At 35.7% G+C, this 143833-nt stretch overlaps 11 protein-coding genes, 2 long non-coding RNA genes, 2 other non-coding genes and 1 pseudogene across 17 annotated transcripts; 8 read left to right on the top strand and 8 right to left on the bottom strand.

Annotated features, from left to right (window-relative positions):
• Nucleotides 1-2862: 2862 nt before the first annotated feature.
• LOC111793706 (cystathionine gamma-synthase 1, chloroplastic) lies at nt 2863-7158 on the bottom strand. Its single transcript, XM_023675711.2, has 11 exons — nt 6599-7158; nt 6354-6457; nt 6086-6159; nt 5832-6000; nt 4987-5046; nt 4687-4890; nt 4493-4579; nt 4213-4320; nt 3813-3908; nt 3613-3731; nt 2863-3520 (listed from the first exon to the last, which is right to left on the bottom strand). The coding sequence occupies exons 1-11, from the start codon at nt 7077-7079 to the stop codon at nt 3397-3399; spliced, it is 1626 nt and encodes a 541-aa protein (XP_023531479.2). The 5' UTR covers nt 7080-7158; the 3' UTR covers nt 2863-3396.
• A 15680-nt stretch (nt 7159-22838) lies between these two features.
• LOC147792974 (uncharacterized) lies at nt 22839-23695 on the bottom strand. The gene is made up of 2 exons (XM_087123150.1): nt 23454-23695; nt 22839-23049 (listed from the first exon to the last, which is right to left on the bottom strand). The coding sequence occupies exons 1-2, from the start codon at nt 23693-23695 to the stop codon at nt 22839-22841; spliced, it is 453 nt and encodes a 150-aa protein (XP_086979276.1).
• Nucleotides 23696-30936: 7241 nt separating this feature from the next.
• Nucleotides 30937-34347, bottom strand: LOC111794092 (transcription initiation factor TFIID subunit 15). Its single transcript, XM_023676225.2, has 8 exons — nt 34212-34347; nt 33756-33909; nt 33281-33642; nt 32966-33166; nt 32196-32279; nt 31813-31894; nt 31607-31733; nt 30937-31501 (listed from the first exon to the last, which is right to left on the bottom strand). The coding sequence occupies exons 2-8, from the start codon at nt 33873-33875 to the stop codon at nt 31254-31256; spliced, it is 1224 nt and encodes a 407-aa protein (XP_023531993.2). The 5' UTR covers nt 33876-33909; nt 34212-34347; the 3' UTR covers nt 30937-31253.
• A 2608-nt stretch (nt 34348-36955) lies between these two features.
• LOC111794037 (eukaryotic translation initiation factor 3 subunit I) lies at nt 36956-42562 on the top strand. The gene is made up of 8 exons (XM_023676149.2): nt 36956-37258; nt 37365-37580; nt 40197-40324; nt 41473-41592; nt 41727-41816; nt 41957-42043; nt 42135-42214; nt 42292-42562. The coding sequence occupies exons 1-8, from the start codon at nt 37075-37077 to the stop codon at nt 42365-42367; spliced, it is 981 nt and encodes a 326-aa protein (XP_023531917.2). The 5' UTR covers nt 36956-37074; the 3' UTR covers nt 42368-42562.
• Nucleotides 42563-72643: 30081 nt separating this feature from the next.
• Nucleotides 72644-75487, bottom strand: LOC147792973 (uncharacterized). Its single transcript, XM_087123516.1, has 2 exons — nt 73986-75487; nt 72644-73063 (listed from the first exon to the last, which is right to left on the bottom strand). Exons 1-2 carry the CDS (start codon nt 74226-74228, stop codon nt 73001-73003), a joined length of 306 nt encoding a protein of 101 aa, XP_086979642.1. The 5' UTR covers nt 74229-75487; the 3' UTR covers nt 72644-73000.
• A 10565-nt stretch (nt 75488-86052) lies between these two features.
• Nucleotides 86053-87382, top strand: LOC111793977 (translationally-controlled tumor protein homolog). The gene is made up of 5 exons (XM_023676071.1): nt 86053-86219; nt 86425-86498; nt 86662-86790; nt 86891-87048; nt 87128-87382. Exons 1-5 carry the CDS (start codon nt 86192-86194, stop codon nt 87243-87245), a joined length of 507 nt encoding a protein of 168 aa, XP_023531839.1. The 5' UTR covers nt 86053-86191; the 3' UTR covers nt 87246-87382.
• A 171-nt stretch (nt 87383-87553) lies between these two features.
• LOC111793980 (uncharacterized) lies at nt 87554-89539 on the bottom strand. The gene is made up of 3 exons (XR_015420815.1): nt 89357-89539; nt 88949-89057; nt 87554-88430 (listed from the first exon to the last, which is right to left on the bottom strand). It is a non-coding gene; the product is annotated as an uncharacterized LOC111793980 (long non-coding RNA).
• Nucleotides 89540-99782: 10243 nt separating this feature from the next.
• On the bottom strand, nt 99783-101844 carry LOC147792972 (uncharacterized). The gene is made up of 2 exons (XR_015420620.1): nt 101253-101844; nt 99783-100052 (listed from the first exon to the last, which is right to left on the bottom strand). It is a non-coding gene; the product is annotated as an uncharacterized LOC147792972 (long non-coding RNA).
• Nucleotides 101845-112093: 10249 nt separating this feature from the next.
• Nucleotides 112094-115072, top strand: LOC111793671 (heat shock cognate protein 80-like). Its single transcript, XM_023675661.2, has 3 exons — nt 112094-112300; nt 112730-112871; nt 112966-115072. Exons 1-3 carry the CDS (start codon nt 112178-112180, stop codon nt 114798-114800), a joined length of 2100 nt encoding a protein of 699 aa, XP_023531429.1. The 5' UTR covers nt 112094-112177; the 3' UTR covers nt 114801-115072.
• Nucleotides 115073-115209: 137 nt separating this feature from the next.
• Nucleotides 115210-121906, top strand: LOC111792717 (uncharacterized; annotated as a pseudogene). The gene is made up of 8 exons (XR_015420817.1): nt 115210-116413; nt 116844-116925; nt 117016-117083; nt 117175-117272; nt 121061-121187; nt 121321-121388; nt 121534-121597; nt 121661-121906. The product of XR_015420817.1 is annotated as an uncharacterized LOC111792717 (transcript).
• A 1155-nt stretch (nt 121907-123061) lies between these two features.
• LOC111793672 (large ribosomal subunit protein eL18y) lies at nt 123062-125478 on the top strand. The gene is made up of 5 exons (XM_023675662.2): nt 123062-123152; nt 123249-123338; nt 124569-124697; nt 124804-124986; nt 125148-125478. Exons 1-5 carry the CDS (start codon nt 123069-123071, stop codon nt 125304-125306), a joined length of 645 nt encoding a protein of 214 aa, XP_023531430.1. The 5' UTR covers nt 123062-123068; the 3' UTR covers nt 125307-125478.
• Nucleotides 123695-123791, top strand: LOC111794128 (small nucleolar RNA snoR69Y). Its single transcript, XR_002815022.1, has one exon. It is a non-coding gene; the product is annotated as a small nucleolar RNA snoR69Y (small nucleolar RNA).
• LOC111794130 (small nucleolar RNA snoR53Y) lies at nt 124040-124120 on the top strand. The gene has a single exon (XR_002815024.1). It is a non-coding gene; the product is annotated as a small nucleolar RNA snoR53Y (small nucleolar RNA).
• Nucleotides 125479-126469: 991 nt separating the features above from the next.
• LOC111793669 (epoxide hydrolase 3) lies at nt 126470-128404 on the bottom strand. Its single transcript, XM_023675660.2, has 3 exons — nt 127772-128404; nt 127125-127366; nt 126470-126982 (listed from the first exon to the last, which is right to left on the bottom strand). The coding sequence occupies exons 1-3, from the start codon at nt 128234-128236 to the stop codon at nt 126736-126738; spliced, it is 954 nt and encodes a 317-aa protein (XP_023531428.1). The 5' UTR covers nt 128237-128404; the 3' UTR covers nt 126470-126735.
• Nucleotides 128405-132278: 3874 nt separating this feature from the next.
• Nucleotides 132279-133051, top strand: LOC111793668 (putative invertase inhibitor). Its single transcript, XM_023675659.2, has one exon. It carries the CDS (start codon nt 132340-132342, stop codon nt 132883-132885), a length of 546 nt encoding a protein of 181 aa, XP_023531427.1. The 5' UTR covers nt 132279-132339; the 3' UTR covers nt 132886-133051.
• A 4353-nt stretch (nt 133052-137404) lies between these two features.
• LOC111793838 (uncharacterized) lies at nt 137405-140492 on the bottom strand. Of its 2 annotated transcripts, none has more exons than XM_023675898.2 (6): nt 140197-140492; nt 139129-139207; nt 138959-139012; nt 138059-138103; nt 137918-137971; nt 137405-137718 (listed from the first exon to the last, which is right to left on the bottom strand). In XM_023675898.2, the coding sequence occupies exons 1-6, from the start codon at nt 140409-140411 to the stop codon at nt 137626-137628; spliced, it is 540 nt and encodes a 179-aa protein (XP_023531666.2). In that variant the 5' UTR covers nt 140412-140492; the 3' UTR covers nt 137405-137625. The 2 variants fall into 2 exon arrangements, with proteins under 2 accessions (XP_023531666.2, XP_023531665.2); XM_023675897.2 differs by having other exon boundaries at nt 138959-139015; nt 140197-140491.
• Nucleotides 140493-143833: the final 3341 nt, after the last annotated feature.

Here is a 143833-nt window from a genome sequence, read left to right as displayed (position 1 = left end):
CTCGAGTTGATTCAGAGACAAAAAGAGGAGGCAGCTCGGAGAACTAAGCTAGATGGTAAGAGTTTAAGTTATGTTTCCTCTGGCTCTTTGGAAGAAGCAAGCTCTCCTAGCTCGAATAAGGCGAGGAATAAGAGACCAACAGTCTGGATGAGTGACTATGCAATAGGAGAAGATTTTTGTGAAGAAGATGATGGAGCAGTCTGGATGAGAGACTATGCGATAGGAGAAGTTTTTTGTAAAGAAGATGATGAAGTTCACTCGACCATGTTTACCACTACTGAACCTGTAAACTTTGAAGACACATTGATCTAAAGACGCATTGAAGAGTGAGAAATGGAGGCAAGCTGATATATGATAAGGAATCAATACAAGGGAAATAAGATTCGGATTACCTTGTTGATCGAATATCTCAAGGCAAGAACACTTGTTTGAGATTCGAATCACTCCACAAGCAAGATCGATCATGTCTAGCTTGAATGATTCTTGTTGATCGAATATCTCAACACAAGAACACTTGATTGAGATTCGAATCACTCCACAAGCAAGATTGATCATGTCGAGCTTGAATGATTCTACATGCAACCTAAACTACATAGAATTGCAAAGAAACTTAGCCATTGGCTAAAGAACAGCACAAATGCTTCTTTAATAATATTTTCCAAGTCCAATTACAAATCCAACATACATGGCTTTATATAGCCTCAAAAATGAAACTATTGAAGACATTTCAAGAGTGGTAACATCCATGCTTAATGGCTACATTCATACTTAATGGTCATAATTAGCCCTTAAGTAATTGTAACCTAAATGAAATAAAAAGTCTTAAAATACAATAACTCTAAATTGTAGCCCACCCAAAATTTATAACAATCAAACTTCATTCTTCTTCAATGTGGCATGAATTGAAACATCTTTTGATAATTTTGACAACTTTTTCTTCACATATTCAAGTATATTGATGATTGATGGCTCTTGGTTCATATCACAAGCCATGGACTTGGAGCAATAAACAGATTTGGTTATTTAGAATTGATGAAGTTACCTCAGGGTGGAAGTCAGTTATGAGGTCGTAGATATTAACTGATTACTATTTGTGTTCAGTTTAAGGGAGAGATTGTTAGGATTAGATGTAGATATAAACTGATTACTATTTGTGTTGGGAGGGATTGTTAGGGTTAGATTAGATTAGATTTGGTTATTTAGATTAGATTAGATTTAGTAAACTGATTACTATTTGTGTTGAGAGGAATGGTTAGGATTAGATTAGATATGATTATTTGGATTAGATTAGATTTTGATTGAGTTATTTGAATTAGATTTAGTCATATCAGATTTGATTCTGTAACGCTATATAATAGCCAATTGTATCATTGAATAGAATGAGAGATTTCTCCATCCATTCTTAACCGAGAAGGATCCAACTTTACGTTCTAAGTTGAGTTGCAGACCGAAGTGGAAATTTGGGAAATTGGCTACATCCGCGCCAAATCGCTCTTCCAAATCTATTCCTCTAGTTGGAGAGAAGTATAAAGAGAAATTCTTGCGAATGAAACGTGGCCTAAGAGCCCCTCATTAGTCTTAATAACAAAATTTCCTTTGGGTTTGCTCTTACGAAAAATTGAGTTTTCAACCAACTTTGGAAGCCGATAATTTATCCTATAGCCCACAAAAAAAGGCTTTCCATCTTTTTAAGTTTCATGAAGGAATTTTAAGTTTCATGAAGGAATGAAGGAATTGAAAGGAGAAATGCCCTAAAATGGGTTGGGGAGAGCTATTTTGGCGGTGGCGACTAGGCGTGCATGTTTCCTCTACTAGAGGAAGAAGACGATGACGTGGCCAGTTCAACCGAATCGGCCACCTCAACCCAAAAGTCTGTCTCTCCTTGGTTTTTCATCCAAATTGAGCCCTTTTTTAGGTGTTTCTCATAAAATTTTAAATGGTTCCACAAACTAAACTCCCTAAAGAAGTTGTCAAAGAAAATTTAGAGAAAACGAGCACCGAAAGCTTGAGAAACGAGATTCCAAACACAAGACAAGAGGTAAGTAGCCATGTTGAACTATCACTTGGATTTCAATAAAATCCTTCAGTTAAGTATCAATTGAGTTAAAAAGACCCAAAATTGAACATTTTGCTCAAGAATTGAGTGATGTTAAGATGACTCTCAAAATGAACTCCACTCCTACCAAACTTCAAAACTGGGCATAATATGGTAAGCCTACACCAATTCAGACCCCTATATTAGGCTTTGGAGCTGATTTTTACTCTCTGACTTCCTCAATAATACCTCAACCAACATCTTCTTCTCTCTCTTTTCCTTTTCTTTCTTTCTTTCTATTCACCAATTCGAGGAGGCTTGGCTCCTTTTCTTTTGGAGTTCTTTGTTCGATATTTGAGGAGTTACCAATCTATTGGCACGACTAAGTTTAGGACATGACTCTGATACCATGTTATACGAACACGGCTCTCTACAATGGTATGATATGGCTTTGCTTTGGGCTTCTTAAATTAGCCCAACAACAATATCCCTATAACATCCATAAAAATTTAAGTAATCTTCCTAATCTGATCAAATCTAAAAATAACAAACTATAAGAACTTAGTCTAACATTTTATAAATTTGTAATTTATTCAAAAATAAAATCACAAATACATAATTATGATAAAGATAATGTAGAATTTTCCAGAATAAAAATTTAAAAATTCAAAAGAAAGAAGACTGCAAAAACTTTAACTTGGCAGAATTATGTTTTTTTTTTTTTTTTTCTCTGAAAAATGACATTGGTGAAGTATTGACTTCAAAACATACAATTAGGCTTAATTTCTCCAAGTACTCGGTATTTACTAAAACTGGCAAATTTGAAATTCTTAAAAATAAATTATTAAAATTTATATCATAGAACGAAATTTCAGAACCTGATATTGTTAACTTTAGGCAATAGAAAGCAATGGCCTACCATGATTTTGAATAATTGGTTATAAGAAGAACACCAACCACCACAAATGCCTGGGGGGTCACTTTTTCGCCCTTGGCACCATTTCCATCAAATCAACGTCGCCGTCGCCGACAATACCAGAAGAGTTGGCAAATCCCAATTGACAAAGCAAAAAAGATGATATATCTAAATAGAAAGAGAGGTGTAGGTTCATTGGTTTTGGCAGGCTTAGGCTTAGGCTTAGGCTTAGGCTTAGGCTTAGGCTTAGGCTTAGGCTTAGGCTTAGGCTTAGGCTTAGGCTTAGGCTTAGGCTTAGGCTTAGGCTTAGGCTTAGGCTTAGGCTTAGGCTTAGGCTTAGGCTTAGGCTTAGGCTTAGGCTTAGGCTTAGGCTTAGGCTTAGGCTTAGGCTTAGGCTTAGGCTTAGGCTTAGGCTTAGGCTTTGGCTTAGGCTTTGGCTTTGGCTTTAAATGGCCTCAAGACCCTGCAGAATATCGGCCTTCAAATCCTCAAACTCTTCAATTCCAATGCTGAACCGCACCAAATTGTCCTTTATCCCATACTTGAGCCTCTCTGTTTGGTTAAGATCCCTATTTCATTTCCATCACCAAAAACTTAATTACTTCCGCCACCCACATACTAAATAAATGTGTTTAACCAAAGTTCAGAATTGGATATTTACCAATATGACATTATTGCTGGCTGGTCTATGATACTCTCGCACCCACCAAATGATGGAGCAATATATGGAATTTTTAACGAATCAATGAATTTTATGGTGGTCGTTAAATCCCCATCAACCTGCACACCAGAATGAACAAATTCATGAACTAAACCTAAGCCTAAACCTAGCAAAGTAAAAGGGTTTTGTCATTTTCTAACCTCGAAACTAACTACGCCCCCGAAACCACTCATCTGTCTTTTGGCAAGATTATGCTCAGGATGACTTGGTAGCCCAGGGTAGTAAACACATTTGATCTGCATAATGTCACATTGTATAAGGTAAAAGAATTCACAACCACATGATTAAATCCAGTTAATGAATAAGTTTGATTAATGAGATTAACTCAGTTTGAATATGCTACATCTGCTAATTTCTCAACACGTGTATGAGTCGTATACTCTACCATCAGATGCCTCAAAAGCATCAATAATTAAACTACTATTGTTCCCTTGCACCGCGTTGGTTAACATTAGGTAGTAAATTAAACGTACGAAACAATATGCAGTTGTGTTTTTCCTTGTAATAAAGCACTGCAGCTTGATAAATTAAATTGCATACCTTAGGATGAGCCTCTAAAAGCTTTGCCATCCTCAAAGCTGAGGAATTCTGCTGCTGAACACGAAGATGCAATGTCTTCATGCCTCGTATAAGTAAGTATGCAGCATTCTGTAAGATGAAGATATCAGAATTAATTAGACAGTAAGGCTTGACAAGAAAAAAAAAAAAGGATCGAAACGAGCGCAGAAAACCAATGGAGAATTCAATCATGCATGAACATCACTCCATAATCAAAAACAAAAAGGATGCAGGAATTAAATAGGATAAGAGAAGGACTCACTGGATTTAAAGTGCCACCTATTACATGATGAAGGTTTCGAATCTCAGAAACCAGTTTCAGAGAACCGCTTACACAACCAGCAATGACCTAAAAGACAATGCTTGGTAAATTCCTTCTTAAGGGAAATTGCTCATAAAGCTCTTAATTAATTAATAATTTAAATCCAGATTACTCAAATAAAAAGAATCACTTACATCATTATGACCCCCAAGATACTTCGTAGCAGAGTGAATAACCAAGTCGGCCCCGAGTGAAAGCGCTTTCTGGTTCAATGCTGTTGCAAAGGTACCATCTATACAAACCAATGCTCCATGTTGGTGACAAAGCTCTGAAACGAGTTTAATGTCAACACATCTCAGAAATGGATTGGTTGGGGATTCAGTGAAGAAAATAGAAACCTACATGGAAGGAAAATACAGGTTAACATCAATTTCCATTAATACCAAACATAAAACCCATAAAAACGATTAAAAAAAGGGTTGATAAATGGTCACTTTATTTTCTTTCAGGGCTACTTCAAGGCTGTTCATATCCGCAGGATCAATGGTCGTAGCCTGCCATTCCAAGTTATAGTTACAGTTACAACATAAAAAAAGAAAAATGGATCTAAGAATAGAGCTTTCCAACCAACCAGTTCCACTACAAATCAAGCAACACCAACTTATAAACAAATCCATCCAATTTTCTTTTTTAGAGATAAGAAATCCCATATAGTTGGAAAAATATCGACAATAATAAAAATTCAGATCTTATATAATCACTACAAATAAACAAGAGAATGATTGTTAACAGAATCTATTACATTTTTAAGGAAACTTTATAATTCTAGTAATTTGTTTGCTCTATGTTCCTTAATTAGCATTTTCTCATATTCTTGTTCTTCATGAATTCTATTTAGATGCGAAAACAAAAATATTTAATAAGGATGAAAGGAAAAGTATGAACTAAGGCTGCGGCATGGCACCTGATAGACTTGCCCCCAATCAACTAAAGCTGCTTAATTATTTTACTCAGTTCTAGAAACCTAAAGGTAACTTGTTCGCACCCTGTACACACAATTTTATCAGGGGAGGGCAGTTTACTTACTTTTCCGCCAATGTCCAAGCAGAAAACAAGTTCAAATATTACTCAGAATAAAAACAAAATTATTCTGTCACAGTTAAATTAATGCATACATAAGGGAAAAGACTATTTCCATGCAAGACAGATCGAGTTGGTGTCCAATCATTGAATGAGACAGAAAAATGTTAAATAACACTAATCTTAGCGTAATGATTAACTAAACCACCGAAAGAAGATGAATAAGATAAACAGAATGAAGCTAAAGGTACAATAATACCGTGATTCCCATTTTGGGAAGAATGGTTTCAATAAAAATCCTTGTCTTCCTATAGCAATCTGTGGTCGTCACGATATGCCCTCCAGCAGGAACCAACGCCAGAAACATCATCGTGCTGGCACACATGCCTGAGGCCACAATCAGGGTAGATTCAGCCCCTTCTAAAGCACTGATTCAAAACCAAAAACAACTTACAACACTCAATTCTATTCGGTAAGGATTACAAAAGAAACAAACTAGTTCATAAACAAAACCTTATCTTCTCCTCCGCAACAATTGTCGTCGGATTTCCATAGCGCCCATACTCGAAACTTACAGCGCGCTTCTCCTGCCAGGATCCAATGTCTAAAAGAGTAAGAACGAATCCAGACATCTTTATATATCGTTTTTTTTTTTTTTTTCTTCAATTTTGATGCATGTATAACGAGCAAAACAATGCTAGACTAGTAGGGAGAAAATGATAATAAAAGCTACAGAGTTGAAGTCAACCGTTTTGAATCATCATGGAATGCTAATAAGTACCTTGAAATCAATGAGATCAGCAGTTTTCTTGAAGAAATAAGCGGAAGTATTAACCACCGGCGTCGTAATAGCGTCGTCAACTCTACCACGACCAAATCGTTCGCCTGAAATCCGCACCGAAACATTCAATTACATGTAAATAATAAAAATATTCCTAAAAACAACAAAAAGGAAAAGAAAGAAAAAGTTCATTGTAAGAATCTCAAAGAATCAAAGACAAAGTCAAATTTCTAACTAAACCTTACCAGCGTGGATAGCAACACTCCCATCGGAATCGAAGACAGAGGTTCTGGAATCACCTAAATCCTCCTCCACCTTCAAACTCTCATTCCCAACGCAACCTTCCAGTGCCACCGCATCAGACGCGGCAGGCACTGAGGCAGCGGCAGCGGCGTCGACGGAAGTAGCCGCCGCCGCCGCCGCCGCCGCCGCCGAGGGAGAAGGAGGGGAGTTGTTCGACCACGAAGCCGCAACAACCTGTGCAACGCCAATATTGCTGCAGTTCCTTCGCGCCTTGTTACTGAGTTGCCTGAGGAAATTCGGCGGGAACTTAAAAATCCGGGAAGAAGATAAGGCGTGAGACGCCAACGTCCCTTTCACCGATTTGGGTTGGGCAAATCGGGCATAGCTGTGCGTCCGAAGACAAGCTGCAACGCCGGAATTAGGATCGCAGCGGCCCTCGAAGGAGGCCGAACCAATGAGTGCAGCGTGAGAAGAAACAGCCATGGCGGAAGAGAAAGAAAGAGCAAATGGATCGGAAAAGTAGTGGGTCGGAGAGCTGCGAATCGCAGGGGAAGGAGGAAGCTGAAAATGATCTGTGTGTGGACTGTTGCTTTAGAAATTCAGGCAAGTTTTATACGGCGGGTTGCAGTTGTCGTTTTGTGGGATTTTATTAAATTAATTTAATTTGTTGTGGTTTATTTTTTAACCAGAGTTGGGTGGAGGGAGCTAACCAGGGTTAGCTTTTTTTAAGAGTTGGATATTTGTTGCAGTTGCTAGTTCCAGTTCCACAATAGCCAGACGTTTAGGCGGCACAGTTCAAGCCACGCTGGCACCTTCACCTATGACGTGGCTTTTTCATTTATTTAACTTCCTTTCTCTCTCCATTTCCTTTTCTTCCCACTTCAATTTTTGTATGTTTCCTTTTTAGGTTAGTGAGTCCTTGTTGTAATAATATCATCAAACTATAATTACCAAATTTTAACTTTTAAAACAAAATACTTCAAAGTTATAAAACTATTAATACGACCCACTTTCTAATGTTACGAATGATTTGATCCAAATCGTTCCCGTGAAGACATGTAAGTGGGGGTATCATATATAATGAGTTTGTATAAGATTAGACCAAGGAATATTTAATCTTTTCATAAATCTGTTAACTGAGATGATTAATATTTCGCGTGATGATCATATCTGACTCGATCTTATGAACTCTAGTCTGTAAAGACTTGTCCTTTAATTTGCATGGGTGAAAATGACTCTTATAGCCGATTCAATATACTTACCATTTTGGGAACTTGACCCGATAGGGTGTTGAGAACATAATAACATGAGATAGAATTCACTATTTTCCATATGAAGAAAGTAGATGAGTTGTTCTCTTAAGTATTGGTTTATGATTGAAAGATAAACAAATTGTACTTAAGGTGAAATATGTAATTACAGGGGTAAAATAGACTTTTGACTTAATTGTAATTATGAACAACTCGTGAATGGTTGACTTGCGACTTGCGACTTACAACTTGCGCTTGTAGTAATTACATCTATAGATATAACTTGTCATACCATCTATAATAGTGAAACCCTAGGTCTATAGTAGAGTGACATATAGTTAATGAATGAAAGTTGATTAACTAAAAGTTAAATTAATTAATTTTGTATCATTGAAGCTTATAATCGGTAGGTTCATAAGGTTTCGTTGCTAGCTCGTACTAAAACTAGAATGTTTAATTTAATTAAAATAAAATTTTAAATGGTTTAAATTAATATTTAATATATTACATATATTAAATAAATATAAAAAAATATATTTAATTGGGAGGGTTTAAATTAATATTTAATATATTAAAAAAAACTTATTTAATACATTGATACATTTCATAGTCAAATTAATTAAATATATATTAAAATATTTTATAATATTTAAATATGATTTGAATAAGATATTATATCTTAATATATTATTTAGAAAAGATTTTAGAAAATTTCTTATATAAAGTTGGGTTCAGCAACACCACATTAATCTCATTGACTTGGTCCTATTAGTTTTTTTGGTCTTGGTTGGTTAAAATTCTACTCACCCCTAGAGTTGCTATATCGAACCAATAAGTCTTCGGTTCTCGGTTTCTTGACTTGTTCTAATTGACCATAGTTATGAAGGTCTAGGTTCTTAATCATGGGAACTAGAATCTTTATCCTAGTTCTTGTTCTTGTATTAACTCTTAGTTTCAAGCGAGATAGTCTGAAAATCCATGTTTAAGGTTTCATATATTCCAAACAACATAGTCTAAACTTGCATCTAAGACTTTATGTGTTCCCTATGATATAGTCTGAAACCTACACCTAAGGCTTCTTACTTTCTAAGCGATGTAGTCTGAAACCTGCGTTCAAGGCTTCTCATGTTCCAAGTGAAACAGTTTGAAAACCTAAGCCTAAGGCTTCATATGTTCCAAGGAGCATAGTCTAAATACCTATGCCTATAACTTTATATGTTCCAAGTGGCATAATCTGCAACCTACATCTAAAGTTGCATGCATTTCAAGTGATGTAGTCTGAGTCATGAGTATGCTATATCGTAGGAGGTCTAGGGATTCTTAGATTCTTAGTCTAAGAACTTCGGTTTTGGTTTCAAAAATGTATCTAGTAGTCTTCAAGTCGTACCTTCTTCTTGTTATTGTCTTTAGAGTGTTTAGTGAGTTCTTAAGTTCTTATTTCAAAGGTTAATTTTGAAGGGACAACCATGGTATAAGTCTTATCATTAATTCTCAAGCCTTAATCCAATATCATAAATCGGGAACATTTCATAAATATATATATAAAAGTCATTCATAACATAAAGATGAATGACTTTTTTATTTCCCTTAAGAATAGGCTTATGCCTAAACAAGTATTTAAAAACTTTTAAAAACTTCTAAAACTATTCATAAATCATGAGTAAGTCTCATCTAAGGTGTTATAACTTATGAAATTCATTTGGGTCTTAAAACATCTTATAGTCCTGGTCACGGGTATTTTCATCATCATTTTTCATAATTTTAGGATGCACCTGAATTTAAAATCTAGGATTCAGCGCTAAGGATTAAAGTGTCTTTAGTATCTTCTGTTGTATATATAGAATCATCATCATCTTCAGATTTATGATTTTGCTTCTTCTTCAATTTTGTACAATCTGTCCGGAAGTGTCCTTTTTCTCCACAGCTCCAACACGTTACGTTGGATTTGTTTGAAGATTTTCCTCGGTTCTTTGATTTTGATCGCCCATGTTTGTTTGAACTTTTTGATTTACTTCTTCCCCTTCAATCAACATTAAGAGCATTGCTTGATGAATCTCCAATTTCTCGTTTGCGAATACTTTCGCTAAGAACTACATCTCGAATTTTATCAAACTTCAATTTATCAGATCCTCGGGAACTGCTGATTGCGGCAACAATAGTATCCCATGACTCATGTAAAGATGACATCAAAATCAACGCTTTAATTTCATCATCGAAATTAATTTCCACCGAACTCAATTGACTTACGATCATATTGAATTCATTTATATGATCAGCAACAGATCCACCTTCAAACATCTATAATCTCCGCATCAAATACACCTTGTTCATAGCCGACGGTTTTTCGTACATATTCGACAGCGCCTTCAACAGATCTGACGTTGTCAACCGGACCAGCCCTAAGGCTTGTCAATCCTTGAGCTTCCACTTTTTCGTGGTCATGGTATCCGGCTTCAACCCCAACAGGGGTTCGTGAAGATCTTTTTTATACAGATAATCTTCAATCTGCATCTTCTAGAACCCGAAATCGGATCCATCGAACTTCTCAATTCCAATCTTTGAATTTTCCATCTTCACAGATCATGGTGACTTCCGCTTAGCTCTAATACCAGTTGTTAGGATCGCACAACAACGCACACACTCAATCTAGATGAACACAAAGAACAGGATAGAGAAAATGTAAAGAGAATATTGGCTAAATGTTTTGCATGGATGACTACCAACATTAATAGAGAATACAGAAAATTTAGAAAGTACATTTTTAAAGACTTTACTATATATAGCTTTACTAGATTTAACCCTTTACTATATATAGCTTTACCAATATAACCCTTTAACAAGCTGTAAATAATAAATAACTAAAATAGTTACAAACTTTAGGTTAGCTTAGAGTATTAATTTTCAAATTGAAGAAGGTTTATTGTATTTTTTTTTTTTTAGTTTTAGATGATTATTTTTAAGGTTATAAGTTACCACTAGCTCGTGGTCATTATGGTATTGATGAACATGAGAATTACAACCTTTCAATCGACCCTAGGTTACTTTAAGGTTTATTTTTAAGGCTATAACTAGACATACATATTATTGCTTTAGTATCAAGATTTTGGAGATTAGAATGAAAGATTCATATTAGGCTTGTTAAGTCATGGGCTTGTAACTTTGCATTTCTTGTTTAGATTTGAATGATAGAGTCATTCAAGTAGTCTTGATCAAGCTGTCTTGTGAAGTGATTCAAATCATGATTCAAGTATTTCATTGCAAAAATTTTCCTTAGGTTGATTATTTATCGTTTTTAGGTTTTTAGATAATTTAGATTTAAATATCTTGTTATTCAACAAGGTTGTTATATCAAATTTCCAAGAGTTTTATATCACCATACTTGTGGACTCAAAACGCCAGGGCCAAGGTCCTCCGAATAGAACTATACTTATGAACCCCAAGACTAAGGTCCTCATAACACTACTATGTTATGTATTCAAAACACATGATGAAAACTTAAGAACCAAGGTCGATACAGAAACTATAACATGACTTATGACTTATGATAAAGATAAGAGTTTGCTACCCTTGCAACTAGTATGGATACGATTAAGAGCCTACGAGTAGGCTACTTATTGAGTTTTATACTCACTCTAGTTTTTGCTAATAACAAAATGCTACTCAATGACTATAATAGATCTAAAGCATGTGTCATAGAGAGTTAAACCTATAACCCAAAGTCTCTAGTATTTTGTGTAGTTTTGTTGCTTAGTTTTGAACTTCATTCCCCTGTACTATTTAAACTAAAACTTTATTTTAGATAATGTAAAAATATAACGCATGATGTTTTACGTTTTAAATACTCTTAAGTTCTTTAATTTAAAATGCGATAAATTTTACCTTATTTTCTCATCGTCGATTTAGCCCCGCGTTGCAATTCGTGATTCAAAATGTTTAGAAATCGGGTCGTGACAAGCATGGCACTAGAAGCATACTTGTAAGTGTGTACAAACGGCTGAAGATGAGTTGACAAGGACCATATAAGGTTGAAACTTGTGTGAGGATGAGCTCTAATGCACTAGCTAGTTTAGACATAATGAAAGGAGGAATTGACAAGGACCTTCGTAGTTTGATTTTCAATTCACTATCACAATTTGTATTCTTTTAATTCAATTTAGAATTACTCGAGTGTTTGAACTTTATAAAATTGAAAATTGAATGTTGACTACAATTAGATGATTTAACTAGGATCTAACTTGATTGAACCATTGAGACTCTGGCTAGCATGATTATATTTTACGATTTGCATAATAATAGGTAGAAATTTCTAGAAAACATACTATGTGATTAAGCCTATATGTTCGTCCATGTATGGATGATGATTGATTACCACGTGAGTTAGCAGATTGATAAGCATGATAGAGAGTCAGCCATATAATTACTATACTTCCGTCTTTTAAGTCACAACTGCGGCCATTGAGTTATCAAGTGTTTAACGTTGGATGGCTTACTATGTGACCTAAAGATATTTATGCATGATGATTGAGCTTTAGCTTTATGAACCACTATTCTTTGGTTTATAAGCCATGTTTAGGGTAACTTGAGGATATATAGGTTGGTTAGGGACAGTTAGAGCAAAACTCCGGTTGCTGATGATAAGGGTCAATTAGTATTCAGCTTTGATTGTATTTAATGGGGAGCCTGTCTTACAATATTTAGAGCCTAAAATTACGTGAAATAATGAGCCTATTAGGTGCAACCTTCCGATTAGCGTAGTAAACATGTATTGGAACCTATTAGGGAGATCACAAGATTGCTATTAGGATGACTTGATCTCATACCTATTAGATCAATCCTAGAGCCTGTAATTGGAAGCTTTGAAAAGTAAGTTGTAATAGCCCAAATAATAATAATAATAATAATAATAATAAATAAATAAAAATAATTATAAAAAAACATATACGCTCAAAATAATAATAATAATAATAATTCATAAATAAATAATTAAGAAGAATTACTTTAAAATAAAAATAAACCTCTCTCCACCAACTTCTCATCCCAACAACATCCTCTTTCCTGAACTCACACAGTTCATCAAAAAATAAACAAAAAAAAGTGTCAAATTTGAGAAAAAGTAAAATGGTATTTCAACCAAAAGATATGATGCAGATTTACCTGGAGAGATTTTGGTCTGTTATTACAGTAAAATCGTATCTCATATTTATTTCTTCCTTCCTAGTTATGGTTATAAGAAATTAATTTAGAATAAAATCTTCTTTCATATTTTACCATATTCAATTAATTAGATTTTTTGTTAGCATGGTAAGTTATAGGTAATAAGGTTAGAATCAATAAAATTTTAGTTGTGAGATTCATAAATTTGTCAATAGCCAAACAATGATTAAAATTGGCCAATCATATCTGTTTACGGAATGAAAATAAATAAATATAGAGTTAGAGTAATATCTTATTTACAAATTGAAAATGTTTAGGAAAGTGAAAATCTATTTACAGAATGAAAATAATTAAAAAGAGGGAGGAGGGAAGATTGAGGGAAGATTTGTTGAACAAAATTTAAAAATAAAACCGGAAATATTTGAGGGCATGAAACTCCATTAAATTTTGTCTAACAGTAAATATCACAATTTTAACCATGTAAATTAGAGAAATAATTTCATAGAGTTCAAACTTGAAACTAATGTCATGGGCTCACATAGGTTGACTTGGATTTCAAAAGACGGAATCGAACTTTCATCAAGGATATATACGTACAACAACTTGAGCTAACCAGGTAAGTGACCTTATTATCGGCATGGTTATATTTGATGTTGACACGTGCCCTGTGGTTCTACACGTGTCATATATATTGATATGTGTGAATTGTCTGTGGATCGATATGCTTCCTATATGTTATGTATATGTTATAATATGTGAATTGTATGATAATAATTACGGTACAATGTGTTCAAGGATATGTTTGAGATAGGATACAAGAAGGATGCACAAAACGAAATGTAACGATAGGAGTAAAATACGTTCATGAAACGTTAAGGTTAGGTTACATACCGGAGTGATATGGATAAGAGAGATTGATGGAAGAATACGGTTAGGTTACGGGTAGAAAGGGATAGGTTTGTGATAGATTGATAGAACAATAGTGTTAGGATCGATAGAACGATAGCGTTAGGTTAAGTTCTTGTGATGAGATGACTAAGGTACGTTCACGTAATGATATGTCTGTGATAGGTATAAGAACGTTAAGACTATGATAAGTTAGAGAACGATATGACTACGAAGTGTTTACGTTATGACTTGTTTATGATATGATACATTGTGATGCAATATGTCATTGTATGATGTGTATATGATGAAATGTTATGTTAAAAGCTTAAAACGTTATGTTAGGTCTCTTAAATTGTGTGTATACAGCATGATATGAATGACATGAAATTACGATAAATGGCATGAAATATAACCTTGTTAGAATTATGTAGGATTTGAGAACTGAAGAATAAAAAACGATATGACATGAATGACGAACGATATCTGAAACGATATGAAAAATGATATGATATGTACATAATGCTAGCGGGGTTGTATTAAAGGATAATGAAAATGGAAAAGTTTTGGGACCTCATGCATTATGTGTGCTCATGCATTTGGGGGATACCCCTATCCCATCACGAGGGTACGGATGCGTACATCCAATGGAAGGACAACGATCGTTATGCTTTGCATAGCGCTGCCGTGACGGTTACTAGTTCTAGCGGCGTCCGGCCTAAGGGGCTCCCAAAGTATGCCCACCGGATAAGGAAAGTGGCCCAGCAGTGTGCGAACTAGCTGGTGAGCCCATGCTCTGGGCTATGTATAGAGTCTATGGTACACGTCCAAAATTACCCGTTAGGACAGCACCGTAGGTAAAACGGAATGAAAGATAGGTCCCATCATCTCATTGTATGTAATTGTTGCATTTAATCCCAATAGTGGGGTCACTTAAGTCATGTGCTACTACATTTTTCAGGTTAAGGCAAGGCATTCCTGTACGGCTGACGACGACATCGCAACTCGAGATCATGGCACATGCATAGGATAGTGGTATTTATTTTCTTAGACTTAGGCTAGAATAGGATGTTTTAAACTTAAACGCTTATTTATTTTATTTCGGGTCTTTTGTTGTATCGTTTTAAAGATGTTTTCAAAACACGTAAGGTCATTGCTATGTTTTAAGTTAAAGGTTATGTTTTATGGAATTTAAATGAAGTCCTCCGCATTCAATGTTTATGGTACGTATACAGTAGCGACCTTAAATTAAGTACAAAATTTCGGATCGTTACTTTACACCCCTAATCATGAACTTGCGTCGACTAGCGAGGATCTAATTAATATAGAGAGATGTGAGATTATCTAACTATGATTAGTGGTATAGTAGAGGGGGTATTGTTAAGGGAGCTTCGATTGCACTTAATAGCGAGTAGGCACTATTAAGGGAGCCTAGAAAGACATTTAGTAGCAAGCTTGTCACGCATTATTGAAGGAGCATCGTTTAAAATATCATAACTAGCCCAATAGGGTCAAGACCAATAATTGTAGGAGCACAATGTACATGTATTTTAGGAATAAATATACTTTGATATTGTAGGAAAATAACTTAGGTATTTTAGAAATAAAGATACTTAAGTATTTTAAGAATAAATTATTAGCCATTTTAGAAATAAATTGTCTAGCCCCTCCTATAAATACCCCTCTACCCTACAAGGTTTTCATCCCAAGAAATCATAAGCAAAGTGTCTTGTAATCTCTTCTCAATTGGTGTTAATAAAGTTGGTATCAGAGCAAGGTTTGTGTAGGTTGTCTGATCTCTTGGAATTCTTAGTATGCTTTGTGGTTGCAGTTTTTTCAGATCTTCCACATCAGAAACGATTTCTTGAGATTATTAGTGGTGAGTTTCTTTGTGTCATAAGTAGTCTGTGACTCCGCAAGTTTCATGTCTAAAGAGCTTGTTTGGTATTACTAAGATATAGCCAACACGATGGGTGACTTCCAAATCATTGGAGGAATCAAGAAACTGAACAACAACCACAACATGTGGGTAACATGCATGATTTCCTATTTACAAGGATAGGATCTTTGTGAGATCATTGGCAGAAGTGAAACTATGCTGCTAGAGGAGGATTATAATGGCACCTTGTGCAAATGGAGAATCAAAGCAGGCAAAGAAATGTTACAGTATATTTGGGATGACAAGACACTGAAAGAAGCATGAGACACATCTAAATGTTGTTCTCAAAGAAGAACGATATGAGGCTACAACTTCTAGAGAACGAGTTGTTATCAATTTCACAACATGACATGACAATTGTTTAGTACTTCCACAGGGTCGAGTCGACCTGCTAGGAGATTACTAAACTAGACTCAAAGTCCGTCATTGGAGAAGTTCGAATGAAGAGGATCATTATTCATAGATTGTGACCAAAATATAGAAGTTTTATTATTATTGTACCAGGATGGCCCAGTCAGCCATCACTTGTAGAGTTCGAAAATATGTTAGCCAGTTAAGAAGTCATGACTAAACAAATGGGAGACATTACATTAAAGGGTGAACAAGGAGCACTCTACACAAGTAAAAGTCGGGGTAACATTATTCGTCTATCAAACGTAGATACAAAAATGGTGACAAAGGAAGAAGCCACCAAGAAACTGCACAACCAAGGAGAGCTTAGAAGAATGACAACAAGAGCTCTCAAGGGAAGAGATTTGAAGGTATTTGCTACAATTGCGGGAAAAATGATCACATGTCCAGGGATTGTTGGTCCAAGAAAAAGTCTGTTGAAAGTAATGTGACATCCTCCAACTTGAAGATGGAGGATGAATGGGATGCAAAGACAATATCTGTCATAGGAGAAGACGAGGTAGCACTCATGGAAATGATGGAAGAGCATATCGATTATGAAAATAATTGGATCATTGACTCAGGATGCTCAAAACACATGATTGATGACCAGAGTGGTGCAATGGAAGCGGGGTGACCCTCGAAGAAGGAAATACTATCAAGCTTGGACAACATTGAAAAATTCTTCCACAGAAAATGGGGGAGCAAACTATACACATTTGCTTAAGTGCTGATGTGTCTAGAGATCCGAGTGACACTAATGTTGGTGAGCAAGAAGTATCTCAATCAAGTGAACTTGGTGAAGAAGAAATGACACCTCAACAACTTAGATAGTTAGAAAGAATCCTAAAGCAAAATCCAAACTAAACCAATACAACTATTATAGAAGATGAAGTGCCAGAGACACAATATGACTTGACACCTCTGTTAGATGTGGCTCAACGAATTTTGATATATGTCAAGACTACAATCGACTATGGTCTTTTGTATCAAAGAAGCAAAGACTGCAAGTTAGTTGGATACTATGATGCTGACTTTGCTGAAGACCATGATACCCGAAAATCAACCACTAATGTATATTCAAGTTTGGTTTCGAAACAAATTTTTGGTGCACCAAAAACAACCAACCATTGGTCTTCTACTAAGTTTCTAAATCAAGAAGATTAGGAGAGTTGAGCATAAATCCAAACAAGGTTGCATGATTATAGAGTTATTGTTTTAGATAAGTTTTAAGACAACCTTAAGACCTTCCTATGTATTCTTTCATAATTGAAAATCATGTCACCCACTTCCTATGTATTCTTTCATAATTGAAAAACATTGTTTGAGATTCGAATCACTCCACAAGCAAGATCGATCATGTCTAGCTTGAATGATTCTTGTTGATCAAATATCTCAAACACTTGTTTGAGATTCGAATCACTCCACAAGCAAGATCAATCATGTCTAGCTTGAATGATTCTACATGCAACCTAAACTACATAGAATTGCAAAGAAACTTAACTTAGCCATTGGCTAAAGAAAAGCACAAATGCTTCTTTTACTATATTTTCAAGTCTGCTTACAAATACAACATACATGGCTTTATATAGCCTCAAAATGAAACTATTAAAGGCATACCAAAAGTTGTAACATTCATACTTAATGATCATAATTAGCCATTATGTAAATGTAACCTAAATTAAATAAAAGGTCTTAAAATACAATAACTCTAAATTATTCTAAATTGTAACCCACCCAAAATTTGCAACAATCAAACTTCATTTCTTCTTCAACGTAGCATGAATTGAAACATCTTTTGATAATTTTGACAACCTTTTCTTCACATCTTCATTGAAGTATATTGTATGATTGATGTCTCTTGGTTCATATAAGTAAGCCATAAGAGTGAGTATGGGTCTAAGAGAGGCATACAAGAATCAGTAACGGAGAATACTTGAGAATACTTGGCAAGAACCAATGAATGTTCCAATTGTGAAGGAGAGAGTCACAAGAGCCTTGACTGCCCACAAAGGAAAGAACGAGACAATAAGGTAGGTCATGAAAAAACTCAAAACCAAGGCAGAACTAGCGAGGCCGAGGGGCACCGCAATGAGGATAAGTAAGCACTACCACCTAGAATAAGACTTAGAATCATTAGGAGCCCTAATGACATCATGGAATATACAATCAAACAAAGCCAAGGAAAACTTAAGGGAAAATTACCAAAATATCTTTGAACATCCATTTAATTACAAAATGCCCAATACAAAATCACCAAACTCTTAAGAAACAGCTGGTTGATTATGCTAATATTTAAGTATGTTTAAGTAGACCTAAGGTTCTTTTCAAACGACATAAATATGCATGAACAAGTTGTAGTGCTCAGCACAAAAACTTGTTTGAGTTAGGAACAACAATCTTGTTTGTTTGGAGACTAAGGCAACTTTCACATAGTTGGTTAAGGCGTATAATTTTGGGTACCATCATAGCCATCTTCTTCTCTCCCACCATTTTGAATGTCTGAAAGTTCACGTGACCAAGTCTTGCATGCAATAACCAAGCTAGGTTTGTGAGTGCCGTCAATAGAGGGGTGGGCTAGCTAGTCTCCAATAGTATCTTGTACAGGCGATGATGTGATCGTTTTACCTTTATTAACAAGGCTCTATTTCTATCGAACATCTTAAGGAACGAGCCAGCTAACTCCACTCTGTTGCCTTCTTTTGTCATTTGACCAAGGCTGATAATATTAATCTCCAAGTTTTGGATATAATTTACCTTGGTCGATAGACGTTGGTCATTGTTCTTGCACTGGAACAAGATGAATCATTTGCTTTGGATCGGTACAATTGATCTGTCGTCCAACTTTACTTTTCAAATGAGCTTCTCATCAAGTTCCTTAAACTTTGCTTGATTTTTGGTCATGTGATTGCTTGATCCGTTGTCTAGGTACCACATATTGGTTTCAACTCGATCTTCTCCTTTTTCTGATAAGGTTTGCCATAACCTTCTCTTCGTTGACTAGGTACAATTGATTTGCCTTCTCATCATGTTTCTTCTTGCAACACTCTACCGCATAGTGCCCATATTTTCCACCAGAGTAGCACTTGATCATACCCTTGTCCTTCCTGGGATTGACATTGTCATGGGTTTATGCAGTATTGTCAAGACCTCTGCAACTACATTCACGAATGTGACGGTAACCATGCCCACGACCTTTACTTTTCTCATTGTGACCATCATGTCCCTTCATATCTAAAAAGGAAGAATCAATCACACCTTTCTTTTTCGTATGTGCGAGCTACTCCTCATGTGTTAGTAAGATATACTTTTCCTCCTCTCTGTCGTCGGCATGAAGCCTCTCCTCATGGAGCTTAAGTTGATCAAAGAACTCCTCAGCCGACATGTTCTTAAGGCCATCGAACTACTCAATAGAGCTAACAATTTGCATGAGTCTCGGGGGGACAACTCGAAGGAACTTCTTGATGATGGAGATCTCCTCCACCTTGTCACCTAATCAATGGATGTCAGTGACAATCGTTGTTAACTTAATGACAAAGTCGTTTATTGACTCACCATCCTTAGTACGAATAGCCTTAAACTCGGTCTTCAACGTCTTTACTTTTGCTTCCTTCTCCTCAATTTAAAAACTAGTAAATTTTACTAAATAAAAGACTAAACTTGCTCAACTATTAACCATTATCCTCAAATTCCTCCCTAAGTTCGCAACTTCTTTTATTCAGTCGAGCCTATTGGCTATTAGTGCCTTCCCACCTTAATCTTTTGTACAACTAGGTTGGTGGCTTGGACTCACTCCCGTCCTGGTAGTTCACATTCGTCTACCTCTTTTTATCAAACTTGGGCCACTCGTCTCTAAACATAGCTGGCTAGCTAAAATTATGTAGGTGGGTGGATAGGTCAAATTGTGTAACAAAAAATCAAATTAACTAATTCGGAATGACGTGAAGAAAATAAATAAATAAAAAAATCACAGGGCACTCAGCCAAGACACACTCGAGGCAGATTGTGGAGGTGACTTAGGGACGGCTAGAGAGAGGCACACTCATGACTCAGGTCGATGCGTAAGTGGTGGTTCAGGCGTGGGTTGCTAACCAGAGTACGTGTATTGAGTCATGGAATCTGTGTAGAGGATGGCGCATCTGCTTCTGGGGCATGGGGCCCTACTAGGCTGAGAGCGTGAAGCTGGGAGATTACTCAGTTAAGGGCAAATGAACTTTTGGAGGATTTTCTTTTTTTGTTCTCCTTTTCCTAAAACAACTTGCATACATATAAAAATAATCCACTTGAGCTTCATTAATAACATAACATCTTTTTGAATTCCACATTTGATTTCCCACCCTACTAAATTTTAAATAAAACACTCTATAAATCGGGTCGGGATTCAAAAGAATTAGATAAAGTGTTTGTTCCCGAACGATAGAACTGGAAAGACACTAAAGGAGAGGGAGATACTCCTTGATTTTTGTAATCGCCAAAATTGTACGACCAACTTATCTCATTTTTATCAGTTTTACCCCTCTCATTCATCTAAAGTTTAAATTACCGTGTAAATTTATAGGTTAAATTATATAAAATAATTTTAAGTTATACTCTTAATAATCTAGAGAGCTACCTTTGTCATCTTGGATTTAGGTGCGTTATTACATAAATTTGATGCATGGAAGCTTATTAATTCACCTCGCCCAAACTGCCACACAGGTAAACATGGGGAGAATATAACAAAACTTGGCATTTTAATAATTCCAAAACTGCCCTTTTGAGTAAAAATCCGTTAGAATGTTTGACAAAAAGTTCGTTATTTCAAACTTATTTCAGGCAAGGATGTGAGTCGTTGCCATGTCATTCCCAACCACCGTCACATCAATTTTTTTGTCCAACATTCTAATTGATTTACACTGTAATCTCATTTATAGGTTAAATGGTAGTTTTGCATATAGAGACATTTTTGGGTTTATTGGCCAATGTGTGATGTGGGTATGCACCTTTCAAGGCATCCAAAAGGCAAGTTTCCCTTTCTACTTTCCATCAATAAATAAATTTTTAAAAGAATTATTCATAAAATATTTGTACAATAATTATTTATTTTCCTCAACTCATTTTCAATTATTGTTTGTGGGTCCTCTATCACAATTCTTGACATTTTTTATATTACATAAATCATAGTTTTATGTGATAAAAAATATATATATATATATATATTAAGAGGAGATGAAGTATCCGCACCCTCGTGTAGATCAACAAATCGAGCCGTTGATAGGATTTAAAAATATGTTAACGATGCTCTGATATCATGTTAAGAATGAGGTGGGATTGAACATCCAAAAAAATATAAATAGGATAAAAAATTCAATTTTTATTGATGTTCACAAAATTTAAATAGGATACACTACCGACTAAATACTAGAAATAAAATATAATATTAATCAAATCTTTTGAAAATAAGGTAAAAGGTTTGAAAGGTTATATAAAATATATTTCAATAAAATAATATTTTTCAACCAACAAAATTGATTTTCCTTTTATTTATCTTTCACATGTTAATTAATATTAATTAAACTTTGAGTGGGTTCATATTCATTAAAAAATTTGTTTTTGTTGGGATCATTGAAGGATCCCAATTGATGAATTAATGGTTGAAGACAACTAATAATGCACACCAATAGATTCGAGGACGAATCCTCTTGAAGAAGTGGAGAATGATATGAACCAAGAGACATCAATCATACAATATACTTCAATGAAGATGTGAAGAGAAGGTTGTCAAAATTATCAAAAGATGTTTCAATTCATACTACATTGAAGAAGAATGAAGTTTGATTGTTGTAAATTTTGGTGGGTTACAATTTAGAGTAATTTATTTTAAGGCTTTTTATTTAATTTCGGTTACATTTACATAATGGTTAATTATGGCCATTAAGTATGAATGTTACAACTCTTGGAATGCTTTACTAGTTTCATTTTGAGGCTATATAAAGCCATGTATGTTGTATTTGTAGGAAGACTTGGAAAATATATTAAAAGAAGCATTTGTGCTCTTTTTAGCCAATGGCTAAGTTTCTTTGCAATTCTATGTAGTTTAGATTGCATGTAGAATCATTTAAACTCGACATGATCAATCTTGCTTGTGGAGTGATTCGAATCTCAAACAAGTGTTTGAGATATTTGATCAACAAGAGTCATTCAAGCTAGACATGATCGATCTTGCTTGTGGAGTGATTCGAATCTCAAACAATGTTCTTGCCTTGAGATATTCGATCAACAAGGTAATCCGAATCTTATTCCCCTTATAGTTGATTCCTTATCTTATCAATATTTTTCAAAATTATATTTCATAAATACTACTTTTTTTTTTAAAAGAATAAAAAATTAACTTATTTTGTGCATGACTTTAGATTTATGGTTAATGGATAATAAATTTTGATAAAATGAAATTAACAACCAATTACTAATTTACACGTATCCACAATATTAAATTACGATATAAAAAATTGGTAATTCAAAGGATGCCTCCTAGCTAATATTTTTCCGTGACTGGCCCAAATTTAATTACTTCAAGTTTATTATAAAAAATAATATAAAAAAATAAAAAACTAAATTAATCCCAAATAAATTGCCAAGAGTCCTTCACAAGAACTCGCCATCTCGATCGGTGCGCAAGGTTTTCAGCATGTGATCAAATCCGTTTTCAATGATTCTTTTGAATTTCTTGAATGCACATAATGCATCTCCTTTTTCTTTGAGCATGTACACCGACATCCAACGACTATAATCGTCAACAAGTAAGAGAAAATACTTATTACTAGCAATCGATGATGGGGTGATCGGGCCACACAATCTACATGAACCAGTTGCAGTGGTCACTCAGCACGAAAACTGGTTTGTGCTGGGAACGATAGTCTTGCTTGTTTGGAGACCAAACAACTTTCACATAGCTGGTTCGGGTGCATGATTTTGAGTAGTCCTGTAGCCATCTTCTTCTCTCCCATCATTTTGAGCGTTTGAAAGTTTGTCAATAGAGAGATGGGCTGGCTGGTCTCCAATAGTATCCTATATAGGCGGTTATGCGATCGTTTTATCTTCATCAACAAGGTTCCATTTTTGTCGAACATCTTAAGGAACGAGCCAACTAACTCCATTTTGCTTCCTTCTTCCGTCATCTGACCAAGACTAATAATATTACTCTTCAAGTTTTGGATATAGTATATCTTAGTCAATAAATGTTAGTCACCATTCTTGCACTGGAACAAGATGGATCCTTTGCCTTGAATCGATACAATTGATCCATCGCCAAACTTCATGTTTCCAATGAGCTTCTCCTCAAGCTCCTTGAACTTTGTTCGATCTCCGGTCATGTGATTGCTTGCTCCGTTGTCAAGGTACCACATGTTGGCCTCCACTCGGTCTTCTCCTTTTGTGAGAAGGTTCACCATAACCTTCTCTACGTTGAGCATCAACATGTTGGACATCTTCTTGGCCAACATCAGTGCAGGCTCTTAATCCTGCGTGAATGTGAGGTTTGCCTCCTCATTGCACTCCTTCTTGCAGCACTTTACCACATAGTGCCCATATTTTTCACAAAGTAACACTTGATCATACTCTTGTCTTCCAAGGGTTGGAATTTTCATGGGTTTGTGACGTTTTGTCACGTCCTCCTCTGCCACCACATTCGAGGCCATGTCCACGACCACGTTCAAGACCCCTATTTTCCTTGTTATGATTGTCACGTCCCCTCGTACTTGAAAAAAAAAAAGTTAGTCGCATCATTCTTTTTCGTCCGTGCGAGCCACTCCTCATGTGTGAGTCAGAGGTGTTTCTCCTTCTCTTTGTCTTCATAACCACGAAGTCTCTCCTCATGGACCTTAAGACGACCAACAACCTCCTCAACTGACATGTTCTTGAGGTCGTCGAATTGCTCGATGGAGGTACCAATTTGCATGAATCTGGGGGAACAGCTCGAAGGAACTTCTTGATGACGAAGATCTCCTCCACCATGTCGCCTAATGAATGGATGTCACTAACAATCGTCGTTAACTTTATGACAAATTGACTCACAGCCCTTCATGTGGATAGCCTCAAACTCACTCTTCAAAGATTGCATTTTTGCTTCCTTGACATGTTCCACACCCACATGCATTGTTTGCAACGTCTCACTCTGCCTTTGCCGAGTCCTTCTTTGCCAACATGAGAAGAATGTCCTTCGGGACTACTTGGTAGATGGCGGCAAGAGCCATCCTGTCCTTACACTCCTCAATGTCACATTGCTCAATGACATCCCACACAACTTGTGCTTGTAAGTTGACATGCATTTTTATCGATCATGTTGCGTAGTTACTCTTCGTGAGTAACGGGTACTGGAGTGTTACACTTCCCCTTATTTCCTCTCTTTAGCGTTGTTACTTCTCTTTCGGTGACTTTGTATGGTGACGACATTTGTTTCGACATTCTCAAAGCTTTAATACGAAATGTTGGATGTGACCCTCGATCAAAATTATGTCGAAACAAGTAAAAGAGGCAAAGGAACACCTCTAAGGGGCTCTATCTTTTGAAGCAAAGAAAGCTATCTCCCCACCCTTAAAACACTTTTGTCCACCCTACTCCAAGTTGACCTCGAAAATAGGAGGATGGAAATTCTCTCTCACCAATGGGCCCTACTCTACACAATGTGGTTGCCAGTGTACGACATCGTGTACAACACAGTTTGTCTCTCTGTTTTTTTTTTTTTTTTTTTTTTTTTCATTTATTGCGTTTTATGGAACACCGGGTATTACAAGAAGTTTGAAAAGAGCAACCCTCAGCCACGAGGAGGTATCTTCCATCCACAATCCCTTCATGAAAATCGCTAAAAAATTTGAGGATATAAAAATTTAGAGGTAAGAACTTCCCACTTATATTCTCTATTTTTCTTCAAATTTGGAAGATTCCTCTAGAGTTGGGTTATTATATATATATATATTTTTTTTTTGGAGGATTTTGCATAACTTGTGTGAAGAAATCTAGAGTTAAATTGGACCAGAAAGTAAAGCTACGATAGATCTGGAAAGATGGTCGAAAACACTTACACCAACCAAGTTGAATCAAATTAAGTAGAAAATGATATTAAAATCTAAAAAAATAGAAAATCACAAAAAAAAAAAAAAAACAAAAAACAAAAACAAAAACAAAATTGAATCGTGAAAAAGAAAATGTAGAAAGGGTTGAGTATATAAATATACCCCGTAGGTAACCTACTTATATATTCTCATCACATCCATGACTTAGCAAGTGACCACGGGGTTTACTCTAGGTTCTAGGTGGAGGGTCTTGTGGTTCACAGACTAAGGTAGCTAGCTTAGCCTACGCAACGATAATCGGTATCCGATGTTGAGGTGCTACCCCAAAAAACTCTCTCTATTAGGTGGGGACAACATGGTGAGTGCTAGACTGCTTGTTATTCATGTGAGGTTAACATCTCCAGGTTTGATAGCCTTGACATAGATTCACGTCTCCAGGTTTCTAGGTTCCAACTCCTCGAGTCTGGTTCAGTCAGGAACACTAGGGCTACATCCTCTGATCATCTCTCACAATTCAAATGCTTTGAGACTATTGGAGTTGTTCCATCCTAGATCATTATCTAGCCAAATTGATGTCACACGCTAGTCTTATTCTATTTCCACTTCTTACACTCTATAGGGAGAATCACACATTCGATCACTTGGAGTTATTGCACAGCAAATCATGCATACAATCACACATGCTCTACAGGGTGATAACATCCATCAAGTATCTAGAGCAGAGGTACACAAATTCTCATCCTCCATTTCAACATGACTATGTTCAAGCGGTAGAAAAACAATCTCTGATACATTATGCATGGAGTACTTCAGTTTTGCCAATAAGAAGTGTGATGCTCCGTTAGGTTTAATATATATATATATATAACAAAATAAAGAAATGGTTTAATATATATATTAAAATATAAATAACAAAAAAAAAAAATTGATCCCTCTCCTTTAATCTCTCAGCCCCTCCCCTAAAATACCTCCCTCATTCAGTAAACAAAACAGAAACTGGAAGAAATATTCTCGGGAGTAAAAAAAATGCATACAATGGAGAGAGAGGTAGTTAGACAATAATGATGGAGAGATGGTTAGACAATAATGATAGAGAGATGGTTAGACAATAATGATAGAGAGATGGTTAGACAATAATGATGGAGAGATACAGGAGAAGGCAGATAATGAGATCGTAGACAAATAAAGGAAGAGAGATGTCATTTGAAAAGGTTAGTAGTCAGATTTTCCTCTACGAAGAGATTTACCTTTTCCTCTACGAAGAATAGTAGCGATTATTTATATTTAAGTTAGAAATTTATAAATTATCTGTTGCAATGATCTTAGAAATTATCTATACTATCAAGAGTCCATTAAAATTTGTCAGAAAAAAAAAAAAAAAAAAAAAAAAAAAAAAAAAAAAAGATAGATAAGAAAGAGAGGAAGATAGGGAAAAGGACGATTGGAGAAGATAAGGAAAAGAAAGATGGGGAAAACAATTTCAAATAAAAAAAACTAAGATTTGGAAAACCTGATGAAAAGAGGGGAAAAAATGAAAAAAAGAGAAAGAAAGGAAGAGGAGGAGAAACTGAATAAAAGAATTAGATTTAAATTGCTTAAAATAATTAGATATGGAGGTAGAATTGAATGCTTAAAAGAATTAGAATTAAAAGAAAAAAAAAACAAAAGAGAAGACTTTAAGAAAGAAAAGAAAATTAGAATCGTTTGAAAATGGAAAGTACGGGTTCAGATGACAAGTACTGTAAACAAAATTAAAATATAACAGATAAAATAAATAAAGTAAGGAAAGAAAAATGTAATATGAAAGGTTGAATTATCCAAATCTCTTGAAATATTAATAATATTAACATATCTTTAATTTAAGTTTTAAGTTTTATTATCCTATATCATTTAGAAACAATGAAAACATAGAACTCAATATTATTAATTAAAATGTGAAATACTAACAAAAGGTGACGAACGATGCGATAGGAAGCAAACCTTGACAACACTTGATGTAGTTCTCGAGAAACGGGAGCTTACGTTAAAAAAATTAGGGAATACTTCGGCTAAGGCCAACCAGGTAAGTGGCTCACCCGTCGTAGGTTACGCGTTATTTGCTGTATGTTGGCACGTGCCCGTGGATATGCACGTGTCATTAAATTGTATGCTAGCTTAATGTGCTTAAGTACGAAATCATGTGAACGTGAATGTATGTTATGTATGTTGCTTAGTTGATGTGATATGTTATGCATGTGACGATGTGTGGCCCTTGTACGATTATGGCTTGTTTGTATGAGTATTTGAATGTAACTGTTTGAATTGTATGACATAAAATACGGTAAATTGCATGAAACATAACCCCGCTAGGAATATGTATGATATGTAACGAAATGAGAATGAGAATGACATGTAAGCATGAAAACGTGACACGGGGTTATGTTCATTAATGATAATTGTAGGACTAGTGGGACCTCATGCATATTGTGTGTTCATGCATTTGGGGGGATACCCCTATCCCATCACGAGGGTACGGACGCGTACATTCAATGGCAGGACAACGATCGTTATGCCCTGCATAGCGCTGCCGTGACGGTTCTAGTTTTAACGGGTCCCGGTATAAGGGCTCCTAGAGCATGCCCACCGGCTAGGGACAGTGGCCCAGTAGTGTGTGAACTAGCTGATGAGCCCATACTCGCACGTATGGGCTACGTGTAAAATATATGGTACATGTCCACGATTACCTGTTAGGGGTACACCGTAGGGGAAACGAAACGAAACGAAACGAAAGATAGGTACCACCATTTCATTGCATGTGATTGTTGCATAACCCCGATAGGGGGTCACTTACTGAGTATTCTAGAAATACTCAAGTCTCGTGCTACTTTACTTTTTCAGGTTAAGGCAAGACATTCCTGTACGACTGACGACGGCATCGCAACTCGAGACCATGGCGCAAATGCATAGGGTAGTGGTATTTATTTTATTAGTCTTAAGCTAGAATAGGATGTTTTTTAAACTTAAACTCTTATTCATTTTATTTAGTCTTTTGTTATGTCGTTTTAAAAATGTTTTCGAAACACGTAAGTACATGGCTGTGTTTTAAGATAAAGGTTATGTTTTATGGAATTTAAATGAAGCCTTCTGCATTCAATGTTTATGGTATGTATACAGTAGCGACCTTAAATTAAGTAGAAAATTTCGGGTCGTTACAAGAAGAGTGACTATTCTCATGCTTATCCAATCGTTCTAAGCTTAGGTCATATCAAATCTATCTACCTAGGATTTGGTTTTAATAACATTCATGTGTTACTAAGATATCTCTTGATAGTCACGTGTCTTCCTGAGTCTAATTGCTCACAAAAAAGTCATAAAAAATTCTAAAACATCACAAGAGGGTTCTAATTCAAGCACAAATAGGATTAACATTGAAATCAAGAAACAAAACGGGCAAACGGAGATTAAAATAAGAAAAAATCTAGCCCCATGCTTTGTTGGGCAGCTTGCTACGTGTCACCATTGCACTCTTACGGCAGCGGGACAGCGAGTGTGTGACACTTGTTCTAACCCAGTGAACAAGTTAACCGTGAGAAATTCAGATTTCACAGAAAACATTGGCGTATACTCGAGCCTCGAGGCACGTTTGAGAGAATGTTTTAGAAAACGTGATCAAGGATATACGTTGAAAACAATTTGAAAAAAAAGAAATGTTATAAGCTAAAAGCAAGTAGGCAACAATGAATTTTGATAGCATATAACCCGGGTAGGAAGAAGTGACAACTATCATATTCCTCTATAGTACATTTTGGGGCATTTTAGCCCTGGCGGGTGTCTTCATGATTTTTGTGAACGGTCACACCCCCATATTGACACAGCATGAAATAGTAAAGGCCTATCTAAGATGAAAACATGTAAAAGAGGTTTGGAACGGGCATGCGACCATGGATAACACGTCCTAGATATGCATGACCGGGACATCCAACATGCGACGATAGACTCACAAACTTTGATATGGCTCTCTTCATTCACAGGCACCAGTAGCTACTCTTTAAGTCTTGATATATCTTCGTACTTCTAAAGTGGAAAGTATAAGATGTATCATGGACTTCATACAACATTGTCTTCTGGATAGCCCTTAGTTTTCAAACAACCAAGAGGGTTCTCTACTCATGATGAGTTTTAGGTTGGCACTTGATTTTTCAAATAATTAGGATTCTACCTTGAGATACGCCTTAAGAAAATCCCGATGGACACTACCCAACAAAGAAGTAAGTATTAGGTAGTTTTTTATTTTTTAAGTAATCAATGTGTTCCCTAAGGCCAAGGATCAAAAAGTGAGTTTAGGCCGCATTTGATTTCCTGGCAATCATATTGCTACCTCAAGGACATGAAATAAGATAAGTATGGTTACCATGCTTTTATGCCCTAAAGTAGCACTACATAAGCCAAGGTCATTAACGCTTAAACGTTTCTAGGTACCATGTAAGAAACAAGAACCAAGGATAAGGACAAAGGACAATGACAAGGTGAGGATGAGAAAAAATGTGGTAATCCTAGCACACCCTAAGAATATGATTAAGAGCCTACAAGTAGGTTACTCACTAAGTCTTTATACTCACACCATGTTTTCCATGTTTTCAGGTACAAGGAGTTGGTCGAGGACGAGAGCGTACTCTGGAGAAGGTGTCATAGACAAACCTTACCCTAGTCTTTTTAAGGTTTTTATGTTCGTTCCTTAATTTTTAACTACTCATGTATGAACTTTATTTTGATATAACATAAATATGTATATTATGTTTCAAACTTCCTTTGTTGTATTTTGCAAAAAACAATTACTAAATTTTTTTTATACGTCGAGTCAACCTCAGTCCAATCTATGTTTTAGATAAGTTCAAAAATTGGGTTGTGACAGGAGGAATGTATATTGGTGATATCATTTACGGGGTGTCACTCTCCACGAGTTTTATGATGATGTGGAGATTGGTAATCGAGACATAGCCCTTGTTAGTTAACCTATCACAAGGCTAGTGGTCCACAGTCATTTGTAGCCTTTTAAGAGTTTGGGTACATAGGACCGTGCTCTAAACATAATGTGCCATTGATATGCCTCATGTAGTATGATTAAGGGATCTCCAACTATTCAATGATTGGGAACTTGCCCACAAGAGGTGAGAGACAACAAATGGGTAATAGCATGACAGACATGAGGGTCCCACCCTTTTAGGTATGTTGACATTATGTGGACTATTAGGGATTCACCAACTCATCCATCTTAGTTGATCAGTATCGAGTGATATTTTTCCTGATGTTTTAGCAAGTCAGTAGTTGGAAGCATGAGAGGTCGCACTTCACAAATACCTTATTACTTAAGTGAGGGACACGAGCAAAGATAAACAAGTTAGGGTAACTGAACCAACCCTAAAACCATATAGGAACCCAAATGGGTGTAGCCATACGCCAACGGAGTCAAGTACTAGACCTCGAGAGTCGAAGAGGGCCCAAATAGCAGTACCACATAGAGCTATGTGATGAGTGTCATCATCCAGCTAGTTACTGAGAAGTAGAAGCTCACTTAGAGCCATAAAATCATCAAATTAGAAGCCCTAGGAAGCTGGTAATTTTGACACATGGTATATAGTTTACAGGAATTAATGATTTCAGATTGAAAGTGAGATAACAGTCGATAACAGTCGTTGGCAGAAGCTCGAGAGTCGAGCAGTTACAAGTGTCTTTTCGATTTCTAATGTCTATTTTCAAGAGTCTTTTCGAGAGTCATGTACATATAAATAAGATCGCCTAAGTTTGCTAATCTGTGAACTTGATTACAAGTTTGGAGTTGGTGGTGAAAAGGCAGCCAAACAATTCCAATTGCTTTGCAAATTCAATTCGTATTCTGATAGAATTCTTAAATGCGCCAAGAAGATGTAATCACAATAATACCAAAAATAGAATATCTTTCATAAAAAATGAGACCCACCAGGTTCGGCCATAAAGTTTTAATCCAAGCTCTTCAATACCGGTGCCTGCTCCGGTGCTCCTTCTCCCTTCCATGTTCTTTATCTCGCTCGAAATCATAGTCTCGATCTCGATCACGATCACGATCTCGACCCCTGTCCCGCTCTCTGCTTCGACTCCGATGTCTTTCCCTAGGTTCTCTTTCTTTATTTCTGCTACCATCTCGGTCTCCGTCTCTGTCTCGGTCATTCCATTCCCTTCCTTGGTCTCTACTTCTCTCCCTTCTATCCTTCTCAACTACACCTGAAAATGTAAGTTTGCCAAAGATGTAAATACGTACAATAGCACAAAGAATTATGATCGACTTTTTCAAGGACAATAGCACGGTGTTAGTCAACCGACACGTACCTAGTTCTTCGAATTCCCATCCAGCCCGCCCAGCACCTGGTATTATCTGACCGGCTTCCATTTGCTGGGATTTGGCACGAAACTTCTTCTTAAGGTTTCCAAACTCGTCATACATCTCACCATCATCCTGATATTGTAATGAAACGATCATATCACAATCCAAAAACTGTTTTCGTTTTCTCAAAATCATGGTTTCAGCATCTTACTTCTTCAGCTTCACGCCGACGTCGTTTAGTCTCCTCCAACTCTTCTTCATCAAGTTCTTTGTAACCTCCACCGCGCCCTCCTCTGTTCAATTATAATTCAAAATAAGAGAAATTTTATAGTAGGCTATAAGTATTCATTTCAGGGTAGTAACAACAAGTATAGATTTCCAGTTTCTAAGCTATTCCAAGATATACCAAAATTAAAGTTCAGGAAACCGCAGATGAACCCATCAATTTGCTTTAAATTTAATTGATTAAGCTCAGAACTCAATCTCAAAAGTCAAATTCACATCAATTTGTTAGAAAAGCCTAGACCATATTTTGATCAAATAAAAAGTTGCATTATTTCTCTTGGGAAATACACAAAAGAGTTCATGTTATACCTCACGCCACCCTCATTGTGACCCGGTTTGTTCGTGTTACAAATATTGCATTTCGAGCGCTTTGCCCAATTGATGTTACCACACCTGGAACATAAAGCAGAAGGAAGCACCAATATCAACCAGTTACACAAGCAAGCAGTGTTATCCAAGCAGAGAACAAGATTAAAGAAACAAATAACCGTACGATAGAACACTTCTCCCGAAACTTCAAATTAACATTAACATTAACATTAGAGATGCCTCCTTCCCCATCCCATGATATTCAAAATATTTAATTAAAAGAACACATTCTGAAAGAAACAAGAAAGTATCCATGTAAAGCAAGATAACTTCATAAATTCAGATGTGTCACTGTCTTTAATGCTTATTCTATTCCTTAAGATTAAACCAAAAGTAAAGGGCGTATATAAAGATGTGTGAAATCAAATATTGAAAAGAACTTCCTGTCGTTTGATTCTACACCGAACCATCTTCTTCGTCTTTTTTTTTTTATTATTATTTTGGATGTGGGATTATATCTTCTAACTATATATAATCCATCTTTTTATTCTTTTTAAAACATCAATATAATCTACTTTGATCCATATAGTTGCATTGAAAAAAGAAACCAATTAATTTGGTAGGTTTTACAAAATCAGACTCAAATTCCTAATATACCAAATGATAAAATTGCAGAAACGAAAACGCGAAGGTAAGACAATCCTACAAGCTAAAACTGATGCACGTATAATAGGGCGATGGCATATAAGTAAAAGGAAGATTATATTTACATTGGACACGGCCAGTCATTTGGACCAAAGAGACCAGTAGGGCCACCAACTGGACGACTATTGCTTCCTGATTCCTGGTTGCCAGTGCCACGGCCCCTGCCACGACCTATAGAGCCTGCACCACTGCCAGCAGCACCAGAAGGTCGGGCACTTCCACACCGGTTACACACACCACGAAATGCAAAATTAACATTGGTACAACTGCCAGTAGGATAGAGCATGAGAAACCATTTCAACAATACTAAATAGAACATAGAATCCAGCCAAGATTGAAAGAAGCAAGAAGAAGCTGCTCACCAATATCACATCACAGACCTTGTATTTGGACACAGCCAATCTCCCTCTTGTTGCCATGCTTTTCCTGGAGGAGCATCACCACGACCTCTCCCCCTTCCACCGCCCCCATTCATACCACCCCCAACATTTTCCTCAAAATCAAGAGTATCACCAACAACAATCGGATCGACCCCCACATTAAACGAGACATCATCTTTACTTTTGGACTCTGCTATATGAACTTCAATGATGTTACCATGAAAATCCTTATTGTCAAACCATTCAACAGCCGCTAAAGCTGCATGTGGATCCTCATATGTCACAGTAGCATCTCCTTTAGGCTCATTCGTCGATTTATCACGATACAACCAGATTTTCGGTCTACCTGTTCGCTTGTCTTTCTTTGAAGATTAAGCAAAAAATGTCCAACAGTTATTATAAGAACAATAAAAGCAAAATCCAATGTGTATAGAAAGTGAAAAAGGGTGAACAAAATTGTGGCTAAACTCCGAACCTTCAATAACCCAATTGTACCAAAATATTCAGCAAGCATATTCTCATCGGTCCCAAAGGGCAGGTTGCAGATGTAAACAGATCCATTGGAGAGGGCTCCTTTACCCGCATAGGTTGCCATTATCCACCAATTTTCATGAAATCAATATTAAGATCTACACAAAAGATGGGCCAGTTTAGATCAAGAGAACTGTATAGTCAATTAAAATCTCTAGAAAACCCCATGAGAAACGTATAAATCATCGTGCAGGAGGCGACATGGGTTACAAAAATATAGATCTCAAGTGGAAAAGCAGAGAGGAAATCAAAGCGAAAGATTAGTGTAAGAAAGTAAAGGAAGAAAGGGAAATTGTAGCCAAATTGCAGAAATGTTGGAAGGATGAATGGTGATTGAATCATGGGTAGTGGAGAGAACGGATGAGAAGTAGACGTAGAGGAAGAGGAGCGATAGGGTTACCTGAGTTCCGTGCTGAGGCTTGGACAATCTCAGACTTTGATTTCTGCCACTCTCTTATTTTTTTCTTCTCTCAGTCCCGTGTTTGATGGGAGTGAACCGGGTCCATGAAAATCATAAACTCCTTCTTATAACATATATATATTTTAATTCGCATAAATTAGGTGACAATACTTCCACTTATATTTGTCCATTTTTACACTATTTTACTATATACCTTCACCAAACATCGAGTTTAATTTAATTACATTACTTATAGAATTACAATGAGTTGGAGTCAAAAGAAGACACAATAAGCTGAATTTTGTTCGGCAGAATTTGGTGTATGAACCCACTGCTTGTTTGGAATTCATTTTGGACTCTGAAATAGAGAGAACTTTTAGGAGAGGTCGACGGAGCAAAGGTTTAGCATGGCATAACAAAACATATATCAAAGAGATCTTGGAGCCTAACCAAATCTAGAGTTTGAGAATGCAACACACGTGGTTAAGTAAGCTAGACATCATGTCAACCACATACAGTTTAAGATTACATTAATTACCTTAGATTTTCATAGCATGGATAATAATTAAATTACAAATAAAATAATAAAATAATAAAAATTATTGTTATAAATTAAATAATTAATTACACGCTTTAGGGTATAAATCCCAACCGACAGGGAAAGAGTAATTGAGTATATGCACACCCAGTAGTGGAGGAATTAAATTCATGCATAATCAGACCCGAAATTCAAACTACTACTTTTGAGTTAAAGACCTGATGTTTCAAATGTTGCAAACCATTGGGTAATTTCATTGACTACTAATGATCCCCACCTATATCTAAAGTCGTTTTTTTGGGAGTGAGTGACTCATTTTTATTTCAAGGAGGAGGACATGGATGTAATCTATCATAGCTTATTCCCTTACTCTTTTGATGGATGTTGCAAAATCATGGTTGAACACCTTGACACCCAAAGCAATTGATTCTTGGAATCGTCTAGCAGAGAAATTTTTTATCAAGTATTTTCCACCCACTAAGAATGCACAGTTTGGAATTGTCTAGTTTATATTCCGTCGTTTGGCTTTGGCTTCGGTCATAAAGTTGTAGATGGCTTTAGAGTCAACCATAGTGCTCTTGGTCGCCTTGTGGTTCACCTACGCCTCTACATACATAAGTCCTCTTTCAACTGGCTCGTTTGACTCGACTATGATTTTACGGAGCACCAATAGAAACTTTAGGGCCCCCATACAGGGTTGTCGCTGTTCTCGGACGATGTTGTCCCCACTTCAACTGGCTCGAGACTGGGTTCAGCTCCTGTGTCCAATGTCGTCTGGAATGCTCGGAAGGCTGCTTTATTAGGACAATCGAATACTTTATGGGGTCCCCTACATATGAAACAGGTCAGAGGGGCTCGATTATATTGGTTATAATAGGGTCCTCTTCACGAGCTAGCGTCCCAATTCTCTCACCTACCCTACACATTGAGAATTAGATGGGTTATTCATAGTGCTTCCACTTGAGGAAGACATTTCGCCTTACACATTGAGGCAGATCACTGCTCAAGTCAAAACAATCGTTCTACAGCAGCGTAGGCTAAGGAAAGATCATGGATTTGCGGCTCACCGGCTTAATGCACTCCCAAATATTCTCTGTGTTTCAACGTCTCAATTTCCTCTTGGCTAGGTCTCAACATTTTCCAAGAAGAATTGGGAACGGAGTTTTTGTTTCAATCTTTCCCATGTGTCCACGATGCATTGACCCTCCCTGGATATCCAAATATTTTGATCTGAACCACAACTTTGCATCTTCAGCTAAGTGCATCGTTGCTCACGTGATCTTGGCTTCTTTCGTCACGGTGTTTGTAGCTCAAATGTATTGTTTGAGGTCAATGATAAAATTTTCTTCGAGTTTGGCATCTCAAGCCCCACAGAAGGGTTTGAGTTCAAGCACCTTAAACCTTATTGAACTGGACTAGTCTTCTGGCAGGGAGTTGGTTCTTCACTGCTCATGGTCAGACCATTTCAGCCCTAACCACATCAGTGCTGCTTTGACATCTTCAGAGAATTCTATGACTATCGGGACGATGACTTTTTGGGAGATATTTATGTCGTTGACATGCTCCTCAATTTTAGGGCAAAGCCCGTTGAGCTATCTCCATGCTTGAGACCACAATTTTTGTGGCTTTCTCTTCTAGATTTTTCACTCTGTACATCAATTATTGGATGAGCTCATCCAAACGACCAGCTACTATGTCAATCGCATTGGTCTTGTATCAAATATTGTTGAGGACTTCCTGCAAGCATTGGATATGCTCCTCGATGTAGACCAATCGGTCGACGTGGGGCTTATTCAATTACTTTATTGTGGACATGTTTTCCGAGAAGTTTCCTAAAGCTGAACTCGACTATGATACCAACTGTCACAATTGCAATTCTTTGGGACGTTTTATATGTGATTGTGTGACACTCACTCTCACTACTGAGTGAGTCAGCCAATTCAAATTTACGTCACCTTTCGTTGGACCACATATACCTAAACTAGCCCACCGAGATGATGTGTTTAGATTAATTATAGTTTGAGCGTTTAATTTTTTTTTGTACAACTCAGACCTCCAACATTTTCGTCCATAAAAACTAATCCGCAAGAAATGAACCGAAAGGAAATTAAACCAGATACCCGGTTTGGATCGCCTATGGACCGAGCCGAACCGTTACCCTCTCACGTTAACCCCATTAAACGTCGGCCCAATTCCAAGTCCAATTTTAAAACCCTAACCCTAAAATCCTTACACTTCCTCACAATCATCCGTCGGGACGAACAAACGTCGACCTCCGGCTCAATCCCTTCAACCATCTGCTTCTTTCTTTGAATTTCAGCGAAAATGCGACCAATTTTGATGAAAGGCCATGAACGGCCATTGACTTTCCTTAAGTACAACCGGGATGGCGATCTCCTTTTCTCCTGCGCCAAGGATCACAATCCCACCGTCTGGTTCGCCGACAACGGCGAGCGATTGGGGACTTATCGTGGTCATAATGGTGCCGTTTGGTGCTGCGATGTCTCTAGTATGCTTCACCTTCTTCTTCTTATTTTTTTTTACTATATGTTCGTTCGGATTGGCTAATTGAGGAATCTGAGACAGCTTTTCATACGATGCTGCTTAAATTTCAGGAGATTCAATGCGGCTCATCACCGGCAGTGCGGATCAGACGGCTAAACTGTGGAATGTGCAAACTGGACAACAACTGTTCTCTTTCAATTTTGACTCACCTGCTAGGGCGGTTGATTTCTCTGTCGGCGATAAGCTTGCTGTGATTACCACCGATCCTTTCATGGAATTGCCCTCTGCTATTCACGTTAAACGCATTGCCAGAAACCCCTCGGAACGTAAGATATGGTTCTCCTTTCATTTATTTTTGTATTTTTTGTTTTTAAATCTCTATGATTTTTCTAAGCGTCTCAATTAGGTTCTTATGAACCATCATTGTTCGTTGTTCCATTCAATTCCAGGTGTCTTTGACTTTCTCTTTAGAGATTAGTTATAATACTAGGCATGTGATGCAGTTGCACTATTTTGAAATATCAATCATGTACTTGAGTTGTATGCATGCGATAAGGTATTTGGTGGCGTTCTTCATGATTATTCCTTATTTCAGTATCCTTCTTTGTAGGAAGCTCGATGCAGCTAAATGAAAACTATTTTACTGCCGAGTAACAGGACTTCCTTTTTAACCATTCAAAGTTTTCAATGTGTATTTTACTCGCAATAAATTTAAACTAGGTTTGAGGAAAGAAGAAACTTAGGGTTTAAGAGTAGATGATACGATATTAAGAGTAGATGATATGATATTAAGAGTAGATGATACTTTAAGATTACTGCACGATTTGTTTGTGCTTAATTGATGTTGGTGCTTGTTTTCCCTTATGATAAGTAATTGGCGTAGGTGGTTATATGCAAGCTTTGAAAGAAATGTTTCATTTATGCAGTTATGATTGAGGCTGTGAGACTTATGTGTGCCTGATCCCAAAATATAAAAAGCTAACCAAGTTAAAGACTTCAGGCCCATAAGTCTTGTGACTAGTTTATATTATATTGTTCGTTCATTTTTGTTGTGGATGTCTTTCATGACTGTGAGATTTATAAGTCCTTTGCCCCCATTCATTTTTGTGCTGGATGTCCTCAGTCAGTTAGTGTCGGCTGAAGTGGAGAAGTGTTTGGTGGAGGGTCTTAAGGTGGGATTGGATAACCTGCACTTGATATGCCTTCATCTCACAGATGACACCCTCTTCATTTGTTCGGTGGATAATTCCTTTAGGAATCTATATGGATTTTTTTGAACCTTGAGCCATTTCAACCTAAAATAATTCATTCGAAAAGTTCCATCTTTGATGTAAATTATGAGATATCTAAGTTGACATTTTAGGCGACTATGGTGAGGTATGAAGTGAGTCAACTTCCTTGTTCTTACCTTGGTTTTCTCTTGTGGCGTATCTTGAGATTGGTGTATTTTTGGAACTCAGTGGTGTAGAAGATTTAGAAATGCATTTTGCTGTGGAAAAAAAGGCCTTTTATTTTATTCTATTTATTTATTATTCTCTCTAAAGGGGGGTTGATGTTGATTGCCTCTAATGTTGAGTGGGATTCCATTTACTCTCGTTTCATTATTAGTTTGCCTGTCTCAGTTGGTAAGAACATCAAAAGATTATAGAGGAATATCTTGTGAGATGGTGTGGAGGAGGGTAGTGGGGTTTCACTTAATGAGCTTCATTTGGCAAAATGGTTTTGGCATTTATTTCAGGTGTCGACTGTCCTATCTTATGGTAGAGGGTTTTTGTGAGCAAGTATGGTGCTCTCTCAAAGCGTGGATTTTAGGTAGTAGGTTGAAGTGTTCTTGCAAAAACCTCTTGTATTCCATTGCTTTGGGTTTTCCTCTATTCTCTTAGTCTGTTATATTTTCTATTGGTGATGGATTGCATTTATTTCAGGTGCCTTGTTTCCTCATCTTTATCATTTATCTGATAAAAGGTTGCATTCAGTATCCTTGTTTTGCTCTCTTTTGTTGGTGTCTCGTTGCATTCCTTGGGTTTTTGCCAACCCTTCACTGATTGAGAGGCAATTGAAGCTGTCAGTCTCCTATCTATTACCTTTGATCAAGTGACTCATCATGGGAGAAGAGATTCTAGGGTGGGAGCTCTAAAGCCTTCTGAGGGTTTCTCTTGTTATTTTTCAATTTTTTTTTTATATTCTTTGTGTCATATCTCCTTCCCAAAGGGCCTCTGCTTTCTCCTCCCTGGAAGGTCAAAATTTCTAAGAAAGTGAAAATTTTCACCTGACATGTTTTGCATGAATGGAGGGGACACTTAGGACTACTTAGAAAAGCTTTCTTCTTTTGTGTTGCACCCACAATGGTTTGTTCTTTGCTAGAGGTAGGACGAGGACCTCAATCATGTTTTATGGGATTGTCCCTTTCTTTGCTTCTTTGGGGTCAGTTATTTAGGACCCTTGAGGTGGTTCTAGTCGTAACATGGGATCTTGTTCTATTTTTGAGGAAGTTTTCTTGAGTTCTTTTCACCATAAAGGAAGATTTTTGTGGCAGACTTGCTTTTTTTGTTACTTTGTGGGGAATCTGGCTTGAGAGGAACAATGGAATCTTTGGATGGGCTGTGAGGTTTGTTGGGGAGCTTTGGGAGGCAATTAGGTTTAACTTGTCTTTGTGGTTGGCCGTTGATTGGACTTATTTTTTTTTTGCTTGACATTGTTCTTTTGGATTGGAATCAATTAGTTTTGGGTGGGTTTTGGTAGTGGGCTTGTCTTTTTCTTTTTTGTATGGCTTTGTATTTTCTTTCAATTTTCTCAAAGGAAGTTTGGTTTCTTGTGTATAAAAAAAGGAAATCTTTCCAGTGGACAATGTTCTATTAATCAAGTTTGATTAAAATGGATATTTTATTTTTGGCTCTAGAAGAATAATATATGCTTATTAAAGTGTTTCTGATATGCTGCAGAGACTGGTGAATCTGTGCTTCTTCTGAAGGGTCCTCAGGGAAGAATCAACAGAGCTGTTTGGGGGCCTCTAAATAAAACCATTATAAGTGCAGGAGAAGATGCTGTTATTCGCATTTGGGATTCTGAGGTAATGATTGTGATACAATTTAGGGTGTCTTGTGTCAAGGCAATGTTCATACATCATCATTTTTCTGTCTCACATGAATAAAGCAGACATTGCATTTTATAAGCAACTTATATTTAGATGACTATGGTTGATGCACGAGTTGATAAAATGAGGGCTAAAAGGTCGGACATGAATAAAACAGACATTGCATTTTATAAGCAACTTATATTTAGATAACTATAGTTGATGCATGAAGTTGATAAAATGAGGGCTAAAAAGTCTGGCACTTTGATCTAAAGGGGGGAGTACATTGTTACTAGACATAAAAGGCTTGATATTTAGACGATCTCTTTGGGATTTTTTTTTTTAAGAACATTCATAATAGTATTGAAGAAATCAAACCCTCTGCTGAAAATATTGAACCAGGAAGAATTTTACAACATCTTCCTAAAAATTGTCCCTAGGGACCCTTTTTAGATGAAAAATGATATGACATTAAAAAGAAAGGGAAAAAAAAAAAGACTCAAGCAAGACTTATCTATGAAGACACTTCAATTCCTTTCGATTCCTTTCCAACCAAATGTTCCATAACCACCTTCTCCCATATGGTCGACAACTCAACAAGACATCTCCCCTTTAAATGCCTTCGAAAGAGGCTTTGGAGATGTCATCAAGCCCCATCTCCAATACCTAATTTTGAAGAATGTAATTTCACGTTAACAAAAATGTAAATCATTCTGGTTTGATGAAGATGAAAACACTAGCTTCTTCTATAGTATGGTTGATAGACATGGAAGAAAACTCTTATATTAAGATCGTCAATTTAAATGTCACTAGCCTTGCCAGTGGCTATTGAGTTAAATTGGAAAGAAATTGCTCCTCTTCTCCAAAGATCCTTATTATGAAAACGAAGGGATAGATTCATTCCTTCTAACCCCGATCTTTACTGTTCTCAAATATTTACCCTAGAAGCTATTTTGATTGGGACATTACTTCTCACTCCTTTCTAATTAGCTTATAGTGATTCTGTTGGGAAGAAAATTCTCTTTTGCATAAATCCATTGTTCTAATGTATGATATTGCTCTTCCATGAGAAATGCATTATTTTTTTTTTTATGTTTCTTGGTTAATTTGACTTGTTTCTCACTAAATATTTAATTGAACTACAGACAGGTAAACTTTTAAAAGAATCAGACAAGGAGACGGGCCATAAGAAAACAATAACTTCCCTTACAAAATCCTCTGATGGTTCGCATTTTGTAACTGGTTCTTTGGACAAGTCTGCAAGGGTACCGTACATCTCTCCAATTCTTCTTCCTCCCCTCTTTTATTTTTAATATCTGACTGATTGACTAAAATGCGTTGTCATCTTTTATATTTTGGTGGTTTAATATACTTCTTTTTCTTTTTAATTTGAATTCAGCTGTGGGATACTAGAACGTTGACACTTATCAAGACCTATGTGACAGAACGCCCAGTCAATGCTGTTACAATGTCTCCACTTCTTGATCATGTATGTATCCTGAATTGCCAAAATGTAGCACTGACAGTTCCGTTTGAGGCTGATAATCTGTTTTATGCTTGACTGTCTGATTGAGGTGATGTTTTAAATGTCTTTCGGCTCAGATTGGCTTTTTTTTTGTTGTGTTTCAGGTGGTGCTTGGTGGTGGTCAGGATGCTTCAGCAGTGACGACAACCGATCATCGTGCAGGGAAGTTTGAAGCTAAATTCTATGATAAGGTGGGCTCTTGTGCCTCACTTTCCTTTTGACCTTATAGAATTAGAGTTAGTAGTTGGGTTGCAGTATTATATTTCTCTTTTTGTGTGATAGGTACTTCAAGAAGAGATCGGAGGTGTGAAAGGGCATTTTGGACCCATTAATGCTCTGGCTTTCAATCCTGATGGGAAGAGGTATGTATGCTGTAGTAGTATTGGTTGGTATTTGAAATGTTTATCATTTTCATGGGCTTTGGTTTTTTCCTTTGTAGTTTTTCAAGTGGAGGTGAAGATGGTTATGTAAGACTGCATCATTTTGACCCTGATTACTTCAACATCAAGATTTAATTGAAGTTGGTGGAGAGGGCATGCGTTGGTTGTATTAATGGCTTTTACTTATTGTAGTTAAGAACCTTGCCTCCTTGACTTTTGCTGTGGTCGTGATTATTTTATCAAATTTCAATTTTGTGACTTGATAAGAGAAGAGAGGCAGAGAGCCCAAACAGTGATGATCAGAGTAATGATCAGAAAAGTTTTACGTGCTGTTACTGTGTCTAGTTTCAAAAGTTACTCCTAAAGCTTAAAAATTTCTAGTTTCAAAATAGAAGTTTAAAAAGGAGTTGATTTTCAGTTCCCTCATTCATGTAATTCATGATGGGACACAAATGTTATCCCTGAACTAAATCTTAAGAGCCCCAAACACTTCATCATTTCATCGTAATCCCAATGCCCAATTTCCATGTACATCTCATTTTCCCATATCCATAATCAACCTTGTGGATATTATTACCTTATATTGTTGATCAAATTTAATACAAATTTTAGTTTGTATCACAATGAATTCTTAGTCATTAAACCTATGAAAATTGATATTCTATTCTATTTTTTTAAATAGTGGATGGACCAAACAATCTAATTGATCAATGATAATAAAGTGATCATCAATTTGAATCAAGACTCACTTCTAATTCCATGAGTATATAGACATTTGATGAAGTGAATTTGCACGGCTTAGTATTAATATTATCACTATATAAATGAAGAAAAATTGATGAAGTGAATTTGCACGGCGATAAGTGAATTTGCACGGCTTAGTATTAATATTATCGAGGATCAAGACTCACTTCTAATTCCATGAGTATATAGACATTTAATGAAGTGAATTTGCACGGCTTAGTATTAATATTATCACTATATAAATGAAGAAAAATTGATGAAGTGAATTTGCACGGCGATAAGTGAATTTGCACGGCTTAGTATTAATATTATCACTATACAAATGAAGAAAAAAAAAAAAAAAAGAGCAAAATGTATTAGAATTAAAGAAATTGATATTTATCTAGTTCGAAATTTAAGATAATTGTAGTGTTGGTGGAAAGTAAATGATTTTCAATTTTATAAAAAATTGTTTAAAATGTTTTGGTCGTTCCAATATCTACTCTAGCTCCTGAATCAATATTTAGTACATGCAGAAAGATTTTAAATTCTTTTAGAAGTTATTTAATACTTAAAGTAGAAGTTTTGAACTTATTATTTATTATTGTATGCTATTTCCCTTATTTTAAAGTAATAAATTGCTCTTACTTCTTATTGTGATTTTATTGATCAATAATTTGTGTTTGTAAATAACCCTCGAAAATAGAGGGTTGAGTTGAATTGGGTTGTGAAACAATTTCGGGTAAGATTGGGTTACCAATCCAAAGAACTCAGACTTTTAGATAGGTTAAGAAAAATTTCCCTAACCCAGCCCAATCCATGTACCCCTCTAATCTAACATGTCAACTAGGAAATATTTGTCATTCATCAATCATATATATTTTTTTTCGACCAATTTAATTATTATTAACGATAGATCTTAAGAACATTTTTCAATAATTAACGGTTTAAATTATATTACATATTTTTCTCAATTTGTCTTAATGAAAATAAAAAGAGATAGACCTAATATTAAAGTATATAAAAAAAATTTATTTAACAACCTACTATAAATTTATAAATCACTCATAATACACTAATATTTTTTTTAGTGATTTTAGAACAAGTGTTATTTGACTAAACCTAATACTACCTAATATCATATCAAAATAATACTTATAATATTTAGTTACCATTAATTTAGTCTATCACATTATTAATTTAAATCTCTTACCATCTCTTATTTAAATCTTATTCAAATGTAATATTATAATATATATATTTACTTATTTAATTTTCATCCAAATTTAATATATATGGTTTACTTTTAACTCGAGTAAATATTACTATAGGTATGAATATATCGCATTTTTACAAACCTATGGAATACAATTGAGAAACTATGTGGGTTTAATGTCCTCTTAAGACATTAATTCAATTTTAATGTCCAAATATTCATAAATTAAAAGAAATCTCAAATATGTAAAACTATAATTTACCATTATTAATATGAATCTTTTTTTATTTTTTTTTATTAAAATCTCAAATTAAAATGTTATACTAAAGAATACTATCCATTGGTATGAGGCTGGGGAAGCACATAGCCAAGCTATCTATTGATACGAGGCTAGGAAAGCCGGAGCAAAACCATCCATTGGTATGAGATCGGAGAAACTCAAAGTAAAGCCATGAGAGCTTATGCTCAAAGAGACAATATCATATATGGTGGAGGATCGTGATTCCCAACACTACTCGTATTCTAGAAAAAATTCTCAAATTATAAGAATTAAATTCATTTTTCTAAAATTCAATTAAAAAAAAAAAAAAAAAAAAAAAAAAAGCCTTTTGTTTTAGTCCCTAGATGTCAATGTCATTAAAGCTTTTGTACAGTGTGAGAGTCACCATTGGTGGAAGTCAATGAAATTCGTATTCCTTTTGTTCTCTGATTTCTCGATATGCCAATATTCATTGCACATTCAACCAATTAATTTTATAAACACAATTATTATTATTATTTTATAACTGATATTTGGTTGAAATGCAAATTTAGTCCAAAAGTTATAACACCTAAGCTCGATATGTATGAGTTCTGTAACGATTCTATTTTTTTTCTAATAAAATATATATGATATGGCTAATATGTACAAAAATTAATTTAAAATATTTACATGTAAAGATTGTTATGGATTTAAACGTTCACAAAATTAATTTACAAATAAAAGTGACATTGGTGCTAAGAGGGTGGAATTGAAATAGTAAGAGTTTAAAATAATGCAACTCTCTAATCGATCTAATCTAAGGGCTACTACATCAAATACAAATGCGTCTACCTTAGTTTCACTTCCATTGCCTCTACAAAGATATTGTCATCCATATATGGGTGTCTTACCTTTACCTAGAAAAGATGTAGCGCGTGACTTGAATATATAAAAATACTTAGTAAATAGCCCCATTGTAGGTGTCGAGAAATGAAATCACATGTAATCTTGGAGAGACTTTCTTTCTATAAATATCATGGTTTTTGTCTCTATTTTATAGATAGGCAGGGTTGGACGTGTAATACTTCTCTACACACAGCCCACACACACACGCATGGACCCAGTAAGTCGGCTCGTATATGTAACCCCTGAGCCTGTCTGCGAGCTAACATACAATCATGCTACTAGAAGCCATAGAGAGAAAGGAGCGCACATAATATCATGGTTTACATAGTATCGTAGTGTATGCATCCGTACTAATCATAATAGGGAAGTACCCCGATACACGTGATGTACAAAATGAATTAGATTCCATAATTTCAAATCATGGTACATACTTATGATGCAAATCATACATCAATTTCTCTTCATGGCATAATGCTCCTATGAGATAAGCATACGTATATTGGACATATCTTTCATGGTTAACATACATGGTTTATCAATATCTCATAGACATAGTGTGAACATGCTAATATAATATACGTGGCATGATATATGGAGGTTTATGCATCATATAATATTATTATCATAACATCGTTGATTTCACAGCATAACCATATCATACCATAAATTGTCACATAATACAACATACATCAAACACTGTAACTTCATAAAATATGACACGTACGGGGCATAGGGTGAACCAAGCCTGTGGATGTCCAACAATAGAACCACTTCCTAAGCCAGAGTCATTACACTTTTTTAATGCTAGCTCGAATTTGCTCCTTGATGTTCTATTCCACCTAAGGATTCCCACAACATTGTGTTATAACATGTTAACTAATTTAATTCACCTAAGGACATCAATTGACCCAAACTTTTGACTCGAAGTACTTTAAATTGGCTAAAACGTAGCCTTAGTGACTTAAAATACCCTCGAAAGTGTCAAAAGTGGCTCCATAAGGGCAAAAAATGCATTGCATTGCACTCAAATGTTCTTGCATTATAACCTCGATAGGGGGTCGCTTACTGAGTATTCTTAAATACTCAAGCCTCATGCTACTATATTTTTAGATAAAGGTAATGCGACCTTGTAAGGCTGACGGAGGCATCACAATTCGAGACTGTAACACATGAATAGGATAGATTCGCATTTCGTTTAGTAGTATAGGTTAGTATAGGTTGAATTGTATTTTCATTTAATAGTATAAGTTAGTTTAAATTGAACTTTCATTTCTATGAGTAGTGTGGGTTAATATAGATTGAATTGTATTTCCATTTAATAGCATATAGGTTAGTATAGGACGTCTCATTATGTATGGTTTTCCTTTGTTTATTTTCTTTGTATTAGTTTTATTCCAAGGTAAGACATGCAAATTAATGTTGAAGTTATGATAAGGGTTCAAGAAAATTAATTATGCATTAAATGTTTAGGTTATATGTATGGTACCGACCATAGGTTAAGGAAATTTAGGGTCATTACATAACATCATCTCATTAGAACATTATCTTCGTAAAGTTAGCTAGCGACCCTATCTTCGTAAAGTTAGCTAACGACCCTTGACATAAAACCATAAAGTCATACTAAATCTGAATGAGCAACCCCGTGGGTCGGTCGATACTAAGTTTAGTGGTGTGGTTTATCCCCTATCTTCGACAGATTTACGATGGCACTACCATGTTCAGGAAGCATGGATTCGTTTCCACACACGCTGGGGGCATTAATCTTGAGTTAACTACCCATGCAGTCCCTTGTCCCCTCCCAGAACCGATTTATGGAATCATGATCTCGGCCTTTGTCCTATTTCAACATCATGAGCTAAGTTACTTATGTAGTCCCTTGTCCCCTTTCAAGACGAGTTTACAAAATTGCGGCGTAGGCTCACGATCCCTTTCTACACACAATAGTAACTCCCCAAATAGCCACGGCGAGTCATCCAATTTGACCTGGGCCAAGCTTGATGTTAAGGTTCCTCGATTCCTACTACTTGGCAAGGGCACTACTGATAAGGATCACAGTGTTTCAATTGGACCTATTACACGATCCAAGGCCAAGAAGATTCAACAAGCATTCATTCTTCATCTACAAAATTGGATAGGCTCGGTTCGACCATCATTTCATGTGTTACAAGCTAATTCGATTGAGGAAATACCATTTGAAACTTCAGACGTGAATATTTGCATAGTTGAAGTAGCGGATGAAGTTGCAAGCATCATTTCATGAGTTGCTACAAAACTTTATTTATTTTTAATTTCATAAAGTTTGTAATGGTCAAATGGTCAAATTGACTTCGTTTTTGTGGAGATTTAAGGGGATCGGGATTAAATCCCGGCCACTACCTTCTTTTGTGGGGAGACTATAAATACCCACAAATTATAATGTAAAAGTCAGATTTGTGATAAATGAAATTGATCTCTCAAATTGAGACGTTCCCCCTTAGAAATAACTTCTTTTGTGGGGATACTATAAATACCCACAAATTATAATGTAAAAGTCAGATTTGTGATGAATGAAATTGATCTCTCAAATTGAGATGTTCCCCCCTTAAAAATCCGAGCATCATCTTTGCCGTTTCTAAGTTCCAAGCAATTTTTGTTGTAGATTGCATCTAAGTCATTCAATCAAGTCTTGATCAAGTTCGATTGTGGAGTGATTTAATTTAGAATAAGGTTTCGAATCTTGCTCCTCTTTGATCGTAAGAGGTAATCTAATTCTAGTTTTTTCTCTTAGTTGATCCAAATTTTGTAGAGGGAGGTGTTAATTTCTTTGATTTAAATCTTGTTTCTCTCTGATCGTAAGAGGTAATCTAATTCTAGTCTTTTCTCTTAGTTGATCCAAATTTTGTAGAGGGAGGTGTTAATTTCTTTGATTTAAATCTTGCTTCTCTCTGATCGTAAGAGGTAATCTAATTCTAGTCTTTTCTCTTAATTGATCCAAATTTTGTAGAGGGAGGTGTTAATTTCTTTGATTTAAATCTTGCTTCTCTCTGATCGTAAGAGGTAATCTAATTCTAGTCTTTTCTCTTAATTGATCCAAATTTTGTATAGGGAGGTGTTAATTTCTTTGATTTAAGGGTTCTTGCTTTAACAAAAGTTTCGATCGTTGGGCTGATGTTAATTTCTTTGATTTAAGGGTTCTTGTTTCAACAAAAGCTTGTATCATTGGGCTTAAGATTATGATTGACTTATTCTAATCCATTGCTATGAGAGCAATGGATAAGCCAATTTAGAATGAGAGCAATTGATAAAGCAACCCTAATTCTCAACCAATTTGGTATCAATGGGCTGAAGATACCAAATTGGCTTCTTATCAATTGTTCTGATACCAAATTGGCTAAGGATTACGGTTGCCTTATCAATTACTCTGGTGACAACCATGACAATTGATAAGGAAACACTAATCCTGCAACGACTCGAAATTTTCTACTTAATTTTAGGTCGCTACTATATACGTAACATAACATTGAATGCGGAAGACTTCATTTAAATTCCATAAAATATAACCTTTATCTTAAAACACTACCATGGACTTACTGTTGGGTTTTATGTCCTAAAACTCATAGTTTGTAAACAAAAACATATTCTATTTTCAATAAAGTTATTATTATTGTTTATTCAGTAAAGATTGTTATTGAATAAAGTGAACTTTACGATCATTAATCCAAATCCAATAAACTAAGAACACTCTGGCTATAGTATGATTACTTGAACTATATGTAGAGACATAAGAGTGGATCAAGTTCAAGTATATAGTCAAAATGATCTATAGTATACGGATAAGGCTGAGTACCTTATTCTGGGACACTATGGATGCGGCCCACTTTTGTATATGATATAAACAATGTGATCACTAAATTGTTCATGTGGAGACATGTGAGTGGGGGTGTCCTATGCAATGAGTATTGCATAAGATCGGACCATGAAGAAAGCCACTCTCACTTTATAATATCGTTTACTGTTGAGACTGATTTTCTTTTCATTCGATAACCTAGGTAACTCGGTTTTAATCCTGAGCTAACCATGAACTCCTGTTTATTCGAAATTATCCTTAGATTTGCATGGGTGAGAGTGGCTCTAGTTCGACGACTCAATAGGCCTCCCATTTCAGGGGTAAGACTGGGTGAATGGCTGGGGACGTGGGGTGCAAGATGGAATTTACTTCTACCCACTTTTAGGGATAGAAGAGAGGTAGTTCCCTTAAGCACTGACTCCAGGTCTTGAACAAGGGGCCCCACCCTCTCATTGGCCTGAGAGGGAGTCGGTTTACTGGTTGGACCACAAACCAATTGTTCATTAGAGGATCAGTGAGACATAAGGAACAAGAAGTAACTTTAGGGGTAAAACGGTAAATTGACCTAGCTCTAGTTACGAACAACCTGTGAAGGATCGACTTACTAATCATGGTTATATCAAATGGACAAAAATATATCTATAGTGAGGGGAGTGCAACTACTAGGCTATAGTGGAGTGTCCTAGTAGTTAACGAATGTTGGTTAACAAGGTTAATGAGTTTAGTCGGTTAATCTTGGATCATTGGAGCCCATGATCTATAGGTCCATTAGGTCCCTCTGCTATCTCATATCGGACTAAACCATAGAACAGTGTGACGAGTGAGTTTGAAGTGTTCGAATTCAAATTAGGGAATATGCGCTACATATATACGATATATTTAACCGCATTTTTGTTTTATTTACGAATTAAACAAAAGGAGAGAATCTGAGATATTTAAATAAGATTTAAATATCTTAATCAATTATGTGTCGGAATTGATTGGGATTGACATTTGAATTAATATTAAATATTAATTAAATAGTTTAATTAACCATTTAATGTTACTTTAATTTGAAATTCATTATTCAAATTAATTGTTGAATTAAAATGAAGAAAGTCAAAATGTTGACTTCATTTCATGGAAAAATCCATGTTAGTGGAATTTTGAGGTGTCAAAATTTGGTTTAACCAAACTTGCATGTTTGCCAAATGAACCCCTGGTTAACTCAAACATGCATGCTTGCCACATAATCCCAAACATTTGAGTGGAATTTTAAGTGTCAAAATTTGGTGATCTCAAATTTGCATGAACATGCAAACATACTCTTTAAATAGAGTGATCATGGTACATGGAAAGTCTTCTTCTTCTTGGTGAAAAACCTTGAGAAAAAACCTCTCACAAACACTCTCTTCATATATACAAAATCCCTCCCAAGTTTAGTCACTCACCGGATTCCACAATCCCGTTCTAAGGCCGGAGGATAGTGGAGAAGACACTAGTGATAGTTCGAAACCGGTTTGTGAGGAAAAAGAAGTTTGAACTACAAAAGGTTAGTATCTAAACTCATTAAGTTTTAATACTTATGAACATGCTAGTTATTTACTATAATTGATGTTCTAAAAGTGTCTAAGATCCAAATTGCTTTCGCATGTGTTATAGTAACACCATCAATTGGTATCAGAGCAAGTTTGAGGCACTTTATTTACATTAATTTGATTATGGTGGGTACCATTTCATGAATGAAATTTGTGGTTGCTAAAGTGGATGGTTTTGGTTTTGGCATTTTTTTTTATGCTTCCATTTGATACAATTATTGTAATAAGCCTAATGTGTATAGGCTTTAATGAATGAAGAAAGGTCTGTCATTTTTATGGAGTCATTAGAGTCCATTTTAGGTTGTAATTGATCGAAAATGGAAGAGATAGCAAGCTGAACCGAAGAAGATGGAAGAGGCGGTTCGGGTGTTTTTTCTGCCGTTGGGGTCCGATTCAACGTTTTTAAGGGTTGGTTCGCCCAGTTCGTGATCCTCGGGAGCGGCTCAAGTTATTTTTAATTATTAATGTAATAATTTAGTTAAATGCTTGCTTTAAAATGCCAAAACCAACCCACTTTAGTGTGTTTAATTAATTATGCATTATGAATGTATGTTTTAATTAAATAGAAAATGTATATGCATAAAGTATGTCATATAGATTTAAATTCCCACCATAGGCTAAGCATGTTTCATGCATTCCAAGTGTGTTATAAGTGTTATAATGTATAGTATGCATGTTTAGGGTTCCATGAGTGATAGATATAAATTGTTATATTATTGCATGGAATGGTTGATTATATAATTGTTATATAAAGCATGTTAGATGCATGTTATAGGTTATTTTCAACGTCATAAAACGAGATAGACGTTAAAATCTATAATAAAGATAAGTGCTTGCTCACTTAGGGTTAAGACCCTAGCACAATCAATTTTAATAGTTAAAATAGGTCGATGTCTTACGAAATTGCGGTTACGAGAAAGCTCACCTGGCACGATCTTGTCTAAGGCTGGAGGTACTTAAGTTGACGGTTTACGGAACACCTACTACCTGGAGATCAGACCAGTACTTGAGCTTAGTTAGCCCAGTTTTATAAGCATGCTCAAGTGATGTAAGATTTAGAAAAATCACCTAGACTTAAGTTATATTTAATTAGCCGGAATATACTTAAGTAATGAGTATACCCAACCATCTAAAATACTTAGTGGGAGGAAAAGGTGTATAAGATACATCGTTTTCTTTTCACACTCTCAGTAAAATTCACACAGTGAGATTCATGCTCGGCCTCGTGTCGCCCTGGGAGCGTCCTCCATTCGGAAGGTATTTGCATGAGTCTAACAAGGTGAATAGAGAAAGTATTTATAGTAAGTGGGAGAAGGAAGTATGTCAAATACGTCCTATGGTCTCCACCACTAGGTTGCACCGTGAGGTTCCCATGTTCCACCTGCATGTTGCCCTAGAGCAACTACCCATTTGGAGGGTCGTAACATGGGAGTCGAAACAACGCAAACTCCAGAAATGGATAGGATTTCTTAGGTCCGTTCCCAACTTTGACTTTTTCATTCGATAGCATTGTTGGGACCGATCTATGAGGTCTGAAAATGGCGGGTCACACTTACGAAGAAATACTAAGAGTTGGTATATTCTTGACCAAAATAGCGATAACTAAGAACACTATAGGAACAAGAGTTATTCTGGGAATAGTGTTTAAGTCAGGAATGTCTTGGTTTAGTGAATGAGTGATTGACTGCCCCTCGGTAGCAGTTGCCTTAACTCACTAAAGTATCGTTGCAAATTAATAATGATTTGGGTACATTATTACATTTGCTAAAACTGATTGGATTAAACAGGATTAAGTCAAATCACTAATAGAATTTTCTTTATATCACAGCATGACAAACTCAATAGTACAATTACTCGCTTTTGAGAAATTAAACGGCGACAACTACACAACTTGGAAGTCAAACCTAAACACAATACTGGTCATTGATGATTTAAAGTTTGTTTTAACTGAGGATTGTCCTCCAAACCCCAGCTCAAATGCAAACCGAACAGTTCGGGATGCGTATGACAGATGGATAAAGGCAAATGATAAAGCCCGAGTGTACATTCTAGCCAGCATATATGATGTTTTGGCTAAGAAACACGATGTTATGGGTACTGCTAAAGAGATTATGGAATCTCTAAAAGGGATGTTTGGACAACCGTCCTTCTCCCTTAGACATGAAGCCATAAAATACATTTACAACTGCCGTATGAAAGAAGGAACCTCAGTTAGAGAACATGTCCTGGACATGATGGTCCATTTCAATGTGGCAGAAGAAAATGAAGCTGTCATTGATGAGAAGAGTCAAGTTAGTTTTATCATGATGTCTCTTCCGAAGAGCTTCTTCCAGTTCCGCACCAATGTGGTTATGAACAAAATAGAATATAACTTGACTGCTCTTCTCAATGAGCTACAGACTTATCAGTCCCTCTTAATGAACAAGGAACAAACAAGAGAAGCAAATGTTGCTATCTCCAAGAAATTACTACGAGGATCGTCCTCCAAAAATAAGTCTGGACCTTCAACTTCTAAAAGTGTTTTGATGAAGAAGAAGGGTAAAGGGAAAAATAAGATTCCTACTAACCGCAAACACAAGGTTCAAAAAGCAGATAAAGGAAAATGTTTCCATTGCAACGAAAACGGGCACTGGAAGAGAAACTGCCCAAAATACCTTGCAGAGAAGAAAGCTGAAAAGACACAAGGTAAATATGATTTACTCGTTGTAGAAATATGTTTAGTAGAGTATGACAACTCAACTTGGATACTAGATTCAGGGGCGACTAATCATATTTGTTCTTTTTACCAGGAAACTAGCTCCTGGAGAATGCTTACGGACGGCAAGATAACACTCAGGGTTGGAACAGGAGAGGTTGTCTCAGTAAGATCAGTAGAAAATTTAAAGTTGTTTTTTGGAGATAGATTCATTATATTAGATAATGTACTTTTTGTTCCTGAAATGAAAAGGAATCTAATATCTATCTCTTGTTTATTAGAACAATTGTATAAAGTATCTTTTGAAATCAATGAAGTGTTCATTTTCAAAAGAGGTATTCATATTTGTTTTATAAAACTAGAAAACAACTTATATATGTTAAAATCGAGCAAAACAAAAGCTATTTTAAATACCGAGATGTTTAAAACAACTGAAACTCAAAATAAACGACAAAGATTTCTCCTAATACCTATCTTTGGCACTTAAGACTATGCCACATTAATCTCAATAGGATTGAGTGATTGGTCAAAAGAGGACTTCTAAATGAGTTAGAAGACAACTCTTTACCTCCATGTGAGTCTTGTCTTGAGGGAAAAATGACTAAACGATCTTTTTCCGAAAAAGGTTATAGAGCCAAAGAAATCTTAGAACTCGTGCATACAGATCTCTGTGGTCCAATGAATGTCAAAGCACGAGGAGGGTATGAATATTTCATCAGTTTTATTGATGATTATTCAAGATATGACTATCTTTACCTAATGCATCACAAGTTCGAAGCTCTTGAAAAATTCAGAGAGTATAAGACTGAGGTTGAGAATCTATTAGGTAAAACTATTAAAACACTTCGATCAGATCGAGGAGGAGAGTACATGGACTTAAGATTTCAGGACTATATGATAGAACATGGAATAAGGTCTCAACTCTCAGCCCCTGGTATGCCTCAACAAAATGGTGTATCAGAAAGGAGAAATAGAACTCTATTAGACATGGTTCGGTCTATGATGAGTTTCGCTCAATTACCCGATCCGTTTTGGGGATATGCAGTGGAGACTGCTACATACATTTTGAACATGGTTCCTACTAAGAGTGTTTCAGAAACACCTTATGAGTTATGAAAAGGGCGTAAAGGTAGTTTACGTCACTTCAGAATTTGGGGATGTCTAGCACATGTGTTGTTGCAAAACCCCAAGAAATTAGAACGTCGTTCAAAATTATGTCTATTCGTACGATACCCCAAAGAGACGAAAGGTGGTTTGTTTTATGACCCTCAAGAAAATAGAGTGTTTGTATCAACAAACGCTACATTCTTAGAGGAAGACCACGTAAGAAATCATCAACCTCGTAGCAAACTAGTATTAAGTGAGATTTCTAAAGAAGCTACTGATAAAACAACAAGAGTTGTTGATCAAGCTGGTTCTTCAACAAGAGTTGTTGATGGAGCTGACACTTCTGGTCAATCACATCCTTCTCAAGAGTTGAGAATATCTCGACGTAGTGGGAGGGTTATAACTCAACCCGATCGTTACTTAGGTTTGGCAGAAACTCAAGTCATCATACCTGATGATGGCGTTGAGGATCCATTGACCTATAAACAGGCAATGAATGATGAAGATAGAGATCAGTGGATTAAAGCCATGAATCTTGAAATGGAGTCAATGTACTTCAATTCAGTTTGAGAACTTGTAGATCAACCAAATGGGGTAAAACCTATTGGTTGCAAATGGATCTATAAGAGGAAACGAGACCAAACCGGTAAGGTACAGACCTTTAAAGCTCGACTAGTAGCAAAGGGTTATACCCAAAGAGAGGGGGTGGACTATGAAGAAACCTTCTCTCCTGTTGCTATGCTTAAATCGATTAGAATACTCATGTCTATTGCCACATTTTATGATTATGAAATTTGGCAAATGGATGTTAAGACAGTCTTTCTAAACGGCAATCTTGAAGAGAGTATCTATATGGCTCAACTAGAGGGGTTCATTGAACAGGATCACGAGCAAAGGGTTTGCAAGCTTAAAAGATCCATTTATAGGTTGAAGCAAGCATCTCGATCCTGGAATATAAAGTTTGATACTGCGATCAAATCTTATGGCTTTAAACAGAATGTTGACGAACCTTATGTTTATAAAAGGATAGTCAACTCTACAGTAGCTTTCCTAGTGATGTACGTTGACGATATCCTACTCATTGGAAATGATGTGGGATTTCTTACTGACATTAAGCATTGGCTAGCGACACAATTCCAAATGAAAGATTTGGGAGAGGCTCAGTTTGTTATTGGAATCCAAATTGTTCGAAATCGCAAGAACAAGACACTAGCATTGTCTCAGGCATCGTACATCGACAAAATGTTGATTCGACATAAGATGCAGGACTCCAAGAAAGGATTATTACCTTTCAGGCATGGAGTTCATTTGTCGAAGGAACAAAGTCCTAAGACACCTCAAGAAGTTGAGGATATGAGACACATTCCCTATGCATCAGCGGTCGGCAGTCTGATGTATGCCATGCTATGTACCCGACCCGACATATGCTGTGCTGTGGGAATTGTCAGCAGATATCAGTCCAATCCGGGACGTGCTCACTGGACTGCCGTTAAGAATATCCTCAAGTATCTTAGGAGAACGAGGGACTATATGCTAATGTACGGTGCTAAGGATCTGATCCTTACAGGGTACACTTACTCAGATTTTCAGACCGATGTAGATTCGAGGAAATCGACATCAGGATCTGTCTTCACTCTGAACGGAGGAGCAATAATATGGAGAAGCATAAAGCAAGGTTGCATTGCTGATTCCACCATGGAGGCTGAGTATGTTGCTGCTTGTGAAGCAGCGAAAGAATCTGTATGGCTTAGGAAGTTCTTAACTGATTTGGAAGTCGTTCCAAGTATGCATCTTCCCGTCACTCTTTACTGTGATAACAGTGGAGCAGTTGCAAATTCAAAAAAACCAAGAAGCCATAAGCGAGGAAAACATATTGAGCGCAAATATCATCTCATAAGGGAGATTGTGCAACGAGGAGATGTGATCGTCACACAGATAGCTTCAGAGCACAACATTGTTGATCCATTTACAAAGCCCCTAACGGCTAAAGTGTTTGAAGGACACCTAGTGAGTCTAGGACTACGAGTTATGTAATCTAGGGCAAGTGGGAGAAAAGGCATGAGTATGTGATGCCCTAGTTTATTGTATTTCTCTCTACTCAACGTTATAAAACCCCACTAGAGTTTTAGTCCAAGTGGGAGTTTTGTTGGGTTTTATGTCCTAAAACTCATAGTTTGTAGACAAAAACATATTCTATTTTCAATAAAGTTATTATTATTGTTTATTCAGTAAAGATTGTTATTGAATAAAGTGAACTTTACGATCATTAATCCAAATCCAATAAACTAAGAACACTCTGGCTATAGTATGATTACTTGAACTATATGTAGAGACATAAGAGTGGATCAAGTTCAAGTATATAGTCAAAATGATCTATAGTATACGGATAAGGCTGAGTACCTTATTCTGGGACACTATGGATGCGGCCCACTTTTGTATATGATATAAACAATGTGATCACTAAATTGTTCATGTGGAGACATGTGAGTGGGGGTGTCCTATGCAATGAGTATTGCATAAGATCGGACCATGAAGAAAGTCACTCTCACTTTATAATATCGTTTACTGTTGAGACTGATTTTCTTTTCATTCGATAACCTAGGTAACTCGGTTTTAATCCTGAGCTAACCATGAACTCCTGTTTATTCGAAATTATCCTTAGATTTGCATGGGTGAGAGTGGCTCTAGTTCGACGACTCAATAGGCCTCCCATTTCAGGGGTAAGACTGGGTGAATGGCTGGGGACGTGGGGTGCAAGATGGAATTTACTTCTACCCACTTTTAGGGATAGAAGAGAGGTAGTTCCCTTAAGCACTGACTCCAGGTCTTGAACAAGGGGCCCCACCCTCTCATTGGCCTGAGAGGGAGTCGGTTTACTGGTTGGACCACAAACCAATTGTTCATTAGAGGATCAGTGAGACATAAGGAACAAGAAGTAACTTTAGGGGTAAAACGGTAAATTGACCTAGCTCTAGTTACGAACAACCTGTGAAGGATCGACTTACTAATCATGGTTATATCAAATGGACAAAAATATATCTATAGTGAGGGGAGTGCAACTACTAGGCTATAGTGGAGTGTCCTAGTAGTTAACGAATGTTGGTTAACAAGGTTAATGAGTTTAGTCGGTTAATCTTGGATCATTGGAGCCCATGATCTATAGGTCCATTAGGTCCCTCTGCTATCTCATATCGGACTAAACCATAGAACAGTGTGACGAGTGAGTTTGAAGTGTTCGAATTCAAATTAGGGAATATGCGCTACATATATACGATATATTTAACCGCATTTTTGTTTTATTTACGAATTAAACAAAAGGAGAGAATGTGAGATATTTAAATAAGATTTAAATATCTTAATCAATTATGTGTCTGAATTGATTGGGATTGGCATTTGAATTAATATTAAATATTAATTAAATAGTTTAATTAATCATTTACTCTTACTTTAATTTGAAATTCATTATTCAAATTAATTGTTGAATTAAAATGTAGAAAGTCAAAATGTTGACTTCATTTCATGGAAAAATCCATGTTAGTGGAATTTTGAGGTGTCAAAATTTGGTTTAACCAAACTTGCATGTTTGCCAAATAAACCCCACAAGTTTGAGTGAAATTTTGAGTGTCAAAATTTGGTTAACTCAAACATGCATGCTTGCCACATAATCCCAAACATTTGAGTGAAATTTTAAGTGTCAAAATTTGGTGATCTCAAATTTGCATGAACATGCAAACATACTCTTTAAATAGAGTGATCATGGTAGATGGGAGGTCTTCTTCTTGGTGAAAAACCTTGAGAAAAAACCTCTCACAAACACTCTCTTCATATATACAAAATCCCTCCCAAGTTTAGTCACTCACTGGATTCTACAATCCCGTTCTAAGGCCGGAGAATAGTGGAGAAGACACTAGTGATGGTTCGAAACCGGTTTGTGAGGAAAAAGAAGTTTGAACTACAAAAGGTTAGTATCTAAACTCATGAAGTTTTAATACTTATGAACATGCTAGTTATTTACTATAATTGATGTTCTAAAAGTGCCTAAGATCAAAATTGCTTCCGCATGTGTTATAGTAACACCATCACTTACGTGTTTCGAAAACATCTTTAAAACGACACAACAAAAGACTAAATAAAATGAATAAGAGTTTAAGTTAAAAACATCATATTCTAGCCTAAGTCTAAGAATACCACTATCTACGCATGTGCCATGGTCTCGAATTGCGATGCTGTCGTCAGCTGTACAGGAATGCCTTGCCTTAACCTGAAAAATGTAGTAGCACATGGCTTGAGTATTTAAAGAAATACTTAGTAAGTGACCCCACTGTTGGGGTTAATTGCAACAATCACATGCAATGAGATGATGGGACCTATCTTTCATTCCGTTTCCCCTACGGTGCTGTCCTACGGGTAATTTTGGACGTGTACCATATACTCTACACACAGCCCATACGTGCGAGTATGGGCTCACCAGCTAGTTCGCACACCGCTGGACCACTTTCCTTATCCGGTGGGCATACTCTGGGAGCCCCTTAGGCCGGACACCCGCTAGAACTGGTAATCGTCACGGCAGCGCTATGCAAAGCATAATGATCATTGTCCTGCCATTGGATGTACGCGTCCGTACCCTCGTGATGGGATAGGGGTATCCCCCCAAATGCATGAGCACACATAATGCATGAGGTCCCAAAACTTTTCCATTTTCATTATCTTTTAATACAACCCCGCTAGCAATTATGTACATATCATATCATTTTTCATATCGTTTCTCATTCTTCAATTATCAAATTATCTCAAATCATACATAATTTCTAACGAGGTTATATTTCATGCCATTTACCGTGATTTCATGTCATTCATATCATGTTGTATACACACAATTTAAGAGACCTAACATAACGTTCTATGCTTTTAACATAACATTTCATCATATACATATCATACCATGACATATTACATCACAATGTATCATATCATAAACAAGTCATAACGTAAACACTTCGTAGTCATACCGTTCTCTAACTTATCATAGCCTTAACGTTCTTATACCTATCACAGACATATCATTACATGAACGTACCATAGTCATATTGTAATAGCCCAAAAATAAATAAAGAAATAAAGAAATAAAAATAGTTAAAATAATAATAATAATAAATAATTAATTAATTAAATTTAAAATTTAAAATTTAAAATAAAAATGAAGTAAAATGGGCTTTCAACATATTATAGATTTAGAGATTTTTGTTCGGTAAAATCCTATCTCAGATTTCCTTTTCTTTTATAGTTATGGTTATAAGAAATTAATTTAGGATCAAATCTTCTTTCATATTTTTGTTAGCATTTTAAGTTATACAAAATAAGGTTATAAGGTTAGATTCAATAAAATTTGAGTGGGCAGATCTATAAACTAGAAGATCGTAGCCAAACAATCAACTTACAATTGGCCTTACAATTGGCCTTACAATTGGCCTTACAATTGGCCTTACAATTGGCCAGTAATATCTGTTTACACAATTGAAAAACCTAATTACATAATCAAAATAATTAGAGAGAGAGATTGAGGAAAGATTTGTTGAACAGGATTTAACAATGAAACAGGAAATATCAGTGAGCTCCTTTAAATTTTGTCTAACACGAAATATCAGAATTTTACGATGACTAATGTAAATTAGAGAAATAATTTTATAAATGTAAATTAGAGAAATAATTTTATAGAGTTTAAACTTGAAATTGATGTCATGAGCTCAAATAGGTTGACTTGGATTTCAAAGGACGGAATTGAACTTTCATTAAAGATATATTTGTGACAACGACTTAAGCTAGCCAGGTAAGTGGCCTTACTATCGACATGGTTATATTTGATATTGACACGTGTCTTGTGGTTCTGCACGTGTCATATATATTGATATGTGTGAATTGTCTGTGGATCGATATGCTTCTTATATGTTATGTTATAATATGTGGTTTGTATGATAATAATTATGGTACGATGTGCTCAAGGATATGTAGGATACGAGAATGATGCACAAGACGAAATGTAACGATAGGAGTAAGATACGTTCATGAAACGTTAATGTTAGGTTACATACCGGAGTGCTATGGATAGGAGAGATTGATGAAAGAATATGGTTAGGTTATGGGTAGAAAGGGATAGGTTTGTGATAGATTGATAGAACGATAGCATTAGCGAACGTTCTTGTGACGATATGACTAAGGTACATTACGTAATGATATGTCTGTGATAGGTATAAGAACGTTAAGACTATGGTAAGTTAGAGAACGATATGACTATGAAGTGTTTACGTTATGACTTGTTTATGATATGATACATTGTCTGCTAGATTATTGTGCTTAAGTACGTAGTTATGTGAACGTGAATGTATGCGATGTATGCTTTTAGTCTGATGTGATGTGTAATGCATGTAACGATATGAGGTCCTTGAATGATTATGACATGTTTGTATGGAATATGTGAATGTGAATAGCATGAATTGTATGACATGAAACATGGTAAACTGTCTGGAAACATAACCCCGATAGAAATGTGTATGAAATGTGAAATGAAAATGAGAATGACATGAAGCCTGGAACGTGACAGGGGGGTTATGGTCATTAAAGATAAATGTAGAAATAGGGGGACCTCATGCATTATGTGTGTTCATGCATCTGGGGGGATACCCCCATCCCATCACGAGGGTACGGACGCGTACATCCAATGGCAGGACAACGATCGTTATGCATTGCATAGCGCTGTCGTGACGGTTCTAGTTTTAACGGGTCCCGGCATAAGGGTCTCCCAGAGTATGCCCACCGGATAAGGACAGTGGCCTAGCGGTGTGCGAACTAGCTGGTGAGCCCATACTCGCACGTATGGGTTGTGTATAGAGTATATGGTATACGTCCACGATTATCCGTTAGGACAGCACCGTTGGGAAAACGAAACAAAACGAAACAAAAGATAGGTCTCAACATTTCATTGCATGTGATTGTTGCATTTAACCCCAATAGTGGGGTCACTTACTGAGTATTTCTTTAAATACTCAAGCCATGTACTACTACATTTTTCAGGGTAAGGCAAGACAATCCTGTACGACTGACGACGACATCGCAACTCGAGATCATGACACATACATAGGATAGTAGTATTTAATTTCTTAGACTTAGGATAGAATAGGATGTTTTAAACTTAAACGCTTATTTATTTTATTTCGGGCCTTTTGTTGTGTCGTTTTAAAGATGTTTTCGAAACACGTAAGTCCATGGCTGTGTTTTAAGTTAAAGGTTATGTTTTATGGAATTTAAATGAAGTCTTCCGCATTCAATGTTTATGGTACGTATACAGTAGCAACCTTAAATTAAGTAGAAAATTTTGGGTCGTTACACATATCATCACAAGAACGTATCCTAACGCTACCATTCTATCCATCCTAACGCTACCGTTCTATCCATCCTAACGCTATCGTTCTATCAATCTATCACAAACCTATCCCTTTCTACCCGTAACCTAACCGTATTCTTCCCTCAATCTCTCTTATCCATATCACTCCAGTATGTAACCTAACCTTAACGTTTCATGAACGTATTTTATTCCTATCGTTACATTTCATTTTGTGCATCCTTCTTGTACCATATCTCAAACATATCCTTGAACACATCGTACCGCAATTATTATCATACAATTCACATAGTATAATATACACATAACATATAAGAAGCATATCGATCCACAGATAATTCACACATATCAATATATATGACACGTGCAAAACCACAGGGCACGTGTCAATATCAAATATAACCATGCCGATAGTAAGGTCACTTACCTGGTTAGCTTAAGTCGTTGTCACGAATATATCCTTAATGTAAGTTCGATTCCGTCCTTTGAAATCCAAGTCAACCTATGTGAGCTCATGACATCAGTTTCAAGTTTGAACTCTATAAAATTATTTCTCTAATTTACATTGGCCTCGTAAAATTATGATATTTAGTGTTAGACAAAATTTAATGGAGTTCCTTGTCCTCTTATATTTCCTATTTTATTGTTAAATTAGGTTCAACAAATCTTTCCTGAATCTCCCCCGGTAATTATTTTAATTATTTAAATAGATTTTCAATGGTGTAAACCAATATTACTGCCCATTTTAAGTCGATTATTTGACTATTATCTTCCAGTTTATAGAACTAAAATTTTATTGAATCTAACCTTTATTTCCTATAACTTAGAACGCTAACAAAAATCTAATCAGTTGGATATGGGGTCTGATGATTACCGGATCTGATAAAATATATAAGAAGATTTGATCCTAAATTAAGTTCTTATAACAATAACTATAAAAGAATAGGAAATTTGAGGTAGGATTCTAAATTTGCAATCTATATGTTGAAAGCCATTTTAGGCCTTCTCAAATCCTTCTCAAATCCTTCTCAAATCTGACCATTATTGTTTTTAAGTTTCTTTTTGCAGTAACGGTTAATCTGGCGTAAGGATTGGTTGAGGAGAGATAATTGTGAGAAGGGATAAGAGTTTAGTGGAGAGAGGTGGAAAAATATTACTCTGGGTTAGTGGAGAGAGGTGGGAAAAAGTTTTTATATTTGTTTATTTATTTATTTATTACTATGGTTGTTATTTAACTAGTTTTTTTATAATTATTTTTATTTGTATATTTATTTCTTTTATTACTATGGTTGTTATTTAATTTTTTTTTATAATTATTTTTATTTGTTTATTTATGATTTTATTCATTTATTATTAATATTTTTTTGGGCTATTACAAATCTTCAGCCCAACAATTAACACCTCCTTATATAAAATTCAATTAAGAGATAAGGCATTAAATTTATCTCAACACCTCCTTATATAAAATTCAGAGATAGATTTATCTCTTAGGACCTTGTTCTAAATTGAGTCACTTCACAATCACAAGAATTCACAATCACAAGAATTGCCTGAAACTTAGAAACGACAAAGATATGCTCGAATTTCTAAGAGGGAACGTCTCAATTTGAGAGATCAATTTCATTCATCACACATCTGATTTTTACACAATAATTTGTGGGTATTTATAGTCTCCTCATAAAAGAAGTTAGTGGTTGGGATTTAATCCCAATCCCCTCAAATCTTAACAAAAGACGAAGTCAATTTTACCATTTGAACATTACAAACTTTATGAAATTAAAAATAAATAAAGTTTTCTAACAACTCATGTAATGATGCTTGCAACTTCATCCACTACTTCAACGGTGCAAATATTAACAACTCATGAATATCTAAATGGTGCTCCCTCAATCAAATCAACTTGTAAACACATGAAATAATGGTTGAACCGAGTCTATCCAATTTTGTAGATGAAGAATGAATGCTTGTTGAATCTTCTTGGCTTTGAATCGTGTAATAAGTCCAGTTGGAACACCGTGATCCTTATCAACAGTAAGACTTGAAGTACTGACGTACCAAAGGGAATAGAAGGTAGTTGGGCTTTGGTGATACCATTACGCTATTAGCGGCCTTGTAAGTTTTCTTAAATTTCATTGGGTGTCGTGGAGCTTTAGTAAGTTCTTAGGGCATCTACGTTTTAACCTCAAACTCATATTTCTAGGACACTCGAGACTAGTTTCTTGAGCTAATCTAATAATAGGAGCATTGTCTCATAACCACTAATCACCACTCACGATATTATGGTGCTCAGTCTATTGGAAAGTTCTACCCAAATCAATATGAAAACGGCCTAGTTTTATCGCCTCGTAATACCCAAAGATAATAAGGCCTCCAGTAAGGACATAGTTTAAATGAGTTGTATAAATTTTAGAAAGGAAAGTTAATTTCTTGTGGAGAAGGAACCTCAAGGTGCTCCAAGAAGAAAAAATGACCAACAAAAAGGTAAGAATTTTTTTTTTTAAAAAATGATTTTTTCAAGAAAATAATATTAAAATATTTAGAAATTAGCAAAGTATCAAAATATTCCTAAAATTTAAAAGAATAAATAAATTGTCTAACCACCAAATCAGATCCGCCGTGGAAAAATAGTTGGACGGGTGATAAAAAGTTTAACACCTCTAATTCTTATTATTTTTCAATATTCAATATGAAAAAAAAAAAAAAAAAAAAAAAAAAAAACTCATTCTCTCCAACTTTCTCTCTCACTTCACATTTTGGAATGCGTTCTTATGTCGGGGTTTGAATCCAATAGAGACAGGGTGGGCCCCCTAGCTCAAAGGATTAGAGCACGTGGATACGAACCATGGTGTTGGGGATTTGAATCCCTCCTCGCCCACAATCGGCCAAAAAGGGAAGGACTTTTCTCTCTAAGGGTAGGAAAATCATATGATTGAGATACCCTTATGTACGTAATCTACTGTATCTTGAAATCTAGCCATTGGATCTCCCTCAAAATTAGATATGATCTAGAATGTCCACAACTCACCACAACCAACTGTGAAAATTCAAAACTAAACAAAAAAATCCAAAATGATCAACCGCGAAATCATGGTGATTGTGGATGTTTCAAAGGAAGTGGATCCTTCTCTTATCATTTATGAGCCATGTGCGTTCATTTGGAATGAGAAGCAAGCAACACTAATCCTTCAATCTCGAGTTATAAGTTTTTCATTTTTGGGTTTCAAGTTCTTGAGTTCCTTCAAAATTCGAGAGTTATGGTCCACAATTTACTTTCAAACTTGTTTTTGTACCCTCTAAATATGATTGTCCACAGGTCTGATGAAGGAAGCAAGCGCCAAAAAATTCCCAATTCGATCAACCATTGAAGGGGGTCTAAATGAGCTTTGAAAATTCAAGGCTACACATGAATTCGTCGTGTGAGACCTAACTCAATCAATTTCTGCACGTCCAAGGGACATTTCCATAGAAGACCTTGAAGGACAATAACTATAGGAGTGTGTCCCATTATTGAAATTCAATATCAGGTAAGTGTTTTAGGAGTAAAACTCAAACTCTTGTTTATAGCCCATTTTATTCAAATTTGAGGCTTTCGCTAGTCTTAGAAAACTAAATAGAGCATATATGATGAAGGATTTAAGGGTTAATTCATTCGAGATCAAGCTACCTAGGAGGATCAAACTTTGCATTCTGAGTTGAGGTCTACCAAACTTTGCATTCTGAGTTGAGTTGTAGACCGAGGTTGGAATTCAAAATTGGCCGCACCAATACAAAGTTGTCCTTCCAATTTAATTCCTTTTATCTTGAGAGGAGTATAAGGAGAAATTCTCGTTTGAAATTGTGGCCTAAAAATGTCTCAATAGTCGTATCTAATAACGAGTTCCTCTTGGTCATCTCCCGCGAATAATCGAGACTTCGACAAACTTTGGGAATTGATAACTTAGGTTACCGTCCACAAAAAGATGAGATACCAGACACTAACTCTTCCTTGACACCCTATCTTTAAGTTTCATGAAAGAATTGACGGGAAAATGCCCTAAAATGGGCTAGAAAATACCATTTCAGGTGGAGTGACATTGGTGTGCGCGTCTTCTTCCCCTACACGCGGAAGAAGACGATGACGTGGCCAGTTAGCCCAAAAACCAACCCCTTCTACGTTTTTCATCAAATTAAACCTCTTTAGATTGATTCTAAATAATTCTCAAAGAAAATATTTTAGGAAATCAAGTACCAGAAGTTTGAGAAAAGAGGTAAATAGCCATTTTGGACTTTTCTTAAGAAATACCGGTAAGAATCACTTGAATTTCAACGTGAGATTTAAGTTTATGAATTAAGGGAATATAGAAAAACATTGAGAACTATGAACTAAGGGCCCAAACCAAGCATTTTGCTCGAGAATCAAGTAAAGTTAAAATAACCCACCAAATAAATTTTGTTGTCCATGTAATTTTAAATTTGAGCATATATTACTGTCTGCGGTGATGGATAAGATTAAGTAGCTAAAACAAGTATCAGTGTAAAATGACCATAATGCCCTTATATTATAAACCTATGGTTCACGACCTTAGTTGATAAGGCAACCCTAGTCCTCAGCCCAACGATCCAAGATTTTGTTAAAGCAAGAACCATTGAATCAAATCAAAGTAATTAACACCTCCTTATACGAAATTTGGATCAACTAAGAGAGGCTAGGATTAGATTACCTCTTATCGAAGATCTAGAAGCAAGAATTGGAACCTTGTTCTAAATTGAGTCACTCCACAATCGAACTATATCAAGGCTTGATTGAATGGCTCGGATGCAATTCTACCACAAGAATTGCTTGAAAGAAATGACAAAATTGATGCTTGGATTTCTAAGGAAAACATCTTAATTCGAGATCTCAATTTCATTCATTCACCAATTTGATTTTTACCCAACATATTGTGGGTACTTATAGTCTCCCGATAAAAGACGTTTGTGGCTGGGATTTCTTCCCGATCCCCTTTAATCTCCACAAAAGACGAAGTCAAATTGACCATTTGACCCTTACATATTTTAGAAATTAAAAATAATATTTTCCAAATGTGCTAAGTGGCTAAAGTGATAGGTTTGAAATCAATTAAGCTCTCCCCGCGTAGGTTCGAATTATGTTGTTGAAATTTTTGAATCTTCATGACATTTTTTGAATCTTCTTGACAATAGGATCAGAAAAATCACCACCTTCTCCGGTTCGAATTATGTTGTTGACATTTTTTAATACCTTCTTTCCTTCACACGGTTCGAATTATGTTGTTGACATTTTTGAATATTCATGACATTTTTTTTAATCTTCTTGACAATAGGATCAGAAAAATCATCATCTTCTTTCCTTCACCTCATTTTGCAATGTTTTGATCAAATCTACCTGCTTCTTTCCTTCATCTCATTTTGCAATGTTTTGATCAAATCTGTCATCTTCTTTCCTTCACCTCCTTTTGTAATGTTTTGATCAAATCTGTCTGCTTCATCAAGTGTATTAAATCCATAAACTACTTAAAGAATAAATTAACAACATGCATCCAAGAACAAATTTCATAGATATATTAGTCCAATGTTTGTTAGGTACATTCAAATGAGTATACAATCCGTTTGGTTGTGATCTAGATTTAGTTTCTTTGCCTTTAAAACATTTGCTACAAAACTTATGGACATAGTGCTTCATCTTCGACCAAAAGAAGTGTTTATGCAACATCTTATAAACTTTATTAATCCTAAGATGTCTCATTAAGGCACCACCATGTACTTCTCTCAAAAGCAAATCTTTTATAGAGCATTTAGGAATACAAAGCATAAAAAATCTATGAAATAAATAATAATCATCCACAGCTTTGCAAGATAAGATGCATAAATAGTTCTGAAATATTGGTCATCTCTATATAATTTGGTAATATGTTCAAGTTCAAGAATTTTTGCACTAAGAGAAGAATAAATCGTACCTTTTAGATAACACATCAGTTACCATATTATCATTACCTTGCTTATATTTGATGAAATACGAATATGTTTCGATAAATTCCACCCTCCTTGTAGGTCTACGAGCTTTGACCCTTCACATACTTCAAGTTTTCATGATCAGAGTGGATCACAAATTCTCTAGGCCATAAGTAGTGTTGCCACACATGCAATATATGAACTAAAACAAATAATTCTTTATCATTGAACTAAAGCTTCAATGTTTCCTATTTAGTTTTTCACTAAAATATATTAAGTGCTTTCCATCTTGAATTAAAACAACACTTATGCCCAAACCACATACATCACATTCAATTTCAACCGTTTTATCAAAGCTAGCCAAAATAAATAATGGTGCATTGCTTAATTTATTCCTAAGAAAATTGAATTCATTCTCTTGCATTTCAGCCCTTTAAAAACAACATTATTTTTTATTATTCAACAGTGCAGCTCCCTACTCCCTACTCCCTACTCCCTACTCCCTACTCCCTACTCCCTACTCCCTACTCCCTACTCCCTACTCCTGTTGGATCGGTATGGCAACCCTAGAGGGGGGTGAATAGGGTTTTAACGATAAAAGTGTTTAAACGTGATTAATTTTTCTAATGATGAAACTTTTTACAAATAAGTAGAAGATGATAATTACTATAAGAAAGTAATTCAAGTCAAAACAATAATCGAGTAGAACATGCAATAAATCACAATAATAATTTTGAAATTAAATAGGAAAGAGTTAGAGAAAATGACAACGTAGTTTTATAGTGGTTCGGTCAAACTCGACCTACTCCACTCCCCAAGCGCCTCTTGGGAATTTGAATAAAGAACTTTCTCGACTCTTTCAACGGATCTGAGCCAAACCGCTACACCGCTCTTTTTACGAGTTCAAGAGCAAACTCAATCCTTTCCACGGCGCAAGATCAAACCGATACAAGTATTTAAGTTTGATAATAACACACCACAACTCTCTCAAAGAGTAGATTTACAATTTGGGATACTCACAACTATTTCCTCACAATACAATAATAATCGCTCTCAAGAATAAGATGAAAAGAAATAAACTTGTAAGCTTGAAGAGAGCAACAAACAATTGGAGACTTTGAACAAATGACGATTGGAGAATGTATGTAAGTTGTGTATTTTAAAATGTGGGAAAAGATGAGTTTATATAGGGGAGAAAAGTGGCAAAATGTAGAATTGAATATTGACCATTGGATTGTGTTATGAATAATGGGAGGTGGAGATTAAAAGTAAATAAATAAGAAAATTTTCTAAATTCATTTATTTCAAAATTTTAATATAATAGTAATATAATATAATAATAATAAAAAGTTATGTGAGTAACGGTCAAATGAAATTCAAAATTTATTATAAATATAATAATATAATATAGTAATAATAAAAATCGATGTGAGTAACGGTTATATTTAAATTTATATTTTGTAAAAATAACTTTATTTAAAAATATAATAATAAGAAAAAAAAAACTCCACCATTTTTTACTCTCCCAAAATTATAAATGTCATACTTTGATATATTTTGATTTGTCCATCATTTTGATTTTGGTGACACATCATCACGTCGGGTATGTTGTCTCGATTGTAATTTCTTCGTTTTAGCTCTGATTTGAGTAATTGAAAGGTCGTTGAAATCGTTATTCCCGACCTTATACTGTGGACAGTTCAAAATACTGAAAATAGTTAATAATTAAAAAGTAGGTTTGTTATCATCAAAACATCAATTAAAGTGAGATCAAGGGCCAAAAAGCCAACCATCTCCCCCTTTTTTATGATGACAAACCATTTCAAGAAAAATTCATAAAAACCATCCATGTAATAATATCAATACATGCTAATATATTATCATAAATTTTACTCAAGCATATTCTCCCCCTCTATTAATGCCTCAAGAAATTATGAAACATCAAACAAGTAAATGATTCATAAATAATAAAACAACAAACTGAGAGCATATTTTTCTTAATTTTCTCCCCTTTGTAATCATCAAAAAGAACAATTGAAAGAGAATACATTTAAGAATGACATAATGGCTCCCCATAAAAACATGCATTAAAAAATTATAAAATTTAAGATATATCACAATAAAAACATGCATTAAAAAATTATAAAATTTAAGATATATCACAACGAATAATACCAAGCTCAAGCCTATTTTTGCAAAAAATTTCTTCATTCAATGGCTTGGTGAAAATATCGGCTAGTTGATTATTAGAGTTTACAAAATAAAAAATAATATGTCCATTTTGCACATACTCTCTAATAAAATGATGTCTAATGTCAATATGTTTAGTTCTAGAATGATGAATAGGATTTTTAGTTAAATTAATAGCATTTGTATTATCACAAAATATAGGCACACTATGAAACTTTAATCCAAAATCACAAAAAGTTTCTTTCATCCAAAGAATTTGAGCACAACAACTAGCAACCGCAATATATTCCGCTTCGGTAGTAGATAAGGCAACCGAATTTTGCTTTTTACTAAACCAAGAAACTAAGGAACTACCAAGAAATACTAGTACTTTTACGATCAAGTAAGCTTCCGGCAAAATCCGCATCAGAATATCCTACCAATTTAAATTCAACATTTCTAGGATACCACACTCCTAAATCAATAGTTCCAAGCAAATATTTAAATATACTCTTAATCGCATGTAAATGAGATTCCTTAGGACAAGATTGAAATCTAGCACAAAGACACACACTAAACATAATATCGGGTCTACTAGCGGTCAAGTAAAGTAAAGATCCAATCATACCTCGATAAGCTTTAATATCCACACTTTTACCTTTTTCATCCTTGTCAAGCTTAGTGGATGTGCTCATGGGAGTTCTTGCAATCTTACCTCCATTGAACTTGAATCTTTTGAGCAAATCTTTAGTGCATTTCTCTTGATTGATGAAGATACCCTCCTTGAGTTGTTTGATTTGAAGTCCAAGAAAGAAACTAAGTTCTCCCATCATACTCATCTCAAATTCACTATGCATACATTTAGAAAATTCTTCACATAAAGAAGGATTAGTACAACCAAATATGATATCATCCACATATATTTGCACTAATAGCATATCGTTTTCTTTAATCTTAATAAAGAGTGTAGTGTCGAGTTTGCCCATTTTAAAATCATTCCCAATCAGAAAATTACTAAGTCTATCATACCAAGCTCTTGGAGCTTGTTTTAAGCCATTAAGAGCCTTTTTCAACTTATAGACATGATGAGGAAATTCTACGTTTTCAAATCCGGGAGGTTGTTCTACATAAACTTCCTCCATAATATAACCATTCAAAAATGCACTTTTCACATCCATTTGATATAATACAAAATTTTTGTAAGAAGCAAAAGCAAGTAACATTCTAATAGCTTCTAATCTAGCAACGGGTGCAAAAGTTTCTTCATAATCTATGTCTTCCTCTTGACAATAACCTTGAGCTACAAGCCTAACTTTATTTCTACTGATATTCCCATTTTCATCCATTTGATTTCTAAAAACCCATTTGGTTCCAATAATAGAAGTATTAGATGGCCTAGGGATTAATTCCCAAACTTTGTTCCTTTCAAATTGATTTAGCTCTTCTTGGCTAAAATCCAAAACTCATCATTTTCGGCATCCTTAAGACTTTTTGGTTCAATTTGAGAAACAAAAGCAAGATTATTAAATAAATTAATAGAAGAGCGAGTTTTCACACCTTGTTCGAGATCACCAAGAATCAAGTTCTTGGGATGAGACAAGGCATACCTCCATTCTTTTGGCATTGATAAAGAACCTTCTTCCTTTAAGCTCACCTCTTCTTTACTCGTAACCATTTCTTTGTCGTTGTCACTAACGAGTAAATCTCCAAAATTTCTTTCTAAATCATCACTACAAATAGACTCATTAGAAATATTATTGCAAGATTCATGATTCATCAAATACCACAGGCATAGATTCTTCAATAACTAGAGTTCTCTTATTGAAAATTCTAGAAGCTCTAGTAGATGAATAGCCAAGAAAAATACCAATATCCGTTTTTGAATCAAACTTTCCAAGATAAAACATTTACCACCAAAAACTTTGAAATACCCAACATTTGGAATTTTGTTATGCCAAAGTTTATAAGGAGTTTTATTTAATGAAGGTCTAATTAAAACTCTATTTAAAATATAACAAGCGGTATTAACGGCTTCCGGCCAAAAATATTTAGGTAAATCATACTCATTTAACATTGATCTAGCAAATTCTTGTAAAGTACGATTTTTCCTTTCAACCACACCGTTTTGTTGAGGAGTCCTCGGAGAGGAGAAGTCATGAGAAAAAACATTATCTTCACAAAATTTTTCAAAGGCAACACTATCAAATTCTCCTCTATGGTCACTCATAATTTTAGTAATTAAAAACCCTTTTTCATTTTGAACTCTTCTTACAAAACTAGCAAATCTTTTCAAAACATCTTTCTATGTTTTATCATCAAAATCCAAGTAAATCTTGAAAAATCATCCACTATCACAAAAGCATAATAATTTCCTCCCTAACTAACTATTTTAAAAGGGCCAAATAAGTCCATATGGAGTAGTTGAAGAGGTCTAATAGTAGAAATCATATTTTTAGATTTGAAAGAAGACTTAATTTGCTCACCCATTTGACAAGCGTCACAAATTTTATCTTTTTCAAATTTAAGTTGAGGAACACCTCTAACTAATGAATTTTTTGAAATATTTGAAATCAAGTACATACTAGCATGTCCTAGTCTTCTATGCCATAGCCAAGAGTTATCCAGCAAAACCGAAAGACATTTATCATTTGTAGGACAATCATTCAAATCAATAGTATACACATTATCATCTCTATTTCCTACAAACAAAACTTTTATATCACTAGCATTTTCAATTATGCAATTATTCTTATCAAATACAACTCTAAAACCTTTATCACATAATTGACTAATGCTAAGTAAGTCATGCTTTAAACCATCAACTAACAATACATTTTCAATGAGAGTACAAGAGTCATTACCTATAGTACCCTTACCAATTATTTTACCCTTCTTATTATCAGCAAAGGTTACTAAGCCACCATCCTTCTTGGAAAGATTCACAAACTTGGATGGATTACCCGTCATGTGTCTTGAGCAACCACTATCAAGTACCACTTATTTTTCTTGGAGGCTTTCAAACAAACCTAAAAACAAAGATATTCAAAATTGACATTTTGGTACCCATACTTGTTTGGGTCCTAGAAAGTTAGTATTCACAAATTTAGGAATCCATTTCATATTTGCATTCATATTAAAGACATTGTATTTGGATAAGTAACAAGAATAATCTTTATGTCCAAACTTACCACATGAGAAACAAACAACATTATGCAATAATTTATTTCTTGGACTAAATTTGTGTATTCTATTTTTATTCGAAAAATTATTTTCTAAAACATGGTTAAACTTTGTATTTTGAGAAACTTTTCTTCCTAAATGAATGTTTTGAGAATTTTTCAATTTAAAGCATTTAAGTCTAATATGACCTTCAACGCTACAATGATGACATATAGGCACAAATCTAGATTTATCATACTTAGATACAAATTTACTGTTAGATTTAGACAAGATAGGGGATGCTTTAACAAATATTGTTTTAGAAACTTGAAGGTGTAGAACATTCATCAATATAGCCTAATCCTCTTTTATCACCATATGACTTACCTCCTCCAAGTATTTTATCTAATTTTTTAGCACCTATTGTTAACATTTTAATAGACTCCTTAACCCTACCAAGTTCTTGCAAATTATTTTCTTTGAGCAATTTAATTAATTTATCTTTTTCACAACAATCATGCTCAAGAGACTTGACTTTATCAATTAATGCATTTTTCTCATCACAATCAAATACATGCTTTTCACAAGGTACATCAATTTTAACAATATTATGATCTTCTCTTTTAAACAAGAAATTTCATTTAGTAAAGACTTATTTTCAATAATTGAAGTCTTATATTTATATTTCTTTTTAAGCACAACATACTTTGAACTAAGTTTTTCTAAATCAATTGTCATCTCATCAACAAGTTTAAATAATTCATGATAAGAAAGAGATTCAAGAGTTACCTCATCTTCTTGTTCATCCTCTTTGTCACTATGAGCCATGAAGCAAAAATTTGCTACTTTTTCATCACTTCCACGGACGTTCTCATCTTCAGAGTCAACTTTGATGGACTTGAGGGCTATACTTTTCTTCTTTTTGGATTCTTCTTCCATGTGCCCCTTCATGGTAATCTCATGTGTCATTAGAGAACCAACGAGTTCATCCAAAGGAAGCTTTGTGAGATCCTTTGCTTCTTGAATCGCCATCACTTTTGCCTCCCAACTTTTAGGCAGAGACCTAAGAATTTTTTCTTACATTTTCGGAAGTAGAATATACTTTTCCAAGATTTTTCAAAACATTTAAAATATTAGTAAATCTAGTAAACATATCACCAATATGTTCATTTTCCTCCCTTTTAAATAGTTCATAATTATGAACTAACATGCTAATTTTTGTTTCTTTAACTTGATTAGTTCCCTCATGAGTTACTTCAAGAGTTTTCCAAATTATACAGACAATTGATAGCACTAGCATTCAAAGAACATTTTTTCATATCATGCTCATCAAATTCATTTTCTAATTTAGGCACCTCAATATTATTAACAATTTTTATTGGAATATAAGGACCATTACTAACATTTAACCACAATTGATAATCAACAGATTGCAAATAAATTTTCATTCTAGCTTTCCAACATGTATAATTTGTTCCATCAAAATAAGGTGGCCTAGAAGTTGATTGTCCTTCACTAAAACCATTTTTAACACGTGGTTTGTCATAAGCTCGAACAATAAAGTTTAGATAAAAAATCTATAGGAGCAACCTGCTCTGATACCAATTGTTGGATCGGTATGGCAACCCTAGAGGGGGGGTGAATAGGGTTTTAACGATAAAAGTGTTTAAACGTGATTAATTTTTCTAATGATGAAACTTTTTACAAATAAGTAGAATATGATAATTACTATAAGAAAGTAATTCAAGTCAAAACAATAATCAAGTAGAACATGCAATAAATCACAATAATAATTTTGAAATTAAATAGGAAAGAGTTAGAGAAAATGACACCGTAGTTTTATAGTGGTTCGGTCAAACTCGACCTACTCCACTCCCCAAACGCCTCTTGGGAATTTGAATAAAGAACTTTCTCGACTCTTTCCACAGATCTAACCAAACCGCTACACCGCTCTTTTTACGAGTTCAAGAGCAAACTCAATCCTTTCCACGGCGCAAGATCAAACCGATACAAGTATTTGAGTTTGATAATAACACACCACAACTCTCTCAAAGAGTAGATTTACAATTTGTGATACTCACAACTATTTCCTCACAATACAATAATAATCGCTCTCAAAAATAAGATAAAAAGAAATAAACTTGTAAGCTTGGAGAGAGCAACAAACAATTGGAGACTTTGAACAAATGAGGATTGGAGAATGTATGTAAGTTGTGTATTTTAAAATGTGAGAAAAGATGAGTTTATATAGAGGAGAAAAGTGGCAAAATGTAGGATTGAATATTGACCATTGGATTGTGTTAGGAATAATGGAAGGTGGAGATTAAAAGTAAATAAATAAAGAAAATTTTCTAAATTCATTTATTTCAAAATTTTAATATAATAGTAATATAATATAATAATAATAAAAAGTTAAGTGAGTAACGGTCAAATGAAATTCAAAATTTATTATAAATATAATAATATAATAATAATAAAAACTATGTGAGTAACTATTAAAATTTTAAAATATAATAATATAATATAGTAATAATAAAAATCGATGTGAGTAACGGTTAGATTCAAATTTATATTTTGTAAAAATAACTTTATTTAAAAATATAATAATAAGAAAAAAAAACTCCACCATTTCTTACTCTCCCAAAATTATAAATGTCATACTTAAATATATTTTGATTTGTCTATCATTTTGATTTTGCTGACACATCATCACATCGGGTATGTTATTATAATTTCTTCGTTTTAGCTCTGATTTGAGTAATTGAAAAGTCGTTGAAATCGTTATTCCCGACCTTATACTGTGGACAGTTCAAAATACTGAAAATAGTTAATAATTAAAAAGTAGGTTTGGTATCATCAAAACATCAATTAATTAATTGAAATTAATTAAAGTGAGATCAAAGGCCAAAAAGCCAACAACTTTTTAGCTCTGATTTGAGTAATTGAAAAGTCGTTGAAATCGTTATTCCCGACCTTATACTGTGGACAGTTCAAAATACTGAAAATAGTTAATAATTAAAAAGTAGGTTTGGTATCATCAAAACATCAATTAATTAATTGAAATTAATTAAAGTGAGATCAAAGGCCAAAAAGCCAACAACTTTTTAGCTCTGATTTGAGTAATTGAAAAGTCGTTGAAATCGTTATTCCCGACCTTATACTGTGGACAGTTCAAAATACTGAAAATAGTTAATAATTAAAAAGTAGGTTTGGTATCATCAAAACATCAATTAATTAATTGAAATTAATTAAAGTGAGATCAAAGGCCAAAAAGCCAACAACTCCCTACTCCCTATTCCCTACTCCGACCCCCGACTCCCGACCCCCGACCCCCGACTCCCACTCCGACCCCACTCCCACTCCCACTCCCACTCCCACTCCCACTCCCACTCTGTTTTTACCAACTTTGCCAAGAACTTTTTCCATGCAAAAACTGCGCTTATTAAAATTAAATTTCTCTTTTCTTTGTATAATCAAAACTAACTTAACATGCTCCACATACTCAAGCAAAATCTTCAAATAAATTATAATATCATCAATATAAACAATAACATGATTTTTCAGATATTTTCTCAAAACATTATATATTAAGCGCATAGATGTACTAGGAGCATTAGTTAACCTAAAAGGCATAACAAGTCATTCATGCCATCCAAACTTAATTTTGAAAGTTGTTTTCCATTCATCTCCTACATGCATTCTAATTTGATGATATCTAGATTTCAAAATAATCTTTATAAATAGACATGAATCATGCAATAAATCAAGCATATCGTCTAGCCTAGGAATAGGATGTCGATACTTTACACTAATTTTGTTGATGACTCTATTATCCATGCCCATGCGCCAAGTTTCATCTTTCTTTGGCACCAACAAGTCTCGTATAGAACATGGACTCAAACTTTCTCATATATAGCCCTTCTCCCTGAGTTCCTCAACTTGCCTTTGAATTTCTTTAGTCTCAGTTGGATTGACTCTATAAATTCGCTTATTAGGAATGATAGAACCCGGAATGAAGTCTACTTGATGTTCAGTACCTTTAATGGGAGGTAGTTCTTTAGGTACTTCATCTTGCAACATGTCTTCAAATTCCTGTAAAAGAAATTGAAACACACTAGGCAAAGACAAATTGTTATCGTTGGAGACCAAATATCCTTGTACATAAATATAAAGATTGATTTTTGTAAAAACTTCCGGACCTCTCCAACTCTAGCCAAACAACTCTCTCACTTTCTTTCTTCAACTTCATCTTTTTTTTCATTTCTTTTCACTTTTTTTTTCCCTATTTTTTCACTCAACTCTTGTTTTTCTTTCAACTCTTTTTCCTCAAACTCTTTCTTTTTTTCTTCCAACTTTAATTGATCAACAAATACATTTGCAGAACTCAAAGGTACAAGAGTGGTTTTTCTACCATCTTTTACAAAAGAATACCTATTCAAATAGCCATCATACATAATCCTCCTATCAAATTCCCATGGTCGGCCAAGCAATATGTCTCCAACATGCACTGGTAACACATCACAATGAACTTCATCTTTATATGTTCTCAAAGTAAAAGATATTAAAGCTTGGGAAACTATCTTCATTGTTCCACTATCATAGCCATTGGAGATTGTAAGGTTTAGGATGATCTTGAGTTGGAATTTGCAACTTTTTTATCAACATGGTATTTACAACATTGGTGCAACTTCCACTATCAATGACAAGACTACAAGCAGTCCCCTTGACTAAACACCACGTGTGGAATAAGGTGTCTCTTTAATCGTCAACATCATTCTCCATAACTTGAGTTTTAACAAGTCTTCTTGTTATAAGTGCCAAATGAATCCCATCTTCCCGTTCCTCCTCATTCTTCTGGACTTCTTCAACTAGATCATTGATTTTTTCTCCATTTTCCTCGTCTTGGTTTATGATTGTACAATAGTAGTTATATCTGCTTAGGACCTCACAGACTCAACTCACTGATTTTACACTCAGGAACACTCGTGTTTAACACACAAAGATAGGCTATTTGGAAAAGTGACTAATTTATGATCAAGGTAGGTAATATGGATAAAGCAATTCTGATAGTAGCGAGGCAATCAAGACAAGATCATTATGTAGTAACAACAAAATAAAACAAGAAACGAACAAATAAATAAGGGACAAATATATTTTTGGATATAATTGCTCGCTGAAAAAAAATGAATTCCAAAGAGAATGGTCGTGAAGATTTGAGAACGATCTAACTTTCCATTTCACAGAATTCGGGAAAATTTAGAAGTTACCTTCGAGTTTAAATAATGAAAGAAAAATATCGAACACAACAATTTCATATTTATATGCTTTAGGAAAAAATGAGAATTGAAGTTTATTTGATCTTCAAATAAACGTGCAAATGGTCTAATGATAAGGATTTATAAATACAATATCAAGAACAATATGATAAGGATTTTTTTTTTTTTTTCTTTCAAGATCTAAATAGGATGGAAATAAGAACAAAGTGGAAAGATAATGAAGAATGATGGAAATGATAGCAAGAAAGTAAATGGACAGATTTAAAAAAACGATAAACAATAGCAGAAATTAAAGATCAAATCAATTCTAGAGTCGGCCACAAAGATGCAACCTACGCTCTAATATCAAATTGATAAGGCAACCCTAATCCTCAGCTCAACGATCCAAACTTTTGTTCAAGCAAGAATCCTTGAATCCAAGAGATAAGACTAGAATTAGATTACCCCTTACGATCGAAGATCTAGAAGCAAGAATTGGAACCTTGTTCTAAATTGAGTCACTTCACAATCGAACTTAATCAAGGCTTGATTGAATGGCTCGGATGCAATTCTACCACAAGAATTGCTTGAAACTTAGAAATGGCAAAATTGATGCTCGAATTTCTAAGGAAAACGTCTCAATTCAAGATCTCAATTTCATTCATTCACCAATCTGATTTTTACATAACATATTGTGGGTACTTATAGTCTCCCGACAAAAGACGTTTGTGGCCGGGATTTATTCCCAATCCCCTTTAAATCTCCACAAAAGATGAAGTCAAATTGACCATTTGACTCTTACATATTTTAGAAATTAAAAATAATATTTTTTAACAAATGTTGATGTGCTTGAGTGGCTAAGGTGATAGGTTTGAAATCAATTAAGCTCTCCCCGCGTAGGTTCGAATTATGTTATTGACATTTTTGAAGATTCTTATCATTAGTGACCTCCGAACGATTTGAAACTTTATACATGATCTTAATCATGACTATCAACTTGACTCTTATACCAACAGTCACAATTGCACTTTTTGGCAGCGGATTTGATGATTATGCGACACTCACTCTCAACACTAAGTGAGTCAAGCCAACTTAGGATTGTGTCGCCTACGGTTGGGCAACGTATGTTCAAGCCTCTAGCCCCCATTTGAAAAGAAGGTTTTAGAAGGGGCAGAGAGATTTTGAAAGCAGGATTGAGAGTAATATTTGAAAACAATGCTACATGACTACAAGTAAAAAGCAACACAATGACTTAAATAGCATATAACTTTCCGGGTAGGAAGAATTTGAAAACTGGTCGCATCCCCCTATAATACATTCTGGGGCATTTTATGTTTAGCATGTGTAGACATGATTCTACCGAAACATCATGCACTTAGAAAAGACAAGGAAATTATACATCATGAAAGCTGATAAGAATCACGATGTTCCAAATGGACCTATTGTCAAGAAGATTCAAAAAATGTCATGAAGATTCAAAAATGTCAACAACATAATTCGAACCTACGCGGGGAGAGCCTAATTGATTTCAAACCTATCACCTTAGTCACTCAAGCACATCAACATTTGTTGGAAATTATTATTTTTAATTTCTAAAATATGTAAGGGTCAAATGGTCAATTTGACTTCGTCTTTTGTGGAGATTAAAGGGGATCGGGAATAAATCCCAGCCACAAACGTCTTTTGTCGGGAGACTATAAGTACCCACAATATGTTACGTAAAAATCAGATTCATGGATGAATGTAATTCAGATCTCAAATTGAGACGTTTCCCTTAGAAATTCGAGCAATTCTTATGGTAGAATTGCACCCAAGCCATTCAATCAAGTCTTGATCAAGTTCAATTGTGGAGTGAGTCAATTTAGAACAAGGTTTCCAAATCTTGCTTCTAGATCTTCGATCGTAAGAGGTAATCTAATTCTAGCATTATCTCTTGGTTGATCCAAATTTTAAGGAGGTGTTAATTACTTTGATTCAAGGGTTCTTGCTTCAACAAAAGCTTGGATCGTTGAGCTAAGGATTAGGGTTGCGTTATCAATTTGGTATCAGAGCGTAGGTTTACATCTTTGTGGCCGACTCTAGAATTGATTTTATCTTTCGTTTCTGCTATTGTTTATCTTTTCTTTAAATCTGTCCATTTATTTTCTTGCTGCCATTTCTATCCTTCTTCATTATCTTTATACTTTGTTCTTATTGTTCTATCATATTTAGATCTTGAAAGAAAAAACAAAAAAAAAAAAAAATCCTTATCATATTGTTCTTAGTATTTATAAATCCTTATCATTAGACCTTTTACACGTTCATTTGAAGATCAAATAAATTTCAATTCTCATTTTTTCCTAAAGAATATAAATCTAGAATTGTTGTGTTCGATATTTTTCTTTCATTATATAAGCTCGAAGGTAACTTCTAAATTTTCCCGAATTCTGTAAAAAGGAAAGTTAATCTCTCTCAAATCTTCACGACCATTCTCTTTGGAATTAATTTTTTTTTCGGTGAGCAATTATATCCAAAAATATATTTGTCCCTTATTTATTTGATTGTTTCTTATTTTATTTTGTTGTTACTACATAATGACCTTGTCTTGATTGTCTTGAATAGTTCGCTACTATCAGAATTGCTTTATCCATATTACCTACCTTGATCATAAATTAGTCACTTTTCCAAGTAGCCTACCTTGTGTGTTAAACACGAGTGTTCCTGAGTGTAAAATCAGTAAGTTGAGTGTGTGAGGTCCTAAGCATATATAACTACTATTGTACAATCATGAACCAAGACGAGGAAAATGGAGGGGAGATCAATGATCTAGTTAAAGAAGTCTAGAAGAATGAGGAAAACGGAAGACTTGTTAAAACTCAAGTTACGGAGAATGATGTTGATGATCAAAGAGACAACTTGTTCCACACGCGGTGTTTAGTTAAGGAGACTGCTTGTAGTTTTGTCATTGATAGTGGAAGTTGCACCAATGTTGCAAGTACCATGTTGATCAAAAGATTGCAAATTCCAACTCAAGATCATCCTAAACCTTACAAGCTCCAATGGCTCAATGATAGTGGAACAATGAAGGTAGTTTTCCAAGCTTTAATATCTTTTATTTTGGGAAAATATAAAGATGAAGTTTTTTGTGATGTGTTACCAATGCACGCTGGAGACATATTGCTTGGCCGACCATGGCAATTTGACAGGAGGGTTATGTATGATGGCTATTTGAATAGGTATTCTTTTGTAAAAGATGGTAGAAAAACCACTCTTGTACCTTTGAGTTCTACAAATGTATTTGCTGATCAATTAAAGTTGGAGGAAAAGAATAAAGAGTTTGAGGAAAAAGAGTTTGAAAGAAAAATAAGAGTTGAGTGAAAAAATAGAGAAAAATCAAAGAAAAAAAAAAGAAAAAAGAAAAAAGAGATGAAATTGAAGAAAGAAAGAGAGAGAGTGGTTTGACTAGAGTTGGAGAGGTCAAGGGTTTTCACAAAAATCAATCTTTGTACTTATGTACAAGGAGAGTGATATTTGATCTCTAACAATAACAATTTGTCTTTGCCTAGTGTGTTTCAATCTCTTTTACAGGAATTTGAAGACATATTTCAAGATAAAGTACCTAAAGAACTACCTCCCTAGAGGTAATGAACATCAAGTAGACTTCATTCCGGGTTCTATCATTCCTAATAAGCCAGCTTATAGAGTCAATCCAACTGAGACTAAAGAAATTCAAAAGCAAGTGGAGGAGGTCATGGAGAAGGGCTATATACGAGAAAGTTTGAGTTCATGTTCTGTACGAGACTTATTGATGCCAAAGAAAGATGAAACTTGGTGCATGGGGATGGATAATAGAGTCATCAACAAAATTACTGTAAAGTATCGACATCCTATTCCTAAGCTAGACGATATGCTTGATTTATTGCATGATTCATGTCTATTTATAAAGATTATTTTGAAATCTGGATATCATCAAATTAGAATGCATGTAGGAGATGAATGGAAACAACTTTCAAAATTAAGTTTGGATTGTATGAATGGCTTGTTATGCCTTTTGGGTTAACTAATGCTCCTAGTACACCTATGCGCTTAATATATAATGTTTTGAGAAAATATCTGAAAAAGCATGTTATTGTTTATATTGATGATATTATAATTTATTTGAAGATTTTGCTTGAGTATGTGGAGCATGTTGAGTTAGTTTTGATTAAATTTTAATTTTAATAAGTGTAGTTTTTACATGAAAAAAGTCCTTGGCTTCATAGTTGGTAAAAACAGAATAGGAATAGGAGTAGATAAAGAGAAAGTTAAAGTCATTAGAGATTTGCCAACACCAAAAAGCTTCTATAAAAGAGAAACTGCACCATTGAATGACTTAATGAAAAATAATGTTGTGTTTAAATGGGGGGAAATGCAAGAGAATGCGCTTCAATTCTCTTAGGAAGAAATTAAGCAATGCACCATTATTTATTTTTGCTAGCTTTGATAAAACTTTTGAAATTGAATGCGATAGATGTGAGTGTTGTTCTCATTCAATTCAAGATGAGGAGCACTTAATATATTTTAGTGAAAAACTAAATTGAAGTATCCTTCCTATGATAAAGAATTATTTGCTTTAGTTCCTATATTGCATGTGTGGCAGCACTATTTATGGCCTAGAAAATTTGTGATCCACTTTGATCCTGAGAGAAAGCTTGAAGTATGTGAAGGATCAAAGCAAACTGAATCATATACATGCAAAGTCGGTGAAATTTAGCAGATTTGATCAAAACATTGCAAAAGGAGGTGAAGGAAAGAAGGTGATGATTTTTCTGATTCGAGGACGAATCCTTTTTGAAGAGGGAGAAAATGATAAGAATCACGATGTTCCAAATAGACCTATTGTCAAGTAGATTAAAAAAATGACATGAAGATTCAAAAATGTCAACAACAGAATTCGAACCTACGTGAGGAGAGCCTAATTGATTTCAAACCTATCGCCTTAGCCACTCACGCACATCAGCATTTGTTGGAAAGTATTATTTTTAATTTCTAAAATAGGTAAGGGTCAAATGGTCTACCCACAATATGTGATATATAAAAATCAGATTCATCGTAATTCAGATCTCAAGTTGAGACGTTTCCCTTAGAAATCCGAGCATCATATTTGTCATTTCTAAGTTTCAAGCAATTCTTGTGGCCGAGCCCTTCTATCAAGCCTTGATCAAGTTCGATTGTAGAGTGACTCAATTTAGAACAAGGTTTCCAAATCTTTCCAAATCTTGCTTCTAAATCTTCGATCGTAAGAGGTAATCTAATTCTAGTCTTATCTCTTGGTTGATCCGAACTTTGTATAAGGAGGTGTTAATTACTTTGACTCAAGGGTTCTTGCTTCAACAAAAGCTTGGATTGTTGGGCTGAGGATTAGGGTTGCCTTATCAAAAGCAATAAAGGAAAACAATAAAGTGATACAAGGCAATAGTTTTGACATGTAACGGGCATGCGGCCATGGGAACATGCCTTGAACAAACATGACCGTGACACTGAGCACAAGAACAGAACAATCATGAATATGGTTAGAAGTATATTATCAAAGAAGCAAGTTCCAAAGAATTTTTTGCCAGAAGCAGTAAACGGGACAGTGCATGTGCTCAACAGAAGTCCTACAATGGTAGTGAAATATATGACTCCTGAGGAGGCTTGGAGTGGTGTAAAACCTAATGTTGATTATTTTCGAGTTTTTGGATGCATTAATCATGTTCATGTATCAGACGAGAAGAGAAAGAAGTTGGATGACAAAAAATTTCAGTGCCTGCTCTTAAGGATAAGTGAAGAGTCTAAAACATATAGACTCTATGATCCAATGTCCAAGAAAGGTGATTTTTTAAGAAAATAAGTGTTGGGATGGAAAAAAAAAGTAATGAATAAGCCAGACTTGATACATTCAAAAGGGAAGATAGTAAGACACAAGGAAGAGAATATGACCAAAGTGAGGAAGAATTTGAAGAGGAGGTGGTAGTAGAAGAAGGAAAGGAAGTTAATATATCTTCTAGTGAGTCATCTGAAGAAAATTCTTCAACATCTGAAGAAAGTATACCAGAAGGGAGGAACAAAAGAGCACCATTGTGGATGAAAGATTATGTGAGCGAAGGAAAATTTTCTGAAGAAGCCGAACACATCAATTTAGTTCTATTAACCACAACTACAGATCCGACTACTTTTGAAGAAGTTGTTCAAAGCTCAAAATGGAGAGTTGCAATGGACTTGAAGATAGAAGCCATTGAAAAAAATAAAACTTGTGAATGGGCAGATTTGCCTAAAAGAAGGAAGAAGATTGGAGTGAAGGGTTTTTAAAACTAAACTTAACAAAAATGGCGAAGTTGACAAGTATAAGGCTAGGTTGGTGGCAAAAGGGTATGCACGACAACATGGTATAGACTATACCGAGGTGTTTGCACTAGTTAAATGAAGCCGTGTTTGTTGAGCAACCACAAGGTTATGAGAAAAAAGGTAAAGAGTACAAGGTGTATAGATTGAAGAAGGCATTATATGGCCTTAAACAAGCCCCAGGTGCATGGTACAGTTGAATTGAAGCACATTTTATTAAAGAATGATTTGAGAGGTGTAACTATGACTCAAAAGGTAATGTAGACTTGGAAGTCCTTTATCGAAGAGTGGGTAATAGAGAGTTGATAGCATATATTGACAGTGATTATGGAGGAGATATAGATGATATGAAAAGTACTTTTGGTTATGTGTTTCTACTAAGTGATGGAGTTGTGTGTTGGTCCTCCAAGAAACATGTAGTTGCTTTGTCCACTACTAAAGTAAAGTTTGTGGCAGCTGCCTCTTGTGCTTGTCGAGGAGTGAGGATGAGGAGAGTTTTGGAAAAACTTGGTTATTTTTAAGACAAGTGTATCACTATGTTATGTGATAACAATTCTACCATTAAGCTATCTAAGAATCCAATCATGCATGGACGCAGCAAACACATTGATGTGAGATTTCATTTCTTGCCTGATTTGACCAGAGATGGAATTATTGAGTTGAAGCATTGTGTCACACAAGAACAAGTTGTAGATATTATATCTACAACAAAACTAATAAAGTTGGATGCATTCATAAAATTGCGTGAATCAATAGGTATGTGTCTAATACTTTTATGCAATTTAGTTCAAAGCAGAAATTGTTTGGACGATTAGATTAGATCATTTTTTGGTTGTTAGGACCTCTAAACGTTAGTGGGTTGTTAAGTTTATTATTTGTAAAGTTTGCCATTTTTATCGTTTATTAATTCCATCCGTTCTATAAATGTTAGAGGGATATACACACACCAATCGTATGTTGTAAATATACCATCTTATCCTTTTTTTTCAAATGTGAATCTTATCTTGGTTACAATATTTGTTTTTTAATTTTATTATTGCTTTCATAAAAATAACTTTTTTATTAATAATATATCATATTTTAAAAGAATATTATATTAGATGTGTCACATATTCTTATATTGACTAAATCCTAACAAATCTATTAAAAGAATAATTATAATACACCATTTTAAATGGCAAATCTTAAGAGATTACTAGTTTTTGTTAGTGTTTTGAATATCAATTTTGTATATTAAGGACCAAATTCAGAATCCCACTTCGATTCGGTTTCTTCCTTCTCTGTGCCTATAAACATTCACCGCCCCTAGCGTTCTCCTTACGCTCTCTTTCTTTCTTCACCTTTTCCACTCTCCCTTTATTCTTCCATTCTCTCCCTCCTCCAATTTTGTTTGCAACCATGATCGTCTACCAGGACCAACTTACAGGTACTTCCCCCTCTCCTTCTTCAATTCCCCCTTTGCATCCTTCTTCGTTTCTGTTTCGCTCTTACTGTTGCTCCCAATCTTGCTCCCCCAAGAAATTTTATCCTTCTTTATGTATTGGATCATTCAATGGTGAAGTTTGGATTAGTTTGGAGCTTTTAGGTGTTCTGTTTGTGTGCTTGACTAGACTCTCCATTAATGAACTCAGGTGATGAACTTCTGTCAGACTCCTTCCCATACAAGGAGATTGAGAATGAGATGTTGTGGGAAGTGGAAGGAAAGGTAAGGAAACTGACATATTCTTCTAGTAATCTGCAAGTCTATTGATTCAACTAATAACGAATCATAGATGAAGTTTTTTCGATACCGACACGAGTTTAATCCCTGTGTTTTGTTTATTTGTCTGGAGTTTCTTATTCTGGGTAATTTGGCATTTGGATAACAGTGGATTGTACAAGGAGCAGTGGACGTAGACATTGGGGCGAACCCGTCTGCAGAAGGAGGTGAAGAAGATGAATGCGTGGATGAAGAAGCTGTGAAGGTTGTGGATATTGTCGACACCTTCAGACTTCAGGTAAGAAAGAGTTGTGTTTTTCATTTCATTGGTATATAGTTTGGTTTTGAATGAATGGGTAAGAGAGGAGTGTTGTGTGCGTGGGCATATATATTGGCAGGAACAACCTCCATTTGACAAGAAGCAGTTTATCACATACATGAAAAGATACATAAAGCTTCTAACTCCCAAACTGGATGAAGAGAAACAAGAGGTGTTTAAGAAGCACATTCCAGAGGCAACCAAGTTCCTGCTGAGCAAGATCAATGACCTCCAATTGTAAGTTCAAACTTTGTTTATTGTTAGGACACATCAAGAAGTTTGGTTATTAAGCTCAAATGGGTTGAATTGAATGCAGCTTTGTGGGGGAAGGCATGCATGATGATGCAGCTCTGGTTTTTGCATACTACAAAGAAGGGGCGACTGATCCTACATTTATCTATATTGCCTATGGGTTGAAGGAAGTCAAGTGCTGAAGGAATCCCATCTTTTTCTGCTCGCAATACTTCTCTTTTTCTTTTTTATATTCTAAGCTAATTTACATCAACTGTATGCCCCCAATCCCAAAATACAATATACTATAATATAATATATGGCATGCATTATTTTATCATCTTTGTTTCGCTTTTGGGTGTATACTATTCGAATGACGAAGAATAGGCAAGTAAAATAACACGAAGAATAAGAAGATAACACGCTTGAAATTATACATTCAACCTTCTAATCACTAAAATTGAATTTTATGGTCTAAAATGAAAGTTATGCATAAAAATAAGGTGTGGAATTGTATGATAAATGGGTAGATACATGCTCAATTATGTGACGAAAACAAATGCATGTTCATTGTTCATATAAGGCATGCCTAGAGAAAGCTAGAGACTTGCCTGCTTCTCCAGCCCTCTAATGTTTTTCATCAACATCCATTGCCTCGACTCTAGAATCGTACCCAGATGGTAGAGTGTGTCCAAGATCAGGTAGAGTGTGTCCAAGATCAGGTAACTGTCAACTAAATCACGAGGTTTTAATTTGTTGGAATCAACAATCCCATCAACAGGTCAAAAGATTGTCTGGAGTCAAAACAAAACACACTGGGATTTCACATGGTCCAGAGCTTAAATGAATAGAACGAATCAGAACTCTCATCTAGTTAAAAAAAAAAAAGCATGAGCCATAAATTGATTCAAGTATGACATTTTCACAATAAAGAACAAAGTGTCTTTAAATGCACCATGAAGTTAGATTTTAAAATGTAACCAACTAATCTCAGTCTAATGCACTAGTGATAGTGCTACACCATAACAACATCATAAAAACCAGGTAACCAGACCATCACAACACTGCGTCCTAAAATAGAAAAAAGTTGGATCTCTGAAGAGAGGAGCCCGCAAAATATCCATACCTGTTTGAATATGTAAAAAATGGCATACATAACCTGATCCCTAAAGAATTAAAGCACCACTACATTGGGAAATAGAGCAATAGAATTCTCTAGAGTTTCATTGCTATTTCTCTGATAGCTATAAGGTTATCTATAAAAGCAGAATAGTAACTCACCTGGCGAGTAGGGGCGTTTAACGCAACACATTTTCGATTTCTTTGTGAGTCAAGATCAATATTTGCACCATCTCTTCAGCTTCATCTTCTGGGTTCATTTCCAGAATCTGGTAGCATCAAAATCATATGTAGAGTTAAATTTCAGGCACATAAAAACTTGAAATAAAATAAACAACTCAAATTGAATAAAACCCAGAGTGGTAGAAGTTATACCCCAAATTTCTTTTATAGAATAAAATTCGTGATCTACTGACTTAAATAATGAACTCTATCTCGTCATAACAAAAACACGACGTATTAAAAATTGGGGGTGTTTGGTTGAAATTTGGTATTAAGAACAGCAATATGTTCTCTATAACTAATACAAATAAAAACATGTGTTTGTTCACTGTTTTTTAAAGTTATTTTCTCTTATTGATTCATTGTTCTTAGTTACTCTCACGTTTGCTTCTTTCTGAAAATAGCTACTTCTTTTACATCGGATGTAAATGGTTGCAAAATTCCCTAAATATTACAACTCACTCAATCACAACTTTCAAAACTACTAATACAATTTCTAACTATATTGACCGACCGAATGATTGAACAGATGTAATCTACATGGGAAGAGAGAAATTAACTCAACTATATTCCCGAGTAAGGTAGCTGCTTATTATGTTTAATCTTCTCCTGGTCCTCGTTTACATTTTTTCCTTGAAAGAAAACCACTCCAAATTCGTCCTTTACATCTCTTCCTTCAAAACCCAAAATTCGAACAAAATCAGATACCATCACCATTCATCAACAAAAAACGGCAATATCCATCAAACATTTTATATATCACAAGATGCATACAAAATTAGGAAGTCGAAATTCATCACATAATTGAGCTCATTAAAACAAATATTCTGTCAATCCAACCTCTCGCCCACAAAAATCAAGGGCACCAAACACATACTCGCACACTATTTATACAACATCATCGGAGGAACTTCGACCTAATTAAGATGTATTGTGGCGCAGAACATGAACAAAAAAGTAGAAATTCTGAGACCTTGAAGATCCGAATCTCGTTTTCTAGAAGACGAGGAGATCGAATGATGCGATCTGTGGTCAATGAAGCCAACTGGTCTTGTTCGAGGATCGCCATTTCGAGTGGAATCGCCTGAGCTCACAAAAACTGAAGGCGAAAATTTCATCAACCGATCTTCAGAGAGGTATAAATGAGTTTAGAAATTGGGAGAATAGATTCAGGTGTAATTGTTGCATGAGAAACAAACTAGTTCGTGGGCTTGGGCCTTATTGGGCTTCGTTGTTTCTCTCTTGAGTTTCATTTTTTTTAACAAAATATTTTAGCCAAATTCATAGGTAAAAAATAAATTTATGAAAATTATTTTTTTTTAAATGTATTGATAAGAAGAAAATAATGAAATAAAGAAATTCATAGATAAAATGTACTATTTATAGAATTTAAAAATAAATAAATACTTTGTTAAATAATTATTTGCAAATTAAGAATGGGTTCCGAATACAAAATCAAATAAAATACAAAAGACCCAAATAAACCGATAAGATTGATGTCTGGGACGACATCCACAATGACCGCGTAGTTCTCGAGTACTCCCTTACCTCAACTAATAGAAGAAGAAGAAAAAAAAAAAAAAAAAAAAAAAAAAAGGAGAATGGGGTGAGTATAAAAATACTCCTTAAACAACTTACTTGTAGGCTATCATCGCATCCTTAATATAATTAGTTACCACGAGCTTTTCTTTGAGACTTAGAAAGTTCAGACCTGATCATTTGAGTCTCTAAAGAAGCCTCGAAGTTTCGAACAGTTCTCTTGTCTCATTCTTACCCCCTCAGGGTCTATGCAGGTTGTTTAACCTGTCTGTAATTTGACTCAAGTAGCTTGCTTTGTCTATAATGAATGACCAACCTCTTGTGTTGGAGCGCTACCTTAATAAAATTTGGTAGGACAAAATGACATCTACTAGTCTGATCATCATATGTGGAAGGTTAATTGGCAAACCCTTCCACAGGGTCATATAGTCACTCTAGATTTAGGGGAGCGACTATGTGTCAGCCAATTACTACGTTCAATTGTGTGGTCCCTCATTTACAGCACAAAGACCCTGTTTAGGAGACCTCTACTCATTCCCACAAGGCGATACCACCTAGTCATCTCAACGCGCTACCCTTAACGGCCTAGGCCTAGCTCGAAAGTACCCTCCTCTGGACCTACCGCTTGGCACGAGCGAGGTATGTTGAAGCCTACAACCCCATTTTGATGTATTTTAGCTTTGGTAGGTGATAACTCACCTTTTACGCTTTTTTTTTTTTTCCAACTTTTCACTATTTTTATAGTTCTTGTAGTGCTACCTCAATCGTTTCCAGACGTCAATAACTTAAGATATTGTATGTTATAAAATGTTATTGATACTGGCATGATTTCCGATAAGTTAGTAAAATGCTAACTAAAATCTAAATAATGGCAAATATTAGGATATAAGAAAAAGAAAAAGGAAGATCTCGAAATATAATTTACCTTCATAGCAGAGTGAAATCTCTCGTCCTGTGAATTTGCAATATCTCTCGATAAACATCATTAGAGGCAATTTTTGTTTTGTTTTTTTTGCAGCAACTACGGATGGTCTCATTTGAGAAGATTGGTTAAAATATCATAGAGATATTATTTGATTCATAAAGATACGAAAAAGTAGTCTTGAAACAAAAATGGAGAATACTCACAAAAGACTCGTAGTTTTTGTTACATTACTATCCATTTTATATGTTGTTTTTTTTTTTTTTTTTTTTTTTTTTTTTTTTTGCCAAAAAAAAAAATAATAATAACTTTGATTATTATTTATTAAGAATGGAGGGAATTATTTGTTTTTTCGAATGGCTTTCTCTTTTTTTTTTTTTTTTTTTTTTTTTTCTCTCTTTTTAATTGATTAATTAATTAATTGATTTTGCTTTATTTATCATTTTATTAACTTTTTTTAGCCGTTGTTACAAGGGTAATGGATATCACATGCATACATTTAGTACATAGAACACATACACATTGCATAAATAATATGGTGCATGTACCGGCTTAAGCCGATTGGCTAACTCGAACAGCAAGGTTACTTATCTAACTCGAACAGTAAAGTTACTTATCTGATTGGCTTAAGCTGATGTCACCAATGTATTGATAATGAAAGTTGGATTTTGTTGGCATTTATGTTCTTACGCCTCATAATTAATTATTTTATTTTTAATAATAATTTTATTGTTTTATTTATAATTTAATATTATACATCGTATGAAAATCCAAGATTATTAATATAATCTTGAACTGTATGTGGTTGACATATAAAATGATTCGTATTCAAGTAATAAGCTAAAAGATCTATAGTATATGGATAAGGTAGTACCTAATCCTGGTAACACTATTCATACAGTCTATTTTGTAATCGTTACAAATGATTTGATCCAAATCGTTCATGTGAAGATATGTGAGTGGTGCTATCATATACAATGAGTTTGTATAAGATTGGACCAAGAAGGGAAGGATTATGATATGGAATTAGCCCAATGGAAAGCTCTGATGTCAAATGATAATGAATTACTACAAGGGAATACGATTTAGATTATCTTGTTGATCGAATATCTCAAGGCAAGAACACTTGTTTGAGATTCAAATCACTCCACAAGCAAGATCGATCATGTCTAGCTTGAATGATTCTTGTTGATCAAATATTTCAAGGAAAGAACACTTGTTTGAGATTCAAATCACTCCACCCACAAGTAAGATTGATCATGTCGAGCTTGAATAATTCTACATGCAACCTAAACTACATATATAAGTTCAAAATAAAACATACATGGCTTTATATAAGTTCAAAATGAAACACTTGATCTTCCATTAGGTATTTCAAGAGTTTGTAACATTTATATTTTATAACCATAATTAGTGATGATGTATACTTTATTACTATAGTTAGCCACTAATGTAAATGTAACTTTACAATAAGTAAAAAATCTTAAAATATATTAATAATCAACCCAAAATTTATAACAATGAAGTTTCATTCTTCTTCAATGGACATAACTTATCTTACCATGCATAAGAGTATGGACATAACTTATCTTACCATGCATCAAAGTGCAACTCTAAGTCTATAGTGGAGTGACTTATAGTTAATAAATGAAAATTGATTAATTAAATAGTTTACTTAATTAATTTTGTATTGATAGGTGCACAAGGTCCACTATATTAATATTTTAGATATATTAAAATGAAAAAAAAATACATTTATTGTATTTGATACATTAAATATTAAAATATATTAAAGTAAAAATTATTTAAAATTTGAAATTTGAACAAGATTCAAATTAATTAAATGATACTATGATATTTTATAATATTTAAATGTGATTTGTATAAGATATTATATTTTAATATATTAGATATTTAAATATATTATTTAACAAGATTCTCCATGATTCCATTCATATTGAGTCAATAGAAACAAATCTCTCCCAATGTATAAGAAGAATGAAACTACCTATACAGATGATTCTCTCGAAACTTTCCTTCTCTAATATCTTTGGGATTGATTCTGTATATATATATATATAGGGTAATTTGGGACATTCCCTAGGACCATTCATTATCCACAAGACATGCACCTAATTAATTATGAACTAAACAACCTACGTGTATCTATTCAAACATGTCCTTATACATGTATCTACAAGTGACCCTTCAACACCCTCCCTTAAACGGAATTCTGCAGAGATCAGTTTAGAACTTCACTTCATCTTCTTCAACTACATCTTGGATTCTGCACACCTCCATCTTTCTTCTATGCTTCTCGAATTGTTTCAAGGGCTTTGTGAATTGGTCTGCGACTTGTTCATCACTTCGGAAAAATTGTGTTCAATAATGTCTTCTTTACACAAATCACACAAGAAATGAAATCGAACATCGATATGTTTACTCCTTTCGTGCCAAGCTAGGATTTTTAGACAACTTAATAGTTGACATATTATCACAATATCTAACCGTCGTATCTAGTTACTTCTGATTAAGAATTTCAAGCATCTTTCTGATGGTGTTAATATAACACATGCGGAAGCAATTTGGATCTTAGGCACTTTTAGAACATCAATTATTGTAAATAACTAGCATGTTCATAAGTATTAAAACTTAATGAGTTTAAATACTAACCTTTTGTAGTTCAAACTCCTTTTGCCTCAAGAACCGGTTTCGAACCACCACTAGTGTCTTCTCCACTATCGTCCGGCCTTAGAACGGGATTGTGGAATCCGGTGAGTGACTAAACTTGGGAGGGATTTTGTATATGTGAAAGAGAGTGTTTGTGAGAGGTTTATCTCAAGGTTTTTCATCAAGATGAAGAATCCCTTCCAAGTATCATGATCACTCTATTTAAAGAGTCAAGTTTGCATGTTCATGCAAACTTGAGATCACCAAATTTTGACACTTAAAATTCCACTCAAATGTTTGGGATTATGTGACAAGCATGCATATTTTGACACTCAAAATTCCACTCAAATGTTTGGGATTATGTGACAAGTATGCATGTTTGAGTTAACCAAATTTTGACACTCAAAATTCCACTCAAACTTGTGGGGTTTATTTGGCAAACATGCAAGTGTGGTTAAACCAAATTTTGACACCTCAAAATTCCACTAACATGGATTTTTCCATTAGATGAAAGTCAACATTTTGACTTTCTTCATTTTAATTCAAACAATTAATTTGAATAATGAATTTCAAATTAAAGTAACATTAAATGATTAATTAAACTATTTAATTAATATTTAATATTAATTCAAATGTCAATCCCAATCAATTCCGACACATAATTGATTAAGATATTTAAATCTTATTTAAATATCTCATATTCTCTCTTTTCGTTTAATTCGTAAATAAAACAAAATTGCGGTTAAATATATCGTATATATGTAATGCATATTCCCTAATTTGAATTCGAACACTTCGAACTCACTCGTCACACTGTTCTATGGTTTAGTCCGATATGAGCTAGTAGAGGGACCTAATGGATATAGATCATGGGCTCCAACGATCCAAGATTAACCGATTAAACTCATTAACCTGGTTAACCAACATTCGTTAACTAGTAGGACACTCCACTATAGCCTAGTAGTTGCACTCCCCTCACTATAGATATATTTCTGTCCATATGATATAACCATGATTAGTAAGTCGATCCTTCACAGGTTGTTCGTAACTAGAGCTGGGTCAATTTACCGTTTTACCCCTGAAGTTACTTCTTGTTCCTCATGTCTCACGGATCCTCTAATGAACAATTGGTTTGTGGTCCAACCAGTAAACCGAATCCCTCTTAGGCCAATGAGAGGGTGGGGCCCCTTGTTCAAGACCTGGAGTCAGTGCTTAAGGGAACTACCTTTCTTCTATCCCTAAAAGTGGGTAGGAGTGAATTCCGTCTTGCACCCCACGTCCCCAGCCATTCACCCAGTCTTACCCCTGAAATGGGAGGCCTGTTGAGTCGGCGAACTAGAGCCACTCTCACCCATGCAAATCTAAGGATAATTCCGAATAAACAGGAGTTCATGGTTACCTCAGGATTAAAACCGAGTTACCTAGGTTATCGAATGAAAAGAAAATCAGTCTCAACAGTAAACGACTTTATAAAGTGAGAGTGGTTTTCTTCATGGTCCGATCTTATGCAATACTCATTGCATAGGCCGCCCCCACTCACATGTCTCCACATGCACAATTTAGTGATCACATTGTTTATATCATATACAAAAGTGGGCCGCGCCCATAGTATCCCCAGAATAAGGTACTCAGCCTTATCCTTATACTATAGATCATTTTGACTATATACTTGAACTTGATCCACTCTTATGTCTCTACATATAGTTCAAGTAATCATACTATAGCCAGAGTGTTCTTAGTTTATTGGATTTAGATTAATGATCGTAAAGTTCACTTTATTCAATAACAATTTTTACTGAATAAACATCAATAATAACTTTATTGAAAATAGAATATATCTTTGTTTACAAACTATGAGTTTTAGGACATAAAACCCAACAATCTCCCACTTGGACTAAAACTCTAGTGGGATTTTATAACGTTGAGTAGAGAGAAATACAATAAACTAGGGCATCACATACTCATGCCTTTTCTCCCACTTGCCCTAGATTACATAACTCGTAGTCCTAGCTCACTAGGTGCCCTTCAAACACTTTAGCCGTGAGGGGCTTTGTAAATTGATCAGCAATGTTGTGTTCTGAAGCTATCTGTGTGACGATCACATCTCCTCGTTGCACAATCTCCCTTATGAGATGATATTTGCGCTCAATATGTTTTCCTCGCTTATGGCTTCTTGGTTCTTTTGAATTTGCAACTGCTCCACTGTCACAATAAAGAGTGACGGGAAGATGCATATTTGGAACGACTTCCAAATCAGTTAAGAACTTCCTAAGCCATACAGATTCTTTCGCTGCTTCACAAGCAGCAACATACTCAGCCTCCATGGTGGAATCAGCAATGCAACCTTGCTTTATGCTTCTCCATATTATTGCTCCTTCGTTCAGAGTGAAGACAGATCCTGATGTCGATTTCCTCGAATCTACATCGGTCTGAAATCTGAGTTAGTGTACCCTGTAAGGATCAGATTCTTAGCACCGTACATTAGCATATAGTCCCTCGTTCTCCTAAGATACTTGAGGATATTCTTAACGGCAGTCCAATGAGCACGTCCCGGATTGGACTGATATCTGCTGACAATTCCCACAGCATAGCATATGTCGGGTCGGGTACATAGCATGGCATACATCAGACTACCGACCGCTGATGCATAGGGAATGTGTTTCATATCCTCAACTTCTTGAGGTGTCTTAGGACTTTGTTCCTTCGACAAATGAACTCCATGCCTGAAAGGTAATAATCCTTTGTTGGAGTCCTGCATCTTATATCGAATCAACATTTTGTCGATGTACGATGCTTGAGACAATGCTAGTGTTTTGTTCTTGCGATTCCGAACAATTTGGATTCCAAGAACAAACTGAGCCTCTCCCAAATCTTTCATTTGGAATTGTGTCGCCAGCCAATGCTTAATGTCAGTCAGAATTCCCACATCATTTCCAATGAGTAGGATATCGTCAACGTACAACACCAAGAAAGCTACTGTAGAGTTGACTATTCTTTTATAAACACAAGGTTCGTCAACATTCTGTTTAAAGCCATAAGATTTGATCGCAGTATCAAACTTTATGTTCCAGGATCGAGATGCTTGCTTCAACCCATAAATGGATCTTTTAAGCTTGCAAACCCTTTGCTCGTGATCCTGTTCAATGAACCCCTCTGGTTGAGCCATATAGATACTCTCTTCAAGATCGCCGTTTAGAAAAGCTGTCTTAACATCCATTTGCCAAATTTCATAATCATAAAATGTGGCAATAGACAAGAGTATTCTAATTGATTTAAGCATAGCAACAGGTGAGAAGGTTTCTTCATAGTCCACCCCCTCTCTTTGGGTATAACCCTTTGCTACTAGTCGTGCTTTAGAGGTCTGTACCTTACCGGTTTGGTCTCATTTCCTCTTATAGATCCATTTGCAACCAATAGGTTTTACTCCATCTGGTTGATCTACAAGTTCCCAGACTGAATTGAAGTACATTGACTCCATTTCAAGATTCATGGCTTTAATCCACTGATCTCTATCTACATCATTCATTGCCTGTTTATAGGACAATGGATCCTCAACGCCATCATCAAGTATGATGACTTGAGTTTCTATCAAACCCAAGTAACGATCGGGTTGAGTTATAACCCTCCCACTACATCAAGGCATTCTCAACTTTTGAGAAGGATGTGATTGACCAGAAGTGTCAGCTCCATCAACAACTCTGGTTGAAGGACCAGCTTGATCAACAACTCTTGTTGTTTTATCAGTAGCTTCTTTAGAAATCTCACTTAATACTAGTTTGCTACGAGGTTGATGATTTCTTACGTGGTCTTCCTCTAAGAATGTAGCGTTCGTTGATACAAACACTCTATTTTCTTGAGGATCATAAAACAAACCACCTTTCGTCTCTTTGGGGTATCCTATGAATAGACATAATTTTGAACGACGTTCTAATTTCTTGGGATTTTGCAACAACACATGTGCTGGACATCCCCAAATTCTGAAGTGACGTAAACTACCTTTACGCCCTTTCCATAACTCATAAGGTGTTTCTGAAACACTCTTAGTAGGAACCATGTTCAAAATGTATGTAGCAGTCTCCACTACATATCCCCAAAACGGATCGGGTAATTGAGCGAAACTCATCATAGACCGAACCATGTCTAATAGAGTTCTATTTCTCCTTTCTGATACACCATTTTGTTGAGGCATACCAGGGGCTGAGAGTTGAGACCTTATTCCATGTTCTATCATATAGTCCTAAAATCTTAAATCCATGTACTCTCCTCCTCGATCTGATCGAAGTGTTTTAATAGTTTTACCTAATGGATTCTCAACCTCAGTCTTATACTCACTGAATTTTTCAAGAGCTTCGGACTTGTGATGCATTAGGTAAAGATAGCCATACCTTGAATAATCATCAATAAAACTGATGAAATATTCATACCCTCCTCGTGCTTTGACATTCATTGGACCATAGAGATCTGTATGCACGAGTTCTAAGATTTCTTTGGCTCTATAACCTTTTTCGCAAAATGATCGTTTAGTCATTTTACCCTCAAGACAAGACTCACATGGAGGTAAAGAATTGTCTTCTAACTTATTTAGAAGTCCTCTTTTAACCAATCTCTCAATCCTATTGAGATTAATGTGGCCTAGTCTTAAGTGCCAAAGATAGGTATTAGGAGAAATCTTTTGTCGTTTGTTTTGAGTTTCAGCTGTTTTAAACATCTCAGTATTTAAAATAGCTTTTGTTTTGCTCGGTTTTAACATATATAAGTTGTTTTCTAGTTTTGCAGAACAAATATGAATACCTCTTTTGCAAATGAACACTTCATTGATTTCAAAAGATACTTTATACAACTGTTCTAATAAACAAGAGATGGATATTAGATTTCTTTTCATTCCAGGAACAAAAAGTACATTATCTAATATAATGAATCTATCTCCAAAAAACAACTTTAAATTTCCTACTGATCTTGCTGAGATAACCTCTCCTGTTCCAACCCTGAGTGTTATCTCGCCGTCCGCAAGCATTCTCCAGGAGCTAGTTTCCTGGTAAAAAGAACAAATATGATTAGTCGCCCCTGAATCTAGTATCCAAGTTGAGTTGTCATACTCTACTAAACACATTTCTACAACGAGTAAATCATATTTACCTTGTTGTGTCTTTTCGGCTTTCTTCTCTGCAAGGTATTTTGGGCAGTTTCTCTTCCAGTGCCCGTTTTCGTTGCAATGGAAACATTTTCCTTTATCTGCTTTTTGAACCTTGTTCTTGCGGTTAGTAGGAATCTTATTTTGACCTTTTCCCTTCTTCTTCATCAAAACACTTTTAGAAGTTGAAGGTTCAGACTTATTTTTGGAGGACGATCCTCGTGGTAATTTCTTGGAGATAGCAACATTTGCTTCTCCTGTTTGTCCCTTGTTTGTTAAGAGGGACTGATAAGTCTGTAGCTCATTGAGAAGAGCAATCAAGTTATATTCTATTTTGTTCATAACCACATTGGTGCGGAACTGGAAGAAGCTCTTGGGAAGAGACATCATGATAAAACTGACTTGATTCTTCTCATTAATGACAGCTTCATTTTCTTCTGCCACATTGAAATGGACCATCATGTCCAGGACATGTTCTCTAACTGAGGTCCCTTCTTTCATACGGCAGTTGTAAATGTATTTTATGGCTTCATGTCTAAGGGAGAAGGACGGTTGTCCAAACATCCCTTTTAGAGATTCCATAATCTCTTTAGCAGTACCCATAACATCGTGTTTCTTAGCCAAAACATCAGATATGCTGGATAGAATGTACACTCGGACTTTGTCATTTGCCTTTATCCATCTGTCATATGCATCCCGAGTTGTTCGGTTTGCATTTGAGTTTGGGTTTGGAGGATACTCCTTAGTTAAAACAAACTTTAAATCATCAATGACCAGTATTGTGTTTAGGTTTGATTTCCAAGTTGTGTAGTTGTCGCCGTTTAATTTCTCAGAAGCGAGTAATTGTACTATTGAGTTTGTCATGCTGTGATATAAAGAAAATTCTATTAGTGATTTGACTTAATCCTGTTTAATCCAATCAGTTTTAGCAAATGTAATAATGTACCCAAATCATTATTAATTTGCAACGATACTTTAGTGAGTTGGAGCAACTGCTACCGAGGGGCAGTCAATCACTCATTCACTAAACCAAGACTGTCACGACCCGATTTTCGAGGCTTCGAAGAATCGAACTCGTGACTAAAAGGACGAAATCGAAAACAAACAAAAAGAAAATAAAAGAAAAGAAAAGCAAAGTAAAAGGATAAAAATACCATTCAATTAAAACAAAAGAGAAAGAAGATTTGTTTCGAAAATATTACAAAGGAAATTGCAAATGTAAAAATGAAATACAAAATTAAAATCAAATATTTCAAATGGAAAATACAATTATGAAGAAAAATACAAAAGACTCTAAATATGAAAACGAACAAAGGACTCTAAAAGACCGACCAAGGACTGACGCTCCGGAACGACACCCCTCTGTGACCGCACAGCTCTCGAACACCTCCCCGTATCGACTGGTACCTGAAAAAAGGGAAGAAAGGGGTGAGTATAAAAATATACTCAGTAAGCAGCCTACTTGTAGGCTCTTTTCGCATCCTTATCTTGGTAGGTAACCACGATCTTTCTCGGGTTTCTAAGGAGAGTGATCTAAGCTACAACCCTCCTTTCTGTATCATAAAAGGCTTGCCCATCTTATGCAGTGAAATGATCAGTGTCCTGAGGTGAGGCGCGACCTCATAAGCAAATCTGAGGGGATCGTATGGCTGGATCTGAATACGTGACTCTCTCTCTGAACATCATCCGTGGAGGTTAACTGACGACCCTCACACGGGACCATACATCCACAAAACGGGGTGCGACCCCCTATGTGCCGGTCAGCTACTGAGTCATCCTAAGTGGCTCCACGTCCCCCGCTCAGGGACGGGTTTCTACGGCCCAGGAGTCCTGTTCAGAAGACCCCTTAGCTATCACCACTAGGTCTGGGCACCTGTCACACTTCCCTATCCGGATCTGCAAAGCTCAACGATCACCGTACCGGAGCTCTGTCTCGACGGTATGGTATCGGAGGAGAGAGGGAAGTGGAGGTTCTGATGACACTATCTTCACTGCTCAACTCTAGCGGGCTACCTACAGTTACCGTGGTGACCTATTATTCTTTCTAGGGTGGAACTTGGTGCCTTAAACTTAGATTCGTGTTTCTCTAGGATTCTCGTGCCTGGTGTCACAAACCTATCGGGTTTGGAATTCTGGTTCTGGTTCCGCCGGTAATCATTTCGCGGGTCTAATTGCACGGTATTCTAGAGGTCCCCCAATCTAGGGTCTCGTCTAGCCTACTTAGCCATAAGCGTCCTAATCTAAGCTCATAGTTTCTTCCTATTCATCAAGAAAGATAATATAAGCAATCATCATACAATAGAGTTTACACGCAGCAGTTCATGCAAAATTATCAAACATGCTCAACGGGAAGATAACGTCCATCTTTACCCGGAGCGCAGATTTCACAAGTTTCCCAACCTCCTCATAAATACATACATTATCAGAGTCTCAACCAAAACAGATTTAATACACATTTTGTATCTAGCTTTCCATAATCATCATATATTCGCAGTTTCTATAATAACACGCTAAGTCCGGCTAGCTAATTTCATAGGTGGTAGCATGCATGCTTGTTCCTAGCGGTTCCTACAAGTACTGCTCGTGGGAATCCAAATGGCTACTTACTTGGTTGACGCGTGCCTTCCCAAGCTCGAATTATTTGCCGGAAAAGATTCCAAAAATTCTGGAATTTCCTTGATAGGTCCTAATTCACATAAAAATAGGATCATAGTTGAAATCGGGGCGCAAAACAAGCAAATGGAGGTCGAACGGAGGGAAAAAGATCACCCACGCGCTTACACGCGCCTGCACGCGCTCTGGAGGGTGTTTTACGCGCGGCTTTCTACGCGCGCGTGTCCACGCGCTTCTTTCTGTGCAGTCACGGGTCGAGACGGGTCGGTTTGGATAGGTCGGAGCGGTCTCGGGCGGTACGGTTCGCGTGCGGAGCGCTGGTTCGGACTCGGGCCGACCCGGTTGCGCATGCCTGATGCATTTCTCCAGCCAGCGGTCGCCACGTGTCGGTCGTCGGTCCTACCGCGCTCCTCCGTACGGCGGCTGACGCGTGGCGGCGATGCCTTCTCTCTCCTGCATTTTTTCCAAATTTTCCAGAAACCGTGAGTTTTGCGTTTTCGATCCATTTTCTTCCGATTTTCTTATCTTTCAATCCGTAATCCATATCAACAAAGTTTCTTCACGAAAGTTGTAGATCTCATATTCTACTCCTTCGAAAGAATTTCCTTAAATTTTTCTGATGATCATAGATCTTATTATTTGAGTTCAAATTCGGAGAAAAACACGAGTTCTTACCGAAAATCACGTTATCTTTAAACTCCGATTCGAACGTCGATCTTGGCCGCCTCCACTCCAGAACTTAAACAGATAGCGCTGTTGAGGGTAAGAGCCCAAGGATCAACACAAAACGTTGCTAGCACACGAAAATCTTGATGACTTCTCAATGTTGATACTCGTGGACTAACCTGAAGTTCTTGAACGTTTTGTCGAAATAGGAAGGTGCGATTCGTGAGAGCACCTTGCCTCGAACTATTTGACGGTTTAGATTGGGGACTCGGTTCTCTGGCGTCGGTTCTGACCCGATCTCCTATGGCGATTTGTCATCTCTGTTCTTCCTCTCTCCCAAACCCTACCTTCTTCTCCTTTCTCCATTCTCTCTCTTTTTCTTTTCTTTTCTCCCTCTTTCTTCTTGGAGCCCAAACAACTAGACCCCTTGGATAAGAGTAGGGGCAAAATGACCCTTTTGCCCCTATGTTGTTATTTTTATTTTTTAATTTATTTATCTAAAAATTCGGGTATTACAAAGACATTCTTGACTTAAACACTAATTCCAGAATAACTCTTGTTCCTATAGTGTTTTAGTTATCGCTATTTTGGTCAAGAATATACAACTCTTAGTAATTCTTCGCAAGTGTGACCCACCAATTTCAGACCTCAGAAATCGGTCCCAACAACGCTATCGAATGAAAAAGCCAAAGTTGGGAATGGACCTAAGAAATCCTATCCATTTCTGGAGTTTGCGTTGTTCCCACTCCCATGTTACAACCCTCTGAATGGGTAGTTGCTCTAGGGCAACATGCAGGCGGAACATGGGAATCTCACGGTGCAACTTAGTGGTGGAGACCATAGGACGTGTTGACTTCCTTCTCCCACTTACTATAAATACTTTCTCAATTCACCTTGTTATTGACTCATGCAAATACCTTCCGAATGGAGGACGCTCCCAGGGCGACACGAGGCCGAGCATGAATCTCACGATGTGAATTTTACAGAGAGCGTGAAGAGAAAACGATGTATCTTATACACCTTTTTCCTCCCACTAAGTATTTTAGATGGTTGGGTATACTCATTACTTAAGTATATTCCGGCTAATTAAATATAACTTAAGTCTAGGTGATTTTTCTAAATCTTACATCACTTAAGCATGCTCATAAAACTGGGCTAACTAAGCTCAAGTACTGGTCCGATCTCCAGGTAGTAGGTGTTCCGTAAACCGTCAACTTAAGTACCTTCAGCCTTAGACAAGATCGTGCCAGGTGAGCTTTCTCGTAACCGCAATTTTATAAGACATCGACCCTTTTTAACTGTTAAAATTGATCGTGCTCGGTTCTTAACCCTTAGTGAGCATGCACTTATCTTTATTATAGATTTTAACGTCTACCTCATTTTATGACGTTGAAAATAACCTATAACATGCTTTATATAACAATTTATATAATCATCCATTCCATGCAATAATATAACAATTTATATCTATCACTCATGGAACCCTAAGACATGCATACTATACATTATAACACTTATAACATACTTGGAATGCATGAAACATGCTTAGCCTATGGTGGGATTTTAAATCTATATGACATACTTTATGCATATACATTTTCTATTTAATTAAAACATACATTCATAATGCATAATTAATTAAACACACTAAAGTGGGTTGGTTTTGGCATTTTAAAGCAAGCAATTAACTAAATTATTACATTAATAATTAAAAATAACTTGAGCCGCTCCCGAGGATCACGAACTGGACAAACCAACCCTTAAAAACGTTCAATCGGTCCCCAACGACAGAAAAAACACCCGAACCGCCTCATCCATCTTCTTCGGTTCAGCTTGCTTATCTCTTCCATTTTCGATCAATTACAACCTAAAATGGACTCTAATATCCATAAAAATTACAGACCTTTCTTCATTCATTAAAGCCCATACACTTATTACAATAATTGTATCAAATCGAAGCATAAAAAAATGCCAAAACCAAAACCATCCACTTTGGCAACCACAAATTTCATGCATGAAATGGTACCCACCATGATCAAATTAATGTAAATAAAGTGCCTAAAACTTGCTCTGATACCAATTGATGGTGTTAATATAACACATGCGGAAGCAATTTGGATCTTAGGCACTTTTAGAACATCAATTATTGTAAATAACTAGCATGTTCATAAGTATTAAAACTTAATGAGTTTAAATACTAACCTTTTGTAGTTCAAACTCCTTTTGCCTCAAGAACCGGTTTCGAACCACCACTAGTGTCTTCTCCACTATCGTCCGGCCTTAGAACGGGATTGTGGAATCCGGTGAGTGACTAAACTTGGGAGGGATTTTGTATATGTGAAAGAGAGTGTTTGTGAGAGGTTTATCTCAAGGTTTTTCATCAAGATGAAGAATCCCTTCCAAGTATCATGATCACTCTATTTAAAGAGTCAAGTTTGCATGTTCATGCAAACTTGAGATCACCAAATTTTGACACTTAAAATTCCACTCAAATGTTTGGGATTATGTGACAAGCATGCATATTTTGACACTCAAAATTCCACTCAAATGTTTGGGATTATGTGACAAGTATGCATGTTTGAGTTAACCAAATTTTGACACTCAAAATTCCACTCAAACTTGTGGGGTTTATTTGGCAAACATGCAAGTGTGGTTAAACCAAATTTTGACACCTCAAAATTCCACTAACATGGATTTTTCCATTAGATGAAAGTCAACATTTTGACTTTCTTCATTTTAATTCAAACAATTAATTTGAATAATGAATTTCAAATTAAAGTAACATTAAATGATTAATTAAACTATTTAATTAATATTTAATATTAATTCAAATGTCAATCCCAATCAATTCCGACACATAATTGATTAAGATATTTAAATCTTATTTAAATATCTCATATTCTCTCTTTTCGTTTAATTCGTAAATAAAACAAAATTGCGGTTAAATATATCGTATATATGTAACGCATATTCCCTAATTTGAATTCGAACACTTCGAACTCACTCGTCACACTGTTCTATGGTTTAGTCCGATATGAGCTAGTAGAGGGACCTAATGGATATAGATCATGGGCTCCAACGATCCAAGATTAACCGATTAAACTCATTAACCTGGTTAACCAACATTCGTTAACTAGTAGGACACTCCACTATAGCCTAGTAGTTGCACTCCCCTCACTATAGATATATTTCTGTCCATATGATATAACCATGATTAGTAAGTCGATCCTTCACAGGTTGTTCGTAACTAGAGCTGGGTCAATTTACCGTTTTACCCCTGAAGTTACTTCTTGTTCCTCATGTCTCACGGATCCTCTAATGAACAATTGGTTTGTGGTCCAACCAGTAAACCGAATCCCTCTTAGGCCAATGAGAGGGTGGGGCCCCTTGTTCAAGACCTGGAGTCAGTGCTTAAGGGAACTACCTTTCTTCTATCCCTAAAAGTGGGTAGGAGTGAATTCCGTCTTGCACCCCACGTCCCCAGCCATTCACCCAGTCTTACCCCTGAAATGGGAGGCCTGTTGAGTCGGCGAACTAGAGCCACTCTCACCCATGCAAATCTAAGGATAATTCCGAATAAACAGGAGTTCATGGTTACCTCAGGATTAAAACCGAGTTACCTAGATTATCGAATGAAAAGAAAATCAGTCTCAACAGTAAACGACTTTATAAAGTGAGAGTGGTTTTCTTCATGGTCCGATCTTATGCAATACTCATTGCATAGGACGCCCCCACTCACATGTCTCCACATGCACAATTTAGTGATCACATTGTTTATATCATATACAAAAGTGGGCCGCATCCATAGTATCCCCAGAATAAGGTACTCAGCCTTATCCTTATACTATAGATCATTTTGACTATATACTTGAACTTGATCCACTCTTATGTCTCTACATATAGTTCAAGTAATCATACTATAGCCAGAGTGTTCTTAGTTTATTGGATTTAGATTAATGATCGTAAAGTTCACTTTATTCATTAACAATTTTTACTGAATAAACATCAATAATAACTTTATTGAAAATAGAATATATCTTTGTTTACAAACTATGAGTTTTAGGACATAAAACCCAACACTTTCTTAACCAAATTGCTTGGCACGAGCATGTTGTTGCTGCCACAAACTCTGCTTCTGTAGCCACAAACTCTGCTTCTGTAGCTGAGAGTGTTATAATAGGTTGCTTCTTTGAAGACCAGTAAATAGCTCTTGAACTCATTATGAAAATACTTCCGAAGTACTTTTACGATCATCTATATCACCTGCATAGTCGCTATCTGTAGAGCCAACCATCCTCAAATCATCTTTTTTTTTTTTTTTTTTTTTTGTAGAATACCCCCGAGATGTTTTTTCGTTGGAGCACTCCATGTAGCGACTTATCATACTAACCGCATACATGACTGGTCTTGTTCAAGTTAAGTACATCAAACTTCCCACAATTTGCTTGGAGTGCCTATTATCAACCTCTTGCCCTTCAATATCCTTGTGTAACTTCAAACCCAATTCTGATGGAGTTCCAAATGTACGCCCATCCATTTTAAATCTTTTAAGCAACTCTTAAGCATATTTCTTCTGACATATAAAGTTACCAGCAGCAGTTTGAGTAACTTCTACTCCAAGAAAATATCGCATCAAACCAAGATCTGTCATTTCAAATACCTTCATCATGCTCTTCTTAAAAAGTTCTAACATTTTTTCATTATTACCAGTAAATATTAAATCATCAACATATAATCAAATAATGAGAATATTACCTCCCTTTTCAGTTTTCACATACAACGTATGTTCATATGGGCGTTTAGAGAATCCATCTTTTCAAAATGAGAATCAATGCGACTGTACCATGCTCTCGAAACTTGCTTCAAACCGTACAGAGCTTTCTTCAACTTGTACACTTTTTCCTCTTTACCTTTTTGAACAAAACCTTCTGGTTGCTCCACATATACCTCTTCTTGAAGCTCTCCATGTAAGAAGGTCGATTTTACATCAAGTTGATAAATAGACCATGATTTTTTTGCTGCAATTGAAATTATAAGCCTTATAGTATCTTGACGTGCTACTAGTACAAATACCTTTTTATAATTAACTCCATACTTCTGCTTGTATTCTTTTGCAACTAAACATGCCTTGTACTTATCCACCTCACCATTTTCATTTAACTTGGTTTTGAAAACCCATTTTACTCCCATTGTTTTGTACCCTTAGGAAGATCAGTGAGCTTCCAAGTCTTATTCTTCTCTATGGATTTGATTTCATTCTCCATGGCTTCTCTCCATTTCTTCTCTTTTACGGCTTCTTCATAGACAATGGATCACTATCCATAAAGAAGGTAAAATAAGCACTATCACTTGAGTCATAGTCCATCTCATAAACAATCATTCAAGTTGGTATCCTTCTTGTTCTTGGATTTCTTTAATTGTGATCATGATCTTCTTCTTCTACTGGATCTTGTTAAGCATGAGATCTCTCTCCATTCTCATAGTGAGGCTGGATAGGGGCTTCAGCTTGTTCTTCTGCAAGATTTACGGGAATCTACTGATTCACAGTGATCTTTTCTTCCCATGTCCAAGTCTTCTTTTCATCAAAGATTACATCACGACTTACCACCACCTTCTTTGTTAAAGGATCATAGAGCTTGTACAATTTAGAATCTTGCTTACTCCAAGGAACACACACTTCAAACTCTTGTCTTCAAGTTTCTTCTTTTTCTCGTCAGGAACGTGTGCATATGTTATGCACCTAAAGATTCTAAAGTGGTCTAATGCAGGCTTTTTTCCACTCCATGCTTCTTGTGGAGTCATATCTTTAACAAAGAAAGTAGGGCTTCGGTTGAGAATGTGAACAGACCACACAACAGCTTTTGGCTAGAATTCCTTCGAAACTTCTTCTTTATTTAGCAAACATCGAACCATGTTGAGAGTGGTTCTATTCTTCCTTTCAGCCACACCATTTTGTTGTGGTGTATATGCTGCTGTCAACTGCCTCCTTATGCGCTTCTCACAAAATTTCGTAAACTCGTAAGAGAAAAACTCTCCACTTCTGTTAGTTCTTAAAGCCTTCACTCTTCTTTCAGTTTTAGTCTTCATAGTAGCACAAAATTTCTTGAAGCAATCAAAGGCTTCTAATTTGGAATGAGTCCATGTTTTTCTACTTAAATCATCAATGAGAGTCATGAAATATTTCTTGTTACCACTTGATGCTGGAGAGATCGGACCACATATGTTTGAATGCACCAATTTCAAAATTGTTTGAGCTCCTCTCGATTTTCTAGAAGGAAATGAATCTCTTTCATGCTTTGCTACCGCGCAGCTCTCACAAATTTATGTTGGAGGAGTGATGTCTGGCAACCCAGTCACCATTTCTTTGAAGACAATTTAACCCTTTAAAATATAGATGACCATACCTAAAATGCCAAAGCCAGTTGGTATCTTCCTTCTGCACCATCAAATTTCTGGCAATGATATTTAACGTCAATGAATATAAGCGGTTAGTGGTCATCTGCATCTTAGCAATCGATCTTCTTCTGGAGTCATAAATCTCACGTTCATTATTTTGGAATGTGATCACATCCCCCTTTTCTTGCAATTGACCGATACTAAGCAAGTTGACCTTCAAATCAGGAATGTAAAACATAGAAATCGACTCTACGAAGCCATTTCTAGTCTTGATATCTACGGTTTTTTTCCCATCACTTGGACGGTTGCATTGTTGTCAAGATAAACAGTAGTACGAAAATATTCATCCATAATTGAAAAGAATTTCTTACAACCTGTCATATGGTTGCTGCATCTAGAGTCTACGACCCACACACCTTGATCTGCAACCTTCATAGCATGGGATGACATTAACAATGTTTCTTCTTCTCTTTTCACCATAAAGTTGGATTGATTTCTTTTCTTGTTTTGGAGCCTCATATAATATTCATTCTTGAAAGCGTTCACATCTGTAGCATTCCACCTGAGACTTGTCAAAATGTCTCTTGCCTTTGTTGTCATAATCGTCTCTGACTAGATCTGCTGACCTGCCAACATCTCCACTTTTTTTTTACTGCTTCTTCCATGACCTCTGCCTCTTCTTTGTCCTCTACCTCTAGAGCTTGAAGTTTCACCTGGTGTGGATATCTTTAAGGTTGTCATCTCCTCTATTGCACTCGTGCGATTAAGCTTCTGCTCATGCACGAGCAAGGAGCTTTGAAGTTCATCTATTTGCATCTCTTTGACATTGTTTGCTTCTTCAATAGAACATATAATGTAATCGAACTTTGGAGTTAGAGATCGCAAAATCTTTTCTACAACCGCAACATCCGTGATTGAATTACCATGCATCCTCATTTTACTTGCAAGACTCATAACCTTGTCAATATAATCATTCACCGTTTCTCTCTTTTGCATTTGGAGAATTTCAAAGTCTATTCTAACTGCTTGAAGTTAACATGCTTTACTCTCGTTAAGCCTCGATACTGTTAGGTTATGGAGCCTACTGCTTATTTATAGCTTAGTCAACGGATGTACATAGTAAAACTATATTTGGTAAATGACGAAATTGTCATAAATAGTAAATCTATATGTATGGTAAAAAGTTATATTTGGTAAAGCTATATATATATGATAGATAGTTATATATAGTAGATGATTATATGGTAAAGCTATATATAGTAAGCTAAACCATATATATATATATAGGTTTGAAAATATACTTTCTATATTCTCTATATTCTTTCTTCCGGTACATACTTTCTATAGTCTCTGTATTCTCTCTTACGGTACATACTTGGAGTCATCAATACAAATCTTTTAGCCAATATTCTCCTTGCATTTTCTCTATCATGTTCTTTATGTTCATTTAGATAGAGTGTGTGCGTTGTTGTGCTATCCTAATAGATACTTCCTCCTCATTGAATCCCAAATTTTCTTGGATGTCTTCTTCTGAAACATCGTTTCCAAGATAATCCGATCAATGGACTGGAATAAGTAGTTCTTGACCTTCAGGTCCTTCAACTTCGATGCTGCCAACCGTTGTTGTTGAACAGCTAGAGTACCTCGCCTTCATTTGGCTCTACATAACCCGCCTCCACCATATCAAAGAACTCCTTTGATCTGAGAAAAATTTCCATCAACATCGCCCAATGATCATAGTGACCATCAAATTTCGGGATGGCAGGCTGAACATAGTTATCAACTTGTCTTTCTGTTGTCATTCTTGCTGCAAGATCGCTCTGATACCAGTTGTTGGTGATAACAGAGAAATTTGGTAGAATTCTTAGAGAGAAAATAACTTTGTATAACTATGAAGGATTGCTTAATTGATTTTCTACCTCTTCCAAATGCCAACATACATATGTAGAGAGGTAATTTGGGACATTCCCCAATACCATTCACTATCCAAAATATCATTCATTATCCAAAAGACATGCACCTAATTAATTATGAACTAAAGAACCTACCTGTATCTATTCAAACATGTCCTTATACATGTATCTATACATGTATCTACAAGTGACTAGAAGAATGAAACTACCTGTACAGATGATTCTCTTGAAACTCTCCCTCTCCAATACCTTTGGGATTGATTTTCTTTCAAGAGGCTACCACAACTACCTATACAGATGATTCTCTCGAAACTCTCCTTCTCCAGTACCGTTGGGATTTTCTTTCCAAAGGCTACCACAAGCCTTAACTTTCTCCACTACCTTTGGATTTTATGGTAAGAGACTCCCACAAGCCCACAAGCCCTGGCCTCTCCTTCTCCAATACTTTAGAGATTTCAAGAGTCACAAGCCTTAACTTTCTCCCCTCCCTTTGGATTTTATTTATTTTAAGACTCCTACAACCCTAGCCTCTCCTTCTCTAATACCTTTGTGATTTTCTTCGAGAGGCTACCACAAGCCTTAACTTTCTCCAATCCTTTTGAATTTTATTTTAAGAAACTTGCACCAAGTCCTAGCCTGGTTCGAGTCATTAATAAGGAAGATTTTGTGGATATAAAGAATGTTGAAATACTTCAAAAAGTCTTGCCTAAGGTTTCTACAAAGGAGAGTTCTTGCTCTCCTATTTATTATTTTGTTTTAATTCTTAATAAAATAAAAACGAACCACAATTCTATTCTTTTGCTATGGATGAAGAGTTCATTCCCTTTACATCATACATCATTCAATTATCTAACTTCAACCGTAAGATCTCAACAAAACCTATGTGAGCTCATAACATCAATTTCAACTTTAAATTTACAAAATTATTTAAACATTAAGTTACTCAAATTTATTAAATATTTAATAAATTTCTAATCTTTGAGGTAAGTCTAGAGGACAATTTTTTTTTTTCTCTCGCTCAATTTGAGTAAACTTTAAGGTTTATTTATTTATTTATTATTATCTATTTCTTTATTTATTATTATTATTATTTTGTTTGGCAAGAATTGCTTAGACTTTGAGAATGGTTGGTTAATAAAGTTTTCTTTTTCTTTTTTTTTTTTTTTAATTAATTGATTAATTAAATTGTGAACTTATTTTATTTATTTATTTATTTTATCTGTCGTTATACATCAGAATTTATTAACAGGATGACACGATCACAATAGCACTATTCATGTGTTCACGAGAGAGAACCAAAGATTACTCTACGAAAAGATTTTCAGGATCAGTAAGTAACATATAACAAGATAAACTCTACGTGCCAAGTCCCTGAAAACTCAATAAAAGTTAACATCCAAGTTTAAAGTCACAATGAAGAGCCTAGTGGACTACTTATTGAGTTTATACTCACTCCATATTTACTAATTTTTTCAGTTACGTGGAGATAGTCGTGAATGGAAGCCGACTTTGGAGCAAGGACCATAAATTAACCTTCCTCTTTAATTTAGTATATTATGAGTTTTTATTAATTCACAATTTTCTGAACTTCAATAATAATAATAAAAATAATTAATAATAAAAGGAATCCTCACAGCCTTGTTTGGCTGCGGGTTTTCAATGCCTGGGCTTCGGATTGTCTTGTCCCTGTCCTGAAATAGGCTTTCCCAAACCCCATTTTCTCGAATTTTTCCTTAAAGCCACGCAAGGAATAATCATACTAATAATAATACTTTAAAATAAAAAAAAAAAAAAAAAATCATACTCGTGGAAGGTTCCAGAAACCCTAGTAAACCCTTTATAAACTTGCGGTTCCTCCGTAGATCTTGACTTCTACTTGCTAGCCTCCATTTCCATTTTCCTACATTGCTGTTCTTCGATCGGTTCAGTTTATCGTCTCTTACAATGGCGGATACTGAAACGTTTGCATTCCAGGCCGAGATTAATCAGCTCCTCAGTCTAATTATCAACACCTTTTACAGCAACAAGGAGATCTTCCTTCGTGAACTTATCAGCAATTCTTCCGACGTAAATCTCATTATCTTTTCTTTTCTTTCGTTTTAATTTTGATATTCATTCTTTTTACTGTTCTTAAGGAGATTTTGCGTGTATAGTATGAAATTTGATTCGTATTCTGGATTTCCTTGGTTTCATTTCGATTATAGACACGCTCGTCGGATTTTTAGTGATGTGCTTTTTAATTGAACGATTGTTTCTTCCGATTTTTCCTGCATCATTGACATCTTACTATTTCTAATTTTCCTGGCTACGTAACGAATTATATTTGAAGCCTTGTTGGGTAGTTGAATGATTTCTTTCATTTTTCCATAACGAAAGCACGTTTTCTTGCGTAAAGGGTGCTGAATGATTTTAGATTCATGTATTATCTAGGATAATGAAGACAGAAATTTCCCCAATTATTATTGTTGTAATTTACGATCTGGAATTTTATTTCAGGCTCTTGATAAGATCCGATTTGAGAGCTTGACTGACAAGAGTAAGCTAGATGCTCAGCCTGAGCTCTTTATCCACATCATTCCTGATAAGGCAAACAATACATTGACGATTATTGACAGCGGTATTGGGATGACCAAGGCTGGTGAGTGATTGCATTCTACAGCTTATATTTAGAGTTGTCATTTTAATTTTTCATATGATATAAACTCATTTCTGGAGCATGTCTATGTTATTAGATTTGGTGAACAATCTTGGTACCATTGCAAGATCTGGGACCAAGGAATTCATGGAAGCCATTGCAGCTGGTGCTGATGTGAGCATGATTGGACAGTTTGGAGTTGGTTTCTACTCTGCCTACCTTGTGGCTGAAAAGGTCATTGTTACCACTAAACACAATGATGATGAGCAGTATGTATGGGAGTCCCAAGCTGGGGGTTCGTTCACAGTCACCAGGGACACATCTGGCGAGAATCTTGGCCGAGGTACTAAGATTACCCTGCACCTTAAGGAAGACCAGCTTGAATATCTTGAGGAGCGTCGTCTCAAGGACTTGATCAAGAAGCATTCTGAGTTTATTAGCTACCCAATTTCTCTCTGGGTTGAGAAGACCACTGAGAAGGAAATCTCTGATGATGAGGATGAGGATGAGAAGAAGGACGAGGAAGGCAAGGTTGAGGAAGTTGATGAGGAGAAGGAGAAGGAAGAAAAGAAGAAGAAGAAGATCAAGGAAGTTTCTCACGAGTGGTCCTTGGTGAACAAACAGAAGCCTATCTGGATGAGGAAGCCAGAAGAGATTACGAAGGAAGAGTATGCTGCTTTCTACAAGAGCCTTACCAATGACTGGGAGGAGCACCTTGCTGTTAAGCACTTCTCTGTCGAAGGTCAATTGGAATTCAAGGCCATCCTCTTTGTTCCCAAGAGGGCTCCTTTTGATCTATTTGACACAAAGAAGAAGCCGAATAACATTAAGTTGTATGTCCGCCGTGTCTTCATCATGGACAACTGCGAGGAGTTGATTCCTGAATACCTTGGCTTCGTTAAGGGAATTGTTGATTCTGAGGATCTTCCTCTTAACATTTCTAGAGAAATGTTGCAACAGAACAAGATCTTGAAGGTCATCCGCAAGAACTTGGTGAAGAAGTGCCTTGAGCTCTTCTTTGAGATCGCTGAGAACAAAGAAGACTACAACAAGTTTTACGAGGCCTTCTCCAAGAACTTGAAGCTCGGTATCCATGAAGATTCCCAGAACAGGCCTAAGATTGCTGAACTTCTCCGTTTCCACTCGACCAAGAGTGGTGATGAGTTGACCAGCCTGAAGGATTATGTGACCAGAATGAAGGAGGGCCAGGAGGACATCTTCTACATCACTGGTGAAAGCAAGAAGGCTGTGGAGAACTCTCCTTTCCTCGAAAAGCTGAAGAAGAAGGGTTACGAAGTTCTGTTCATGGTTGATGCTATTGACGAGTATGCAGTTGGTCAGCTGAAGGAATTTGAAGGCAAAAAGCTCGTATCAGCAACCAAGGAAGGTCTGAAACTGGATGAGAGCGAAGATGAAAAGAAGAAGAAGGAAGCTTTGAAGGAGAAGTTTGAGGGGCTTTGCAAGGTGATAAAGGATGTTTTGGGCGACAGAGTTGAGAAGGTGGTTGTCAGTGACCGTGTCGTGGATTCTCCCTGCTGTTTGGTAACTGGTGAATATGGATGGACAGCCAACATGGAAAGAATCATGAAGGCTCAAGCACTGAAGGACAACAGCATGGCTGGTTACATGTCTAGCAAGAAGACAATGGAAATCAACCCCGAGAACCCCATCATGGAAGAACTGAGGAAGAGGGCGGATGTGGACAAGAACGACAAATCCATCAAGGACCTCGTTCTCCTCCTCTTCGAGACTTCCCTCCTCACTTCCGGCTTCAGCCTGGACGACCCAAACACCTTCGGAAACAGAATCCACAGGATGTTGAAGCTTGGATTGAGCATTGATGAGGAAGCTGGAGAAGCCGATGCTGACATGCCTCCTCTTGAGGATGCGGACGCCGATGCAGAGGGCAGCAAGATGGAGGAAGTGGATTAATTTTGATGTCTCTAGTAGCGAAGCCCCGGTAACATCTTTTCAAGGCTTTTTTTTTTTTTTTTTTTTTTTCCCTTCCCGTATGTTATGTTTTCAGTTAGTAGTTTATTACAATATATATATTTTGGCTGCCGTTTAGGTTAGTGTCTGCGCTGCGCTGCGCTATCTGATGCCTTTTGGTTGTACTGATTTAGGTTGCGGACTCTCTTTGTCTCATTTTGTCATGATTTGATTTTTGACGCAACTCCTTAAGTAATACCATATTTCACCCAAAATGTCTTCATCTTTCATTTAATATCTTCCTTAGCTTGCTTAACTTTGTGCCTGTGAATTTTAGAATGTATATTTGAGCACAACTAAATTCATCCCAAGTTGAAGTGAAACACTGTCCCTCATAGATCCCAAGTCGCGAGTAAGCATTGGATTGTGCAGTAATGGTTTATTCTCTAATATTATTAAACAATATAGGATTGGAAACGCAAATTTCAGTGCCTGAAGGGATTTGGAATGGGTATGTGTGCATCTCTATAATCCTCCTCACTATTAAATATATTCATAAAGAAGTCTCAACTCACTGAGATACTTTTAGATATTAGTACTGTATTGAGTTGGAACCTGATCTGATGAATATATAGAAATAAGTGATCTGATGAATATATAGAAATGAATCCTTTAGATGGGCTTCTTAACTTTCTTTTTAGTGGTTGAAAGCCACGTGTATGAGTTCATTCTTGGAGAATGATTTATCATCATATAACGTACAAACCAAATTAAAAATAATTCATGTGACATGCAATCCTAATATGATTTAATAATACGTATTTACATATTCAAAATATTAGTATACTAATATGGTACTATTGATCTAATAATTATTATTAAACATAAATAATAATTTTTAAAACAGGATCAATTCAAGGCATTAAACCTAAAATGTTGGTTTATGTTGAGGTTGAATTAAAAGCATATACGAGGAATTGACGATATTGATTTTAATTATTATGTCAACAAGGGTTTTGAATAGGGCAGTGTGATCTGAGTTGGGTTGGAATTGTTCTATCTGAGTTGGGTTGGAATTGTTCTATCTGAGTTGGGTTGGAATGGTGTAGAACACATGTATCACAGTTGAAGTTGATAACTTGGTTTAAAATAAAATGTTGCAATAGGTTAAAAGCCATAAAGCTATAAACTAAAAGGTGTAACCTATGAAGCTATAAACTCCAAACCCAGATTTCCCACGCCCGAAAGAGGAGAGTTTAGGTAATCAAATTCAGTATATAAGCCCCATATTTTCAGCACATACGAGTTTAGTGTAGGTGTTGGTAGATACTACCGCACCGCCTCCCCTCCCCTCCCGAAGGCTATCATAAAGCCTACAATAACCCAACCACTCCCAAAATACAGCCCAAATTTCAGGCCCAAGTGCATAATACTCACGCACCCCCTGCCCGCCCGTCGGTTAACTCTTTTCTCTTCTCACCTTCCGCTCCCTCTTTCTTCCGATTTCCCCCACCTATTCTCGTTGGACTCCTCTCCCAACTCAATTTAATAATCTTACATTCTTTCACATTTACAACCGTTCTCTTCAATTACCCTTGCGGCATCATGTTCAAAAAGTGAGCTCTCTCCCATTTCCAATATTCCTCCTTATTCGACTATGATTTCATGTTTTTGTTCAATGATCCTGGAACAATATTTCTGGGTTTTGTTTATTGGGGTTCAAAATTACCAGGAAATGGTTGGATTTCTTCATTTCTTATCTTATTTTCTTGTTACTGCTCTCTCGATTCTGCTTCAAATAGCTTTCTTCTTTCTCGTTTCAATGGTGAGTTCCTTTGTTTGATTCTCCTCTTCTTTTTTTTTTTTTTTTTTTTACTTCTGTTCCTATTTTATTGTGTTTTTCGGCAGCTGTGGATGAACTGTTGTGTCTGAATTTCAACATTTTGGAAATATTGACACATGCGATTTATGAATTTGAACTCTCTTAGTTCAATTTTTGGAGTGGTGTTGTTTCTATAAATCCTTCAAATTTCTGATTCATTTTAGGTTTTCTACCGAAGAAGTGTCTGCTCAGAATCAAGTGAAGGCATCGGTAGAACGGAGAATTCGACAAAGTATAGCAGAAGAAGTGAGTATTAGCTTAGGTATTTGAATCTCATAATCATATTAACGAGATTGAAATTGATGCCATCATCTATTTGATGTCTTCTTATTGCAGTATCCAGGACTAGAACCCGTTTTGGATGATTTGCTTCCTAAGAAAGCTCCTCTGATTGTAACTAAGTGGTTAGAAATCTGCTGGCCTCTATTTATTTGTTCTGTTTATGTTAATGAACATATGAGGCTCATATTGGACGTTTTTGGAATACTCTTATAGTCAGAACCATCTCAATCTGGTTGTTGTGAACAATGTGCCACTCTTTTTTAATATCCGTGATGGCCCCTACATGCCTACCCTAAGGTTGCTTCACCAATGTAATGTTTTCTTTCTCTCAGGGCTACATTTGATCTTTTTAGTAACATCTATTTAATATTCTCTTCTCAATCCTTTGAACTCTCCTCTCATTTGAGTGGTATTCCTTTAATGGCTAATTTGCATAATTTGTGATAATTTGTGATAAGTCAACCCTAATCCAACGATCCAAGCTTTTGTTGAAGCAAGAACCATCAAAGAAATCAACACTTCCTTATACAAAATTTGGATCAACCAAGATATAAGGCTAGAATTAGATTACCTCTTAAGATCAAAGATCTAAAAGGAAGATTTGAGTCACTTCACAATCGAACTTGATCAAGGCTTGATTGAATGACTTAGATGCAATCTATCACAAGAATTGCTTGAAACTTAGAAATGACATCGATGATGCTCAAATTCTAAGGGTGAAAGTCTCAATTTGAGATCTTGATTTCATTCATCACAAATCTGATTTTTACCTAGTATTTTGTGGGTATTTATAGTCTATCCATAAAATAAATATTCCACTCTTCAAATGCGTTAGTGGCCATGATTGGTGAGTTAGTCCCACTACCCTTTAAATCTCCACAAAAATAAAATAAATGTTATGACCACTTTGACAAGTAAATTCCCACCCTTTTTCCCACTACAAGAAATTATGGAATTAAAATAATAAATAAAGTTTTCTAACAAATTATCCATCCATCGAGTGCTAGTTATAGCAACATCACCCGCTACTTTAACTGTGCACATATTCACTTCCGAAGCTCTAAAGGGTTCTTTCTCAATCGAATCAGCTTGTAACACATGAAATAACGATTGAACTGAGTCTATCCAATTTTGTAGATAAAGAATGAATGCTTGTTGAATCTTCTTGGCCTTGGATCGTGTAATAAGTCCAGTTGGAACATTTGGAACACCGTGATCCTTATCAATTTGGAAGGAGACAAGGATGCGTTTCGTATGATTTGTGGAATGGTGAAAATGATTTCAGCCAACTAAAAACACTTTTCATAGTTACATAGTCTGAAGTGATTTTGAAAATTCTAAGAAAAAGATAAATTATCTATGGTCCTTTTAGAAGTTAGCTAACTTTTCATTCGTCATTCTTATCGGTTGGAGATGGGGCGGTGAAGCCACAGTATGTTTGTAGAATGAAAGTACAACCTTTGTGGTGTATTTGGATTGAAAGGGATTAGGCGGAGACATGGAAAGGGAGCCAAGCCAAGTCTTATTGGGGGTATTTTGACCTCTCTTGGCCTCGGTTCGGGGGATACTTTATTTCTCTTACCATCTTCATGTTCCTACATTGTTTATACTTTTCACACCTAAGTCGCCATTTCCCATAGTTCTTTTTTTTTTCAAAAAGTTTATTTTTATTTCCTGAATGGAAGATTGAAGTGTGGTTTATGCCACTTGAGGCATAGATCCCTTGTTCCTCTTTCTATGCTCTTCTTGTCACATATGCTGTGACCATGACTAGATTAGTAGGTAAAGAAAGTAGCTCAACATTGTAAAACGCTTCTATGGGATATGTTCATCCAAGCAAGACACCTTCCGTTTCTTAATGCTGGCAGTTTGAAGGCTCAGCCCTCGGATGAATTTTCTCGAAAATGTGGTTGTCTTTGGCATGCATGATATTATATTTTGGGCTGTTTTTATTGAATATTTTGTTAGGATTAGAGTGAGATCTTACTAGGAGACAATAGAGCTCATTTGGCTTTTTTCATCTAAGCTTTATAGAGAATTTTGTTGCATTTGGTCCCAACAATTGAGGATACGAACTCCTAAAGGGAGTGAGAAGGAAACAAAACACCTAAGTAAAGAACAGAAGTCCAAATATTACAAGAGACTAAGATAAAACATCGAAGAACAAACGACACAGATTGCAACACAACAACAGGCCGAAGCAACCTAAAATCGGCCTTTTGAACTGCAAAAGCTGCATCTCACAGTGAAAGCTGAAAATTCGAGGTCTCAACACGACTCCAACCCCTAAGCCCCAAACTCCAATATAAAAGTTTTAAGCATTTTTTATAGGTTGCTATTATCGTTCCTGAGCCACAATGTTGCTGATTAGTTGGCTTCTCATCTCTGTTTCTCATGTGTATTGGCCTTACAAATACCTTGATCTTGTTCAAGCAATCCTTTCCGAAACTCCAATCTACTATGCCCTCTTATTCGATTTGAAATCTTCACCAAGGCAATCTTGGTTAGTCTACATTATATAAGGATTTCATTTTCATGGGAGGGTATGGATTCAAGAAGCTATGGCTTAGCACACGCAGTAGATGATAATTTTGGACTTTACTTTTGCCCAAGGAATAGAGTCTGAGGATGACAGAGATAAAGGAGTTTCGATGTTTAGATAAGTTCCTCAAAAATTCGATTGAGCTGTGAACTGTTAAGTCAACATTTCAAAGACTGAAAGATAACTTGTTGCCAAGTTTTCATCATAGCATAGTCAAATTTTTTTGTTTTTGTACGACAACAAAAACCAAAGCCAAGAGCCAATCTCAGACTTGGTTGTGTGGTCCAATGTGTTTTTTATGGCTGTCTGTCAAATGGTCGTTTTCTAATTATCAACTCGGTGTTATTTTTTTGGATTTTGGTTTAATTTCGTAGCTTAGCTGGTTGAGGACTCGTATTGTGAGCTTGTTTTTTGTATGCCCTTGTATATACTTCGCTCTTCTCAATGAAAGCTCGGTTTCTTTAAACAAGTTGTTTATTGCCAACAAATGCAGCCTGGTAATCAAAGATCCTAATAGGGTGTAATTTCTAGACTCTTTCAAAGAATACTTTAGCAACAAACTTGGAATTGAGTCTCTACCTCGGTGGTTTCATTACCCACTGTGATACAAATTCTCAATCCAATGATTCAAGCTTTCGTTAAAGCAAAAACCCTTGAATCAAAGAAATTATCACCTCTTTATTGAGTCACTTCACAATCGAACTTGATCAAGGCTTGATTGAATGGCTCGGATGTAATGCATTACAAGAATTGTTTGAAACTTAGAAATGACAAAGATGATGCTCAAATTTCTAAGCGTGAAAGTCACACCTTGAGCTCAATTTCATTAATAAAAAATTTGCCTTTTACCTACTAATTTGTGGGATATTTATAACTCTTCAAATACCCACTAGTTTAGTGGCCATGATTGCTAAGTTACTCCTCACTACCCTTAAAATGTCCAGGATCGTTCCGCCATTTTGCCCTTATTGTGGCCATGATTAGTAACTTTTTGGTTGGAATATTTGGAACACCATGATCCTCATCGTGGTCTATTCGAGGAGAAGGGATATTTGGATTTGGAATCCTAATTCATACGAGGGCTTCTCTTGTTGATCTCTCTTCCAAACCCTCTGCTCTCCTTCTCCTTGTTAGTGGCTTCAGTTTGCTTCCTTTTGGGAGGTTAAAATCCTTTAAGTGAAGTTCTTTGCTCGCCAAGTTTACCAGGATCGTTTACGGCAACATTCTCCTTTTGTCTTGTGCTCGCAATAGTATGATCCTTGCCGGTGGTAAGCGAAGGATGTAAAACATTTCTTGTGGACTGTTTGCTCACTTACTCTCTTTGAAGTCGGTGCTTTAGCATGTTTGGGGTTGTTGTGGTGCGTAACAAGGGCTTTCACTCTATGAATTAGTTGATCCTTATGAACTGTTCCTTTCAGGATAAGGGTAGACCGATGTGAGTTCGGTTCAAGAGGAATGGTAGAACTTTTTCGAGGGGTCGAGAGATCTTTGTAGGAGCTATTTGTGTTACTACATTCGTTCCAGAATATGATATGTATCCATCCATTTGGTCTGCAGATCCTAATATCATGAAGAAATTGCAAGTAGACAGAGGTGCTATAAAGTTCGTCCTTGCTGGAGCTAACATAATACATCCCTTGGGGGGGGTGCGTTGGATGATGCAGTCGAATCCGACACACCTGTGGTAAACTTTTTTTGCACTCTTATCCACCGACTCGAATTCTTCATTGGTGATACAGTTAGTGTCTGTTGGGTTTAGTAGATTTTAAGGTTGTTGTTTGATGAATACATTCTGATACAGAACCAAACATTTTCAGGCAATAATGGCAGAAGGTAAGGAACATGCTCTTGCCATTGGCTTCACTAAGATGTCAGCAAAGGAAATGTGAGACCCTAAAACCTATTTGATAATTAATTTGTTTAGCGTTTCAAAATTAAGCTTATAATGTCCCGCTGTCGCGGTGTCGATATAGCCACAGTTTTATATATATGCTTTAAGCTTAAGAAAATGACTGGTGTGTAATTTGCAGAAAGGCGATAAACAAAGGGATCGGTGTGGACAATATGCATTACCTTAACGACGGTCTATGGAAGGTACGTCATAGTTCACTCCCACGTTTCTTCGTCTCAAATGAAAATATCTTATTTCGACTGCAGATGGAACGATTGTGATTCGAGGATTTGTTCGTTCTTTGCACGTTTTTGAGTTACTTTTATGTCTCCATATTTATATGCTTATTGAGGAACCAATTTCAGAGTTGTAGTTAATATCCTTTTGCAGTTTCTTGTGAATGTTGTATCCATAAGCCCTATTTCTTGGTGTTTTATTGATGTTTTCCTCCCATTTTCAAGAGGTCCCTTTCCATGGGGAATGAGATTTAATATGTAGCTCGAATGAAGATACATGAGCAAGTTTGTTTAATAAAAATATTTCGAACAAATTTCAGAATTTTCAAATTTTCAATAATACCACAAGGTAGGTGTTGGAAGAGAACACGTCGGAAATGCCAACCCATATGTCTATTGGCCCCGGACATCGTTATGACTAGAAAAGAGGAAAAGAACAATGACTAGAATTATATGGATAACAATGAATATGCAAACAACTCAATTGCAAGACTTTGCATCGAGGTAGGACGGTAGGACAGAAATTTAATGGTCACAAGAGGAAAGAAGGTAGTGGACCAACTTGAACAAATTGTGGACTTAAATGAGAGCGATAGATTGCACCTCGTAGATATTTCCAACATAGGTGACGATGAGATATTGCATACAATTGTTAGGTAGGAATAAACGAGCAACCTAACTTCCATGACTTCAGTTCCATGACTTTAGTTGACATATAAATTATGTTATTGATTCAAATTTAGTTCCAATCGAATGACTAAACTCAATGTTCAAACCATGAATTAATTAAATTTAGACTTTAGAAAATTTAGACTTTAGAACTTTAAGCAAACACTGATTTTCTAACACTGATTTTCTAAACTCAAACTTCAAAATTCAACGCAACCCAACATCCTAAATACAAACTTCGACTTTAGAACTCAACGCAACTAAGACATCAAAACTCAACATCCCAACACAGTGAATTATTAACTGCACGGCTTATTAACTTCAAAAGCTTATGAATCCCCCGCCTCATAACTCAACGAAACACCTCAAACGACCCTTTAGAGATAATTTTATTGGAGGTTTTAGTTCGAAATTGGGATTAAAATCCATAAAGATCGAAGATAATTATGCTTGATGTTGCATGAGAAAGTTCACATAAATTAATAATATCTGTGTTTGATTCTCGAATAATTTTATTATATAATTAATCGGTTTATTTTTAAGTCAAAATATTAAAATAATTTTAATAATTTAATTAGCATGTCATAGTTTTTATGTTTTTTTTTTTATTTAACTATCAATATTAATAATTATGTTCCATTATATTAGTTGCTATTAAATTAATATAAATTTGTTAATTATGCAACAAAAATTTGTGGACCATGGGCTTAATCATTTTGGGCCTGGATCCAGCCCATTCTAATGACACAGGGCTATCCAGCACTATAAAATGGGTTTAAAAACCCTGATTTCCACCTTCGTCATCCTTCGGCCAGCTGCACCAAGCGTCTCGCAAACTCGGCTAGCTGCAATGGTACCTTCTAAATTTCTACTCATTCACTGCCTCCTTTGTTTAAGTTTCTTCCTTCTATGCCTGATTTTTGTGTTTCTCTTTCCTTGCGGTGGTTAGGGTATTGATCTCGTAGCGGGAGGTAAGAGCAAGAAGACCAAGAGGACCGCGCCCAAATCTGATGATATCTACCTCAAGTTACTTGTCAAGGTACTTCCTAAGCGCGATTTCCCATTCATAGCCACTTTCGTTTCATCTACCGGTGCTTAAAATATCATATGCTTGATTGTTTAAGGGTTTGGTTTCTTTTGGATTTTGATTGCGGAGCTTGTGTAGTTATAGTATTGTGTTGAAATGTCTCTGAAGGTGGTATAATGCCGCTCCCACTGAAAGTCAATTGAAATGTCACTCGGTTGGTTTTTTTGGGTTTCTTATAGAAGAGTCATCTTTTTCCCCCTTATTTGATTCTCCTTCCACGTTTTGTTTTGCTCTATATTTCTTGTGCTTGTCTAATCTGTTTGTGGATGCCTAATTTTGTTTTTCGAATGAATTGGTCAGATGGCTGGTCTTTCTGCTTTGATGATATCTGTGAATCCCAGCTCATGATGAGACCTTTTGTAGGTCGGGGAATAGTCTTTTACCCACAATATCTGAGCCTTAAGTTCAGTTACATTCTCTTTTTTTTTTTGCTTTTTAACTATTATCGGTATCATGTTTTAACTGTTGAAGTTAGTATGTACACATGTTAACGCCTTCTGTAACTGCGTTTGCTTAGCTGTTCTTATATTGAATGCATAGAATGCCATGCTACCTATATTATTTCCCTTCTTAGGCACTAAATGTAATTATATATTGATAACAATTTGCCATACTTTAAATCTTTTGTTTTGTTTCCTTCGGAAAATTAAAAGGTTCCCAGTGATGATTAACTTGACCATGCTAATACTGATCACTTCGTGATTAATCTTTTCTTTAATAGTTCTGAGGGAACTGACTCCAAGGTTTAAGTTTTTGTGCTCATTTGCATTTGTTTCACTTGAGTGGGATGGGTGTACATTATATCTTTGGTTTATGCTTTTGTTATTTTTTCCATACAAATAGAAATATTTCTATGAAGTTAGATCATTTTCTCCCTTCTGCAATGAAGCCCTTTTAAACTGTTCAATTTGTTATTTCTTTTTCAGATCATAAGGACTCTGAACATATGCCTTTAGAATTTTGAAGTTTTTTACTTTTTGGTTTGACTTTCTCTTGGAGTCTTCTAATCATGTCTGTTTGTGTGCAATTTTGTAATATCTAATGTTAGTTCTCTATGTGATCTGGAAAGAAGCTTATTGTGTGGGCATTTTCTTGAATAGAGTTGTTCTGTTTGCCTGCAAAAACACATGTTTTACCCAACTTGTATTGACTAATGAAGTGATTTCTCGCTTTCCTTTTCAGCTTTACCGCTTCCTTGTTCGTCGTACTGGAAGCAATTTCAATGCTGTGATTCTCAAGCGCTTGTTCATGAGCAGGGTCAACAAGCCTCCACTTTCTCTCTCTAGGCTTATCCAGTTCATGAAAGGAAAGGTTAGTTTCTTCATCATGTAATATTGTAAGTTCATTTTGGTTGTTTGTAACCGATTGTGCATGCTGGGACGTCTAAAACCTCTTATATTTGTTGGTAATGTAATAGGAAAGCAAAATTGCCGTTGTTGTTGGGACTATTACTGACGATATTCGCGTCTATGAAGTTCCAGCATTGAAAGTCGCTGCTCTGAGATTTACAGAGACAGCAAGGGCAAGGATTGAGAAGGCTGGTGGGGAGTGTTTGACATTTGATCAGCTTGCTTTGAGGGCTCCTCTGGGTCAGAACACGGTATGAATATTTTTATGTTCCAAGTTATTTTTAGGCCACAACTTTCACATTCTTGATGAATGTGGGGAAAAATCAGAGAGTTTCAGGCTATGATTTAGATGTATACAGGGATTTGAATAATCTGTTGGCTCCATTTTTATTATTTTTGGGTTCATCTGCAGGTTCTCCTTAGAGGTTCTAAGAACTCCAGAGAGGCCGTGAAGCATTTTGGTCCAGCACCAGGTGTGCCCCACAGCCACTCCAAGCCGTATGTGAGGTCCAAGGGAAGGAAGTTCGAGAGGGCAAGAGGAAAGAGAAACAGCAGGGGATACAGGGTTTGATTCCATCATATTTTCCAAGCTAATTCAAACTGTGTGTGTTTTTCTGAACTCTTGATATCGAAATTTTGCTAGATTTTAGTTTTTACTTCAGTTGACTGTTTTGTCATAATATTGTTGATTAGGAATTGATTCAATGGCATTCAGCCAGACTTTTGTTGAGTTCCTTTGGCTAGACATTGTGTGATGTCCATTTGATTTGAGTTTCATTGAAATATGAGCAAGTTACCTTGATTTTCATTAAAATCATATTAACATCTCTAATAAAGTACCATTCTTCTTTTATCTATTTCATCTAACCAAATAATATTGGTTGGATTATATTTCTAATATCTATAACTTTATTTTTATTTAGGTAATTTCTATGCTCTAAAACATTTAAGACTTATACCTTAATCTTTTGGAATCTAAATTGTTACAAATAAATCTGATCAATAAGTTTTTGCAATTGAGTTGTTTGCATATCCATTTGTCCGTACAATGTCAAATGTCAATCATTTCTAAATGAAATGAAGATCTATTTCTCTTGTCTAGTCGTGACAACGTTCCAATCTCAGTATGCCTACTTGTTGACGTTTTTGGCATATCCTCTTCCAATGTTTCCCTTGTGGCATATGCATTTAAACTCTTTGTTCCACTCAAAACCACTACTCACAAGTCCGAGCATCTCGACAATTACTGTGTACTTTTTAAGTCGACGCACAAGTTGCAATTCCATCAACCTCTCTAGGTGTCGTAGGTATCCAAGCCTGAATACCCCATCCTGCGATCGCCACCCCCTTCCACTAAGGCAACAAGTGACTCAACAAGATTTGCATCCTGTATTTTCGTCTACGAGATTTTTTTTTTTTTTTTTTTTTTTTTTTTTTTTTTTTTCCAGTACTTGTCATTATGTTATTTGCATATGTGTAATGATTATAATTGTGGTTATCAACCCTGCTGCGTTACAGTAAAAAAATTTGTGGAAGAATTGTATTCCAATGCGATTTGTTTAAACAAAAAAACAAGGATACATGCACAAAAAATACATAACAATCACCGATGAAATAGACATGTCTAAGTACAAATTAAACCAATAATCCAAGAGAATGATAATGGAAAAAAGGGAGAATATGTTGGTATGACTTTTCTCCAAGGAAGAACAACTCCTAATCTCAACCATGAAAAACAACAAACACCCAACATATTTTTGTTCCATTCAACACGATAAGGTTTCATACAGTATACATATTCTAAACAACCACCTACCAAACATCCATCTAAATCTTCATCAGACATCCAAATTACTTGTAAGAGTAAAGATCATACGAGACGAGTGTAACTTAACTGGTCTAAAACATGTATTTTCGATCCACATGTCTGGACAAAAAGCAAAAACAAGCACCCTAATTAACTGAAAAACACACTGTTCTGTTCTGGTTTGTAGAAGCGACTAGAACTTTTTGATGAAGTCAAGGATGTGAGAGCTAACCTCTTCAGGCTTCTCCTGTGTCAGGAAATGCCCAACTCCTTCCATTACCACAACTTCTTGCAAATATGGCACATCTTTCTTGAAACCTCCTCCATTCACATACTCCTTAACCCCTGGTGTCGTATACACCATATCCACATCCCCAACTACGAACTTCACTGGCACTTTCACTTGCACCCCTGTCCATGGGGCTGTCAGCTCCCAGTTTCTACACCAAATTCCATATACAAATCAAACACCCAAGCTCCTAATCTAAATTTTACAGGTTATTATAATGTACGAGATCTTGTAGCATTTACGACATAAAATTGAAACCAAGAACTCAGCAGTTTGTGTAATTGGTGACTTACAAGTCCATTGATCTGTAATAGTTGAGTGGTCCAGTGAAGCCCTTGGATTCAAACTTGGAGGCAAAGTAAGAAAGATCTTCTTCTGAAAGCCAAGAGGGCAAGGGAGTTGAGGATCCAGGCCTGACTTGAAAGGCTTGTCCTTTAGGGAAAATGGGAGGGCCTGTTTTTCTTGTTGTCAAAATGCCTCTTACCACTTCTTTGGCACCCACCACCGCCATCTCCTCTTCAATCTCTCCTGGATTCTGAAACAAATACAAATTTCTTATGCAGATCCCTTCCCCCAAACAGAAAGCAACAAAAAAAGGGACATGATCTCAAGAAAACTAGAGCGATCATGAGTTTATAAACAAGGAATACATCTCCATTGGTATGAGGCCTCTCGGGGAAGCCCAAAGCAAAGCCATGGAAGCTAATGCTCAAAGTGGACAATATCATGCCATTGTGAAGAACCGTGATTCCTAACCTTCAGTACCACAGTACAATATCTTGGAGCACTCACTCATTATATATTCTATCGAAAGAACTTACTTACGAGTGTGTGAAGTGTTTTTGGTGCATTATAATTACCATGGCAAAAACACAGACAAATCCCAATCTTTATGAACAAACAGCAAGCAAGAATTCTACATATACAAAAAGAAATCAACCTGGAATCTGCAAATGTAATAATCATCTCCAAAAAACTTCCTCATGCTCTCAACAGGCTTTATCTTGGGATGCCTAGGCCTAAACGGCACACTCAGACACACAAAAGCCTTAACAATGTCAGGTCGGAATAAACACAAACACCATGCGATCATTGCGCCCCAGTCATGCGCCACAACAAAAACCTCCTTAACTCCAAGAATCTCAACAAGAGCAACAAGATCCCCAACAATATGCATAATAGAGTAGCTAGAAAGCGAATCAGGAGCATCAGAATCGCCATACCCACGAAGGTCCGGCGCCACAGCGCGATACCCCTGTGAGCTCAACGCCAAAATCTGATGGCGCCATGAATACCAAAGCTCTGGGAAACCATGGATGAGAAGCACAATTGGGCCTTCGCCCTTCTCGGCTATGTGCATGTTTATGCCATTGACGCTCACGGTTCTGTGCTGGATCGAGTCCATGGCGATGGGTTGAAATTGTTCTTGATTTTTTCACTCTCTGCTTTGGATTGTTCGTCTTTGATGGAGCGGAAGGTGGATTGAATGAAGACGCAGAGATCGAACGTAGAAAACAGTGCGAATTTAGGTGAGGAGATGAAGGCCAATAAATGGGGTTCTCAAGACTTCGGAGTTTTCTTGGTTCATCCTTAAAAGCGGACCAAACTTCAAAAAAAAAAAAAATAATAATAATAAATAAATAAAATAAACACTATTTTATTTTAAATAAAAGGCTAAATTAATAAATAAATAAATTAATTAACTTTTTAAATTTTACTTTTGTCTTAAATTTATTTAAATTTTAATAATATCTTTACCCATTAAATTTTTTTAAAAGAATTCTCTAGGTTTATATAGATTAACCAATGACATAAATACGATTTGGGTCAAATCATACGAGCAATTATAAAATAGATCGTATCGATAGTGTTTCTAAGATAAGACACCCAACCAAATCCATATATATAAATAAATCTAATAGGTTATTACTTGAACAGGATCCTCCCATCTATAAGCCACATGTTGTTCAAAATTATATTGATAAGGTATAATGTTAGATTATTAAAAAAATCAAAATTATTAAAAATAAATTTTTAATTACCAAACTTGTTAGGTAAAATTTAGTATTCATTAATTTTTCTAAAAGCATATAACATAGTTTTGAAAAAATAATAATAATAAAAAAAATAAAATCAAGTAAAATATTAAGTGATCTGATATTCAGACACTAAAACATAAAAATAGCAACTAAATCTTTTTCAACGTTCTATTATTGTTAGGTTCACGAAACTCCTTCCTCTTTATCCTTCTCTAGCCTAGCAACCCGAACTCCGTCCTCTTCTCCTATTAATTCTTATTAATTTTCTCCTTCTTGTTCTTTCTGGTATCAATGGCTGCTCGTGGTGTGTCGTCTAATGGTCATAGTTGTTTTTGTTAGACGTTCTTGTTCTTTCTGGTATCAATGGCTGCTCGTGGTGTGTCGTCTAATGGTCATAGTTGTTTTTGTTAGACGAACACGACTCTCCACAATGGTATGATATTGTCCACTTTGAGCATAAAACATAAAAATAGCAACTAAATCTTTTTCAACGTTCTATTATTGTTAGGTTCACGAAACTCCTTCCTCTTTATCCTTCTCTAGCCTAGCAACCCGAACTCCGTCCTCTTCTCCTATTAATTCTTATTAATTTTCTCCTTCTTGTTCTTTCTGGTATCAATGGCTGCTCGTGGTGTGTCGTCTAATGGTCATAGTTGTTTTTGTTAGACGTTCTTGTTCTTTCTGGTATCAATGGCTGCTCGTGGTGTGTCGTCTAATGGTCATAGTTGTTTTTGTTAGACGAACACGACTCTCCACAATGGTATGATATTGTCCACTTTGAGCATAAGCTCTCATGGCTTTGCTTTGGGTTTCCCCAAAAGGCCTCACACCAATGGAGTTAGTATTCCTCACTTATAAACCCATGATCATTCCCTAAATTAGTCGATGTGGGACTTCCATCATCCAACAGTTTTATTTTTGGATTTGTTATTTAGTTTCATTGAAATATTTGAAAGTGTATATTTGACTTTTGAGATTAAAAGAGGGCGGTTTGTTGTTGCCCTTAGCTTGCTTGAGGGCTTCACAACCAACTTTAGTTAGAAATTAGAGTAAAAAGAAAAATGTATGTCATGAAAGGAGAGAGTAGGTGAAGAGGATTGAAGCAATTTGGGGCATATCCAAATGGTGGTGGAGATATGGGTAGGTAATGTCACAGTCATGCTTGTCCAAAGCGTGTTTGTTAATGGCCGCATGATAGATATCCCGATCTTGCTTGTCCAGGACATGTTGTCCATGGTTGCATGTCCGTTCCAAATCCTTTTTACATGCTTTCATCCTAGTCTTTACCATTTTATATTGGGTCAGTATGGGGATGTATGACTGTTCACCAAAATCGTGTCTACAGGCTAAAATGCCCCAAAATGTACCATAGGGGATATGACTAGTTGTCAACTTCTCCCTACCTGAATAGTTATATGCTGCTAAGCCGTTGTTGTTGCCTTTGCTTGCATGCTATATAACACTGTTTTCAATCTCTCACTAAATCTTGCTTTCAAACTTTCTTTCGAAAATCTCTCTGCCCTCATTTTCTAAAATCTTTTAATGACAATCGTAAGTCCGTCGGTAAGAAAAGAGCGATTGTGACAGGTAGCACACATTTTAATGAGCTAAGTCTTTGTCTTTCCAAGCTTGTATTCATTTTTTCCATCTTTTCCCAACTTCTTGGGGGTCTTGTGGGAAAACAAGATGTTCTCTTTTGTTTAACCTAAGGGGAATATAGTATATGGATGAAGTTGAGTGTCATGTCTTAGTAACACTATTGATACGACCCACTTTGTAATTATTATAAATAATTGTATCCAAATCGTTCGATACATATGAACGAGGGTATCATATACAATAAGTTTGTGTAAGACAACTATGAAATATTTAATCTTTCTTTATAATCCAATAATTGTGTCACGACCCAAATTTTGAGGCTTCAAAACCCTAATCGTGACTAAAAAGACAAAGACAAAGGCAAATAAGAGAAAAAGTAAAATAAAATAAAATAAAGGATAAAATCCAACAAATTTTAAATTAAAATAAAACCAATATCAAAATTAAATTCAAAATAAAAATTATAATAAGAAGGTATTGTTCAAATTTATTACAAAGGTGAAAATAGTTTGGGATACAATGACAAAACAAAATACAAATGATTCAAACATGAAATCACAAGGGACAGACGCTCCGAAACAACCTTCTCTATGACTGTACAACTCTCAAACACTCTCTCCGAAACAATCTTCTCTATGACTGTACAACTCTCAAACACTCTTCCGACACTCTCTCCGAAACAATCTTCTCTATGACTGTACAACTCTCAAACACTCTTCCGCCTCGATTGGCAGCCTACGAACACTAGAAAAAGAAAAAGGAAAGGGGTGAGTATATCAATATACTCAGTAAGCAATCTACCATTCATCACATCTTTAACCTAGTAAATATCCATGAGCTTTACTTTGGGCTCTAGGAAATTCAGGCCTAGTCTCTACTACTATCTTAGTATCTGGGGTGCCTTGAAGTTTTAAGCGATACTTTAGCACGGACACACTCTAGGTATGGGGGTGGGGTTGGGAGGGAGTAGTTCACTCATTTGTTATGTCGGGGAAGGGGGGAGTAGTTCACCCATTTTTTATGTTGCAAGTCTTCAAGAGTGACAGATCAATGACAAATCTCATCTCTGAGGTCAACTTACTTTTTTTTGTTCTTAAACTTAGTAGCTTACTCTGCCTAATTAGTACATAACTAAAATTCTATCTCTGATGGGACAATGTGGTGTGTGCTAGCTTGCTCTCATCATCGATGGGAGATTAGCTTGCTTTGTAATTACATTCAACAAAAGACTATTTTCTTGAATCGTTCAAATAACTTTTTTCTATTTTGTACATAAAATTTAAATTACTTTTTGGTATCTAACATGTTAAGGAAATATCATTCTGTGAATGTGAAAATTTAGTCGAGAGTAAATGATATTAAAATAAAGTAGTCGAAAAAAAAGAAAGAGTTGGACCTTAGGGCATTTATTTTTATTAAAACTATATAACAAAATTTATATATCAGGATTAAAGCAGCTATATATATTAAAAATGCTATTAAGTTTTCTTAAATGAAACTCAATAAAAAAAAAAAAAAAAAAAAAAAAAAAACTGTAAAAACAAATTAATTAAAACAATTAAGAGAAATTTGTTTTAAGAATTAAAAAAGAAAAAAAAAGAAAAAAAAAAAAAGAAAAAATCTAAAAACCCGGCAAACAAACAATAGGCTTACAAAAATGGAACAAAAAAAACACCCCAAAAACAGCGGTTAACCACAGCAAGTCCAAAGGCCATCCGCCCCTCTCTCTCTCTCTCTGAGGGCCAAACAAATCCACCACACCACCATTATAAACACACACACACACCCCATCAACAAACTCAATTCATCTCCATCTACAAAAATTCCAGGCTTCCATCCCAATTCAATAAAAAAAAACAGACAAAAAAAGATGAACCCCATTTCACTCGCTGTGGCTGTTTTGGTGGTTTCCCTCTGTTCCTTCCAAGCACAGGGAGACGATGATCTGATCATCAAAGCCTGCAGCAAAACCTCTTACAACGACCTGTGCAAAGCAATCTTACAAGCAGCACCAAATAGCAATGATGCAGATCTCTATGGATTAACCCAAATCGCATTGAACATTGCAGCACAGAATGTTACCAACATATATCAAACCATAGACAAACTTCAAAACGACTCATCCGTAGACAGTTTCGTGGATGAATGCTTGACGGACTGCTTGGAGAATTATCAAGATGCTACTGACCAAATCGAAGATTCTGTCACTGCTTTGGAATTCAAAGCCTTTAACGATGTCAGGACATGGGTTGCTGCTGCCATGAGCGATGTAGCTACCTGCGACCTGGGCTTCAAAGACAAGCCTGGCTATCAATCTCCTGTTCACCAAATGAGTGCCGTTTTTGATCAGATATGCAGCATTGTCTTGACCTTTAATCACTGTTTAATTGAAGGGAATGTTCACCTCACCAGCTAAACATGGTTTCGTTGTTGTTTGTTTGTTTGTTTGTTTGTTTCTGGCTCTTCAAACCTCAAAAATAATAAATGTTTCAACGTAAATTATCATATCAATATCATCCTCCAAACAGAAAGAGAGGGTGAACGAACACATTCAATTTAGTAAATACCAATTCTTATGTTCAGATCTCTTCAGTTTTTATTCGTTTTCTTCCTTCTCACAAACTAATTCACAACAAAACTTGGAAATCATCAGGGATTAACAATCTACACAAACAATCGAATCGTAATCCTATATATCGGAAGATTTCTTTGCACTCTCAGTTTGTGTAAATGAAATTCATCCACGAAACGAACTAACAAATTGATGTCAGCCAAGGAATTCAGATCCCTTGAAACATTCATCTCCTCTTGTAAATCATCGATTTCCATTCGTTTTTCCCTCTGAAAACCTAATTCATGAGAAAACTCAAGTGAAATGCGTCGATACTCTGATTGAAGCAAAGAAATCACCAGAGATTTAATCATTTGAAAAATGATGGATTCGAAATCTCATGCAAGATAATCAAACACAAAATTCAAAACAGAAAAAAATAATAGGGGATGGAAGAAAATTAATGTAATCCAGTTACATTGGAGCGCATCTCCATTGAAAATAGAAAGAGAAGGCTCAAGCAGAAAGGATGATTTCGCTGTCCGCGCAGATAAAATCCTGGAAACGATTCTAATGAGAAACATATTTCCAAGAAGATCTCTGCGCGAAATATGAACAAAACTTAGAAGAAAACACGCTAATTTCTAAAATATTGAAATGAAACGGCGCAAACTTGAATTTCCAATGAATTTCTGAAGAACTCACTGTAAATCTCTAATCCGCAAAAACCCTCGTTTATATAGAAGGGGCGGGGGTATATGTTGCGAAATGACGATAATACCCATTAAATTTCAAGAAATAAAAAGAAATAATAATAACTATATGTATAAAGCTTTGCCCAAACGGTTGATTTTACATATTTTTCCATTAAGTTATTTTCTAATTATTGTCCATTGTAATTAAAAGAGTTCTCCCCCAAATCATTATTGCTTGCTCTCTCCACTTTTTCTATCCCCATTAAAGTGTATATCTAACCCGAGAATCCGGACCATCCCAACTCGAATTATAGTCGTTGGGTTGGGTTGGGTTATTTTTTCTGGACCCAAAGTGATTCGGTTCAGTTTTTAGTTTATAGGATAAAAAATTCGAGTTAGATCTGAAATCGAATAAAACTTATAAATAACATTGAGAACTATGTCGTAGGTGAAGGTTGACAAATCATGAAAGATTGAAAGCATGAAACTGTAGTTCTTGGTGAGTTCGTCACCGACTTCAATCTTCCCCAAACCTTCACAAATCAACCTTTGAAGGCTAGTCAAGATTGACGCACTTTGGAGCTCAAAATCCTCGTGGGAACTTCTTGAGCCTAAATTGGCGTGACGTGGAAGGCTAAAACTCATTTGAATCGGCATGAATTTGTGTAAAATGTTGTTTTCACGACTATTGTTCAAATTGTCAAATTTTATAGGCTATTCTTGTTGTTATGAACTTCAATGTTATTTTTTTCAAATACTCAATTATCTATTTTTTTAAATTTATTATTTATTTTTTTAATTAAATTATTTCCTTATAAACACTTTTTAATATGATTAGAACTTTATTTAAATTTATGTTCATTAATAAATATCATGAATTTAATAAAACAACTGGCTAGAAGAAATTTCGTCTATGGGAGGTTTTTACTAGGCTATGATGTTTAAAGTGGATATCCTATGGTTTATCGTGATTCACACCATCAGATTTATGGGCCTCGTAGCAACTTTTGGATCGTATTTGCATGACTCTGTAAGGGTCATGAAAGCAAGTATAAGGGTTGTTCCCATCTTTCTAAGCCTAGTTGATTAAAACGAGCCACTTTTCTAAAATTCAAAATTGAGTTAGTCGTGATAGATTCTTCAGTAATTAAAAATAGTTAAAGACTGTTCCTCTAATATACGTGAAACTTGAGTATGTGACACGAGCAATAATAAAATTCCAATTAAGCCTAGTAGCCATTAGCCCAAAAGACGAAGACACGACCCATTTGCAGCATGAACCCACGACCTAAACACCTGCAGCCCACGCGCCCGAGACAGCAACTCGAATCTGCACCTCAACCCGCTTCACGTTCTGCATGTGTGTAAGCACCCCTCGGTAATATGTGTCACTACTGCAGACGCCGGCTCCTTCGGCTCGGCTTTGCACAGTCTTTTGGCTAAAAAACAGCTTATTCAGCTCGGGTTGAAAATTTTGACACCAATCCTTACGTTTTTTTACCCTACTTGAGCTGATTTTGACCCTTATTAAGGTAATTGAGGTCAATATAATGCTCTTTTTCGCAAATTCAAGTTAAATGAGATGGACCTCCTAATAGGAAATGACTCCCGGTGATACTTGGAGCAACTTTGAGGGATGGAAGACAAGTGTACTCGAATTTAGGGAAACGCCGGCTATAGCCAACCAAGTAAGTGACCTTACTATTGGATAGGTTGGACTACTATTGATGTATGACGACATGTGCCTAGTGGCTCCTACCCATGTCATTTATGCTTTATATTTATGATGAAGACTATATTATATGATATATGAGGTGAGATGTAAGATTGTGAAATTTCTTAATAGGACATTATTCCACGTTAAGATGAAATGCATATTTTAAATGTCATGCTGCATTATGAAGATGATTTTTCCTAAGACACAACCCTAGTTAATGTTAATGATGATGAATGTACAAAGACCAATCCACGTATATTACTTTAATATGTGAACAAATCTTAGGGTTGTGTCAGAAAGATGTTTTAAAGATGAGAAACTGTAAGGACTTCTTGCATTTTGTATGAACATATACAGCGGGTTACTTCTCCTTTTACGATGATGAGTATGGACGCTTACACTATGATGATGATGATAATCATGTCTCACATGATCCTTAGGGGTTTGGTGACCTATAGACATCGCTACGGACAACTAGCTCGACTATGATTGGTCTAGGGGGTGCAAACTGTCTGGGGATCCACGTACGCACGTGTGGGTCGTGTGTAGGGAAGTACTACACATCTATCTAATTTTGTTTGGACTGGCGGTCACCAATATAATGGTTTTTAACAATAAGCCCCTCGATCATGTGCTACTTCTATTTCATGTAAGCAAGACACCCCTATATGGCGTAATCAGAGACCATGACACATGCATCGATATTAATATTATTTTATTTTCTTATAGGGTGTTTTTCATTAAATGTTTTACTTGCTTCATTTGCTTCATTTATTATTAGTCCTTATCTTGTTTTAAATTTGTTTTCTATACGTAAGTCCATGAGAGCGTTTTAAGTTGAAGTTATGCTTTAAGATGAAAATTATGTTTCACGATAACGTTTTAAATGTTTTTTCCGCATAAAAACATAGGTAATGATGACAATAGCAACTTTAGGTTAGTAGAAATCTAAGGTCGTTACATAGTTTCCGTTGTGCCTAGTGGGATAGCCCAGTTAGTTACTGTCTCCACTCAAAAGAGCGAGCGACAAATAGTTACTGTTCTAGCCCAAGAGGGAGCGTGAACAAGCAAGTTACTGTCTTTGCTTGAAAGAGCAATGCAACAGACTAATTACTATTTTCGTGTGAAAAAGCAATGCAGTAGATAGTTACAACATAACCCCACTAGGGAAAATCCTCGAGTTGGAACTCAGTAAATAGCTAGGTGTGAAGTACGTATATTAGACAAACAAACAAACAAACAAAAAAAAAAAAAAAAAAAAAAAAAGCTCCACCATACTTAATAGACTTACCTTAGGCTCAACCTTGTGAGCATGTAGATTGAGGAGCATATTGACTTGAGTGCAATTTGAACAGATATTACGAGGGACCTAGGCTTACGTTTAACATAGAGTATTGAATATCCTAAACCCTACCGTTAGTCTCGGAAGCAGTACGTGAACCATCAATATCCTCTTGTTTCGTCCAACAAAAACGGGAAGGAAAAGATACTGTGCAGTCCAATCTAATGTCTCTAAGACAAGATACTGTGGTTGCAAAGATCAGAGAATTCTAGTTCCCAAATACAATAACTACATTATTATGCCTCACAACAAAGGTACACTAAGCCGTTACCCACTCCCAACAGAATCCAACACTTTTGGGACCTCAACATCCACCTTAGGAAGCTTCTCGGACCCCTCGAATTATCAGGGCATCTAACCATAAGTTCATTGAGGAAAATTACAATCTATAATGTCCACATATTACCTAATACAAGTTAAGAATTCACATAAACTTCTCAAAGAACCGATAATCTACTTATGTATACTTATGTGTACACATGTTTTCGATAAGGGTGAGTCACTCTCATGTATATCCTAAAAAACACAATAATTTATGCAAATACAAAGATTAATGTTACCATAATCTAATCTTAACTAATAATCAATCAGTCATTCATTCCATCCCAACCAATCAAATAAAATCAAACAGGCAAAATCAATTTCAATTCCTTTTCATAATTAAAATAGATCTCAATCCATATGCGTCAAAACATCAATCAAGGGAAGAAGAAAGCTCACAAGCTTGAATGTCTCTACAACTTATTCAACACAGCTATTGGTTGTACTGATTTTTTCTTGCAGCAGCAGCAGCTAATATTCCATTCTTCTATCATTTGCCTCTTTCCTTCATTTCAAGGATACCCAACCCATTAGTCAAAGCTAGAGTTCAAGAACTTCAGCAATTCATTTCGTTTGTTTTCCTCAGCTTTGTCTTCCTTTGATTTATCAAGTTTCAACAATATCTGCAAAAATAATAATAATAGTGAAAACTAAATTATCAATGGCAGCAACATTCTATGTACTTGTGACACTTCGCATTTGACCTTTTAAAAAATCATTTTTAAATCCCAAAATTTGATGAGTGAGAAGTATTTTTGGACAAGGCAAAGATGTTTTAACAATAACATGTCGAAACATAGAAAGAAAAGGCGGATCTTTCACCTTTTTGCCAGAGACAGCACTCCGTCGAGTACCATCATCCTCCCGCGCTAAAAACTGCAAATACATGAAGTAACTGTAAATTTGACATTTGAGATGCCAAAAAAGAAGAGAACTGAAAATAAACAATGGTGTTAAGGTAACCTTAGACAGCTGCACAGGGCTGCTACTTCTCTCTTCTGGCTGTTTCTATAAATCGACTCCGATTGCCAGGACAAATCCGCACAACAAACCAGCAGGCAAATCAATCAACAGCCCGATCATCATGCCACAGACCCCAACTCCAAGTTCAAAGAATCAATCAGTAAATAGTCATACAAACGTCTAACACTATATCCAATTCAGAAACAAATCATAGATGTAGTCTAAAGATTGCATGACTAAAAAAATTATGATAATTTGGCAAATAGATCATTACTTTCATCTTTTGTCTAACGATTGCATGCTTGTCTTTCTTAGAGGCTCAACATTTTAGCCTCAATGCTTATGCTTTCTTTAGATTGCACGTGGTTAGGCCTAGCATACATGAGGCTTGCTCCTCTACCTTTTTTTATAATTTAATTTTCTGAATTAGGGCTTGCGCTCTATTTGAACACACTGATGCTTGGAGTCTTAACACCTCATGAAATGATTAGGAGAATAATATTAATTTGATGCTTATTCTTTAAACAATTGAGTTATTGTAATTCAGGTTGTTAATACTTTTACTACCCAGGACAAAAAAACATTTTAGATTGAAACTTAAATATCTTCTTAAAATCTTTATCACAATATGTTCATTTATATTTTAATTTAAACTGAGGCTTATCATACTACCTCGAAGCTTACATCTCACCTCTTCTGAATTAAAATCTAAAACATTGAATACATGTGTTAAAAGTTACATCTACTTTATCACTATATGTTCTGAAGTGCCTAGAGGTAGATACAGGTAAAAGACATGATGCCAGCGAGGTGATTTCCGTAACATTTCTCAGTTCATTGAAAGCACAACATTAACAACAACAAAGGGAAAAATAGTACACAAACAGACAAGTGGTCTACCTCTTTAGCTTTATGCTTACGCCTTTTATGGTGACGACTCTTACTTCGCTCCCTCTCCTTATACAAAGATGCACAAAAAAGAGTGACAATAACAAGGTGAAAATCCACAAGTGGAACTACAAAGCCAACACATAAATCCAAAGATATAAATTACTATTTAAAGCATCTACCTTCTTCGTTCCATCATTCTTCTTATGCCGCTTTGAACGGCCTGACATTTCAGGCTCGCTTTGAGAAGAGCTATGGCTTCTACATGTATATACAAGGATAAGTAAGAACTATCTTAGGTTCATGAGATGTGCTATGAAAAAATAGTTGTCTAGGAAACCAGAATACCACTCACTGAAAAACATGATCTTAGAAGGTATAAATTAGGAAACCAGCCAAAATATGAAGTACATCTAGCATAATTAAGCCATTACATAAAATAAATTCCAATGAAGAAACAGAAAGCAATTACATCACTTGGTAAAGTTTTCATTTTTACTTGTTTTCTAACATTGAAAAATAAAACGGTTCAGTAACTATTCTATATTTCTCAGTCCCCATTTTTAACAAATGCACCCAACACAGTGTACAAATTTGGGGGAAAACAAAATTTAAATTCTTGTTTCTTTGTTTCTCGTTTATTACAGATATTACTAACGTTTTATTTGTTACGAATTTAAAAACAACAAAATCTCATTTCTTGTTTCAGTTAATATTTCAAGAACATACAGTATTATTTTATCATTGTTATTTAAAGAAAATATATAAATATTGAAAAGTTTAAATGTAACATAAAAACATGACGCGATCACATTTTTGTTCTTCTTTTTAAAAGGGTAGGAAATACACAAGATGAGTCCTAAATTCTTAGCTTTCTAAACAGAGAAAGGCATACATTTCAATTCTGAACCAAGAGCTAAGGTTCTCTTTCCGATCAATAATCACTAACAACCTATCATAACTAAGATTACATAAATCGCATGACTTCCTGTAAGAGGTCGGGAAAACCAAAATAGAACAAATCAGAAAGGGCTATAAATCGCATGACTTCCAGTAGAAAATCGGGAAATCAAAAAAAAAAAAAAAAAAAAAAAAATCAGAAAAGGCTTAACAGAGTTCCTCAAAAAACCTAAATCTCCCAATCCAAACTCTAATCAGCAGCAATCAAACAAGGAGCAAGGAAACAAAAGATCAGAAACAACAAAGGAAAAGCATAATAGGAGAAAAACTATTAAAGTTGCTGAGGTTACCGGGAGTAATCGGATTCGGAGTCGGAGGAAGATAAAGAATTGGAGGAGGAGCGGCGGTGCCTGCGACGACGCTTAGAATGAGAGCGAGACTTCTTGCGAATCCTAAGAGCGTCCCGATCTTTTTCACGGCGATTTCTACGGCGACGGCGACGACGAGAAGAGGAAGACGATGAATCGGAAGTGTAGGGTGATGCCGACGAAGACGAGGCCGCCATAGATCAGAGCGAGAGGGGGAGAGAGAGAGGGTAATGTTTTGGCAAAGAACCGAAGGGCTAAGCCGCTAAAGAAAAAGAAAGGGTTATTTCATAACATATTGGGTCATTTGTGAAAAATATTTTCGTTTCTTTTTTAATGATTTTTTAAAAAATCATTGTGACATCTTCAATATAGTTAGATCTCAAAAAAAAAAAAAAAAAAAAAAAAAAAAAAAAAAAAAATAAATAAATAAATAAATAAATAAAAATAAAAATCATGATTGAAACTTGTAATAACAAGGTGCTCTATTTTGCTAATTTTATTTGGTCACCATCCTACTCTTCATGAGAGTAGACTTGCAATTGTGTGACACTCACTTTCCAACAACAAGTGAGTTAAGCCAATTCGTTCTTGCGTCGCCTACAGCCAAGCAACGTATGCTCGAGCCTCTGGCCCTGGTTCAAGAAGAAAGTTTTAGAAAACGAGGGCAGAGAAATTTCGAAACAAAGGTTTTGAAAGCAAGATTTGAGAAATTGAAATTTGTGTTATATATGCAAGTAAAAAGCTACAACAACAGCTCACAATATATAACTATTGGTAGGGAGATCGTTTATCATGCTAAAAGTACTTGTAAGCTTTTAAAAGTCTTAGTCATTACGTCAGTCCTAACAAATTTCTTGTCACGGCCTAGTATTTTGATTTTGTCCGAAGTACATATTACAATTGGGGTTGACTAGTGTAAAAGGGCAGATGTACTTTTTTATGTTATATAGAAATAGAGTTTATACATAAGCAGTTTGAAACACAAAAATATTAAAACAAAAACGAGGTTGGAGGCTAGGGTGAGACTTGACTATGGCGTCTACTCCAGGATCCGATCCAATCCTTGACCAGCTTCTTGTACCTGAAAAACATGAAATCCAAGGAGTGAACACAAAAGAGTTTGTCAGTCATCGATATGCTAGAGTACCACGTTCTTTCTTGACAGGTTCTTATTCTTGTCCCAAGAGCTTAGGCTTTAGGTTTTGTTCTTGAGTTCTGAGTTCTTTTCATGATCTAGCCCAAAGATCTTGGTTCAGGGTTTTGAGGTCTTAACCTTAGTTCTTCTCTGAGAACTTTAATTCTGAGGTTCTGGGTTTTTAGTGTCGAGAACTTGAATCTGAATCCATGTTCTAGTTCTTATTCTTGATCTTGACCTTAGTATTGTTCTTGGTTCCTTCTCAAGTTTTTGTTTTGTTCTTAGTTTGTTGCCTTAGACACTCTCCCTAGAACTTACAATACAACTCATGAACCTAACAACCTGTGTTCAACGCTTTATTCGTTCCAAGGCACACAGTTTTAACCTTTGTCCAAGACTTCATGCGTTCCAAGCGATGTAGTCTGAACCTGCATCCAAGCTTCATGTGTTCCCTTTGATACAGTCTGAAACCTACATCCAAGACTTAGTACGTTTCAAGCGGTGTAGTCTTAAACCTACACCTAGGGCTTCTTACGTTTAAAGCAACACAGTCTGAAAATCTATGCCCAAGACTTCATACATTCCAAGCGGCATAATCTGAATTCATACGCCCAAGGTTTCATATGTTTCAAGTGACGTAGTCTGAACATGCATCCAAGGCTTCTTACATTCCAAGTGATTCAATCTAAAAATCTACGTACAAGGTTTCTTGAAACTTTACATAATCCTTGATCATCATGAAATGAGATCTATAATAAAATTTCATGGTATTTGAAGGTCATTTGGAACTTGAACCAAGGTAAATCGTTATAGGGGTATTTTAGCAATTTTGCATCCTTTCTTGGTTTAGGCACTTCTCCTTATCCAATGACCACCAAATTTCATATATACCCTTAAAATGTCATGTTATACTCACTTTTAAAACTTAATGAGCAGCGAAGTTAGTTTAGTGGGTCATTTTAACGGTAATAGAATCTCCAAATCGCTCGGTTATGGGCCTTAACTCACGATTCTTAGTGTTTTTCTTTCATTTTCCCTTAATTCATACTCAACTTAAGGTTCATATGGAAATTCAAACTATTCCTACAAGTATTTTTTTAAGAAAATTCCAAGATGACTACTTATCTCATCATTGATGTTCAATACCTTTGTTCTCGAGCATTTGATACTCGAATCACTCCAAGTTTTCTTTGACAGACTCCCTTAGAATGTCTAATTTCTGGAACCATAAAGCTTTTCACTATAACTCTCCCAGAAGGGGAGGGTTACGTTTTGGGTTGGCGTGGGCAGTTCACTTGAACTGGCTATGTCATCATCTTCTTCCACTGAAAGGAAGAAGATGCGCGTGAGAACTGTTGCGCTGTCGTCTGAAAATCTATCTCCCCAGCTCTACTTTGAGCGTTTCTCCCCTTGATTTGTAATCATATGCCTGTATTCCTAATCGACTCATACAAGTACTACTTGATACTTACTCCATATGGCTACTTACTTGCTCATGTATGTTTGAGCTCGTGGTTTTCGACATTTCCAAAGTTGTTTACCTTTCAAATTTATAAGGTAGGCTAAAAATTATGTATAGTTTCTAATTTCATGAGAACCCATCTAAATAGGGGTGAACCAGCCCACACAGTGAGAAAAGGTCGTCAATTCAATGCTTTCCCTCTTGACCCGTGTTCGGGATTGCTTTCAATGACCTTTTAAGCTATTTCTTCCTCAAATTTCTTGGGTTGCTTCCAATTTGAGTCTACTTTCTCGAGCTATAAAAATAATTGTGAGAACTGGTCTAAATAGGGGTGAACCAATCCAAACAATGACTAACAATCGGTCCATAAATAGTTTACCTATTCGACCATGTTTGGGATCACTTTGTACGAGCTTTTCGAAGTTGCTTCTTCCTCAAATTTTTTGGGTAGGTCCCAAAATTGAGTCTATTGTCTGGGACATCAAAAATCATCGTGAGACCCATATCACACCCTTACGACATATTATCAATAAGATCAAAAACAGCTTCGAAAGGATAAAAAGTGTAGGAAATAGTACTAGAATTGAATATCAAGCCGAATAAGTCATTTTCAAGCCATCAGAGCCACCATGCCGTGCCAGAGTCGAGACGAGCTGCGTCGGAAACAGGATACACGTGGGTCAACGTCTGCAAGTCAAATCTCAAGGCAACACGTGCATGCTTGGGTCATGATGGCAAGTGGGCCAAATGGGTGTTGTCCGTTGGGTCATGGGCTACGCACACACGAGTTTGGTTTTTGGGTCGTCGAGTTTCCACTTGGTTATGAGTCACCCAAAAACAATTTCAACCCGACCTTCAATGCGTGGGCTTTGTCTTCTACACCTGGTTTCCATATATCACAACCCTCCTCTCCAATGACCACATGCCCAACTTTGGCCACTATTTGTTTTTTTATCACTTGCACAACAACATCGAAGGCCCAACATGTTCTCGATTCTACACACTCTCTGAAGGAAGAACTA

The sequence above is a fragment of the Cucurbita pepo genome, chromosome 4, assembly GCF_057944985.1.
Source record: "Cucurbita pepo subsp. pepo isolate OVF chromosome 4, ASM5794498v1, whole genome shotgun sequence".
In the NCBI taxonomy this organism is placed as follows: Eukaryota; Viridiplantae; Streptophyta; class Magnoliopsida; order Cucurbitales; family Cucurbitaceae; genus Cucurbita; species Cucurbita pepo.
The sequence above is the reverse complement of the archived record's forward strand: the minus strand, read 5'-3'. Positions and strand labels throughout refer to the sequence as shown.

Excerpts from the sequence above, each read along its gene's own strand:
- LOC111793706 (XM_023675711.2), bottom strand. The coding sequence starts at position 7,079 with ATGGCTGTTTCTTCTCACGCTGCACTCATTGGTTCGGCCTCCTTCGAG. Across the intron at positions 4,891-4,986 it reads TAGCCCTGAAAGAAAATAAA|GTTTCTATTTTCTTCACTGA; the intron begins GTGACCATTTAT and ends CCTTCCATGTAG. Across the intron at positions 3,909-4,212 it reads TTTTAGAGGCTCATCCTAAG|ATCAAATGTGTTTACTACCC; the intron begins GTATGCAATTTA and ends GACATTATGCAG.
- LOC147792974 (XM_087123150.1), bottom strand. The coding sequence starts at position 23,695 with ATGTTGGCCAAGAAGATGTCCAACATGTTGATGCTCAACGTAGAGAAG. Across the intron at positions 23,050-23,453 it reads AAAGGATCCATCTTGTTCCA|ATTGTGTGGCCCGATCACCC; the intron begins GTGCAAGAATGG and ends TGGTTCATGTAG.
- LOC111794092 (XM_023676225.2), bottom strand. The coding sequence starts at position 33,875 with ATGGCAACCTATGCGGGTAAAGGAGCCCTCTCCAATGGATCTGTTTAC. Across the intron at positions 33,167-33,280 it reads TGGCTGTGTCCAAATACAAG|TTGTACCAATGTTAATTTTG; the intron begins GTCTGTGATGTG and ends TCCTACTGGCAG. Across the intron at positions 31,895-32,195 it reads CACAATGAGGGTGGCGTGAG|AGGAGGGCGCGGTGGAGGTT; the intron begins GTATAACATGAA and ends ATAATTGAACAG.
- LOC111794037 (XM_023676149.2), top strand. The coding sequence starts at position 37,075 with ATGCGACCAATTTTGATGAAAGGCCATGAACGGCCATTGACTTTCCTT. Across the intron at positions 40,325-41,472 it reads TTCGCATTTGGGATTCTGAG|ACAGGTAAACTTTTAAAAGA; the intron begins GTAATGATTGTG and ends ATTGAACTACAG. Across the intron at positions 42,044-42,134 it reads AAGCTAAATTCTATGATAAG|GTACTTCAAGAAGAGATCGG; the intron begins GTGGGCTCTTGT and ends TTTGTGTGATAG.
- LOC147792973 (XM_087123516.1), bottom strand. The coding sequence starts at position 74,228 with ATGGCGATTCAAGAAGCAAAGGATCTCACAAAGCTTCCTTTGGATGAA. Across the intron at positions 73,064-73,985 it reads AGGATGAACAAGAAGATGAG|GTTTGTTTGAAAGCCTCCAA; the intron begins GTAACTCTTGAA and ends CTTTGTTTTTAG.
- LOC111793977 (XM_023676071.1), top strand. The coding sequence starts at position 86,192 with ATGATCGTCTACCAGGACCAACTTACAG. Across the intron at positions 86,499-86,661 it reads TGTGGGAAGTGGAAGGAAAG|TGGATTGTACAAGGAGCAGT; the intron begins GTAAGGAAACTG and ends TTTGGATAACAG. Across the intron at positions 86,791-86,890 it reads TCGACACCTTCAGACTTCAG|GAACAACCTCCATTTGACAA; the intron begins GTAAGAAAGAGT and ends ATATATTGGCAG.
- LOC111793671 (XM_023675661.2), top strand. The coding sequence starts at position 112,178 with ATGGCGGATACTGAAACGTTTGCATTCCAGGCCGAGATTAATCAGCTC. Across the intron at positions 112,301-112,729 it reads TTATCAGCAATTCTTCCGAC|GCTCTTGATAAGATCCGATT; the intron begins GTAAATCTCATT and ends ATTTTATTTCAG. Across the intron at positions 112,872-112,965 it reads TATTGGGATGACCAAGGCTG|ATTTGGTGAACAATCTTGGT; the intron begins GTGAGTGATTGC and ends CTATGTTATTAG.
- LOC111793672 (XM_023675662.2), top strand. The coding sequence starts at position 123,069 with ATGGGTTTAAAAACCCTGATTTCCACCTTCGTCATCCTTCGGCCAGCT. Across the intron at positions 123,153-123,248 it reads AAACTCGGCTAGCTGCAATG|GGTATTGATCTCGTAGCGGG; the intron begins GTACCTTCTAAA and ends TGCGGTGGTTAG. Across the intron at positions 123,339-124,568 it reads ACCTCAAGTTACTTGTCAAG|CTTTACCGCTTCCTTGTTCG; the intron begins GTACTTCCTAAG and ends TTTCCTTTTCAG.
- LOC111793669 (XM_023675660.2), bottom strand. The coding sequence starts at position 128,236 with ATGGACTCGATCCAGCACAGAACCGTGAGCGTCAATGGCATAAACATG. Across the intron at positions 127,367-127,771 it reads ATTACATTTGCAGATTCCAG|AATCCAGGAGAGATTGAAGA; the intron begins GTTGATTTCTTT and ends TATTTGTTTCAG. Across the intron at positions 126,983-127,124 it reads TATTACAGATCAATGGACTT|AAACTGGGAGCTGACAGCCC; the intron begins GTAAGTCACCAA and ends AATTTGGTGTAG.
- LOC111793668 (XM_023675659.2), top strand. The coding sequence starts at position 132,340 with ATGAACCCCATTTCACTCGCTGTGGCTGTTTTGGTGGTTTCCCTCTGT.
- LOC111793838 (XM_023675897.2), bottom strand. The coding sequence starts at position 140,411 with ATGGCGGCCTCGTCTTCGTCGGCATCACCCTACACTTCCGATTCATCG. Across the intron at positions 139,016-139,128 it reads AGAATGATGGAACGAAGAAG|GAGAGGGAGCGAAGTAAGAG; the intron begins GTAGATGCTTTA and ends TCTTTGTATAAG. Across the intron at positions 138,104-138,958 it reads GTAAGCATAAAGCTAAAGAG|AAACAGCCAGAAGAGAGAAG; the intron begins GTAGACCACTTG and ends GTCGATTTATAG.